The sequence below is a fragment of the Emericellopsis cladophorae genome (assembly GCF_022114955.1).
Source record: "Emericellopsis cladophorae strain MUM 19.33 chromosome Unknown NODE_64_length_119800_cov_120_522489, whole genome shotgun sequence".
In the NCBI taxonomy this organism is placed as follows: Eukaryota; Fungi; Ascomycota; class Sordariomycetes; order Hypocreales; family Bionectriaceae; genus Emericellopsis; species Emericellopsis cladophorae.
This window is the reverse complement of record NW_026250989.1, coordinates 1-119,800: the sequence shown is the minus strand read 5'-3', so window position 1 is coordinate 119,800 and position 119,800 is coordinate 1. Positions and strand designations below refer to the sequence as shown.

At 55.4% G+C, this 119,800-nt stretch overlaps 39 protein-coding genes across 39 annotated transcripts; 20 read left to right on the top strand and 19 right to left on the bottom strand.

Annotated features, from left to right (window-relative positions):
* Positions 1–3,313: 3,313 nt before the first annotated feature.
* J7T54_003397 (Lovastatin nonaketide synthase-like protein) lies at positions 3,314–11,216 on the bottom strand (the record flags this gene model as incomplete). The annotated part of the gene is made up of 3 exons (XM_051509576.1): positions 3,314–4,498; positions 4,593–10,670; positions 10,941–11,216. The coding sequence occupies 3 exons, from the start codon at positions 11,214–11,216 to the stop codon at positions 3,314–3,316; spliced, it is 7,539 nt and encodes a 2,512-aa protein (XP_051359474.1).
* A 3,307-nt stretch (positions 11,217–14,523) lies between these two features.
* On the top strand, positions 14,524–28,029 carry J7T54_003396 (Nonribosomal peptide synthetase-like protein; the record flags this gene model as incomplete). Its single annotated transcript, XM_051509575.1, has 1 exon — positions 14,524–28,029. One exon carries the CDS (start codon positions 14,524–14,526, stop codon positions 28,027–28,029), a length of 13,506 nt encoding a protein of 4,501 aa, XP_051359473.1.
* Positions 28,030–28,587: 558 nt separating this feature from the next.
* Positions 28,588–29,937, bottom strand: J7T54_003395 (uncharacterized protein; the record flags this gene model as incomplete). Its single annotated transcript, XM_051509574.1, has 3 exons — positions 28,588–28,696; positions 28,758–28,816; positions 28,975–29,937. The coding sequence occupies 3 exons, from the start codon at positions 29,935–29,937 to the stop codon at positions 28,588–28,590; spliced, it is 1,131 nt and encodes a 376-aa protein (XP_051359472.1).
* Positions 29,938–30,543: 606 nt separating this feature from the next.
* Positions 30,544–31,095, bottom strand: J7T54_003394 (stress responsive a b barrel protein; the record flags this gene model as incomplete). The annotated part of the gene is made up of 2 exons (XM_051509573.1): positions 30,544–30,693; positions 30,955–31,095. 2 exons carry the CDS (start codon positions 31,093–31,095, stop codon positions 30,544–30,546), a joined length of 291 nt encoding a protein of 96 aa, XP_051359471.1.
* A 761-nt stretch (positions 31,096–31,856) lies between these two features.
* Positions 31,857–33,367, bottom strand: J7T54_003393 (uncharacterized protein; the record flags this gene model as incomplete). The annotated part of the gene is made up of 3 exons (XM_051509572.1): positions 31,857–31,913; positions 31,999–33,292; positions 33,345–33,367. 3 exons carry the CDS (start codon positions 33,365–33,367, stop codon positions 31,857–31,859), a joined length of 1,374 nt encoding a protein of 457 aa, XP_051359470.1.
* A 1,649-nt stretch (positions 33,368–35,016) lies between these two features.
* Positions 35,017–36,576, top strand: J7T54_003392 (uncharacterized protein; the record flags this gene model as incomplete). Its single annotated transcript, XM_051509571.1, has 2 exons — positions 35,017–35,075; positions 35,133–36,576. The coding sequence occupies 2 exons, from the start codon at positions 35,017–35,019 to the stop codon at positions 36,574–36,576; spliced, it is 1,503 nt and encodes a 500-aa protein (XP_051359469.1).
* Positions 36,577–37,304: 728 nt separating this feature from the next.
* Positions 37,305–38,952, bottom strand: J7T54_003391 (cytochrome p450 oxidoreductase; the record flags this gene model as incomplete). Its single annotated transcript, XM_051509569.1, has 2 exons — positions 37,305–38,767; positions 38,835–38,952. The coding sequence occupies 2 exons, from the start codon at positions 38,950–38,952 to the stop codon at positions 37,305–37,307; spliced, it is 1,581 nt and encodes a 526-aa protein (XP_051359468.1).
* A 738-nt stretch (positions 38,953–39,690) lies between these two features.
* On the top strand, positions 39,691–40,810 carry J7T54_003390 (NAD(P)-binding protein; the record flags this gene model as incomplete). The annotated part of the gene is made up of 2 exons (XM_051509568.1): positions 39,691–40,017; positions 40,070–40,810. The coding sequence occupies 2 exons, from the start codon at positions 39,691–39,693 to the stop codon at positions 40,808–40,810; spliced, it is 1,068 nt and encodes a 355-aa protein (XP_051359467.1).
* A 770-nt stretch (positions 40,811–41,580) lies between these two features.
* On the top strand, positions 41,581–43,858 carry J7T54_003389 (NADPH--cytochrome P450 reductase; the record flags this gene model as incomplete). Its single annotated transcript, XM_051509567.1, has 2 exons — positions 41,581–41,832; positions 41,900–43,858. The coding sequence occupies 2 exons, from the start codon at positions 41,581–41,583 to the stop codon at positions 43,856–43,858; spliced, it is 2,211 nt and encodes a 736-aa protein (XP_051359466.1).
* A 569-nt stretch (positions 43,859–44,427) lies between these two features.
* J7T54_003388 (uncharacterized protein) lies at positions 44,428–46,221 on the bottom strand (the record flags this gene model as incomplete). Its single annotated transcript, XM_051509566.1, has 4 exons — positions 44,428–45,387; positions 45,468–45,553; positions 45,618–45,688; positions 45,749–46,221. The coding sequence occupies 4 exons, from the start codon at positions 46,219–46,221 to the stop codon at positions 44,428–44,430; spliced, it is 1,590 nt and encodes a 529-aa protein (XP_051359465.1).
* A 384-nt stretch (positions 46,222–46,605) lies between these two features.
* On the top strand, positions 46,606–49,188 carry J7T54_003387 (uncharacterized protein; the record flags this gene model as incomplete). The annotated part of the gene is made up of 8 exons (XM_051509565.1): positions 46,606–46,838; positions 46,893–46,972; positions 47,040–47,053; positions 47,104–47,114; positions 47,412–48,804; positions 48,856–48,884; positions 48,933–49,052; positions 49,107–49,188. 8 exons carry the CDS (start codon positions 46,606–46,608, stop codon positions 49,186–49,188), a joined length of 1,962 nt encoding a protein of 653 aa, XP_051359464.1.
* Positions 49,189–50,593: 1,405 nt separating this feature from the next.
* J7T54_003386 (2OG-Fe(II)oxygenase) lies at positions 50,594–51,718 on the top strand (the record flags this gene model as incomplete). The annotated part of the gene is made up of 1 exon (XM_051509564.1): positions 50,594–51,718. The coding sequence occupies one exon, from the start codon at positions 50,594–50,596 to the stop codon at positions 51,716–51,718; it is 1,125 nt and encodes a 374-aa protein (XP_051359463.1).
* A 148-nt stretch (positions 51,719–51,866) lies between these two features.
* Positions 51,867–55,733, bottom strand: J7T54_003385 (Cytochrome P450; the record flags this gene model as incomplete). The annotated part of the gene is made up of 8 exons (XM_051509563.1): positions 51,867–52,818; positions 52,877–53,418; positions 53,907–53,969; positions 54,035–54,653; positions 54,704–55,062; positions 55,143–55,240; positions 55,348–55,446; positions 55,505–55,733. The coding sequence occupies 8 exons, from the start codon at positions 55,731–55,733 to the stop codon at positions 51,867–51,869; spliced, it is 2,961 nt and encodes a 986-aa protein (XP_051359462.1).
* An 842-nt stretch (positions 55,734–56,575) lies between these two features.
* Positions 56,576–58,345, top strand: J7T54_003384 (uncharacterized protein; the record flags this gene model as incomplete). Its single annotated transcript, XM_051509562.1, has 10 exons — positions 56,576–56,776; positions 56,853–56,891; positions 56,988–57,078; positions 57,140–57,162; positions 57,236–57,254; positions 57,350–57,472; positions 57,528–57,550; positions 57,602–57,639; positions 57,690–58,247; positions 58,303–58,345. The coding sequence occupies 10 exons, from the start codon at positions 56,576–56,578 to the stop codon at positions 58,343–58,345; spliced, it is 1,158 nt and encodes a 385-aa protein (XP_051359461.1).
* A 2,363-nt stretch (positions 58,346–60,708) lies between these two features.
* J7T54_003383 (uncharacterized protein) lies at positions 60,709–61,259 on the top strand (the record flags this gene model as incomplete). The annotated part of the gene is made up of 2 exons (XM_051509561.1): positions 60,709–60,782; positions 60,830–61,259. The coding sequence occupies 2 exons, from the start codon at positions 60,709–60,711 to the stop codon at positions 61,257–61,259; spliced, it is 504 nt and encodes a 167-aa protein (XP_051359460.1).
* Positions 61,260–64,967: 3,708 nt separating this feature from the next.
* J7T54_003382 (cell wall glycoprotein) lies at positions 64,968–66,218 on the bottom strand (the record flags this gene model as incomplete). The annotated part of the gene is made up of 1 exon (XM_051509560.1): positions 64,968–66,218. The coding sequence occupies one exon, from the start codon at positions 66,216–66,218 to the stop codon at positions 64,968–64,970; it is 1,251 nt and encodes a 416-aa protein (XP_051359459.1).
* A 1,762-nt stretch (positions 66,219–67,980) lies between these two features.
* J7T54_003381 (uncharacterized protein) lies at positions 67,981–68,357 on the top strand (the record flags this gene model as incomplete). The annotated part of the gene is made up of 2 exons (XM_051509558.1): positions 67,981–68,248; positions 68,299–68,357. 2 exons carry the CDS (start codon positions 67,981–67,983, stop codon positions 68,355–68,357), a joined length of 327 nt encoding a protein of 108 aa, XP_051359458.1.
* Positions 68,358–69,619: 1,262 nt separating this feature from the next.
* J7T54_003380 (uncharacterized protein) lies at positions 69,620–70,291 on the bottom strand (the record flags this gene model as incomplete). The annotated part of the gene is made up of 4 exons (XM_051509557.1): positions 69,620–69,702; positions 69,788–69,915; positions 69,983–70,100; positions 70,252–70,291. The coding sequence occupies 4 exons, from the start codon at positions 70,289–70,291 to the stop codon at positions 69,620–69,622; spliced, it is 369 nt and encodes a 122-aa protein (XP_051359457.1).
* Positions 70,292–71,741: 1,450 nt separating this feature from the next.
* Positions 71,742–73,148, top strand: J7T54_003379 (uncharacterized protein; the record flags this gene model as incomplete). The annotated part of the gene is made up of 2 exons (XM_051509556.1): positions 71,742–71,967; positions 72,013–73,148. The coding sequence occupies 2 exons, from the start codon at positions 71,742–71,744 to the stop codon at positions 73,146–73,148; spliced, it is 1,362 nt and encodes a 453-aa protein (XP_051359456.1).
* A 2,033-nt stretch (positions 73,149–75,181) lies between these two features.
* Positions 75,182–76,176, top strand: J7T54_003378 (abc transporter; the record flags this gene model as incomplete). Its single annotated transcript, XM_051509555.1, has 2 exons — positions 75,182–75,217; positions 75,556–76,176. 2 exons carry the CDS (start codon positions 75,182–75,184, stop codon positions 76,174–76,176), a joined length of 657 nt encoding a protein of 218 aa, XP_051359455.1.
* A 946-nt stretch (positions 76,177–77,122) lies between these two features.
* J7T54_003377 (uncharacterized protein) lies at positions 77,123–77,743 on the top strand (the record flags this gene model as incomplete). Its single annotated transcript, XM_051509554.1, has 1 exon — positions 77,123–77,743. The coding sequence occupies one exon, from the start codon at positions 77,123–77,125 to the stop codon at positions 77,741–77,743; it is 621 nt and encodes a 206-aa protein (XP_051359454.1).
* A 595-nt stretch (positions 77,744–78,338) lies between these two features.
* Positions 78,339–78,917, top strand: J7T54_003376 (uncharacterized protein; the record flags this gene model as incomplete). Its single annotated transcript, XM_051509553.1, has 2 exons — positions 78,339–78,512; positions 78,576–78,917. The coding sequence occupies 2 exons, from the start codon at positions 78,339–78,341 to the stop codon at positions 78,915–78,917; spliced, it is 516 nt and encodes a 171-aa protein (XP_051359453.1).
* A 107-nt stretch (positions 78,918–79,024) lies between these two features.
* On the bottom strand, positions 79,025–80,544 carry J7T54_003375 (26S protease regulatory subunit 4; the record flags this gene model as incomplete). Its single annotated transcript, XM_051509552.1, has 4 exons — positions 79,025–79,531; positions 79,579–80,385; positions 80,436–80,492; positions 80,542–80,544. 4 exons carry the CDS (start codon positions 80,542–80,544, stop codon positions 79,025–79,027), a joined length of 1,374 nt encoding a protein of 457 aa, XP_051359452.1.
* An 815-nt stretch (positions 80,545–81,359) lies between these two features.
* Positions 81,360–82,184, bottom strand: J7T54_003374 (diacylglycerol diphosphate phosphatase / phosphatidate phosphatase; the record flags this gene model as incomplete). Its single annotated transcript, XM_051509551.1, has 1 exon — positions 81,360–82,184. The coding sequence occupies one exon, from the start codon at positions 82,182–82,184 to the stop codon at positions 81,360–81,362; it is 825 nt and encodes a 274-aa protein (XP_051359451.1).
* Positions 82,185–83,357: 1,173 nt separating this feature from the next.
* Positions 83,358–84,956, bottom strand: J7T54_003373 (glucanosyltransferase-like protein; the record flags this gene model as incomplete). Its single annotated transcript, XM_051509550.1, has 1 exon — positions 83,358–84,956. One exon carries the CDS (start codon positions 84,954–84,956, stop codon positions 83,358–83,360), a length of 1,599 nt encoding a protein of 532 aa, XP_051359450.1.
* Positions 84,957–87,194: 2,238 nt separating this feature from the next.
* Positions 87,195–88,562, bottom strand: J7T54_003372 (uncharacterized protein; the record flags this gene model as incomplete). The annotated part of the gene is made up of 1 exon (XM_051509549.1): positions 87,195–88,562. The coding sequence occupies one exon, from the start codon at positions 88,560–88,562 to the stop codon at positions 87,195–87,197; it is 1,368 nt and encodes a 455-aa protein (XP_051359449.1).
* Positions 88,563–89,793: 1,231 nt separating this feature from the next.
* Positions 89,794–91,247, bottom strand: J7T54_003371 (uncharacterized protein; the record flags this gene model as incomplete). Its single annotated transcript, XM_051509547.1, has 5 exons — positions 89,794–90,220; positions 90,301–90,363; positions 90,415–90,532; positions 90,586–90,961; positions 91,017–91,247. The coding sequence occupies 5 exons, from the start codon at positions 91,245–91,247 to the stop codon at positions 89,794–89,796; spliced, it is 1,215 nt and encodes a 404-aa protein (XP_051359448.1).
* Positions 91,248–93,469: 2,222 nt separating this feature from the next.
* On the top strand, positions 93,470–94,046 carry J7T54_003370 (Demethylsterigmatocystin 6-O-methyltransferase-like protein; the record flags this gene model as incomplete). The annotated part of the gene is made up of 2 exons (XM_051509546.1): positions 93,470–93,662; positions 93,832–94,046. The coding sequence occupies 2 exons, from the start codon at positions 93,470–93,472 to the stop codon at positions 94,044–94,046; spliced, it is 408 nt and encodes a 135-aa protein (XP_051359447.1).
* Positions 94,047–94,211: 165 nt separating this feature from the next.
* J7T54_003369 (Demethylsterigmatocystin 6-O-methyltransferase-like protein) lies at positions 94,212–94,661 on the top strand (the record flags this gene model as incomplete). The annotated part of the gene is made up of 1 exon (XM_051509545.1): positions 94,212–94,661. The coding sequence occupies one exon, from the start codon at positions 94,212–94,214 to the stop codon at positions 94,659–94,661; it is 450 nt and encodes a 149-aa protein (XP_051359446.1).
* A 1,285-nt stretch (positions 94,662–95,946) lies between these two features.
* On the top strand, positions 95,947–96,590 carry J7T54_003368 (uncharacterized protein; the record flags this gene model as incomplete). Its single annotated transcript, XM_051509544.1, has 2 exons — positions 95,947–95,979; positions 96,027–96,590. The coding sequence occupies 2 exons, from the start codon at positions 95,947–95,949 to the stop codon at positions 96,588–96,590; spliced, it is 597 nt and encodes a 198-aa protein (XP_051359445.1).
* Positions 96,591–97,708: 1,118 nt separating this feature from the next.
* J7T54_003367 (ATP-binding cassette sub-family F member 2) lies at positions 97,709–99,611 on the top strand (the record flags this gene model as incomplete). The annotated part of the gene is made up of 2 exons (XM_051509543.1): positions 97,709–99,432; positions 99,485–99,611. The coding sequence occupies 2 exons, from the start codon at positions 97,709–97,711 to the stop codon at positions 99,609–99,611; spliced, it is 1,851 nt and encodes a 616-aa protein (XP_051359444.1).
* A 2,605-nt stretch (positions 99,612–102,216) lies between these two features.
* On the top strand, positions 102,217–106,805 carry J7T54_003366 (putative DNA helicase-like protein; the record flags this gene model as incomplete). Its single annotated transcript, XM_051509542.1, has 2 exons — positions 102,217–106,597; positions 106,651–106,805. 2 exons carry the CDS (start codon positions 102,217–102,219, stop codon positions 106,803–106,805), a joined length of 4,536 nt encoding a protein of 1,511 aa, XP_051359443.1.
* A 355-nt stretch (positions 106,806–107,160) lies between these two features.
* Positions 107,161–108,465, bottom strand: J7T54_003365 (uncharacterized protein; the record flags this gene model as incomplete). The annotated part of the gene is made up of 1 exon (XM_051509541.1): positions 107,161–108,465. The coding sequence occupies one exon, from the start codon at positions 108,463–108,465 to the stop codon at positions 107,161–107,163; it is 1,305 nt and encodes a 434-aa protein (XP_051359442.1).
* Positions 108,466–108,793: 328 nt separating this feature from the next.
* Positions 108,794–110,119, bottom strand: J7T54_003364 (uncharacterized protein; the record flags this gene model as incomplete). The annotated part of the gene is made up of 1 exon (XM_051509540.1): positions 108,794–110,119. The coding sequence occupies one exon, from the start codon at positions 110,117–110,119 to the stop codon at positions 108,794–108,796; it is 1,326 nt and encodes a 441-aa protein (XP_051359441.1).
* A 243-nt stretch (positions 110,120–110,362) lies between these two features.
* J7T54_003363 (histone acetyltransferase) lies at positions 110,363–112,099 on the bottom strand (the record flags this gene model as incomplete). The annotated part of the gene is made up of 1 exon (XM_051509539.1): positions 110,363–112,099. One exon carries the CDS (start codon positions 112,097–112,099, stop codon positions 110,363–110,365), a length of 1,737 nt encoding a protein of 578 aa, XP_051359440.1.
* A 414-nt stretch (positions 112,100–112,513) lies between these two features.
* On the top strand, positions 112,514–113,676 carry J7T54_003362 (putative succinyl-CoA ligase [ADP-forming] subunit alpha; the record flags this gene model as incomplete). Its single annotated transcript, XM_051509538.1, has 4 exons — positions 112,514–112,677; positions 112,731–112,759; positions 112,819–112,945; positions 112,998–113,676. 4 exons carry the CDS (start codon positions 112,514–112,516, stop codon positions 113,674–113,676), a joined length of 999 nt encoding a protein of 332 aa, XP_051359439.1.
* Positions 113,677–113,980: 304 nt separating this feature from the next.
* Positions 113,981–114,700, bottom strand: J7T54_003361 (Ubiquitin-conjugating enzyme E2-like protein; the record flags this gene model as incomplete). Its single annotated transcript, XM_051509536.1, has 1 exon — positions 113,981–114,700. The coding sequence occupies one exon, from the start codon at positions 114,698–114,700 to the stop codon at positions 113,981–113,983; it is 720 nt and encodes a 239-aa protein (XP_051359438.1).
* Positions 114,701–115,992: 1,292 nt separating this feature from the next.
* Positions 115,993–117,087, top strand: J7T54_003360 (uncharacterized protein; the record flags this gene model as incomplete). The annotated part of the gene is made up of 1 exon (XM_051509535.1): positions 115,993–117,087. One exon carries the CDS (start codon positions 115,993–115,995, stop codon positions 117,085–117,087), a length of 1,095 nt encoding a protein of 364 aa, XP_051359437.1.
* A 344-nt stretch (positions 117,088–117,431) lies between these two features.
* Positions 117,432–118,352, bottom strand: J7T54_003359 (uncharacterized protein; the record flags this gene model as incomplete). The annotated part of the gene is made up of 1 exon (XM_051509534.1): positions 117,432–118,352. The coding sequence occupies one exon, from the start codon at positions 118,350–118,352 to the stop codon at positions 117,432–117,434; it is 921 nt and encodes a 306-aa protein (XP_051359436.1).
* Positions 118,353–119,800: the final 1,448 nt, after the last annotated feature.

Sequence of the window (119,800 nt, the reverse complement as noted above, 5' to 3'; positions counted from 1 at the left end):
TCGGGATCGCGATAAAATGCAAAGGCAGGCGCGAGTTCACGTGACTGCCAGGTGCAGGGTGGGTCCCCGCTCTTGACTAGCTGTGACAATAACGGTAATTAAGTAATAATAAAATCCACGCTTATAAGAGTAATTTTATCTACTAGCCTTACTATCTCCGAAGACTATATTTATTATTGTCAGAACTGGATTTAACGAAAAGAGTGAGAAGGTGCACAATGTCGAGAGGGCGTGGCTAGATCGCTGCGAGTACGGGGTCTTTGGTGACTGTATTAATCTCTTGACCTTCCTAAGTCTAGAAGCATTCCTCGGCTGCGAAGGTTCTTCCCTCGGTGCGCCCCCTGTGCACGTGACCTGATCGGGGCTTCCTGGGCCACACCTAGCCACAGGGCTAGTGGCCTCAGCCACCCCTGATGTCTGCAACAACCTTGGTATGCAACATGTGTCTGACAATTGTTAGTATTTTATAAATAGCCTTATATTACCGTTATAGACTTTGTGTAAAAAATAAATATTATCATCGCGAAGCTTATTATTAGATTATAGTAAAGTAGTTTTTCTATTTTAGACTTAATTTCTATAGTAAGGGCGGCGATTTATATTAACATATAATATAACGTGATTGATAAGCGAATATCCCAGACAAGCGAATGTCCCACAAATCGCAACACCACGAACAAGATCGTCAATTAACACACAAAAGATCATTCAATTAGTTCAAACTAATCGCTATGCGCATCTCTAGATGCCTCTATCTTAGCCTGACATGTTCGTGAATTATGGCCGGCCTTCCCGCACGCACTACAATGCCTTATACCTAGCTGCACCGACCTTGCCCGACCACCTCTCCTTGACCATTCAGCTGCTACCTGCGAATCTATATCCTTCTGATCAATCAATGCTTGACCTTCCTCTACTGTCATAGTCCCTCCATTCCGTAGGCGGGTCTTTTTCTCCCTCCGGCGCCGGCTAAGGATGTGGTTAGCATCTCGAAGATCCCGGACCTCCATCCTCAGTAACGCCATCTCGTGCTGATGTGCCTTTAAACCCTTAGTCATTGACATCATAGCATCAATTATTGATGCTGGGGAGCTACTCTTGTGTCTCCTGATTCGCTGTTCAAGGTAGGCAGACTGAGATTCAGTCTCCTTGATCGTCTTGGGGGTCTTTGAGACCCAAGGGTCAGGAAGCTCTGGAGTCCCCTCGGGAGGCGTTGGAGTGTGTAGCTTCACATCTAGCTTTGAGATTATATATTCCGTATCTAGAGGGGTAAGTCTAGCTCCTCTAAAGCCTCCCTTGATATTGCTTTCGGTTATTGTGGCTCGGAATGCCGCGTGGAAGGCATAAAGGAACTTAGTCTTTGAAACGTGTGTTATAGAGCATTTGATTAGATGCTCGATTTCTCGACCGTATGCCTTTTTGAGCGGCCCAAAGCAGCCCACATCGAGAGGCTGGAGTAGGTGAGACGAATGAGGAGGCATGTAGAGCGAGATAATCTTATTCTCCTTGTAATATGCCTCGAACTTGGCAGAGTGGTGGCTTTTATGCCCGTCGAGGATTAGAAGACGATAGGCACTATTCGATCGCTTCTCTATATATTGATTGAAGTGCTTTAGCTATAGGAGACCCGTAGTATTATCGGTCTAGCTGTTTTTCGTAGTTGCGATAGCCTAATTGCGAGGGAGAGTGCTTTCTTAATACCAGCTTGAGAGGTGATATTGGCCTGTAACAACGATGAACGGCGGCGCTGCCCAGCCCTGCGCAGAGATCGATTGAATGACTGTAACCCATTCCCGGTTTCTAGGCTGGACTCTTTTCGGGTTCCCACGCCTTTCTGCGCCTGTAATAACCATACCGCTTGCAATAACGCCCATCATAAAGCCTGTCTCGTCGAAGTTGTGGATATCACCTGATCGGATGCCATACTTCGCGATTGTGTTCGCTACAAGTCGAAACCACGCGTTTATAGCGACTAGATCTTCGCATTTGGCCCTCTGGTAGTCATATCTGCGAAAGAAACGCGTCTTAAGCTCTGGTTGCCGCTTGATAAAATTCCCTGCCTAGCGCTTACCGATAGGTGACGCGTCGCGGTCGACGCGCAATAGATTGGCTATTTCTTTAACACCACTAATCCGAGGTGAAAACCCTCGCGAATCTAGATTAATTATATACTTGACTAGCTTCTGTTCTTTAAGATCGGATAGTTTCCGCGAATTGGCTATGATATCGCTTCGAGACTGTATGCCCTGTCGACGGCGGCCTAGCTTCTTCCTACATACCTGGTAGATCTGGGCTGCGCGTCGCACGCTTAGCTCTGGGTCTTTTTGAAGGGCTTGAAGGGCTAGATTGATACTAGCCTCATCATTTGGGACTGGCATGCTTGGTTGTTGGGGATCAATTGATCAAATGATGATAGTGTGGGAGGATCGATTTGTGGGACATTCGCTTGTCTGGGACATTCGCTTATCAATCACGTTATATAATAATAATAAATTATACGCCCTTACGGGTGCCTCTAGCTAGCTAACTAGGCTATCTAGGCTATATAATCCTAAGGAAAAATTAAGTAAAAACCTTAGCACTGTCCTATATAATATACATGCATATATTATCACAGTTGGCAGTGTATTATCTAATATCTCACCGTACACATGCCTATACAGGGACTTTTATGGAGGCTTGGCGCGCAAGGCGATTGAGCTTGCCAGGTTCATGTACGTTGCTCTGGTGCCACACTTAGCAATGCGGTCCGCTAAATAAGAACACCCCTCCACGTGGCCTAGCAGTTTAGCGCAACTGCAGAGGTCTCATGTGGCAGGAACGTGCTCCGTATCCTCATAATCCTTCAGTGTCATGCTACGGGCGCGCACTAGTCCTGTACTGGTACTGCATTCAGTGTACCATTGTGCAGCGAATGTACTCCGTACTTGGGGGGAGTGAACATGTTGTGCGTGCTTGTTGAGTGTGCTTGCTGCTCGAGCTTGTGTGTGCCTCAGGCCACCGCAGGGCCCATCTGCAGATCTGCCGTCAGCTAGCATCTGTCCTTCTTCATCACCACTTTCTTCCAGCTAAGAACCTCTTTTTCCGTGGCCTTTGATGGAACAAAGTTAGAGCCTGACACAAGCATGAGCTGGAGGGGGCAAGATAGGACACGGAAACTTCGCCAGCTGTCGGTATTGGCCGCCCTATGTGACACTTGGTGCATAGTCTAGCATACAGTTCACGAGGAAATTTCAACGATGGAGTAAAAGCATACATGTAGACTAACATAACAGTAACCATATCGATCAACATACCCTGTTCGCACGCGCACCTATTCATTCTTATCTCCAGCGGCCTCCACCTCGTCCGCCCCGTCCTCCGACTTCACCTTGACTAGTCGGGACCCCTTAGCCACAATCTTGGCCAGCTCAGTGATGCTGCTAGTGTTCCACATGACCAGCAGTGGCAGGTTGACTTGCAAGTAGGCACCAATCCAGTTTCTCAACTCGACACCGACCAGCGAGTCCAGCCCGTACGAGTCCAGACTTCGCGCAGGGATCATGTCATTCGCGTCTGTGGCGAGGATGGTTGCCAGCTGGTTGACGATGGCCTGGGAGACCACGTCCACGGCCTCCTGGAAGGTCGTCGCGGCCTGAAGCGCCAGACCGACATCGTCAGCACCGCGACCGGCCGTCTTGCCGCCGGCTTGGTTCTCCGATCCAAAGAGCTGGGCAAGCCTCCTGTCCTGAGCCCAGCGCGCCTCACCGAGCTCGCGCTCCGTACCATTGGGCAGGATGCCGAGCGATGACTGCGTGTAGACCGTCTCGTGTTGAACAACATCGTTGAGATGGGACAAGAACTCGTCCATGCTAACGCTACCAAGTCCGTTCTTTCGAAGGGTCATGGCAACCTCTGGATTCTCACTCACGTAGCCGGCTTCGACAATGGCCCCGATGTTTAGCGCGTAGGCAGGCAGGCCTAAGCGGCGGCGGTAGCGAGCCATGCCATCCTGGAAAGCGTTCGCCGAAGAGTAGTTGCCGGCTCCAACGGTGCCCAGCAATGATACTACCGACGATAGCATAATGAAGAAATCCAAATCAGCGGGCAGAACCTTGTGCAGGTTCCACGTGCCTTGAATCTTGGGGAGGGTAACCTTTTTCCACTGCTCAAAGGTCATGTCTTCCAGTAAGACATCATGCAGGATCATGGCAGCCTGGAATAAACCGCGGATTGGGGGCATGGTCTTCTGAATCGCGGCCACGGATTCCTGCAACTGGTCCTCTGAAGTCACGTCGCACTTTTCGACACGGACTGTGATTCCCTCTGATGCCAGTCTGTCCAGGAAGTTCAGAGTATCCGGGTCGGACCTACCGGTCCTCGAGAAGATGACGATATGGCGAGCTCCCGCACCAGCAGTCCAGTCGACGATTTGTCTACCCAGGCCCCCCAGGCCTCCGACGACAATGTAGGTCGCTTCTGGGTTGAGCTGAGCGGGTTTAGGCTTTGGTGGGACAACCTGTATTAAAAGGAAATGCCAGTCAGCGTGTGTCTCCTTAGTAGGGTTTCCTAGAGCGACTATGCGTCGCCCTGTTCTCATTTCATGTACTCACCTGGACCTTGACCTCTGGCTCCACGGTCAAGATGACTTTACCCGTGTGCTTGCCAGCTTGAATCAGACGGAACGCAGCTGCCATTTCCGAGATGGAGTACTTGGTCAATTGCACGTGCCGCACGATTCTATCGGTAAAGAGCTTCATCGCTTCCCCCATGAGCTGGGCTGCCAGCTCCGTCTTCGTCGCGAGAATATGCGCAAAGTCAACGTAGGCGAACGTGATGTTATCCAGCAGGAACTGCATGGGCATGAGGGCATCTTCCATGAGATCCTTGCGCCCAATCTCGACGAACCGACCATGGCCTGCCACTGTATTGCATGACTCGCGGAACATTTCTCCCCCGAGAGAATTGAGGACCACATCCACTCCGTGGCCGTTCGTCATGGCGCGGATATGATGGCGGAAAGCAGTGGAACGGCTCGAGAAGATATGATCGCGCGGAATGTTGAACTCGGTGTTAAGCAGCTCCACCTTCGCCTCGTTTCCGCATGTCACAAAGATCTCGGCGCCGAGATACTGTGCAAGGATAATGGATGCTTGCCCGACCGCGCCGGCAGCCGAGTGGATAAGGATACTCTCCCCCTTTTGTAGCTTCCCAAGAGTAATCAGGCTGTAGTAGACAGTACTCCAGACAAGGGGTATCGAAGCCGCCTCCGCAAAGTCCATGTCCTCAGGTATCAATTGGCAGCACGAGCCGTGCACCACGGGATAGTTAGTGAATGACTGCGAGTATAAAGCGCAGACGCGATCTCCGGCCTTGAATTTGCTAGTCATGTTGGCGCCAACCTCGAGCACAACACCGCTGCAGTCATTGTTCATCTTGGTGATGCCCTCCAACTGGCCCGAGGCAATCAGCACATCCTTAAAGTTGACGCTAGCAGCGCAAAGCTGCAGTCGTAGACAGTCAGGATCCAGCGGCCCGGAGATCGTCGGGTTGTCTGCCCAGCGAATGGTGTCGAGCACACCGGTAATGCCCAGCTCCGCCGACATTGCTCTGCCGTTGATGAATGGGCCTTCTTCCGAAGAAGACCTACCCAGATCCCGGCTAACGTACTCATCGAAGCTGGGCTCCGAACGCATGCGGTAGACGTAGAGCTGGCTATCCCTGTCCAAGAATTCAAGCTCAACGTCGTCGACGTGAACGTTCATGTCAGCTGTCGGGCTGTTCAAGATGGTTGTCAGGGCTTCAATGCCCGTCTCCAACCCGCCTTCGAGCTCGAGAGTAGCCAGGCGTACAGAGGCGTATTCAAAACGCACCGATCGGACGAACCCGTAGACCCACTCGCCGCTAGGTCGCTGTTCTTTGTCCTTGGCCGTGAGCGTTACGAACACGACGAGCTTGGAGTTGGCGACCCTAGCCTTGAGCGCATTGAAGAGCGGGTCATCCAAGTCCCAGGCCACACGCTCGACGAAGTCGGGCATGATGATGCTCACCTTGTCTCCAGAGACAGATGCGGAGGCAACACAAGCCTCCACTGAACGGTCCCAGAGCTTCTTCTGAAGCTGGTCCGTGAAGCTGGCGTAAAGACCCTCTCCAGCAGCGGAAACAATGTCAACATCCAGAGCCGCTGCCGAAGAGGCCTGGGGCGGGGTTTCAACCACAAAGACATTGATGGAGCCTCCCTCTTCGACAGGCCAGTCCTCGAAGATGGGTCCGTTGTGGATAAAGCCATTGCTGGTAAGCTTCTCCTTCCACTGGGGCACGGTAAGCATAGGCGAGAGGGTCCGACCCTCGTTGACCCCGGCCCACCAACCAGCGAGCGAGCCGAAAATAAGACCGTAGTGGTGAAGATCCCGAGTAGGCTCCATAAGGATCAGCTTGCCGCCAGGGCGAAGCAGCGACTTGACGTTTTCCAGGACAACATCGAGACAAGGGGTAGCATGGAGAACATTGGAAGCGATGAGAACATCGTAGCTGTTGGGCGCAAAGCTATTGTCCTCGGCTGATTTCTCGACGTCCAAAGTCTTGTACTGGACAATACCTTCAAATTCGGAGAGCAGCTCCCGTGCGGAAGGAAAAAATCCTGGCGAGATATCGGTGAAATCGTAACTAGACGCTAGCACTCTGTTCGGGGCTTGCAGAGCCTGCAGGATGGGTAAGGTGGCTGATCCGGTGCCGGCGCCGACCTCGATGATCTTCATGTTGGGATCCATACGGCCTAGCTCACCCATGTACGCGGCAATCTGCGCAATGGTGCGAGGGTTGCCACCCTGGTTGTAGAGATTGCTCAGCTGGCTGTCTTCGTTCAGGATGGACAGGGCATGAGTAGTTCCGCGCAGGATGTCTCCCAAGCTGGCCCCCAAACGCCGTGCGATCCGTGCAGGAAGGCTGTCATCTACCTCTGCCATCTTTAGGGAGACTGGGTCAGGCTCCTCGTTGGCGACCGTCTTCATCCAATTGTACCAGGCGCGCTGGTACCCTTCGGCTACCTCTTCTTCCGGTGTGGAGGCCAGGGCTTGCTTGACGTACTTGATGGTCAGTGCATCCAAGCCCTTGACAGTCTCCAGGATAGGCGCGTGATTGAGCGACTTCTGGCAGATGTCGTCCATGTGTTTCTGCGTGGTCTTTGGCATGTAGGTTACCCAGTCTGGAACATGGCATAGTTCTCGTCTCCCAGCCTTGCCGATGGACACGTTTGGCAACTTGGTCGCAATCACGCCCGAGGCCTGCACGACCATGTTATCCTCCTTGCCCTTCTCAAAAACGCCAACGTCAAAGGTAAGCACTTGCTCGGTGAGTTTGGCGTGACACGTCACCTCCTGAACCGAGTCTTGCTCGACCACAACCATCTTCTCGATGAAAGTGGGCACAACAGGGGACGTCTCCTTGCCTTCGTAGATGAGGAGACCGATCATGCCGTGGTACAGGACGGCGTCCATGACACCAGGGTGGATGGTGTAGTTCGCACCATTGGCACCGGCACTGGGACCGGGCACAAACGAACAGTCTGCGATGCACGCACGGGGGGCGAGCTTGACACTGGTCAGTTTGTCAAAGGGCGCGGACCAGTTGATGCCAATGTCTCTTGCCCGGTGGTAGAATTGCTTGGCCGAGACATGTTGGGCGTGCGGTGGCAGAGTGACCCGGGTAGGGACCATACCGTCGTCCCGTGTGGCAGACTCTGACTTGTGAACAACCTGCAGGAGACCGCGGCAATGCTCGGTCCAGACATCGTCTGCGGATGTGCTGAAGACACGGAACTCTTGCCACAGTGGGGACGACTTTCTCGCTGACAGTACCTGGGGCCGGAGCGACAGGCTGATCTCCAAGTCTGGTTTGTTTTGTTCCATGACCAGCGCCTGTGACAAGACGACGTTGCGCAGGATAAAGCGGTCAATCGTGGCTTGGGGAGTACGCATAGCCGTGTCTTGGCGTGCCGCCTGGAAGACCATGGCGAGGTATGCCGTAGCTGGGAGAATCGTCTGTCCCTGGATGATGTGGCCGCTCAGCCAGGGGATATCTGCCAGATTGAGGTAGCAACGCCATCTGGGCTCGTTGGGGTTGTTGTCATGAATAAGCGTGCCTAGAAGCTCATGGGGAACGAACTGACGATGTTTGTACGCCCGGGACACTCGACTCTCGTGCCAGTGCGTCTTGGCGCGGTCAAACGGATAAGGGGGAAGATCCGACAGGGGTTCAGGGGCCGTTTCGAATCCGGCATTGGCTCTCCAGAAGGCGACGGGAGAGCGTTCATAATATAGGGACCGGAGCATAGCCAACAGGCGAAGCTGAGCATCCTCGCCGCGCTTTAGAGATCCAGCATATTGAATCTTGGCCGCCTCCCCGCTGAAAGTCCTGACGGTCTGCTTGATCGGGCCTTCCAGCTGAAAGTGAGATCCCAGCTCAAGCAGCAAGTCGACCTTGCGCGTGCCACCTTCCCCCACGCACGTCTTCTTCAAAGCGTCAGTGAAGCGAACAGGCGAGACCAGATTATACACCCAGTAGTCCCGGTCGATAGGCTTATCTCGGACATCCTCACCCGTGACAGAGGAGACCATGCCGATGTCAGATATAGGCACGCTGTCGGATATATCCTTAAGAGCCTCGTGGTATTTGCTAGCAATTTGGAGCATCTGCGGCGAGTGGTAGGCAGCTCCTCCGGTACGGAGAAGTCGATTCCAGATATCTTGCTCGTCGAGGATCTGTTTCAGGGAGCTGATAACCTCTTCGTCGCCAGATACCGTCACGCTCGAAGGACTGTTGAAGCAGGCAATAGCGATTTTGCTGGAAGCAGAAGTAGCGAGCTGGTCGATATATTGCTTTACAGTCGTCGCCGATGCCCCGATGGCGATCATGGCGCCGGCCTTGCCCTTGTTCTCCTTCCTTAGTTCACTAGTCAGCCGACCACGGTGATAGGCTACCGTAATAGCATCTTCAAACAAGATAGCTTTGGCGCAGTAAGCAGCCGCAATTTCTCCGCTAGAGTGGCCTGCCACAGCGGTCGGGATAACCCCCAGATCTTTCAGCGTATCAACGAGAGAGATTTGAACCGCTGTGGAAATTGGCTGGGCGATACAAGGATCCTCCATTCGACTCTCCGAGGGCTCCCTGAGCAGCTCCTCAAACAGGTCCCACGAGCTTCCGCATGCCCGCAGGCATACAGCTGCCCGCTTCATACTATCCGTGAAAACTGGCCATGTGCCCAGAAGGCTCCGGCCCATTTGAGGATACTGAGCACCTTGGCCGCTGAAGACGAAGCCGATGCGAGGCGTCGTCTGTTGGCTGACACGGGGAATGGATTCGGTGGACAGTTTCGTAAGCTGCGCCGTCAAGTCACCCAAGTCAGAGGCAACAATTCCGACCCTGTTCTCCATGACAGACCTCCTACTCAGGGTGTAGGCAAGGCGGCCCAGCAGTGTGTCAGCGTCAGCCGAATCCGCCCGGTCCTCAAGATACTTGGCCAAATTGGATGCCATCTGTTGGCACGACTTCTCGCTGGCCGCGCTGAGAACAAAGAGCCGTTCTTTGACCCTGGGCACACCTCCAGGGACACCATGACCATTGGTGGCTGGAATTCCCTCGATCTGGCTCATTGTCTTCACCGGGGCAGCATCCGCAGCGTCTATGACGACGTGGCAGTTGGTTCCACCGTAGCCGAAGCTGTTGACCGAAATTCTCTTGAGCGGCCTAGTCTCGAGAGTTGTTGCGATCCTGATCTTGAGGCTGTCCAGGTCAATGTCCGGGTTCGCTTGCTCGAAGTTGGCCTGCGGCGGAATCATATTGTTTTCGAGCATCAGGACAGCCTTGATAAGACCAGTGAGACCGGCTGCGCTCTCCGTGTGACCAATGTTGGCCTTAATAGAGCCGATAGGCAGCGGCGAGTCCGACTTGCGAGCAGCACCGAGGACCTTGCCAATCGCCCGGGCCTCGATAGGATCGCCAACTGAGGTGCCCGTGCCGTGGGCCTCGACGTAATCTGCGTACGGCTCCAGGCCGACCTGGGCGTAGGCCCTCTCAATAGCAGCAGCTTGCGCCGCTGCACTTGGAACAGTGATTCCGTTTGTCTTACCGTCCTGGTTAGATGCCGAGTTTCGGATGATAGCGCGGACTGAATGACCTTGCTTTTCGGCCTGGGAAAGGGGCATAAGGACGACCCCCGAGCACCCTTCACCTCTGCCGTAGCCACCGGCCCCCTTAGCGCGGCTGTCGAATGAGTAGGACTTTCCAGACTTGGAGAACATGCTATACTTATTTTGATAACCATATCGCTGCGGATCGAGCAGGAGATTCACGCCCGCCACGAAGCACTTCTCTGTCTCTCCCATACGAAGACTTTGTACGGCTTGATGGAGGGCTACCATGCTAGCTGAGCAGCCGCTGTCGATGGTGAAGCTAGGGCCTTGGAGGTTGAAACAGTAAGAAACTCGGTTAGAAGTGATAGCCGCCCCAACACCGGCGGCCTGATAAACGGGCGGGAAGTCGATATCTCTCAGGAGCATCTCCTGGTAGTCCGAAGTCCACTGGCCAACGTAGACACCAGTGTTGGACCCTGATATTTGTTCCATGGTAAGGCCAGCATTTTCAAAAGCTTCATAAGCAATCTCGAGAACCAGTCTCTGTTGAGGGTCCATGGCCTACAATGGCGAGCCAAATATTTTTAGTCAGATACGTTCCACGCTGGTCCATGGCCGCATTGGGATGGGAAGGGAAGAGGGGGTTTACGCACGGATGCCTCCAATGGGTTGATACCAAAGAAGGAAGCATCAAAGGCTTTGATATCACCTTTCAAGAAATGTCCACCGTCTGTACTTGTCTGAAAAATAGGTCAGTCATTTCTGCATTGTGTGTAGCGCCGAGGCCGGACTGTCAAACTGGTCCCAACGTCTAGTGTAAGATGTTCTTACCCTTCCAGGCTTGCCTTCGGCAGATGGATCACGGAAACCCTCTTGGTTGAATCGATCCTTGGGCGTCTTTGACCACGCTGAACCACCCTTGGTAAGTAGCTCCCACAGCTTTTGCGTGTCTGATGCGTCTCCGGAGAGCCGGCAGCTCATGCCCACCACGGCGATAGGCTCGTAGTTCCCTCCATTGGGTTCTGCTGGAGAGTGCCCATTGACAGGTGCACTGCCATTCACAACTGTACTGCCATTTGGGACAGGCCCGGGGCCAATGGAGCCCATAATGCCTGGTAGAGTCTGGGGAAGTGTATGGACAGTCAAGATGCGAAAGAGACCTGTTTGCCTCGCTTGGTAGAGTCTAGGGAAATTTATGGACAGTCAAGATGCAAAAGAGACCTGTTTGCCTCGGAACTTGATGCGGAAAGAATGATTATGAAGATGAACGGGTCTCTCCCGCCTCTCCATTTCACCATGCGCATCCACAAAGACGACACCATGTTATATTGGGGAGAAATCTTGGACTGGCGGGATTTGGTGGATTCGTTGGATTCGTAGGATTGCTTATGCAGCTGGCTCCACGAATCGGATGGCTCGAGCGCCAGGTCGATAAGGTTCTTCTGATACGAGCCTTGGGGTTTGTCCCTGTCAGAGAGGTGACAATGCTCACTTGCATGAACCCATGATGCTTGTTGAAAACGTGTAATGGCCACGCCCACCCGTTGCGCCAAGGGCAAAAGACATTGATCGAATGACGAGCGATCAATACAGGCGTAATAGCTACTTACAGGGGTTACGAGGGACCAGGTCGTAACAGCACGAGTGCGAGGCTTCGGATCCTGCGACACTAGCCTGGGGGGGGGGGGGGGGTGTTCCTTCGGATGAAATCCACATGCCTACGGTGGGATATTAGATAACACACTACTAACTACATCAACCACCAATTACACACATATACCGTTGGAATAGCCTTAATATTTAAGATACCATTTCGCACGAATATTATTAATTATTTAGGTACATATTATTAAGACTTTTTAGCGACTTCGATACTTAAATTTCTTAATAATAATACGATTACTAATAATAATAATAATAATAATAATAATAATAAGGCTATATTAAAATCTACGCTTATAAGGAATTTTTTATTTAAGAACCCTGTTATATTTAAAGACTATATTTATAATTTTATATATTTATTATTAATATATTGTAAATAGCCTTAACGTGATTGATAAGCGAATGTCCCAGACAAGCGAATGTCCCACAAATCGCAACACCACGAACAAGATCGTCAATTAACACACAAAAGATCATTCAATTAGTTCAAACTAATCGCTATGCGCATCTCTAGATGCCTCTATCTTAGCCTGACATGTTCGTGAATTATGGCCGGCCTTCCCGCACGCACTACAATGCCTTATACCTAGCTGCACCGACCTTACCCGACCACCTCTCCTTGACCATTCAGCTGCTACTTACGAATCTATATCCTTCTGATTAATCAATGCTTGACCTTCCTTTACTGTCATAGTCCCTCCATTCCGTAGGCGGGTCTTTTTCTCCCTCCGGCGCCGGCTAAGGATGTGGTTAGCATCTCGAAGATCCCGGACCTCCATCCTCAGTAACGCCATCTCGTGCTGATGTGCCTTTAAACCCTTAGTCATTAACATTATAGTATTAATTATTGATGCTGGGGAGCTACTCTTGTGTCTCTTGATTCGCTGTTTAAGGTAGGTAGACTGAGATTCAGTCTCCTTGATTGTCTTGGGGGTCTTTGAGACCTAAGGGTTAGGAAGCTCTGGAGTCCCCTCGGGAGGCGTTGGAGTGTGTAGCTTCACATCTAGCTTTGAGATCACATATTCCGTATCTAGAGGGGCAAGTCCAGCTCCTCTAAAGCCTCCCTTGATATTGCTTTCGGTCATTGTGGCTCGGAATGCCGCGTGGAAGGCATAAAGGAACTCAGTCTTTGAAACGTGTGTTATAGAGCATTTGATTAGATGCTCGATTTCTCGACCGTATGCCTTTTTGAGCGGCCCAAAGCAGCCCACATCGAGAGGCTGGAGTAGGTGAGACGAATGAGGAGGCATGCAGAGCGAGATAATCTTATTCTCCTTGCAATATGCCTCGAACTCGGCAGAGTGGTGGCTTTCATGCCCGTCGAGGATCAGAAGACGATAGGCACCATTCGATCGCTTCTCTGTATGTTGATTGAAGTGCTTTAGCCATAGGAGACCCGTAGCATTATCGGTCCAGCCGTTTTTCGTAGTTGCGATAGCCCAATTGCGAGGGAGAGTGCTTTCTTGATACCAGCTTGAGAGGTGATATTGGCCTATAATAACGATGAACGGCGGCGCTGCCTAGCCCTACGCAGAGATCGATTGAATGACTATAACCTATTCCTGGTTTCTAGGCTGGACTCTTTTCGGGTTCCTACGCCTTTCTGCGCCTGTAACAACCATACCGCTTGCAATAACGCCCATCATAAAGCCTGTCTCGTCGAAGTTGTGGATATCACCTGATCGGATGCCATACTTCGCGATTGTGTTCGCTACAAGTCGAAACCACGCGTTTATAGCGACTGGATCTTCGCATTTGGCCCTCTGGTAGTCATATCTGCGAAAGAAACGCGTCTTAAGCTCTGGTTGCCGCTTGATAAAATTCCCTGCCCAGCGCTTACCGACAGGTGACGCGTCGCGGTCGACGCGCAATAGATTGGCTATTTCTTTAACACCACTGATCTAAGGTGAAAACCCTCGCGAATCTAGATCAATTATATACTTGACTAGCTTCTGTTCTTCAAGATCGGATAGTTTCCGCGAATTGGCCATGATATCGCTTCGAGACTGTATGCCCTGTCGACGGCGGCCTAGCTTCTTCCTACACACCTGGTAGATCTGGGCTGCGCGTCGCACGCTTAGCTCTGGGTCTTTTTGAAGGGCTTGAAGGGCTAGATTGATACTAGCCTCATCATTTGGGACTGGCATGCTTGGTTGTTGGGGATCAATTGATCAAATGATGATAGTGTGGGAGGATCGATTTGTGGGACATTCGCTTGTCTGGGACATTCGCTTATCAATCACGTTATATAATTCTTATATATTCTATATAAAAAATACGCACTATTATCGCGAAGCCTATTATTATAAAATTACAATAAATTTTTTTTTATCATAGGATTCATTTTTATAGTAAGGGCGGCGATTTATATGAGGCTATAGGGACGAATATATAAAGGTACGTGTATATATTAATATACTTGGCAGTGTGTTATCTCATTTCCCACCGTACACGCCCGCCCCCTCTTCCCAATAATCGCCTCCACACCAGCTACAAGGGTACGGTTTTCGGCAATATGCTGAGCGGAAGAACAAGACAGTGTCCGTCAAATGGGCATTTGAGAACAATCCCGAGCACATTCCCCAAGGCTGGATACAATCAATCTGACGACCATCCTTCTTTTCTTTGAAAGCTGCTGTCGAGCTGTCCAACGCCCGTGCTTTGTGCATGTTTTCGTTTGTTGGCAGAAGTGAGACTCGACTATTAACAGTGTTGCATTGCAGACGCCTTTCCAGCTGCCAGGCGCAACATGGACGGTCACAATGGCATCGAAGCCTTGCTGTGCAGGGCCGCGTCCCGTGTCCTCAAAAGGGATGAATCTGAGGTTGAGGCACAGAAATCTCTCGTCGAACAAGGCGGTGATATGCTGTCAGGAGTTTTCTTTGCTGGGCAATGTAGGGAATTCGGTCTCCTGGTCGACGTGGCACATGCCTCCAGTATGTCTCTGCGTGACATAGCACGGCAGCTGGTGGAGATCAACCCGGAGCTGCTGCAATTGAGCACTAAAGCCGACCCCAAGTCTGTCGCAGTCCCAAACACTCAGCTCCAGAGCCTGTACCGTACCTTTGGGTCGGCACAGGGCTTCATATTGGATGTTGAGGCCCCCATCTCGCTCCACGATGCTAATCGCATGCTGGAGAGACTGGTCAGGATCCATGTAATTCTTGGGGCTTCCCTCGAGTCTGAACAAGAGATTGCCTATGTCCTGTCAGACACCACACCATCTCTGTCAACGACTCTGGTGCCATACGAATCCGACGAGAAAGCCATCGCCCAAGTGAAAAACCTTGAGGAGGAGGCTGCAAGGACAAGGCCAAGCCCACATGCTCTCAGCGTCCTCTTGTTTGGACAAGAATCCCGGATCAGGAAACTCGGACTCGTGGCACACAGCGCCGCTGTGGACGCCCACTCATGGCACGTTCTTCTACGAGATATCCAGGCATATACAATCCAATCTCATGACTTGAGTGCCCCGTCTTACACCTTCTCCGACTGGGTGGAGAGAGCGAATCAGGGCACGCGAAAGAAAGCCGAGTCTGTTATCGGGACTGAGCCCTCCTTGCCCTCAGGGTCACCGCCACCGTCGCCCCCTTTGTCGCTGCCGAAAGATCAATCCTTGCCGCAAACCGGCGTCGCCTCATCTCACACCTTCAGTTTGAGCTTGGAATTGACGGAGGCACTCGATAGTGAGGCATGCCACCGAGCATTGCGCACAGAGATTCACGATCTGATATTCGCATCCTTGTCCTCCTCCTTTGGAGGCCAATTGCCAAGCCCAGCGAGACACGTCGAGATCAGGGATGGTCGGCCCTACGAGGAGAATGACGCGTGGGCCGGTGTGATTGGTTGCTTTGACGAGCTTGTTGACATAGTCTATCACTGCACTGGAGAGGAGGAAGATATGGTCTATACGTGCCGCAACGCGAAAGATTCGAGGCGATGTTCATCCTCGAGCTCTACCCACCACGACCATTTCCACGACTCCAATATCATCTTCGACTCAACTCGGCTCAGGAGACAGCAGGACGTCACAATCAACAAAGCGATACAGTCGACTGACCAAGTGCCCGGGCGCCGTGCTGCCGAGGTCCTCGCACACTCCATTGGCGGGCTCTACCTGGCTCCTTTCTGGATCGATGCAAGACTAAGCTTTTTGGTCGTGTGCGGTATCACATCCGGAGCAGAAATGGATCTCAAGCGCCATTCTGAAAAGTTCGTCAGCCATCTACAAGACTTGGTCGCAACGTTGACCAGCTGTCCCCGACCTTTGCCCACCCTCTCCGATTTCCCCTATGTCTCATATGACTATCCATCTCTGGACCACCTTTTCGAGCATCAATTGCTCCGCATCACCCCAAATCCTGTCGCCGACATTTGTAACATCTATCCATGCACGGCTATACAGGACAACATGCTCATGGGCAATTCCCTGGACAAGGGAGCATACATATGCAGCTTCACTGCCAGAGCCACCATGTCAGGCGCTGTCGCATCTTTCGACGCTGCGAAATGGGCCATGGCATGGAACAAAGTCGTCGAGAAGCACTCGTCCCTCAGGACTGTGTTCGTCGAGAGCAAAAGTCGCCTGGGCCACTTTGACCAGATCGTGCTCAGGAAAGTGGCCCCGCCGGTCGATATCATCACTTCAGGGGTTCTTGAGCCAGTGCAGGTTGAATTTCAACCGTTTGAGGTACCGCATCATCTGGGCATTATCCAGGAAGGCCCTGGACGGTGTCTTATTGTGCTGACCATGTCCCACGCCATCACCGATGGCCACTCTGCGGAAGTCATTCTCAACGACCTGAGCGCCTCTGCTATGGGTCGCCTAGGCGCCGTTGAGAAGTCGTTCTCCTACGCCGAGTACGCCCTTAGCGAGTCCCGATTGGGAAAGGCACATAGTGTCTCGGAGCTTTATTGGCAGGAATACCTCTCAAGGACGCAGGCAACACTCCTCCCAGTCACGCGGGAGAAGGCTGGACTACACGATTTCCAAAGCATACATTCCATCATGCCCGTCAAATTAGTATCCATGGACCGGCTATGTCGACGGCACAAAATCAATTTGGCCAGTGTCTGCCAGGTCGCTTGGGGAGTGGTGCTGCGAAGTTACCTCGGCGTCAACGACGTGTGCTTCTCGTACATATCCTCCCTGCGAAACAAGCCCATAAAGGGCATCATGACGGCTATTGGCCCGCTCATTACCACACTTCTTTGCTCTACGAACTTGGACGGGGACATGAATATCCTGGACGCTATTAGGGGTATCGAATCTGACTACGCAGATAGTCTGTCCCATGAGGCAGAGCTCTCCAGCACCACTTCTGTTCGTCGTTGGAGCAATACCGTCATGTCATTCCGTCGCAAACTTGTGCAGGCTGATGGACAGCTTCATGGCTTCGGTTACAAGCTCATCAAAGGCACCAGCCCTACAAACGTAAGTGCAGATCCTCCGAGCATCCAAAGACCGACGGCTAACTCGGGCCAGTATGATGTTTCACTTGTAGTTTCAGCGGGTCAATCCGACATGGAGATTACGCTGGATTACTGGGCATCTCGGATGGACAGAGAATACGCCCAGCAACTTCTTGACAGCTTTCAGGAGGCTATCCACTCCATCTTTCGAGACATCGGCACCAGCGTGTCCAGACTCGAGTTGATCAGCCAAGCTCAGAAGCAGCGGATCTTGAAGAGAAATTCTCGTGTTCCTGAGGCTCTGAACCGATGCGTCCATGAGCTCATCAATGAGCGTATCCAAGAGCAGCCATCGGCTGTTGCCATTGACGCTTGGGATGGCAGCTTGACATACAAGGAGTTGGAAGAATGCTACTCCCACCTCACTCAGCATTTATTGAATATTGGTGTCAAACCAGAAGTCCCAGTGGGGATCTGCATGGACAAGTCCAAGATCGCGCCAGTCGCCATGCTTGCCATTCTCCAGGCGGGCGGAGCTGTTGTTCCCATCGGGGTACAGGAACCAATTGCTCGTGTCCGGTCTATTCTTGCCGACTCGTCCCCGGTGGCTGTGATCACGGATGAGAAGCAAGGCAGCCGTCTTTCTGGACTGGGTATACCGATTCTGAACATAGTTGATATTATGGCGGACGAGTCACCAATTATTCCATCATCAGCAGCGACGACGGCAGCGGCAGCAGCAACAACGACAACAACACCGACAACAACAACAACAACAACAACAACATCGACATCAACAAACACACAAGAGTCGCGGCCCGAGCCGGAGAACACCGCATGGATCTTCTACACGTCTGGCTCCACTGGGAAACCAAAGGGTGTATTGGTACAGCATCAAGCCCTGGCAACTAGCATGATCGCTCATGGCGTTGCGCTGAACCTTTCACCGGGGGATAGGGTACTCCAATTCGCGGCGCACACGTTTGACGTTTCCCTGTCCGAACTGTTCACCACGCTCATTTACGGCGGTTGTGTCTGTATACCCAATGAGACGGATCGCTTTAACGACCTAGTAGGTTCAGTGCTTCGTCTACAGACAAATGTTCTCTCCCTCACCTCGAGCATGGCATCGACTATTCGACCCGAGGACGTCCCAGGGGTACGAAAACTGATTCTGTTTGGGGAAGAAGTCAAAGCAAGCGTATTAGAAGCCTGGCTGGGAAAGGCAGACATCTTCAATGCCTATGGTCCAACCGAGAGCTCTATATTTGCTAGTGTCAGCAAACCGCTGGAGAGCGTGGCAGACCGGTCGAACATTGGTTTCCCCATGAACGTTAACTTTTGGGTCACCGATCCGCAGAACCCCGGACGGCTATGTGGTCCCGGAGTTCCGGGTGAGCTATTGATCGAGGGGCCACTGCTCGCCCGGGGCTATCTCAACGACGAAGCCAAGACATCTACTGCTTTCGTCCGTGATCCAGCATTTGCATCGTTATTGGGACTGTATCCTGGGAGACGTTTCTACCGAACAGGAGATATCGTGCGTCAAGAGGGCGATTCATCCATGAGCTACATTGGCAGACGAGACACGCAACTCAAGATTCACGGCCAACGACTGGATGTGACCGAGGTCGAGCACTGGATTATAGAACTCCTGGATGTTGTCATTCGGGCCGTGGTGGACCTTGTGCCCGCCGTTAGGAACGATTCCACGTTGCATGCAGGAGGTGTCGTCCTGTTTGCTGCGGTCGAGTTCTCCAAACGGTCCGCGGCCCATGCCCCCTCAGGGACTGGAGATATTCTCCCGGCATCGGATGAGCTTCGCGAGGAAATCAACTTGCTGCGGAATGCATTGCAAGAAAAGCTACCCTCCTATATGATCCCCACCTTCTTCATTCCTTTCGGACGTATACCCCTAACGGCGTCGGCCAAGACGGACCGCGGAATGGTTCGCCGGTTGATTGGCGAGCTGAACACGACCGCTCTCCAGGAGTACATGTACGTCTGCGAGGACTCAAGCGACAATGACCAGCTGCTGCTCACGGAGACTGGGCAAATGCTCAAGGCTCTGTGGGCAGCTGTTCTCAACGTAAGCAGCTCATCAATCAGAGCGAGCGACCACTTTCTTTATAGAGGAGGAGACTCTCTCCTAGCTATAAAGTTGGTTGATATGGCTCGACGGGAGCACATCCACATAACGGTCAAGGATGTGTTGGAGTTCCCAAGACTTCAAGACCTGGCCAGAGTTCTCGACGAACGTAACGCAGCTGGTAAGGCTCTTGTGGACCCTGCTCAGGATGGAAAAGAGAGCGACCCCCCCCCTTTCTCTCTCTGGCAGCCATCCTGGGGCGATACGGGGTCGGACCTGGCAGATATTGCCACCCAGTGTGGCCTCAGTACTGGAGACGTTGAGGATGTCTACCCGTGCACCTCATTACAGCAGAGCATGTTGGCTGCCACGGAGCAACGTCCGACAGCGTACCGTGTCCGTCTAGTCTTTGCCATCGCGGATTCTATCGATATCACACGCTTCCGAGAGATGTGGAACGTCATGGCGCAACGGAACCCCGTCATGCGAACTCACATATTACTTGGGCACCGCTCAGGACCGTTGCAGGTGCTGTCCAAGAAGGCTCCCACATGGCAGGCCCACGAAGATTTGGACAAGTATGTTGCAGAGGACCAAGCGCGCCCCATGGGCGTAGGACAGCCGCTCGTTCGTTTTGCTTTGGTGCACCAACAGGCGAAGGGTGTTTCTTATTTTGTGTGGACCGCGCATCACTCGGTCTACGACGGCTGGAGCTCCCAGCTCATCTATAGGCAACTGGCGGCTCTCTATCTCGGTGACAAACTGCCTCCTTCCGTCCCTTTCACAAGGTTCATTGCGTACCTACAGCGCAGAAAAGAGTTCGATAGGATCAAGACGGCCTCCTACTGGCGCGAACAGCTTGGAGGAGATACCCCGTCCGCCTTTCCTGCCATGTCGGCTGCTTTCTACCAACCAAAGCCTACCGCCTTGCTTCGCTCCGAGATTGACACGTCGGTGTACGATCCTTCGAGGTCTGAGCTGTCACTTGCTGACGTCCTGAGGGCTGCTTGGGCCATGACCCTAGTCCAGTACCTGGGCACCAGCGACGTGGTCTTTGGCGCAATTCTTTCCGGACGAAACGCCCCCGTCACGGAGATCACGGAGCTGATTGCGCCCACCATCACCACTGTGCCGGTTCGAGTGCAGGTCGATCGGGCCTCGACCGTGGCTGCTTATCTTGCAAAGATACGGTCCCAGGCGATAGAGATGATACCATTTGAGCATACGGGATTGCAAGAGATCAAACAACTTGGTCCTGATCTCGGACCCGTCACGGATATCAAACATGCTCTTGTCATCGAACCCCCCTATGCTCGGGATGGAGAGGGCGCCACTGAATTTCCCGGCTTGCAGCTGGTGCGCACGGATGTGAACGCGTTTGACACATTTGCTCTCACCATTCAGTGTCAGCTCCCAAGCCAGCAAGGGGGCCCGGTCAAGCTCGAGACTCGTTACGACAGTCACATTGTAAGCGAGGCACAGGTGGCGGTGCTTCTTGGACAGCTGGGACACTGGGTTTCGCAGTTCCTCGACGAGACGAATCACCAGAGGCAGCTGCGCAGCCTGGAGGAGATTACCTCAACCGATCTAGCCCAAATCAAGAAACAGAATGCGAGGATACCCGTGCGAGATTTGACCTGCTTGCATCACCTGATCAGGGATGTAGCCCAAGAACAGCCCGATTCGCCGGCGGTGTGTGCCTGGGACGGCAACTTCACCTACAAGGAACTTTGGGCCCACGCGAGGAGACTTGCGCAGCATCTTTCCAGCCTCGGAATCCGGCCCGAGTCCAGCGTGGTAGTTTGTATGGATAAGTCCAGGTGGACTGTCGTGACGATCCTCGCCATCCTGGAAGCGGGTGGTGTCGTTGTCATGCTACGCTCGACGTATCCTCTGGAACAAGCCAAAGCACTCATGGAGGATTGTCGAGCGGCTATCCTATTGACCAACGCAGGGCACACTGACCGGCTTGCTGGCGCAAGACCTGGAATCCACCTGGTGGAGGTGGATGAGGCTTTGCTGGCCAGCCTCCCAGACCCGAGCGTGGATGGACCCATATGCGCAAACCTTACCCCTGACCATGCCGCATGGATTGTGTACACATCGGGGAGCACAGGGCTACCAAAGGGATGCCTTCTGGTCCACGGCGGTCTTGCTACCAGTCTGCCGGCCCACGGAAGAGCAACACGTTGGCATAAGGGATCCCGCACCCTCCAGTTCGCATCTCACGAGTTCGATGTCACTCTGCAAGAAATCATGACGACACTCATCATGAAAGGATGCGTGTGCATTCCCTCGGAAGACCAACGCATCAACTCCCTTCCCCAGGCCATCAGGGACATGAATGTCAACCAGATGGTGCTGACCCCAACCGTGGCCTCCATGATCAATCCGGACGATGTGCCGTGCATAGCCCAGATTCAAGTCGCCGGCGAGCTGATCAAGCCCGGTGTCGTCGAGCGGTGGATCGATCACGCCGAGGTGGTGAATATCTACGGACCGTCCGAATGCTCCGTGTACTCGTCCTGCGGCCGGCCGATGCAGAGACTCGAAGACGCGCCCGTCATTGGATACCCGCTGGACAACTGCAACTTTTGGATCACGAGCACCACCGACCACAACCGCCTTTGTCCCATTGGCATCCCCGGCGAGCTTCTCGTGGAGAACTCTTGGCAGGCCCGGTGCTATCTCAACAACCCGGAGCTGACGGCGCAGTGCTTCGTGGTGGACCCCGGCTTCGTCAAGCAACTTGGCCTGGACGGGGATGGCGCCGGGAGGCGGATGTACCGGACCGGCGACATTATTCAGCAGAATCCCAACGGATCCTACACTTATATTGGCCGCATGGGGAACGAGGTCAAGTTCCGTGGGCACCGAGTAGATCTGGGCCGGATCGAGTACTGGATCGGCAAGCTCCTCGCTGGGGTGCAGACGATTGTGGTCGATCTGGTCGATCTCCAGGCTGGCAAGAAAGCGAATGATCTTGTCGCGGTGGTGGACTTCTCCGAAGACTGTGAACTGCTTGACGACCTTGATCCGACGGCGACGGAGGAGATCCATGGTGTCACCATTCTTGCCCCTTGCAGCAGAATTCAAAAGGCCCTGTGTAGCCTCAGGGATGGGTTAGCAGACAAACTGCCGAGCCACATGGTGCCGACGGCCTTTATGCCCTGGAAGAAGATCCCCCTGACATCGTCTGGCAAGACAGACAGGGGCGCTGTGCGTCAGCTACTGACGAATCTCGAGCCAGGCTCGTCCTTGTTACAGCGCTATCTGGCTAGTGAGGGCGTCAAGACAAGCCCTCAAACCAAGATTGGCAAGCAACTTCAACAGCTATGGGCCGATGTCCTCTCGATCGATGCCGACTCCATCGGTACCCGAGACCACTTTACGCGACTCGGCGGTGATTCCCTGGCCGCCATGAAACTTGTCGCATCGGCTCGTCAAGTCGGCCTTCGTTTGACCGTCGCCTCTATCTTTACGCACCCCGTACTGGAGGAGTGCTCTCGCATCCTGGAAGCCGAGCAGGAGGCCGGCCTCGTCGTCGAAGCCGCAGAGCAGAACGACCCTGCTCCTTTTGAATTGATGCCAGAGACGCCAGGCGGCCCTGCCGGGTTTGAGTCCCGACTGGCAGACTTTGCTTCTCAATGCCGGGTGGCTCCTCACCAGATTACAGATGTGTATCCTTGCACGCCTATGCAAGAAGCGCTCTTCGCCATCACCGCACGGCAGCCGACGGCCTATACATATCGCCAGGTGTTCCGAGCCAGGGAGCAGAAGCTTGACACTGCCAGGTTCCAGGCTGCATGGGAGGCGGTAGCCAGGACACTGCCCATCCTCCGCACTCGCATCGTGCTGGATCGCAACAGTGGCTTTCTCCAGGCAGTCGTTGACGAGCCCCTGGTGTGGCACATGGGTGGCGATCTGGACAGCTATCTTGCCGCAGACAAGGTCGCCAGCTTCGAACCGGGCAAGCCTCTTCTTCGCTGTGCTATCGTGGAGGAGCCGCGCTCGGGGGCCAAGTGCTTTGTCTTGACCACACACCACAGCATGTTTGACAAATGGAGTATGGAGAGGATCCTGTCCCGCTACCTCTACCCGGCCTTGTCCGGAAGTGAGCTGCCAAAGGCTGTCCCGTACCCGAGATTCATTCGCCACGTCCTAGACATTGACGTGGACGCTGCGTCACGATACTGGACCCAGACGTTGGCCGGCGTCGATGAGGATTCCTTTACCGACTTTCCCTCGCTCCCGTCTTCTCTTGGCTTCTATGAACCCAAGCCTACCTCGGTCCTGAAGCAGACCGTCCGTATAGGTGGGCCCGCCGTCGCGAGACTGCAAACGCCCTTCCCCAGTCTCCTCAGGGCCGCATGGGCCTTGACGGTAGCCCAGTATGCTGGCGTCCAAGACGTCGCGTTTGCGGTCAATCTTTCAGGCCGCTCGGCGCCCATAGCAGAGATCACAGAGCTCGTGGCACCCACGCTGACAACGGTCCCCGTACGGATCAACGTACACGGCCGGCAAAGGGTCCAGGACTTTTTGGACTGTGTTCACCGCCAGGGCATAGATATGATTCCATTCGAGCACGTGGGACTTCAGAGGATCAAAAGGCTCGTTCCCAATTTCAACCCGGCGGACCTCCGACACTTGTTCCTCGTACACACGGCAGCCGATGCGGCCCTGGACGAAGCGGCGCTTCGCATGTCCGTCTTTGAGGAGGTGCACATGAAGATGGAAGCGCTCGATAACTACCCCCTCGCCGTCCTGTGCAGATTGGATGAGCGCCAGGGGGCGGCGGAGGTGTCGGCTCGCTTCGATCAGGCCGTCATCCCCGACGTCCAGCTCCAGTCGGTGCTGCGACAGTTCGAGCACAACGTCTCCCAGCTTGCTGTACATGCCACCTCGGAGACGCAGGCGGTGGGAGACCTGGCTCTGATCAACCCATACGATCTGCAAAAGGTCGACGACTGGAATCTCACCGGCGAGTGGCCGTCCCTTGGTTGCGTCCATGACCTGGTCATCAAGACGGTTCGAACCAGCCCTGACGCCCCAGCGGTCAGCGCCAGGGACGGGGAACTCACCTATCAGCAGCTTGATCAAGCAGCCAGATGCCTCGCCCAGCTGCTGCTGGCAGAGGGGTGCGTTGGCACTGAAGTGGCCGTCGGGCTCTGCATGGACAAGTCCCGATGGGCCATGGTGGCCATACTTGCCATTCTTTACGCCGGCGGCGCCGTGGTGCCGCTGGGCGTGCAGCTGCCGCCGCAAAGAATCCGGTTCATCCTGCAAGACGCGTCCCCCGCCATGGTGCTCTGTGACGAGGACAAGGTGGATAGATTCCCGGCCTCGTTGGGGGCCAAACTCGTTACCGTCAACGAAGCAACACTCGCTTGCCTGAGCAAGTCATACGACGACGGCGATCCTGCTGTTCCCTCGAGGTCAGTCAGACCCGAGAACATGGCCTGGATCACGTACACGTCCGGCAGCACAGGGGTTCCCAAGGGCGTGACCCTGGAGCATCGAGGCCTATACAATGTCGTCCTAAGCAAGGGCGCCAACCAGAGCACGGGCCCCACGACACGCGTGTTCCAATTCGCTGCCTTTACCTTTGATGTCTCCATCAGCGACATCCTCATGGCCTGGACATGTGGGGGGACCGTATGCCTGCCTTCGGAGGAGGAGCGGATGAACGACCTTGTCGGGTCCCTGCAGCGACTCAGGGCCAACAGCGCAGCCCTCACGCCCAGCACGGCGGCGCTGATCCCCCCGGCCGAGGTCCCAGAGCTCAAGGTTCTGGCCCTGGGCGGTGAGGCCAGCAGCCCGGGCTTGGTGCAGAAGTGGCTTCTGGATTCGAATGTCACCCTGCTGATCAACGGCTACGGCCCGGCCGAGTGCTCCGTGACCAGCACCCAAAACTTGGGCTTGACAGACGCGAGCGAAGCCTGCGTCATTGGCAGACCCTTGCGCGGCACCCAGGCGTGGGTCGTGGACCCTCACAACTGCCACCGCCTTGTGCCCATCGGCGCCGTAGGGGAGCTTCTTCTCGAGGGCCCTCAGGTCGCGCGTGGCTATCGCAACGACCCGGTCAAGACCTCGGCCGCCTTCATCACGGATCCCGGCTTCACTGCAGACGTGGGCCCCCGCGGTTCAGGACGTCGCATGTATCGCAGTGGCGACCTGGTGCGATACGACGCCGATGGTAAGTTGACGATCCTGGGTAGAAGCGATTCGCAGATCAAGATTCGCGGCCAGCGCGTCGACCTTGGCGAGATTGAGTCGTCCATCCTGAAACTCATGCCCAAGGTCCGAATGGCTGTGGTGGAGTATCTGCCGATTGGTGACCATCAACGCGCACTCGTTGCCGCTCTTGAGTTCTTGGCTCCTGACGACGATGACGGCGACAGCGACAATGACAAGAGCGACATGGCACGTCAATCGGCATGGCTCAGGGATGCTCTGGCTCGGACATTGCCGGCCTACATGGTCCCGAGAGTGTATCTGCCGATGGACACGGTCCCCAAGAACGCCTCTGGAAAGGTCGACCGCAAAGCCGTCCGCCACTTCATGGTGGGCGAGGGCATCCAGCTCGCAGATACACAGTCTCAAAATGCCGCGCGACGTGGCAAGGTCGAGACCGACACTGAGGCCGTCCTCCGTACGCTATGGGCAGCCGTGCTCGGGGTCGAAGCAGAGACGATCGACCGGCACGATGACTTTTTCGGCCTCGGGGGTGACTCCATCAGCGCCATGAAACTCGTTGCTACTGCCAGGACGACGGGGGCTCTTGCTATTCGTGTGCTGGATATCTTTGAGAACCCAGTCTTGCTCAACATGGCCGTGGTCGCGAAAAGTCTCACTACACCATCGGCAATGGAAGCGGCTTTACCGCCCCCTTACCGTCCTTTCCAGCTGCTCGAAGGCGTAGACAAGAATGGAATCGACGCCTTCCTCGACGAGGTCATCTGCCCCGTGACCGGGACCGGAAAGGCATCGATCCAAGACGTCTTCCCGGCCCCTGACGCCGTTGCCTTCAACGCGGTAGGCGCATTGACCGCGGCTCAGGCAGAAGTGAATACCTTTGTCCTCGATACAGACCCCAGCCTCCATCTAGGTCGACTGCAGCAAAGCTGCATGCTACTAGCGCAGCATGTCGAAGCCTTCCGCACTACCTTTGCGTTTGATCTTGGCCGCAACAGAAGGCTTCTCCAGGTTATCTTGAAGTCCTATGAGCACAACGTGCCAGTGGTCAAGGCGGAGGGCTCGCTGGAGCGTGCCACCGAGCGCTTCGTCGAAGAGACCATGTGCCGTCAACCTCTTCGACTCGGCACACCCATGGTGCAAATGGCTATCCTGTGGCAAGAGGGGAGCAAAGCGACCCGCATACTATTACGCATGTCACACGCTATATACGACGGCATGTCTCTTCCCATCATCATGGATACGCTCCGCAAGCTGTACGACCAAGGGGACGCCTATGCGGAGCCGCCCTTGAGCTCCTTCGCCGCCTACGTCGCAGATCTATACCGGCAAACAAGTGACACAAGCTACAGTTACTGGCGCAGCGTACTTGAAGGGTCCACCATGCCTGCGCTTGTTCCAGAGACAGGGTCCGGCCAACTGACCCATATGCGCATGGCCGTCACCAAGGTCAAGGCGATACCACTGCCGACACCAAAGGGTGAGGGAATCACCACCTCCGCCATCATCAGCTGCGCATGGGCGCACGTACTGGCCCGGTTCACCGGGACGAGCGATGTGGTGTTTGGAGATACGATTTCGGGGAGAAACGTGGTCGACCCGTCCATCAGCGGTACCGTTGTCGGCTGCTGCGCAACCAACGTGCCGATGCGGATCAGGTTTGCCAATGGCTCTGGCGCCAAGCACTCGGCCCTCCAACTGCTAAAGCAAGTGCGAGATCAGCAGCGGAGTCGCATTCCCCATGAAGGTGTCGGGCCCCGCTCCATGATTCGACAGTGTACGGACTGGTCTCCAGCGACTCGCTTTACCTCCATCGTCAACCACCGACCAGCCAGGCCAGCGGCCCGATCCGCTAGCGGACAGATCGGTTTCCAAGTGAGCACCATCACTACGGAAAGGAACCCACTCACGACTTGGTACGATCTTGCCGTCCTCTCGCGCGAGAACGATGGCACTGTGGAGATGAGTCTGGGTTACTCGACAATGGCATTCCACCCGGACACGGGTCAGGCGTTGCTAGACGATCTTGTCCACACTGTTCGTATTCTTGTGGAGGCTTTGCCTTCTACCCTTGACCAAACTATCATCCATGGAACGCCGGCGATGCCAAGATCGGCCTCGGATGCAGCCATGTTGCGATCAGTAACGACTCCTCCTACACAGCAGCAGACGAATCCAAGCCAACGGGAAGGCAGACCAAGCAACGCCATGTCCACCAACAAAGCTGACGACACCATTCCCCATGTTCTCGATACAATCTGGTTCGCCACGTTTCCCTCTGAGCGCACAAGCGCGGGAACGATGCCGTCTGAGAAGCCGCCTACTCCAGAAGACATGCGGTACCTGCCGTTCTACCGGCTGGGAGGCGACTTGCTTGATGCCGCCCACTTCATTGCCTCGATACAACGCAGGATCAAGAGCGCCGAGGCGCATGTGAATGGGGACGCCGTTTCACATGCGCCGCAACAAACACAAGTCACGATCGACGACATCATTCAGCACCCTAGCCTTGTGGAATTTGCTAGTGCTTTGCATCAACAGCGACTTGTATTGGTATAATGTACATTTGCTTTCTCATGTAGTTACGGGAGCAGTGTCTGCCCTCGCTCTGTTGCATTACGTACGAGTAGTAGTATGGGTGTACTTTGATGAGTGTGGAACGCACGGGCCAGGGCCCCCCATGCAGAGTCTGCACCTTCAGACCTGCCACACCCTCAGATATCAGATAGATAGGATCATCAATATCATCAACCTTCAGGGAGCCTTTGGAGCAACCTACGTGACTCCCTTTCCCCCGCATCGTTGGTCTATAGCCTCTGGAACGACAATAGCACCATGTTCGACACACCTTTGCTGCTAGACCAGTATCAAGGGCAGGATGCTCAGAGCATACACACATCGTATCCACCATTGGATTCCCTTGTCGTGTTGTTCCGGCATCTGCCCAATGAAGGACCCCATGCGTCCGGGGGATGGCATCGCTGATAAGGTGTTGACCGGTTCTGGGTCGGATTGCATGTATTCCTGGATATTGGCTACAAGGTTTGCGTAAGGGCACGAGGCGCACAGCACGGGTGATATAGGAGTCCATTGAAATCTGGAGAGTGGACGCTGCAGTCAAGATGAAGACGCCTGCGAGCTGTTCTCTTGTTCCAACGATGATGACGTATGGATCGTGACGAGAGTGGAACACTCTAGAGCTACGACGCTGCTCCGGCGAGCAACCCTATAGAACACAAGTGTTAGCCATCTCTCTTGTACAGCGGCAGGGTCCGTGCGTGTCTTACCTATGGAAGTAAACACAGCCCAAATCACGCTCGTCTCCACCAGTTTGGGCGGACAAAACCTGGCAAAGGTTCGTTAGCTGTCTTGGTCACTGCACAAAGCGCAAGCCACACGAGGGAAGACTCACAACACTCCCGACATTTCCAAGAATCGAGACCAGTACGACCACACGATCAAGCATATAAATGCCAAGAAGACACATCCTATCACAGAGCTCACAGCTCTCTTGATATTGATGCTCTTCGGATCTTTGCTCTTCATGACCACGATGCTTGCCTCCCCACGTTTGTTCACCCTGGCACCCCAGTGTCTGCCCTCGCCATACTGACGTCCTTGCGCACGAAACGCCGATTCTCCGTAATGGGCCTGTACGGGAAAGGCCTCGCCGTAGCGCATGAAAATCGGGATGAAGACAACGACACACAAAAGCATGACGGCCGGCGTGCAGGACACATAGCTGACATTGTCATGCATGAAACTGCCGGTTTCGCTGCGGCCGGGCAAGCGGTTCCAGGTAACGCCCGCGAAGATAGCGCCCACGGTGAGAAGGAGAAGCTCGGAGATGGCGGTGGTGATCCAGGCATCGGCGTACGGAAACTCGAGGCGATTGTCACGCGAACGTCGAATGATTTTCGTCTTGTCCCATTCACTAGAGCGACGGATCGTCACGAGAGCACGCAGTAATGCTAGAGGGATGTAGTAGTATCGCGGACGCGTGAGGTACACGGTGAAGATGTGCGCCTTGTCTAGGTGCTCGTACCCTGGGGTGTTGCCCACCACGCCAGCAATGGCGGCATTGGCGATCAGCTGGCAAACAAAGGGAATGAGCCAGGTGAGCCAGACCGAGCACCTACGCCGCCCAAGCCGCCGACGGGAGACGTGGTAGATGAAGGACCGATGGGCGAAGATGATTGCTAGGCAGACGATGACGGCGTCCGTGATGGCAAACCAGGCGAGCACTCTGGACCGGTCTGGGCACGTTTGATCGATATCGTGGGGGGAGACGATCCACTCCAGCGGGATGGGCGGCAGGTCCTGGGTCGGCGTGTCGCCGTACGAGATGCCCGTGTTGATGCCGAGGTATGGTGCTATGGACGGGGCTTTTGCTGATGCCAAGTCGCCCGCTGCGAACGAGCTGGCAGGGAGCTGGTTCTCGCCAGGGCGAGAAAAGAGCACTCCCATGATTGCGGAAAATGAGAAAGGACGGTAACGAGGCCTGGGCGAAGCAACCCCGAGGTAGCAAAGAGAAGAGCTCGAGTGCGGCACGGCAGCTTGACCTGTCTGTCACTGGTTTATGATCCGGTCTCAGGATTTACTAATGCGCGGAGAAGTTGCTTGGTCTACGGAGTACTGCACATGTCTGTGCTTCCCGGCATCCACTCTTGTGCAGGGAGGGTGAATCCTCCGTGCTGTTCCAAGGCTTGGTTGGCCAGAACTGCGCGCCCCACCGCTGATCCTCGCGCGCTTATTAGAGCGGGGGCGTGGCACGGGTACGTAGTGGTGGCACGGCAAGCATTTGACGGCCCCTGTATGTTAATGGAGGTATGATGATCCACAAAAGGCATCCATGTGGATACCGCCACGTACTTACATGTAAGTACAGGTTCTGTCACTCGGGACCCATATCACCCTGGGTACATGAATGCGCGGCCAACTTTGCACCGGACAAGGGGTAAGAATGGAGCTTGACCCTCTTTCCTCATCCCCAGTCTTACGTGCCTCCAGTGGCTTGCGACTTGAAGAAGACAGCCAAGGTGCCGTCTATCGCAATCTCTCTTAACTCTTTCCTCACTTCTCCATGAGCGGGACACTCGCTCTCGTAACATCCATGTCGTCCATGCTAGCAAACTCGGTCTTGTTGACAAAGGTGTAGCCCTCGAAGCGAGGACCTTCCTCCGCAGGCCCAGCGACCATAGTGAGGATGTAAGGCTTACCGTTCTAGTCCACCTGTGAGTAAGGGACGGACGGACCTTGGAAGCAAACGCGCAGGACAGGGAGTCGTGAAAAACAAACATGATGACATGTACGATGGGCGGGAAAAGGGGGGAGAGGGGGGGCATCATACTCTCTGGTTATCAGCAGCCATCTACACACGCTATGCGTGATGAATTCCAGAGAAGCCGCAGTCTAGGTCAACCGCCAAGTGTTTCGAGAATCGCCCTCACGACGGGCAAATGGCTGGTTGAGGGTGGACGTGACCAGAGTCCACTGGCCTCGTCCGGAACTCGGACGCTTGACGACATCGGCAGCCGACCACACCGACCCCAACTCTCTCCCTTCGGAGATTGGTCGCTGTGCGTAGCTGAGAAGGTCGACGACGTCCACGTCGAGTGAGACCATGCGGGCCCTCCCGTCCGGACCCCACGACATTATTAGTCGGCCACTGCGATGCTCTGAGAGGAAGCCATGACAACCTCTGCGCTAGGCTGTTGATCGGCCTGGTGCATTGAATTGCAGCTGCCAGGACCAGCATTGAATTCTACGTCAGAAGAGAAGAAGGGGGACGGACCATCGGCCGCTCCCCCTTATAACTCGTCTCCCAATACGATACTCCTGCGAGAGCCTTTCCTTGGCTTTTGGTTGTGTTCTTTGAGATTAGCATGATAGCTCCTTACAGACGAATAATGGATTGAGACAAAGAGGAAGTATTGGTGGAGGAGCCCAGGAGGTCCATCCTAGTTTGCCAAATTTCGACTGCTACTCTTCACCACAGCAGTCAACTCCTTGGCTGTATCGGTACTTTGTTCCACCTAACATCAGCAATCCAGTCCGCCCCAGAAAAAAGGCCTCTCGCACGCAACATCGCCAAGCTTTTGGCCTACGTCTTGTTAGTCTTCAGGCAAGCATTTGTTGTCGTTCGGCTGGAATTGGACCAACTCGTCGCGATCTATTTCGGGCTTTGAGTTAGTGACATGTCCAATCTCTGCCGGGGAACCAAGGCTAACTCTATATCGATTTTTCAACCAAGGACTTCTTGCTCGTTAGGGCTGTATCCGGGCAAAGGAATATCAGATTTTCCTATTACATAAAGAGGCGGTCCCGTAATCCTTTCCTAGCACCTTTTTCAACAAGGAGGTTTGCTACAGCCTTATGCCCCTTTTTCACAGCGCTTCGTAGCGGTGTAGAGCCATATTCGTCCTTTGCCTCGAGATCAGCGCCTTTCTCGATCAGCAGTCTTGCCACGGCCTCGTGCCCTTGCCTTGCAGCGCGTAATAGCGGTGTGTCGCCGGATCTATCCTTTACCTCGAGATCGGCGCCTTTCTCGATCAGCAGTCTCGCCACGGCCTCGTGCCCACGATCCGCAGCTAACAAGAGCGGCGTGTTACTCCTATCGTTCTTTGCCTCAAGATCAGCGCCTTTCTCGATCAGCAGTCTTGCCACGGCATCGTGCCCACGAACCGCAGCTACCAAGAGCGGCGTGTTACCCCTATCGTTCTTTGCCTCAAGATCAGCGCCTTTCTCAATCAGCAGCCTTACCGTGGCATCATGCCCACGAAACGCAGCTACCATGAGCGGCGTGAAGCCCCTATAGTCCTTTGCCTCCAGATCGGCGCCGTTCTCAATCAGCAGTCTTGCCACGGCCTCATGCTTTTCATATACAGCGGATGAGAGCGGCGTGGTGCCCTTGTTGTCCTTTGCCTCAAGATCGGCGCCTCTCTCGATCAGCAGTCTTGCCACGGCCTCGTGCCCACTAAACGCAGCGTACATGAGCGGCGTCAAGTCTTCTAGGTTCTTTGCCTCGAGATCAGCGCCTTTCTCGATCAGCAGCCTTGCCACGGCCTCGTGCCCATTAACCGCAGCGTACATGAGCGGCGTCAAGTCTTCTAGGTTCTTTGCCTCGAGATCAGCGCCTTTGTCGATCAGCAGCCTCGCCACGGCCTCGTGCCCTCGATATGCAGCCCATACGAGTGGTGTCAAGTCTTCTAGGTTCTTTGCCTCGAGATCAGCGCCTTTCGAGATCAGCAGCCTTGCCACGGCCTCGTGCCCATTAACCGCAGCGTACATGAGCGGCGTGTTACCACAGCCGTTCTTTACCTCAAGATTGGCGCCTGTCTCGATCAGAAGTCTCGCCACGGCCTCGTGCCCTTGCCATGCAGCGCGTAATAGCGGTGTAACGCCATTTTCGCCCTTTGCCTCGAGATCAGCGCCTTTCTCGATCAGCAGCCTCGCCACGGCCTCATCCCCTTGATATGCAGCGCGCAAAAGTGGTGTATTGCCGTATTTATCTTTTGACTCTAGATAGGCGCCCTTCTTGAAAAAAAGCGCTGCAGCGACCTCTTGGCTGTACGCGGCGGCCTCTAACGGGGTTGAAAACCCCCCTGGAATTAACAGCGTAGAACATTGGGCTTTGGGGCCTGGTTGGAAGTCGTTCCAAACCTTGGCGACTCGTGAGATCTCTGATGTCGTTCCTTCTACTCCGGTGATTGAACCTCTTTGGAAAGCCGTCTGAGGGCCATTGATTTGGGAGATCTCCGTTGTCATTCCTCTCTCCTCGTCAAGCGAGCTTCTTCGGGAGTGCGGGGATGACTTTGAGGATCTACATGGTTAGCAATCAGAGACGCATATCCTGCACATCTCGCTGAACTTACTCGCTGCAAGTGTCTGGGATCATCGGATCTCCAGTCATCAATGGTTGAAGCCATGCATGACGGATAGATGCGCCAGAGTTGGGACGCTCATGGGGCTCCGGCGTCATCAAGGCCCGAACAAAAGCCAGCGCTTCGTGGCTGACATGAGCATCCACTAAAGCCTTCCGAGGGAAGTCTTCTTCTGGCTTGTCCCTGCAATGATATGGACTAGACCTCGTCAACACAAAGAAGGTCATGGCACCTAACGACCATATATCAGCTGCCTTGTAATTCATGTTCGCATAACCGTCCCGGCCAAAGAGCTCAGGAGCCATATAGCTGGCAGTGCCGGCTCCTGGGTGAGTAATGGTTTCGTCGAGCTTCTTGCTGATGCCGAAATCGGCAAGTTTAACCCACCACGGACCAGGTGCTGCGGACGTAGGGCATCGTTGAATCAGGACATTCTTAGAGGGCCGGAGTCAGAATCCCTTATTACTCGCCGCTGGTCATTTCTCTGTTGGATGTCTGTGTACATACCTGGGGTTTGATGTCGCGGTGGGCGTAATCCTCCTCATGCATTACAGCGAGTCCCTGGAGAACTTGGATAGTGATGTGACGTGCATCTTCTTCAGGAATTAGGGCGTTTTGAAGATATGACTGCAAATCTCCCGCGGGCAGATACTCCATCGCGATGTACATATTAATCTTTGACTCATACCATCCTAGCGTCTTCACGAAGTGGTTGGAGTACTACCCATCAGAGTCAGTATATCACTCATTAGAGTACTTTGATACCATGCAGTGACACTCAATTAGATAGATAGTCAAGAAACTTGCCTTGTCGCGAGAGAATTTGATAATAGCCGGGAGTTCGCCAATATACCGTCGTCTCTCATCCTCGTGGAGCGGGATTTGTTTGACTGCCCGCAGGGTGTCGCGGCGACGTCCCTCGATACACATTTGCAAGAAAACCTGGCCGTTGCCGCCTCTGCCTAGTCGCCTGATGCGCTTCCATTTCTCGGTCACTTTTGGGGCCGGTGGAGGTGCATCGTGATCGTTCAGGACATGAACAGTCACGCCACTCTCAATAAACTTTGTGTCCAATCTAAAGTCTCGCACATGATCTGGCAGATTAGAGTAGTTCATTGCGCGGCTGGACCGCGGAGCGGAGGTGTGGGATTGAGGCGTGATGATTGACGGAAGAAGCGTGAAGAGCGTCAGTCAGCGACCCGTAGTCAAATGCCCGTCGATAGATGAACAGTATTGATGTGCTGAGATTTGACAGTCATCGACTTGCGGCGGCCTATGGACATAGATCCGAATCGACTGTGATGCGCCAAAATGGGAGTCGCACGCAGCCTGGACCTGCGCAGTGCGCGAGGAGTCTGTTTGTGGTGGCAGTGCTGCCACCATTCATCTGCTCCCCTGCCCTCCCTTCTTAGGCCCAAACGCGTCCTTCATGATTGGCGGCTGGCCACATGCACGTTGGTTGGCTGACCGCTGACACGCCAGCAAGTGCAGATGGTGCACAAGAGCTCAGCTCTCCTCTACACTTACCTCTGAAGCCGTTGCGGTGTGCACTTGGAGTGTCCGTTTCGTTACGTGCGCCTTGGTCGACGCGATTTGACCGATATCATTCCTCCATCCATGATCCGACCCGAGAGAGACGCCTGTTTCTGGATGCCAGGTCAAAATGGCGGAAGTGTTTTTTGGAGTCACCGGCCTCGTGGGCACCATCGACGTTTGTATCAAGTATGTAGCGCCAACCCCCTCGGGCGATGATTTCTGGGATTGACATGGGAATCTCAGATGGGGACGCGCTCTTGCTCAGGCTTGCGATGATTACCGTCAAGCCGAGGCCAACTTGGAAGAGACTCTTGTTCGGATCCAGAACTGCTGGCTGCGCGCTCTGGCCAAGCTAGAAGTGGCCAAGAAACTGGAGGGGACCATCTCTGACGAGCAGAGGGACGTCCAGCAGCGAGTCTTTACCATCCTCGGCACCAAGCTGGAGAACGTCACCCTGATTCTCTCAAAGTGCGTTCAGCGCCCAGCCTTGAACTTGGCAACGAGGTTTCAGCTTGTGCGTCGAAAAGACGCCCTCGAAGGTGCCTTGGATGACCTGGAGTCTTGGGAAAGGCAATACCAACCCTCCTGGTTCGCCTTTCTCAAACATGCCGACCCCAGTGTTGATACGGCACTGGAAAAGATTATCCAGAGCGCACCTGCGGTTACCGCCGAGTCGAGCTCTGTCTCTGTCCAGTTCCGTCGGGCTTTGAAGGAGTCTTCCGACGCGTCTAGAATTGTCTTTATCCGTGAAGAGGCATTCCAAGGCTTCACCCGAGAGATTATCATGTATAGCAAAGCCCAGGTGGCTACTCGCGCACCAGACGACAGGCAGTTCATCGTCGACACGGTCACGGGCGGAGCAGTCACCCAGAAGGACGCCCGTGACTTTGCGCGCCGTCTTCGGCATTCAGACCCATTGACTTTTGGGTTGCTCGAATGCAAGGGTGTTGTGCGGTACCCCGAGACGATGGATTTTCTCTTCCGTATCCCAGATGGATACACCGACATCCACAGCCTCCGACACCTGCTGCTCTCCGGCCAGGCACACGACTCGCTCTCCGACCGTCTCGATATGGCACAGAAGCTTGCGAGAGCTGTCCACTCCGTCCACTTGTATGGGTTTGTCCACAAGAGCATCTGTCCGGAGACCATCCTGGGATTCAGGAAGCCGGAGTCCCAGGCCCTCCCGAGCATGGTATCTCTCGTTGGATTCCAGGTTATTCGCAATGCGGACGGAAATACGCACCGGGTGACGGACATGAGGTGGGAGTACAATCTATACCGCCATCCACGGCGACAGGGACAGAGCGTTCAATACTATATTATGCAGCATGACATCTACAGCCTTGGGGTCTGTCTTCTCGAGGTTGGTCTTTGGGAGTCGTTGGTCGCGTATGACAGCAATCAGGTGGCCCATCCGTCCATGGCTCTCGGTCTAGATGGAAACGGGCATCTGAGGAGCCCCGACGCGCTCAAGGATCATCTGGTTTCTCTCAGCCGTAGTACCGTATTAAGAACAAGGGTGGGCACCAAGTACAGCGAGGTGGTTGAGACCTGCCTGACTTGTCTGGACCAGGGCAACCTTAACTTTGGGGATGAGAGCGAATTTCAGGACGAGGATGGGGTGGTAGTAGGCGAAAGATATATTGAAAAGGTGCTCGGCATTCTGAACGATATTTCTTTGTAGTGCGGGTTGAGGGGGCCGTTACTTTTCTTAGAGCTGGGCAGCGCTGCCCTTCCATCAAAGAATTTGATCAAATTAGAGCAATCAAACAATCAAACGCCTAGGGTCATGGAATTCAAATACACAAATAGCCCCCGGAGCTTTACTTAGTATAGTTATTTGACAATCAAATGAAGTCTCATGGCTAGTACCCTGCTCTAGGGTAGCCTGGCTGCGCCAGCTTCGTGAACTTGATTATTAAGCAAACAAAATTGCTGAAACTTTGGCGCGTAGGGCTACCTACGCGAACGCGTCAAGCTATCCGCACGCGCCTCACCCTACTGGCAACCTTCCAATTCAGTGCATAGCGCCAACGATCAATCTTTTCTTTCTTTAACTAATCGCTAAGCTTGTTTCTCTGGTTACTATTGAGGGGCTTGGCGAAGTCGTCGTTGCGACTTGGCGAGGCCGTCGCTTCCTCCAAGAGTCCACGATATCATCCAAGAACGTCCGAGGTCGCACTAGTTGGATCCGCAAAGAGGGCATCTTTGTCAGAGCTATTACCCCCGAAGAATGCGATAGATACGCTGCCGTCCGCTCATTCGATGATGGCTCTGGAGCAACCTCCTCAAGGCGAGGGCTAGTTTTTTCTCGCCGAGGAATCCGCTATTTCATTATCTTTATCCTACGACAAAACTTTCCATGCTCGTGATTGCCAAGCCAATACATGTACATTTAGAAACCACAATTGCTTACTCTGTCCCAAGGTCTCGCCTCCATATCTTGATCGGCATCTCCCCCAGAATCCAGTTCATAGTCTCCCTGCGCTGCATCTCGAATCCCTCGGCCAGGGCGAACCCATATCGGTGGACCATGGACGCTACAAAGACAGTCTGTTCCAGATACGAGATGTTGCGACCAATGCAGCCCCTCGCGCCTGCCGAGAAGGAGATGAAGTAGGACTGCAGCTTCTTGCCATCTTCGCCCAGCCATCGCTCCGGTTGGAAATGGTCGGCGTCCTTGAAAGCGGCGCTGCGATGGGCGACGAGGGCCGAGACGGCGACTGTGGTGTTGCCGGGAATCCACTCGCCCATGACATGCATGCCCTCCGGCGGCGTCTTGCGTGTCAAGCCATGGGGCGTCGGCGGATGGAGTCGAAGGGACTCGTCAAGGCACGCCCTCAGATAGGGCAGATGCTTAACCTTGTCGTACGGTGCAACGACTTCGTCCGGGTCGAGCACAGCGTCGACCTCGTCCCTGAGCCGCTGCAAGACGTCGGGGTGGCAGATGAGCTGGTGCAGGACGTTGGCGAGGGCAATGGCGGTGGTGACGCTACCGGCATTCATCATGATGTTGATCTCGGCCACAATCTCACCCCACTCCATGCTGTTTGGCTCGCCGTTCTTGTTCTCCATGAGGGCCTGGAAGAAGTCGTCCAGCTTCTCGCCGGCTCGGTAGCGCTCCAGGCGCAGGGCGGCCCGCTGCACGACAATGGCATCCCAGTGCTTGCCCTTGCTCGAGAGGCGGCGGTAGTAGGGCACGAGGTCGGAGACCTTGTCGATGATCTTGTACCAGTCATAGGTCCAGGAGAGAAGGGATTGCTTGGTGGCCACGGGATACAGACTCTCGCGCAGGCTGCACTCGTACACGGTGCCATCCATGCGACGCGCATCGACGCGGTCGTGGCCGCGATCCAGCAGGCCCAGCCGCTCCGAGAGCCCAATGTCGGCGATGGCATCGAGGGAGAAGAAGTTTGTCCAGGCACGACAGTCGACTGTCAAGTCCCCCGGATCCGCGAATACTTGCCCTTTGGCCAAGGGCCGGGTGCAGACACTGTCAAAGTGCGCAAAGGTACGCTCTACCTTGTCCGAGACCTTATGTTCCCAGCCTTCCAGGTTCTTCAGGGCGTATGCGGATGAAAGGATCTTCCTCTTGCGCTGGTGGTCGTGCTTGTCCGTCACGTCTGCCAGGTGGTAGTGGGTGCCAGCGAGCAAGTTGTACTGGTCGTCTTTGGTGCATGGCGATCCGTGGCCGTAAATGTCCTTGATCGCCCGGACATCGCCGAAAGAAAGTGTGTTGGTGCCGGTCCGCAGGATTGGATGAGTCTTGTGGAGTTGCGTGAGATGGCTTGACCGGGCGCCGCCATGCGCGAGGACCATGAAGGGGATATTGGACGCCCCGGAGAGCGGTGCAAAGTTGTGAAACCTGCGAAGGCCTAGGGTGTATCAACTTAGCTCTCGTTCGCGCTGGCTTTTGGAAAGGCAGTGAACCTCGCGGCTTACCTTTGGCATCTCGGAAGTAGACAATCAGGGGCCACACAAAAAAGTAGCCGATGAGCAAGACCGCCGTCAAAGCTGCATATGGAATAGATGGCTGAACTGAGGACTGGATGGAAGGCATGATCTATGGTATGGAGTGTACAGGGCTGCCGTGTGGGATTTGTTGGGAGAAATGCGCCTTCAAGATTGCAAGATGGCTGGCAGAGACATTTCCTACACCTTGAAGAGGGCATCCTCGGGTACAAGGGCACAGTAAATAGCATGATGCAGCCATCGCCAGTTGCTCGCCTGAGCACGACACGGCGTCGGCGGATGAGCTTGGGACCAGTTGGAGCCCATGGGGAAGCTTTGCCCGGGTCATCCATGAAACAAGGTATGGAGTGTGAGCTCCCATCTGAAGAAGAATGGCCTCCTACACTCCCCCCCTCCCCCCACATCATGCGGTGGGCACTACCCTTTAGTGTGGGGTTGTCTCCTCATCCTGGCCCCTGAGCGAGGAGGGGATATCATCCCCGCGGGGAACATTTCCAGGATCAGCGCAGATGGAAATTGTTCCCGACGCCAGTGCGCCAGCCAGCCAGCCCATCAGAAGTCGTGGACCAACCGAAACTAGGATTCAAGCTGCGGCCCTGGCTGAGCAGCGGTGATGCACGAGGCAAGTGCCGACGCGGTCGAAGAGACGTGCACGTAGCGGAGCTGCTGGGAGACTGCTGCGCAGGCCAGGTAAAAGTATTAGACCCGCCGTTCCTTTCAGTATGCTGTACTCCTGGCAGCTCTGGCCTCTTCCTTGTTTTCTGGCTCTCCTTTTGCTGTATCCGAATCGCCTTGTACTCGACTCTATTAGACTACTGCCCTCGAGATGGCTGTTCGCAAGCTCAAAGTCGGATGCGCCGGCCTCGGCCGCATGGGTGCCCGCCACGCGCTCAATTTCCTGAACCGGACGCCTCGCGCTGAACTGGTCGCCGCGTTCACGCCCGATGCCAACGAGGTGGCGTGGGCGCGGCGAGAGCTGGAGCCGTCCGGCGTCGTCATCTATACCGACTACGAGGAGATGCTGAAGCACCCGGGTCTGGAAGCCGTGGTCGTTGCGACTGTGACCACGGCGCACGCCGAGGAGGCCATCAAGGCGATCCACGCGGACAAGCACGTCTTGTGTGAGAAGCCGCTCAGCACGAGCGTGGAAGTGGTATGTGGGGTGGCTGGCATGGCTCGTGTCCAGCGCTGACCTCTCGTCCTAGTCACAATCCGTGGTGGAAGCCGCTGCCAAGAGACCCCATCTCAAGGTCATGTGCGGCTTCTCGCGCCGCTTCGACAAGTCGTACCGCGAGGCGTACGAGCGCATGGATGCCGGCGGCATCGGGCGGCCGTCCGTCTTCCGCTCGCAGACGTGCGATCGACTCGACCCCTCGGGCTTCTTCGTCGCCTATGCCGAGTTCAGCGGCGGCATCTTTGTGGACTGCAACATCCACGACATTGATCTGTCGCTGTGGTTCCTGGGTCAGGACTCGGTGGTCAAGAGCGTCGTGGCCATGGGCATCTGCGCGGTGCAGCCTGAGCTACGGAAGCACAAGGATGTGGACAATGGAGTGGGCGTCGTCGAGTTCTGGAACGGCAAGATGGCTTACTTTTACTCCTCGCGCATGATGGCGGCCGGTCAGCACGACATGACCGAGATCATCGGCACCGAGGGCAAGCTGGCCGTCAACGCGAACCCCATGGGATCGCTGGTCGAGATGTACGAGTCGACGGGCGTCCGACGTGAGATTCCGCACGACTACTATGGGAGGTTTATGGATGCGTTTGTGACCGAGGCGAACGAGTTCACAGCTGCCTGTCTCGATAACTCGAGGCTGCCCTTTAAACTCTCTGGCGCTGTCCAGGCGGTGGCCATTGGCTGCGCCCTGCAGGAGAGCTTGAACTCGGGCAAGAAGATCCACTTTGACGAGACAGGGCGTCGTATTGAGCAGCCCAAGCTGTGACAGCCGTGTGGACGGTCGAGTGTCTAGAAGCCCCTAGCTAGTACAGACAGTCCTTGAGACGTCTCCATCATAATACCACGCTCGTTCACCCATCTTGGTCCGTTTCAAGTTATGCGTGATCCGGTAGAAAATGAAGAAGACCATCCTGTGGAAGCTCATGACTGGCTTAGTGAGATCCAGAAGCATACGCACTACCACTACCACTTGAGCATGTCCTACTGGAAATGCCGGAGACGGCATGACTGGCAATGGAATGCACAGGTAGGCAGCTCGGACGCAAGTCACTCGCCTAGATGCTTCAAGAGTTCACGACTGGAGTCCACATCTGCGGCTTGTCCTTGGACAAGTCCCTGCCGCATCTTTCCCCGCGCTGACCCTTGATTCTACGGTAGTATCTGGCCCCGAGGGGTGATGAACTCTGGGGTACGTTGCCCATTCGGCAATGCCTCTCGGGGCACATTGCCGAATGGGCAACATGTCTCCAAATTTGCCACGCCGTTGGTACGTGTATGCAGTCCCGCAGCCCGCTCCAGGCAAGTACCGGCAAGTCTTCCCGCGGCTGGTTCACCTGGTTGTTAATCGGGATCGAACTGCATTCAGCAAAGACGCGCGAGGAACATCCTTGCCTTTCCTGGACGCCTGCCGTGAGGGCCGATTCGAGAGCCTTGTAGACAGACGATGCTTGCTGTATATGTGCCACGAGACAACCGCCGTCTTCACGTTCACAACCTGGAAGATGCGGTACAGAGATCCACCGTCTGGTAGCAACAATGGAGGCATTTCTAAGGTCTTCTCCCAAGCTCGCCGAGGTGGCCGGCACTTTGGCTCCTCGAACCACCGCTGATGCGGCAACCGTGACGACGGTCGCCCTGGTGGCCGCAGCCTTCCTACTGCGAGAGTACACCTGGGATCGGCCTGATCAGTACCGCCATCTTTGGTACGAACGACCTCAGGACGATGGAGGGCTCGGTCCGGCCAAGCAGCGAGCAACTCGCAACATTGCGCGGAGGCTGGAAGAACTGGTACGTCCCAACTCCCAAGACGCTCGCATCGGGTCCACGGCATGACTGACAATGTTGCTCGGCTCAGAATAAAGATGCAGTCGTCTTTTGGGGATCGCAGTCCGGCACTGCGGAGAGTCTTGGCGCCAGACTCGGTCGCGAACTCCAGCAACGCTTCCATCTTGACACTCTTGTTGCCGATCTGTCCGACTTTGACCCTGCGTCCATTGCCGAGATCCCTCGACACAAGGTCGCCGTTTTTGTCCTGTCTACGTATGGTGACGGCGATCCCAGCGACAATGCCGCCGAATTCTTCGACTGGTTCCGACGTCAGGCCATGGACAAGGCGAACAGCCATGCACGTCCATTGGGGTCGCTCCGGTACGCTGCCTTTGGCTTGGGCAACAGCCACTATCAGCACTACAACCGCATCGTCGACGTTGTCACGGAGGCGCTCCAACAGTTGGGCGCGGAAAGACTACTAGACACGGGCAAAGCCGACGATGCACTCGGGACCACGGAGGAGGACTATGTGTCCTGGAAGGAGGTGCTCTTCTCCCGCCTTTGCCAGGATCTCCATCTCCAGGAGCATCCGGTCACGTACGAGCCCGTCCTCTCCGTGATCCCGGACAGCTCGCTCGAGCCTATCGACCTCTACATTGACGAGCCAGTCCACTCGTCGGACTCGCGCTCCAGCACGAACAAGAACACACCCAACACGCCCATCCACTACCTCCCCATCCGAAGCGCTCGCCAGCTCTGCTCTTCGAGTGTATCTTCGCCGTCAGAGGCCCAAAGCGGCTGCCTCCACATGGACATTGACCTCGCCGACCATCCGCAGCTTCGGTACAAGACGGGTGACCATCTTGCCATCTGGCCCACGAACCCAGCGCAAGAGGTGAAGCGCCTCTTGGACATGTTGGATTTGTCGGAACAGGGCAAGAGGGACCAGCCTCTACTGATCAAGAGCTTGGATCCGACGGTCAAGGTCAAGGTGCCCACGCCCACAACAATCGATGCCCTGCTTCGGCATCACTTGGAGATATGCGCTCCAGTCCCGAGAGATACGATCCGCCGTCTGGCCGAGTTTGCGCCCACGACACGGGCACGCGACTTTTTGCTCGACGTGGGCCGGAGGAAGGATGCATACCTGGCCTTTACATCCGTCACGCACGTCACACTCGGCAGGCTGCTCGAGCATGCGCTGACCATGGGCGCAGATGCCGCCGCGCATGGCGAGCCAGCCGCTGCATGGACGCGTTTGCCGTTGTCGTTTGTGCTGGAGGCTCTGCCTCGACTGCAGCCCCGGTACTACTCCATCTCGTCGTCGAGCATCGTGTCCCCAAGAATGCCCTCTCTCACCGTCGGCATCTCCAGCACCCGGTTGATGACCGAGACGCAGACACCTGTGGAGATACCAGGTCTTGCGACGGGTTTCTTGCGTGACAAGGCCACGTTGCTGGAGCAGGGCCCTGTATCTGTGTTCGCACACGTGCGGCAGTCCAAGTTCAAACTGCCAGCGCTCGCATCCACGCCGCTCGTCATGGTGGCCGCGGGCACGGGGCTCGCTCCCTTCCGCGCCTTCATCCAGGAGCGTCTTCGGCTACACAATATCGATAACGGGGGGAATAGCAAGCCAGTTGGGCGGATGATGCTCTTCTTTGGGTGCCAGTCGCCTGAAAGGGATTACCTCTATGGGGACGAGATGCTGGAGATGCAGCGCCAACTGGGGGACAAGCTCAGCATCGTCACTGCGTTTTCACGAGCCGGGGACCCTGCAGCCGACGACGGTGACGACAAGGTCTCGCTCCCGCGCGGAAAGACGTACGTGCAGCACCGAATCGCGGAGCATGCCGATGCGGTGGCGGAGATGTTGTCTGACGGCGCAAGTCTCTACATTTGCGGTCGTGCCAGCATGGCGCGCGAGGTTGGCAAGGCGGTGACCAGCGCTGTTGCTTCGTCGAAGCGGTGGGATGCACAAGAGCCGAGGGCGTGGTTGCAGGGGCTCAAGCGCAGCCGCAAGTGGCAGGAAGATGTCTGGGGTTAGTTAGTCTGGAGGCTCGAGGGCGAGAGAATACAGATGATGTTTCGGTTTCTTTCGGCTGAGAGAACCTGATCGGCGGAGTATCTGTGAAGGGCTCTTCTGGATTGAAGCACCTAGTCTAGACGTGTCGCCTTCTATGAGCCACCAAAGGCGTCGCAAAATATCTAGTATATCGAGTAGTGGTACAATGATAGCTCTCTCTCTCTGCAACTAGCCATACCAAAAGCACCTCATGTGTAGTAGATACAAGTTCCTCACAGGAGCGCGTGTCTTGAACACGTCAACATTCACTTTCTTCAAGCGTCCATCTACCACAAGAGGACGAGTACACTCTTGAGGCCCTATCTGTCGATGAACCTCCCGACCGTTTCCAGTTACTCCATAACAGGCTCACAAAAAGACTTGGGAGAAACCGGGCGAAATTGCCAATCCATCGACTTAACAATCCATACATGCATGTATCTACTATAACGCGTCAAGACTGGACGCAAGAGCACAACTATCCGAGATACATGAGGCCCAGTCCATTGCCCACGCGGCAATCCATCACTCCTCGGATCAAGACCTACTACTCAGGCGGCACCAGCCGCGGCGTCTGCCTGACGTTTCAGCTTGAGGTCCTTCTGAATCTCCCTGGCCTTGCGCACACCAAATCCGTGTTGGAAGATCTGCCGAATGTCCTCCAACGTCATGCCCTTGACCTCGGGGTAGCAGAAGTAGATGCACACGGAGCCCAGCGAGCAGATGGCGGCGTAGAACCCGAAGGCACCCGACGGGGTCGTGTTCTCCATCTGGGTCAAGAAGGTCGAGGCCACGATGACGTTGGAGGCCCAGCAGGTCATTGTGAGCATCATGGTGCCCATGGCGCGCACTTCCATGGGGAAGAACTCGCTGCTGAGCCATGCGGTGTTGCCGATGCCCGAGGAGTAGAAGGCGACGTAGAAGACCATGCTGACGAGGACCATGATGGCCGGGGCGCCAATGTGGGCGCCCTTGGCAAGCGTGAGGTCGTGCTGGACGGGGATCCAGATGAAGCAGATGGCGGCCACGAGGAGCCACAGGCCCATGAATGGGACGGTGCTCAGGAGGATCCTGCGGCGGCCGGCGCGGTCCACGAGCATGAGGTTGACCCAGGTGAAAAGGAAGTTGGTGCCCGCAATGACAGTGCCGACGGCCACGGGGTTGGAGAAGCCGACGAGGGAGAAGAGGACGGGCGAGTAGTACATGAGCGCGTTGAAGCCGCCCAGCTGGGAGATGGCCATGAGCCCGCAGGCCGCCACCAGGGCGCGGAAGTTTTCGGGGACGACGTAGAGCTGCTTGAACACCCACCAGCGAGACTTGCCAGCGTTGAGGCTCATGGCCATCTCAATGTGGCCGGTGATGTGCGCGACCTTTTGGGCGACTTGCTCGTCCGTGCCGTTGGGGAAGATTCTTCGAATCACAGAAGCCGCCTCGTCAGGCTTGCCGTGATGGATGAGCTGACGAGGGGATTCGGGACAGAAGGGGAGAAGTGCGGCGAGGAGAAACGCGGGCTACGGATGCAGAAGAGTCAGTCAGTCAGTACAGTACGGCGGCGTGCATCTTGGCGCATGGGGACATGAGTACAACATACCAACGCTCCGCCTCCAACCATATACCGCCATCCGCCTGGAACGTATGTGAAGCCGGCTCCGACGCCGTAGGAGACAAGTTGGCCGCCTGTAGTCTACGGTCAGCCCATGGTCGGTTGCTGCGAGAGGGCGAGAGGGCGAGAGGGGCATACCTGTAATGCACATGTTGTTGAGGCCAATCATGCGTCCACGCATCCTTGCGGGAGAGATCTCGGCAATGTATCTATCAAGGGTGTCGTTAGCCACGCGAGTCGAGAGGACAGCGGCAGACGCAGCGACATACAGGGGGATGATCATGGCCGCGGAACCGACGCCAAAGCCAATGACGAGGCGTCCGACGGTCATCTGGGCCACCGAGTGTGAGGCTGCCTGGATGATGGCGCCTGCGGCGAAGAGGAAGCATCCCACGTAGATGGCGGGCTTGCGTCCGTAGCGGTCGGCGGTGAGGCCCGCCATGATGGCGCCGAAGAAGGCCCCCCCGGACGTGATGGAGGTGATGAGCTCCCTCTCGGACGAGCTCAGGTGGTGGCCGAGGCTGTTGTGGATGGTGACGAGGACAGCGGCGTTGATGCCCGTGTCGTAGCCAAAGAGACTGCCGCCAATGGCCGCCGTGACGGAGACGAGCCAGGGAAACCGGCCCGTCTTGGTAGACTCGATAGAGTCGAGGCTCTCGGCGTCGGGGGGCGTGGTCGACCCGGTAGAAGCAGTCTCCAGGTGACTGGCGCCAGCCTTGTCCGGGATCTTGGACTCCATCATCTCGACTGGATCTTGGAGACTAGATTGGATTTGCGTCTGCGTGCGTAGTGCGAGGTCAATGAGGTCTGGGACAGGGGGGCCAGACAGTTGACTGACTGTTGGCTCAGTTGTCGGATGGATTTGTGCTGTTTGCGTGGGCATCCAGCCAAGATATAGGAAATGGGAGTCCTCGCAAGGTCAACATGTAGTTAGGTTGTAGCTGCAAGTCCTTGCAAGCCGCCATGCTGCCACGCTCGTCCACCCACCCAACCTGTCGTGGACCACCCTTTTGGGGGGGAGACAAGGGAGGATCTTGGCGCTGCCCAGAATCCGGGGCAGACTTTCCCAGACTTTCCCCGCATATCAGCTGGCAGCCAGTCATATCCCACCGCGGGCAGTAGGAGTATGGGACCCCATCGTTACGATGCCGGTAGTGCGCACCGCGAGTCATGTCCACCGGTCCGGGATCAGCCCCAGAGTCTTGGCCTGGCCTTGCTTCGACTTGCCCAGCCTGTCAGCCTGTCTGGGGAGCAGGAATGGAATATCTCCAAAGGGCAATGTTCCCCGCGCGTTTCCTCCCCCGCGGCACAGCTTCCCGCACGACACCCCGACGTTGCTCACGGCGGCAGAACAGAACGGTTTGCCATTTTTCCTTCCCCAGACTTTCTGCTCTTGTACCCCGGATTGAAAAGCGTCCCCGGACGACATGTCGCGCCCCGCAAGTTCCGCAACGCCATCTATGCCATCCCGACGGCGACCGGTGCCGTGCAGTGTGCGTAACTTTCCCCGCTCCCCCCTGGCCCTGGGCACGCCAGCGCTGACAGACATGTCGGCTACAGGCCTGCAGACAGAGGTAAAGGAGCCCGAGAGACAGGAAACTAGACTGATCTGACGGCTTTGCAGACACTGGAAGTGTAAGTGAGGCGCGGGACTTGCTTGGGCTGTGCGCACCCAGAGTACTTACTCATCGCGTCGCGACAGGCAACACAGACCGTACGCCGTGTCCCAACTGCGAGAGCGAAGGACTGGAATGCGTGAGGAACTGCCGCGTGCGTTTCATTCACGCCCTCAATCCGAGGTCAGTATGCCGTGTCGTGGGCCATCATCGCCCAAGTTGACCTGATCATCATCAGTGTCGTTGCAGGAACCAAGGCCCCCCGTGGGAGCGATGGTGCTCGTCACAGCAAGCGGCGACACACCTTTTCGCACAGTCAGCCGTGGGTCAGGACAAGCCGGACCTTGAGCTTCGTCGATGAGACCAAGGACATTGCCAATCTCGACGAGTATCGAGCAGACTATCTAGACGGACAGGACGACGACGACGACCATGAAGAGGCGGTTTCTGCCGGCAGCCCAGCATCTGTCCAGGCGTCGCCGCAGCTCTCCTCGCCCTCATCACCCCCCCCTGGACCACCAGAACAGAATCGCGGGCTGCAAGGCAATGGCGCGTCCACGGTCGCGGCGCGAGACCCTCTGCAGGCCCATGTCGTCCCTGGGGATCTCGTCATGGCTGACGCCGCGGCCCCGAGCAAGAGCATCGGGTCCATCCTGTCGGACTTGTTCAGTCTCGGCGTCTCCAACGAGCATCAGCCAGACATTGACATGCCCGCCTCGTTGTGGAGCCCTCAGGACCTTGCTCTTGTCGATGGCGAGGCGGGCGCCATCTACCTCGAGTCTTCGCGCTGGCCTCTGCGCGACCCGGAGGAAGCGATGCTCTTCCGCTACTACATTGATTCCCTGTCGCCTTTGCTCGACATGTGCGATGAGGAAAATCACTTTGCGCGCATCGTCCCCCTGAGGGCCGCCACCTGCTGCCCGCTGTACCACGCCATCCTCGCCTACGCGGCCAAGCGTCTCAGCAGACTGGGTGGCTACGACAGCGTCGTCGCGGACCGGTACCACCAAAAGTGCCTCAACGCCCTGATACCGGCGCTGTCCGACGCGGCGGCGGTGGCGGACGAGAACCTGCTCACGTCCCTCATCTTGCTGCGCTCCATGGAAGAGCTCGACGTGCCCATCTCCACGCCCTCGCCCGAGTTCCACCTCATGGGCACACGGGTGTTTCTAGAAGCCCAGAGGACGTCCTGTGATTTCACCGGCCTGCGGCTCGCCTCGTTCTGGATCGCCCTCCGCCAGGAGATTTACATTGCATTTATCAACTCGCGACCCGTGCGCTCCGACTTTGCCCTCAACAATTTTGACTGGCTCAGCAAGCCGGACATGACCGGGTGCAACACGGCCAACTGCGTCATCATCTACTGCGCGGCCTGTCTGCGATACTGCTACGGCGCAGAGGAGCTCACGGTCGAGGGGTGGGACGAGCTCCGACGGTACCTCGAGGCGTGGTGGGACGCGCGGCCCTGGCACTTTACACCCCTCTACACGGACAGGGCCGAGGATGGGACGCTGCCGGGGTTTCTCCCAGACGAGCGCTACGCCAACAGCGCTGTCGTGACGGGCCTCCAGCACTACCACCTGGCCAAGATGCTCCTGGCGGCACACAGCCCCACGATCCCCAAGCTGGGGTTCGGTCGGAGAAGGGCCCTGGACGCCATCAACGACGAGATCAAGGATGCCGTGCGCGCCATTGTTGGCATTGCCGAGGTAACCCTGAGCCAACTCCCACCAAGAGCCACAGACTGACCGACTCTACAGTCGAACCAGCACACGCCGCCGGCATACGTGTAGGTGCCCCGACGCCGATGCCCGCCCCCATGCTGATGGAGCCGCAGGACCGCGAGCATGGCAATCACCATGGCGGGTGATTGCTTCACGGAGCGGAGCGAGCAGCAGGTTCTCCACGACGTGATGCTCAAGACGGATCGGGAACTCGCCTGGCCCACACACTCGGCGTGAGTACGATTGCATGGCGAGACGCAACGGATCGCTGACCATGTACCACCCAGCCGACAGGCTCTCGTCAAGTCGTGGGGATGGGACCAGTCCCCGGACGACCCGACTCCGCATGCAAGCTCGGCCGCTTGCTAGGCCCCATACTACTCCCAAGCTTGAATATCTTGGCATGTGTGTCCAAACTTTCTTCCTCGTGGCTTGACCCGAAACGACACAACACCTTTACCAATGTCCCCTCGCTGAGTTTTGCGGACATTCTCTGTGCGCTCAGTATCCGTCACGGCATATGAAGCCGGACCCGGACCCGGACCCGGACCCGGACCCAGCCTCCCCATTCGGACATGATAGTTTCACACGAAGCGTAGTACTGTACGGGACCGGCCTTTGCTGGGTCAGAGGAGCACGGAATCCCCATTCATCAGTGCAGGAGACCATTCTCCATACAAGCAACCAGCACTGCATTCCTTGCCATGTGACAAATGGTACCAGTGGCATATTGGGCAGCCAGAGCCACATTGATGAAAGGGCAATTGCTCGAAACGACTTTGTGCTGGCAAAGTGCAATAATCGAGAGAATCACCGCAGCTGTTTCGTATTATTATGAAAGAGGTTGTACGGGGTACAGGGGCGATCGGTCAACTGTGACATCTCAATCTGTGCGGACGCATCGCATCGTCAGGAAAGGTGCTCAATGCTACGGCAAGAGGACGTTAACTTAATAATAGATGCACGGGTTGGTGATGGGGAAAGCGGCCAGAGACACACGTGGTAAGCACGCGTCAAGGACTGTGTGAGGCCAGGGCTCTTGAAGCATACGATTGCGCTCACTCACAACTTCCCATGACGACACGTTCTTTTCTGACCACAAAAACCCCTAAAGTTGGGCACACCAAGTACTTTAATAAAAGGCGGGCTGACGTGGTGAGTAAGGCATGACATGTTCATTTGCTAGGGTAGGTAAACCCGCCTCTCGATGAGCAGCCGTCATGCTGGACCAAGTGCTCGAGGGCCGATCCTTTGGAGCTCCCCATCCATAGCATTCAATCCACGTCCAAGCTGTGGCACGGTCAGCCCGTCGCGCACAAGATTACGGCATGGCGCGGAGCATCAACTCGGGCAACTCGGTATACTTGCTGGCCGCCGTTGAGCGGCCCATCGGAGACTAACCGATTCTCTCGCAGTAGTGGTGGCTTCGTGCGCACCCCCCTCATCTGCACGTGTCGACGACATCTCCCTCCAGTCCTCCGCCCGTGACAAGACGGTATAGCTGACGCTAGGGCCATTGTCATTTTTACCGCCTTTGAAGCTCATCAATACTCGTTCAGCAGTTTCTCGTCATCTCCATCTCCGGGAGTGACACCCGAGTCCGGACCCCAATCCCGACTGCACGGTCAATGACTGAGAGAAGTATTTCCGGATCTCGCCGACGCTGTCGCCCCGCTGATAAGCTCAGCTAGATCTCTTCTCACGCCCTGCGTGATAGACAGACGAGTCTCGCGACTTTCAACACCCACTGTTGCACCCGTGATCCGCTTCCATCATGTCTTTGAGCCAAACCGAACCCCCACGGACCAGCCTCCGGCTGGCCTCCGGGAACGGCCCCATCACCCGGTCTGTCCTCCGCAGCCCACTCCGTGACGCCCAACCCGCTGAGATCCCCGTCATCGACGTGGCAGACGCCTTCAGCTCGTCCTTGGAGAAACGCAAGGCTGTGGCCGCCCAGATCCGTGACGCGGCCACGACGTCGGGCTTCTTCTACATTGCCAACCACGGCATCCCTACCAATGTCACCGATGGCGCCTACCAGGCCTGCCTCGACTTCTTCCGCCAGGACGCCGACGTCAAGATGGACGCCTGGGAGCGCAAGAGCCGGTACTTCAACGGGTACAAGCCCCCCGGCTCGCAGCGCATCAACAAGTCGGAGAGCATCGACTGCCGCGAGACCTTTAGCTGGACGTACGACCCTCGCTACGACCCCAATGTCGAAGACGTCGACGCCATCCCCGAGGCCGCGAGACGATTCCTCCGCATGGAGGACTTTCACTGGGACGCCACAGCCAACAAGCCGCACTTTAAGGAGGCCATTGTGCAGTACTGGCGATCATGCCTCGCCCTCGCGCGTGTGCTCATACGGTCCTTTGCGTTGTCTCTCGACTTGCCCGAGGCCTACTTTGATTCCAAATTCGCGTACCCCGACGCGGCCCTCGCTCTCAACTACTACCCGCCTCTTCCTGCGCCGCTAGAGAGTGGCAAAGACGACGCCCAGACACACGTGTCCATCGGCTCGCACACCGACTTTCAGCTCTTCACCATGCTCTGGCAGGACGACGTGGGCGGCCTGCAGGTCCTCAGCCGCGAGGGCCAGTGGCTCCGCGCCGTGCCCATCCCAGGCACGTTTGTGGTCAACATGGCCGACTACATGCAGCGCATCACCAACGACCGGTACGTGAGCACGGTGCACCGGGCGCAGAACTGGAGTGCGCGGGAGCGTGTCAGCATGCCCTTCTTCTTCGGCTTTGGGCTCCACGAGAGCTGTGCGGTCGTGGAGAGCTGTGTTGGGGAGGGCGAGAGGCCCCGGTACGAGGAGATGGGGTGCGACGACTGGGTGAAGAGGCGCGCGCGCGCTATGCACAAGGTTGGCTCGGATGACGAGGATGATGGGTAGGGGGGTGGTCGCGGTTCTTCACTATCGGTTCAGAAATGGATACTGTGTCTGATATCTTGTGAGTTTGCCTTGGTCACCCGCTGTGGCCACAAGGGTATATACATTGGTCTGTGATTTTTCGTCAGCAGCCTTTTCGCCTCTCTGCAACTCATACACGCAGTCTACCCTGGCCTTGTCGTCGTCTAGAACCAGGATTGACATTCGAGAACTGGAGAAGCGTGTGCTGCCCCTTGACTGAGCCAGCCATCGCTTCCCACTCCGCTGCCACCTCGGAAGCCCGTCCATGCCTCCTCTCGTCGATTGCATCCGCCCATAGCCGGTTCCAACAGCGGAGATATGGCTGTCCAAGTGCCATGGCAGGCTCGTCGTCCCTATACACCAGAAATTCTTGGGTCGCAGCTCCACGGCCGGTAGAGTCACCCCATTGCATTTTCGCGACGCCGAGGACGGCAGGGACACCATCCGGATACATCGAGATTCGTAGGGGATCATCGGTACGACGTCGGCGCACCTCGAGGTCTAGGTCCCACGCCGACCTCGAGCTGATCAGATTGAAAATTAGACTAGGGTCCACGGTCGCGTTGACGGGCCTTGCCCCCTCGTATAGGCCTGGCCTCGATACCCAGGCCGTGACCCGCTTGCAAGGCTCAACGGGAACTATACAGATGTCCTTGTCGGGTGCAGTTTCGGTACGCGATTGCCTTGCGGCGGACACCCCCTTGGTATAAGTACCAGTATCGTGGCTTCCGACCACGGTGGGTGACTCTGCCGTGGTAGTCGCAGAAAGGGGGTTAACTATTGCACTGTCGACTCGATTCGCACTATTCTGCCCATGTTCCCTGGGATCTTCGAGTCCAGGTTTCTTCTCAGCATTGTCTCTGCTCCTTGTCTCGAGGGGATCAGGGTGGCGGGTGGTGGTGCTTGACTGTGCTGGCCTAGCATCACTCTGGCCGACCCGGTCCACCATCCTGAGCAAAGCGTGTATCGCGGATTGCAATTTTGCGTGGTTCATGTCCGGAAATATGTCGTCCGCTTGGGCCAGCCGCGCCTGTATCTTGGCCTGTCGCTTGAGATTCTTCAATTCGCGCCGCAGCCGCTTGCTGTCACACAGATTGCATTGGTCAGCTCACAGTTTCGGTTCAAGTGGCATTGTGCCACATCGGACTGAAGAACTGGACGTACTTTTCTGAATCCAGGCGCTCCTTGAATTTCAAGTCGGCTGTGCCTTGATAGTCACGTATATTCAGCTCGAGCGCGGCGCTGGTCATGATCAGAAGGAGACTGGTCTGTATCTGTTCGACGCCCTGGCGGTATCTCTCAAGCTCTGTTCTCAGATGGAAAAACCATCTGTACGCCTCCAAAAAGCTGAGTCTTGTCTGATTCACCCCGACCAGGGCCGGCTCAATCTCCTTTCGGCGCTCCGTGAGGTACGTGGCCGTCTCGTTGATGGATTTCAGTGTCCTGTCTTTTCGCAACTGGCGGAAGATAGGCAGCTCCCCGTTCTCTGGCTGGAGATCCTCCAAGCTCTGAATAGCAGATCGGATGGCGGTCGCGGCCACGCGTAGGTTGATGGCTGCGAAGCGCATCTCCCGCCCGGCGATCTTGCGACCGCGCGCCGCCGTATAGATGCGCCTAGAAAACTTGAGGAGCTGGCCCCCGAGTTCGTCTAGCGGGAAGAAACTCATGCCCAGGCCGGCCATCTTGACGTCTTTTGGAAGAGGGAAACGAACATGCTCTGGACAATGGCGAGATCCCCGCGCGACAGACAGCCAACTTATCAGGGTCGACCTGCAGATTGCGCATGCACCTGGTGATGCAGTTCGCACACAAGGCGTCCAGGCTGTGAAGCACAGCCGAGAGCAGCTATCGGAGGGGTTCCTACGCCTTCTGTATCCTCTGTGTTTCTACGCGTGTGTTTGCCCCCCGCGTCAACCTAGAAGAACGCCTGGGGCAATGTGGGCTCGGGAGAATGGCAGTGCTAGCAAGGAGTAGTTGTCTTCTCCATCGCGGCTATGTAGAAAGGAAAAGTCATTAATATCAGTCTAGCCTTATTCGTCCTCGACTCAGATAGCCTCGCCATTTACTGTACACTTTGACGCTTCGTCATCCTCACAGGAAAATCCTCGATGAGCCAAATCCCCTATCCTCATTAGCACACCGCAACAGAAGGGCCTTTGGGGCAACGTACCGCATTCTGAATGTGAACGGGTCGTTCAGGTCGCGTAAGAGCAAAGTCGAAGCGTCTCATGAGCTGTGCAGTCCGTCAGCCCGTACACTCGTCTCATCACTACCTCGGGGACATGAACTGCAACCTACCTCCACAAACACCTTGTTCAGCTCCATGAATGCCACCGACTTGCCAAGGCAGCCCCATTTCCCCGCCGAGAAGACGAGGTCCACGACGCCCGCCATGGCCGCCACGCGCTCCTTGTCGGCATCCAGCCAGCGCTCCGGGAGGAACAGCTCAGCGTCGTCCCCAAAGATCGTCTTGGAATGGTAGATGGCAAAGGGGGATGTGCCAATCTGCGTGCCGCCAGGGATGAACTTCCCATCAATCACATCGCCCTCGGGGGGCACCTGCTTGAAGAGGGGCCCAGCGGCTGGTGCCTTGATACGGAGACCTTCCTTGATGGCGGCCTGGAGGTACGGCAGGTTGCGCGCCTCGGCGTCTGTGATGGGCGAGGAGATGGTGCCGGCCTGGACACCGCTGTCGATTTCGTCCTGCAGCTTCCTGTACGCGGTCGGGTTGCTCAGGATGCTCAGCATCATGAGGCGGATGGTGGTGGCGGTGGTGTCGCTGCCCGCGACGACGTTGAGGAGGGACTCGCGGGAGGCCTCGTCCTGCGTCAGACCGTGGCGGATAAAGGAGCCCAGCATGTCGGGTCGCGAGACGGCATCTTCCTCGAAGCGCTCTGCGACCTTCCTGTTGGCCACCCTGATAGCATGTCAGTAGATGGATTGGTGTGCTGACAGAGAACAGCATACCCGATGAAGGCGCCAAAGCCGAGCTTGTCACTGGCCTTGGGCAGGAGACCCCTGAACAGGGGCGAGTGCAAGAGGGACACGAGGGAGGGGATGTTGCCGGCGAGGACGGCGACGGGGAAGAAGTCGCGGGTGATCTTGATAAAGTCGTAGACGTCGGCGTCCTGCTCCATGAAGCCAAAGGGGTGGCCAAAGGCGAGGTCGCTGATCACGTCGAGGGTGAAGTACTGGATCTTGCGTGCGAAATCGACAGGGCGGTATTGCTGGGGCGTGGACAGGTAGTTGGCCTCGAGCAGGCGCACGAGGCGCGCAATGTGCTCGTCGACGGTGCGTTCCATGGACTCGTTCTCCTTGCCGGAGTACTGCAGACGTTAACATTGCATTTGGCAGGTGACGCATGCAGATCATTCCGTATGCGCGCGTTGGGAGAGGATCAGCTTACGCCGGCGGCCATTTTGTTCCGGATCCTCATGTGCTCGTCATCGTCGCGCTGTGAGAAGAGGTGATCCTGGCCTGCTTGGAAGCGCAGTGCATTGTACCCTGTTTGTCAGTTCACGTACGAAGCGATGCACAAGCGCGGGTACGCATCCAGGTCGGGGAATGCCACGCGAATTGATCACACGAAAGATGGGGCTGAGTTTGCTTACATGGACCCCTCGTATATCGTGAGCGAACAGCCATCATCCGGCGCAGCAGTTCTGGGTCGTCGGTGGCCAGCTCATTGGGACCGATGCGCACGAGCGACCCTGTTGCTGGTCAGTCGACATTCTGACAAAGGCCAAGGGGAAGAAGGCGAAAACGCACCATATTCCTCATTCGCCTTCTGGATCGCGTACGGCTGCTCGCCTCTCAAAGAGTGCTTGACCATCCAGTACTTGGACAAGGCAGCCCAGAAGGGCCCGGGAACGTGGGAGAGGCGGTACCAGCTGCGCAGGGCGTCGACGAGGAGGATGGCTGCGGCGAGGCCCAGGGCGATGGCCACGAGGGCTGCGGGTGGCCACGAGGCATCGTTGCCTCGTGGACGGTGATCCATTGTTCGATTATGAATTATGATGAAATGCGACGGCAAGGCTAAGGCTGGCGGGCGGGCGCTTGTCTGTTGGCGCTTGTTGGTCGACAATGTGCCTACTGTGGTAAGACAAGCACCAGAACCGACAGTCTGGGTCAGTCCGTCCTCGAGCAGCTGCGAAGAAATGAGCTGACCAACAGTCTGCTGCAGGTAGCGTCGCAGCGACCGAGGAACGAGGTCCACCGACCACGAGCGTGCCCAATGGGATGTGTCGCGAGACACGGCACGCAGGCACGGCATGTCCATAATATCCTCCCCGGACGGCCGACGCAGCCAACCGTTGCGAGCGACGGCTGGAAGCCAAGACGGCCCGAGCCCTCATCACAGGCGCTCTGCCACGTTGGCCCGCATAACGTAATGAAAAGAATGAATGAATGAATGAATGAATGAAATCCGAGCCGAGATCGCTTGCTTACTGCCTTTGTGGGCGGCGACTCGGCGGATCCCAGGCAGGCAGGCAGGCAGGCAGGCAGGCAGGCAGGCCATGCTGACTACGTACGTACGTATCCGTACATTCCTTCTGTTGGCTGTTGGTCCGTCGTCTTTTGTCGTCGGCATCCAACACACGCACGCGCGCGCATCGATCGGATCAGATCCATCTGATTAATTGATTGATTTCGATGCCCCATCTCGCCCTGCGGCCCAATTGATTGATAACAAAATCGTCGTTGCATGGGAAGACCCCGCCAGACCGCAAGACGGAGCAGTAATGTGCTGAGCGCACGCAGCAGCACGGATCCCCATTGCTGCACTGACCTCGATCCCAAGGATACGACACATAGGTACAGACTGGACAGACTGGGACAATGCCAGCGCAGCCATCAAACAACGAGCCCCCGGGGCCTGTCGGCGATGCGACACCTCGTCCTTCCACCTCTCCTCCGCCTCCGCCTCCTCAGCAGCCAGCAGCGGCCGTCGTCGTCGTTGACGATGATGACGATGACGACCATGTTGATGACCCAACCCTGTCCGCCAACAACCCCACGGTTGAGATCCAGGGCTCCATTGTGCGTACACGCGACTCGCGCTCAATTGAATGATGACTGATGGAGCCAATGCTGATCACCACATCCACGTATGTAGGCTGCCGACAGCGCAGAGACAGACTCGGCTCTGGGTGCAGTGAGTTGAGCCCCCCGGTCGCATGACCGACGCTGAACGCATCACAATACTACCTTCGTACATGTGTGATCATGGACTGACTGATCGCCACCCAAGGAACTCGCATCCTCCGTCGCGTCGCTCTCGTCCAGCATCCTCCAGTACCAGCTCGAAAACGGGCGTAGCTATCACTCCCTCAGCCGCGGCAGTAAGCATTGTTGCAGAAGCTCTCCTCGACTTCGCATAGCATGTTGGCTGACCACTTGCAGAATATGTCCTCCCCAACGATGAGGTAATCCTCCATGCCTGCCTCGATCCATGTCTCTGTGGAATGCTCTGACTAACGACCCTGGCCTCCCCCGCAGATGGAGAATGAACGGTTAGGTGAGTGACGCTGCGCGCGACCCTGTCTCATCACATCCACCCCCCGGCCAACATACATGTACAATACTGCATCCGAATCCTGACGAGATGCGCAGACTTGCAACATGAATTGTACGTGCGCACCTGCCAGGGTATCCTGGCGCTGTGCCCAAAGGGACAGGGAGCGCAGCGCGTGCTGGACATGGGTACCGGCACTGGACAATGGGCCATTGACTTTGGTGAGTCTCCTATTGTCTGCTGCATGTACTATCAATCGTGCTGACCTGACCACAGCCGATCTACATCCCGATGCCGAGGTGGGTGCCCGTATCTGGAATGTCTGTCGATATCCTGCTCACCAACTCTAGGTCATTGGCGTCGATCTCAGTCCCATCCAGCCAGACTTGTATGTCGACGTCCTTGCCTCTCTGTACAAGGCTAACAAAGCCCATGTAGCGTGCCCCCAAATCTCGTCTTTGAGATTGACGACCTGGAAAAGGAGTGGACATGGACCACCCGGTTCGATTTCATCTTTGCGCGCATGATGCTCGGCTGTTTCCAGGATCTCCCCGGCATGATCAAGGTCGCCTACGATAACCTCGAGCCCGGCGGCTACCTTGAGCTCCAGGACATGGCCCTGCCCGCCCTCTCGGACGACGGCACCCTCGACCCAGACAGCCACCTCGCCAAGTGGTGCAAGGCCTGCCTCGACGCCGGCGAGAATCTCGGCCGCCCCGTCTTCCCCGTCACCGAGTACAAAAACTACCTCGCCGCCGCTGGCTTTGAGGACATTGTCGAGGTTCAGAAGAAGTGGCCTACCAATACCTGGCCCCGCGAGCGGGAGCACAAGGAGCTCGGTGCCTGGGCGTACGCCAACATCGCCGGTGGGCTTGATGGGCTCTCGCTCGCTCACTTTACGCGTGGCTTGGGTTGGACACCCGAGGAGACGCGCGTCTTTTGCGCTGAGGTCCGCAAGGACCTGAAGAATCCAAAGATTCACGCCTACTGGCCCATGTACGTTCCTGTCTCGCTTGTTTGTGTCTCGTTAGCTAATCAGTCCGCCTGCCAGCTATTTTGTGTACGGGCGGAAACCACTGCGTCCACGGTATTGATGATGGGCATCCAAAATGTAGCTACAAGCCCCAGCGTTTTAATAATCACTTTGATTCTATTCTCGAGATTTGGGGGGTGACTAACTGGGTTTATTCTGGGCCTGGAGTTGACAGTCTGCCTGCTTCAACGGCCCTCTTCGAGCGTCTCGCCAGGTATTATATCTACTGTGAGCATACCCCCTAGTACCGACAGCAACCCCCATGCTTCTTCAGCGGATGGTCATCGACAAACTGCAATATCTGAGGCGTGGCGTCAAACCCAGCCACCGCCCCTTCGTCCTCCCCCTCCCATATCGCGTGCTACATGTGTAAGGCGTCGTGTGTGTGCGGATCGAAGGGGATCTCAAGATCATGTGGCGCCTCGCAGACGTCAACGTCGGTGTAGAAACATCCCGATACGTTTATCAGGGTTTCATGAACCCCCGTGGTATGACAGCACTAGTGGCGCTGGGTTCCCGATGGCATACTCTCCGAAGGGGAACAGAAAATATCGCCTGCCGTCAACCGTGCCGTTGTGGAAGCTACCGGGTGCATGTGTCTAGCCATCGGGGAGTCCTTGCAAGTGGCAGCCTGATGAAGAAGGCCTTACGCTGCTGCCAGGGACGATATGGCTCGCAAGGCCAGAATCTGACAAAAGAGCATTTTGACAGAAACTGGCAAGGGAGTCGATGTGTTCCCTGTGTGAGTGGGCTGAGTGGTCTGTCAGTTAGTAGTAATCATACCAGAAACGGCTCCTCGTCACCCATCCTCGCACACATCGGGCCCAAGGGCCATCATATACATGTAGCGATGAGTCTACATGGGTCTCCAAAGCACTAGAGTAGCATGCGTCGTCACATTGCGCCATTGGTCTGCGCCGGGGACATGAAGACAACCCATTGTATGGGGCACACTACTGCGCGATGCCCCTGATGCGGCAGCCTCGGTGTTGTTGTTGTTGGACAAACGGCACTCGCAAGCAGGATGCGGACGCAGCGAGGCTTCCAACGGCAGCGAATTGTTACTCCTAGTGTCTCCGTTCGTTTCTCCTTAAGGACATATCTACGAGTAAGCTTATGCCTCCTCCCGAGACTGCCTCCGCAGTCCAGTGCGCATACGCAGACGGTCACATCCGCATCTGTCTCTAGTCCAAGAGACCCCACCGTTAGCGGATCTCTGTCACTGGTTTTGACGACTGTGGAAATACTCCTCACCAAAGTCATCCAAAGCCAGCAAGGCCAGCCAACCAACGAGTGGTTTTGGGCATCGACTAATGATGGAGTGTCGGCCAGCGCGGAACGCTAGACCCGGCAGCGTGCGACCATCAGTCGCTTGTAGTCGTCCATTGACTACACACTACCGCACGTCATGTTGGTCTAGTAAAGCCTTGGTCATGCACTTGAATCCGTCGATCGCCGCTGTGTATCTTGGCGAATATGGACTGGTACGTCACGATATGTCATGACATAGGTAACTTAGTTTCATCGAAATGGGATTGATCAGTACGCCGGACTTCCCTAATTCCCGGTCTTAGATTCAGTCCTCCTTTTCCTTTCACGTTCAACCTAATCTTCAAGCCTTAGTCTGTCTCATCATCGTCCTGATACTATTGTTTGAATTAATGCAGAGCCACGGCGTACATCTACAAATTTACATGTAGTTTGGCTGACTCGCATACAGAAAAAAGCCTCCTTCCTCAATTAGTGTCAATGCTGCGCAGCCCAGAACAGATTGTGGGGGCGCTGTGAGGTTAATTGTGACCTATGGCCTGCCCCGAGAAGCTCTCACAAGGCTTTCCACGGTCAAGGGTCGTTTCCAATGGGGGAAAAGACGTGCAGATTGCAACGTGCCAAGAAGAGCGGGCACCCTGGCCACTTGGCTCGGCTGACGTCTCTCGTTTGGATATGCACCTTGGCTCTGCACCTTGTTCCTGGGCAATGCTACAATCCTTCGAGAATAGCCTTCTATCTCCAGAATGTGGACCTATGTCTCGGTCCCGAGATGCTGGCTCGGGAGCGAAGGTGTCTTCTCAGGTCAGCGAAAGAGCGGGGATTATCGTGACCGGTCACTGGCGCAACACACTCCCTCTTGCAGAAAAGAGCCGCTCCGAATGAGAAAGTCAATCGTTGGCGCCGCATGCCGGGTCATAGCATTGAATCATCAAATATGAACGAGAGACGTGGTGCTGGCCTTGTAAAGGCTCTATAAAAGGACCTCGTGAGGCACCTAACAGTCCTAGAGAACACTATAACTCTAACAAGTTTAACTTTGACCTACTTTCCACCTGAATCGTTTATCATCGAATCCAATCACTCCTCCTTCTCTTCAAATTCATAGAGACAGCGATTCTCGACTCACTAGTCAATCTTCGACCTACATTCACCATGTACTCTATGAACCACCTCACCAGCGCCCTCCTGATGGCGACCTCCGTCCTCGCAGCGCCTCAGCCTGAGATGTACGTTACCCCGTCACATGTAAAAGCTACGCTAATAAGTGATCTAGGATCGAAAAGCGCCACCCTGTGGACTTTGTGGGCGCCTGCGAGATGTTCAGACCCGCTCCAAATGAGCTTGGTCTCCTGACCGCTGGCGGCGTCGAGCTCGCCTGGGACGGCAACAACCTTGGTAACAAAGCCTCGGATAAGGCTGCCGTCTTGTTCGACCCCAACTGCAACATCATCTCATCAACTCATTGGCGACCTATGAGCCCAGGGTTCAGCATTGAATGGACTTGGGACGAGGGCCTGGTTATCAGCGCCAAGACCCCCTGGATTGGCTACGATATCACTCCGCCGACAATCTGGGTCAATGGCGAAGAGCCTTACAAGCTTTGCATGGATACGCAGCATAAGATGAACGGCCTTAATGCCGGAGACTGGCGCTCTTGTAACTTCCAGCACAACGGCCTTTATGGTGGCTTAGATGTCTTGTAAAAGCCTGGCTGTGTTCAAGACCCATCTTACATCAGAATGTGTGCAAGAGATACTATTTCGCTTGCTACTTTGGTGATAGGATGCAGTTCATTCAAACATAGGGATTCTATTATTTAGAATACTTGAAAAAAAGACATGAAATCGGGTCTAAAAATTGCGGATTCATAGACAGAGACTTAATCGAGAACACGCGTTGCACCCTCCTCCTGGGATAGCTTAGCGTGCTTGGCGTACTTGCTTACGAGCCTCATCTGTATCTGCCAATAGTCAACTGAGCCATCTAACAGGGTTGAGCAGACTTACGCCGGGTGTCTCCCACAACCGCCTTGCTACCGTGTCATCGACCGCCGCCCAGCCAGCGTCGCCCACTACTACGTCACCTGATAGGGATGCACCAAGGCAGCATCGGGAGACCAGCCCTTACCGATCATGTCGCGTCTTAGTCAACGAGGCGGTCCCTGAAAGACAGGCTGGCCTCGAGGTAGCTCCTGGCAATCTGCGCGAGTCCATTCACGGCCATGAGGCTGAGGTATTCGACCGAAATGCTAGCTCATTGGGCGACTGCGACCTGGGACGTGGGGAATCTCAAGAGACTTTCCATAGGTATGATAACACAGTGGGGGCTCGGCGATCCGTTGTCTGGCCGAAGGAAACCCCTGCCAGGCAGTGGACAGAGCTCTCAGTCAGTAGAAAGCTTGATGCGCGACGCAAAAAGCAATGTCCCGCTTACATCTGATGCCACGCTGGCTAGGGACTCTTGCGGTGTGGATGATGGGTCCCCCTAATCGACAATGTAAAACTGCTATCTTTGCAAGCTACCAAGAGTGACCGCTTCCCCATGCGAGGTACAAGTGTGTTTGGTACAACGGCAAGGCAACGTTTCAACTTGAGTTCTCCAGGGAAATTTCGTGTGTCGCCCGTGCGGCTCAGAATTCATCACGAAGCAGCGCCTGGCTATCGTTGAGTAGTAAAAGCGCGGAAGTCCGAAGGCAAACATGGGCGGCCAAACGTCCGTGGAGTTTACAAAGGGCAGCTTGAAGTAACCTGGTCCCAACCAGGCTGATGATGTAGGTCTCTACACCGTGAAACGAATGCTTGCTCTGTGGAAGAAGGGTTTCTACTTTTTACAATGGTCCGATGACACCAACGTCGTGGGAGCCAAAAGAGGAACATTCTCGACAAGCAAATACTCCGTGACTTTGAGACAACATACAAGGGGTATGATGGCTGGATTGATAAACTGGATTCACGGTCTGGAGCTGGCAAACGTCAATATCTATTGCATTGACTTGCTTGGTCGAGCTTGGTGAGCCCTTTTACTTTTCGCGTAGGAAGCATAGCATAGAGAATCGTAACAAGTGCAAGCATCTCTATGAGCTTACCCCCCTGGACGAGATTGTATGGGATTTGGACTGAATCTAGCATGGCATTGGCCCGGGTAGTTGACGTGCGCCTTTTGAGCACTACACACAGCTGGCGCCGCTCAAATTTGCACCAAAACTCCAGCTGAAGTAGGAATAGAATGCCCATCAGAAGTAGTACCACTAATGATGCTCTTGTTTCCGGAGGACATCCAGGCTGCGCCCGCATTTGACGAGATGATCAACGCCCGTGTGCCCATGTGGCTCTATTGTATTGTTATTTTCAGTCTGACTTCTGGTCATTTCAAGAGTGAATACAAACCGTGGTGCCAACCTGTGCTCACTCTACGATGCCTACCCATGCCCAGCCCAGCCTCAGCTTCAGCTTCAGTCCTTTTCCGAAGAACCTCTGCTCTCATCTCCTGTCCACCGTCGAGGGTCTAGTGGCGCATTGTACGTCCATCTGCATCCGAAGTAGCTGTATCTGCCCCTTTCTCGACCAGGAGCCGTACTATAGCCTCGCAGCACCGGTATATGACCAATGAAAGAGCTGTGTTTCCTTCCTGATCTTGGGCGTTGATATGTGCCCCATTGCCAACGAGAAGTCGGGCTCTAGCCTCATGCCCCCACAGTGATGCCGACGTAGGTGTTGTACGTCCTTCCAGATTTTCGATCATAGCATCCGCCCCTTTTTCAATCAGAAGCCGCGCTGTAGCCCCGTGACCGTGAATTGTAGCTAACATGGGTGGCGACAATCCTGCCTGACCCTGTGCACCAATATCCATCCCTCGTTGGACAAGAATCCATGAGGAACCCTATTTTCGTCGGAGTGATCGAGTTCCCTTTTGACACTACCGTTCGGGTCTGACCTGACCCACTCTGGATCAAGGCCTTCATGATGCCATGGCTCCCCTGTTGAACGGCCCACGCCAACGGGGTCTGATACTTGTAGCCAATCAGATCGTCTCGATATTTAAACCTCCAGGAATATATACGCCATCGACGATTGCGCAGGGGAAGCCGAGAAGCGCAGCTACAGCATTCTTATGACATTGGGCTAAAGCAGCAAAAAGAGGACAGCCATAGCGTTTCTCACTGACATAGGTGGTAGCATCTCCCTTCACCACTGCCCGAATGAGGCTACTCATCCCTATGTCTGCTAGAACAAAAATCGTAGTTGCATGCCGATCGTATCGCCGCGAACGGGCGCTTTCCAACTTGTTGATCAACTTGGTACCCGCCGAAGCAAAGAAGCAAGACAAGAACTCATCTTGGGGAAGTACGGCCGCCGTAGTGTTGGTATGGTGGAGGACGTGCTGGGCGGTGTATTCCAGGAAAGAGTATTCTTTGGTCGCGGAGGGAGCCTGACTGTCTCCGTTCTCGAGCCTGTCGATCGCGGCTCGTGCCTGAGGGTGATTGAGATACGTAGTATGGCACAATTTGAGTCTCGTAGCTGGGGCCTTCCTATTCAAAGCCGAGGCCAGGCCAAAGGTTCTGGAGGCCTTTATCTTTGACTAAAAAGTCCAGCACCAATTCGTGGATAGACTTCACCGTTGGTGGCTTTGCATTGGTAATTCCAGCGAGTCCCTTGGAGGAACTCGTGACGATCTGAGTGCAGTCATTCATCTCTGTGGTGTCTGGGAACTCGGCAAAGACTTGGTTGTACCCGTTCAACAGACTTGCCCACAAGGCGTGGCGGAACTCTGTTGGACTTAGGGGTCTCTTGGCGCAAAGTATCTGGAGGACGCAGAGCAAGAGCCACTCTGCTCTGTCTCGATCGCGTTTCAGCGTGCTTCTAAAGAGTTCGATTAGTTTGGCAGAGATTGCCGCGAGTCTCGCTCTAAGAGCGAGGGCGTTGCGGCTGCTCTCTATATTCAGCAATTCCACCACTAGCACGACCCACTTAAAGATACTAGAAGTCCTTCCTAGAATCTATCACTGCAGATCTTTTAAGAAGAGACTTATTATTGATTCGTAGGTAGCTTCTGACGTAGTGCGCTAATTCTTCCGTATGCCTTTGTTTATCTTCGAGGGCGAAAAGAATACGATAGCTAATATGGATATATAGGTATGGCCGACTGAGCTCCTTTAGCACGGAAAAGTCCGGGTAGCCTTACTGGTTTCGCGGAATAATGTCAACGTCGTCTACACCCCCCTCTGGGACATGAACTGCCTCGTCACTCAATTGCCATACATTACTGAATACTACAATGAACACGTACACATAGTGGGAATCATCTCATTAAACTCATTATCATCTATCAGAAGTGAAATATCTTTCCACCAACGAATGATTAATCAAAAATCCCACTCCTTCTCTCGCATCCGCTTGTCCTTGCCAGACCGCTTACAGCAGGGCAACGACACCAGCTACGAGGAGAGCAGCAGCAGAGCCGCCGACCTTGTTCGCCGCACCGGGGATGGGTGCGGGCACACCAGGTGTGGTGCTGGGCTGCTCGACGGGAGGCTGAGCGGTGGGCTCAGGCTGCTCAGGCTGCTCAGGCTCCTTGGTAGGCACGGGCTGCTCAGGCTGCTCAGGCTGCTCGGGTTGCTCGGGCTGCTCAGGCTGCTCGGGTTGCTCGGGCTGCTCAGGCTGCTCAGGCTGCTCAGGCTGCTCAGGCTGCTCGGGCTGCTCGGGCTGCTCGGGCTGCTCGGGCTGCTCAGGCTGCTCAGGCTGCTCGGGCTGCTCGGGCTGCTCGGGCTGCTCAGGCTGCTCAGGCTGCTCAGGCTGCTCAGGTTGCTCAGGCTGCTCGGGCTGCTCAGGCTCCTTGGTAGGCACGGGCTCGACGGGGCGAGTGACAGTGCAGGGGCAGTCAGTGATGGTGAGCGTGGTGGGCTCGGTGACTGTGTAGGTCTGGGTGCCGTGAGTGACGGTGGTGGGCTCAGGGCAGTAAGTGGTGATGGCCGTGACCGTCTCCGTAGTGTAGGTAGTGTGCTCACTGGGGGCGGAGGTGGCGGTGTTCGTGGGATGCTCCGAGCAGGCGGTAGGCTCAACTAGAGTGCCGTTGTTGTTGAAGGGGTTGAAGCCCAAGCACTCGGCGAAGTTGGAGGCGCAGGTAGACTTGTTGGAGCCGGGAGTGACCTGGCACTTGCGGTAGGCGTCAGTGCAGTCCTCAGCACACTCGTCCTTGTCAGGGGTCTCAGTGTGGGTAGGCTCAGGGACCGGCGTGGTCGAGCAGGCGGTGGGCTCTTCGTACTCGCCCTCGTAAGGGTTGTAGCCGAGACATTCGGCGTACTGGGCCGCGCACCATGACTTGTTGGAGTGAGGGGCGGTGACACACTTGTTGTGGGCGTCGGTACACGCGGCGGCGCACTCGTCCACAGCAGGGCCAGTGGGTGTGGGCAGGGGAGTGACGGGTGTGGTGATGGTGCAGGGGCAGTCAGTGATGGTGAGCGTGGTGGGCTCGGTCACAGTGTAGGTCTTGGTGCCGTGAGTGAGGGTGGTGGGCTCAGGGCAGTAGGTGGTGATGGCCGTGACCGTCTCCGTGGTGTACGTCACGTGGTCACTGACGGCGGAGGTGGTGGTGTTGCTGTACTTGTGGGCGGCAGCAGAACCAGCGAGGGCGCCCACGAGGGCGACACGCATGTCGGCAATCATGTTTGTGGTGGGTTGCGTCTGTTTCAGTGCAAATATGAGCGAGTGTAAGTGCACGTGTGTAGCGACTGACTGTTAAACAACGGTTGGAGAGGAGAGGTAAGAGAAACTGTCGGAGAGTGGGAAGAGACCTGCGTCTTAAATGGCTGCTCGCACCATCAGGCTCTTTCTTGTTTACCCACAATCCGACGGGATAAGCACTGGACAGGTTCCTGGACTCGATCTGATCATTGACTGTGGTGATACGAGCCTGACCGTGACTGGAGCCGCAGACGACAGTTGCTGGGCGCCCCACAGGCCGATACGAGCGTGTTTTCTTAGCTTGAAGTTTCCCGTCCTCCGGGTTGGCTCGCCCTGGAAAAGTTCCGTAAAATGACCTCATGCTGAGGACTGCCAAGGCGATTGCCGACCGGCCGAGGATCCGGAGTGGGCTCGAATACGGGGTTTTGTTCTCAGAGGGCCAGGGGGGTTGGTCGCGGTTGCCAGGATGTTGCCTGGCAGTGCGTGCTGCTTCTGTGTTATGACAATCAATCATGCTGATGCCGCGTTCCAGGATGAGAGTCATGTGTATCCTTGGGCCCTGCGTTTAGCTCCAAAGTCAATTGGAGAAAAACATCGCAACGAGCTTGCTTGGTGACTGCAGCGCTGTCAGCTTATGGGCGTTCGTGGCAGCAACTGGTGGTCAGCCCGTCAGCCAGCCAAGCCGTCTTCGTATGGTTTCTTGCGGATTCGATCGCGATTCGTCTGGACGTGGAATCGCTGCCGCCTGGTGACTGGTCGGGCAGAACGTCCGTCGCTCAACAGCTTGCCCGCACCTCTTGGCCATGGAGTCGTGGTGGGTGCATGACACAACATGCCCATAATTCGCCATGGAGTCGTGGTGGGTGCATGACCCAACATGGCCATAATTTGGCCTGTCCCTGCCCAGTTTAGCGTTCCGCGCTGGCCGATACTCCGTCATCAGTCGATGCCCAAACCACTCTCACTGGTTGGCTGGCCTTGCTGGCTTTGGCTACTGACTCTTATGGTGAGGAATATTTTCCACGGTCGTCAAAGCAGGACATCAAGATCCGCTAACGGTGGGTTAGAAATTCGGCTGCCCTTGCAGATATTGTTCCTAGTGCTTTTCGCAAGTGGATTAATCGAGTAAGCGCAGGCGACTGGAATGGAAGAGTCTAAAAAAAGACGACGACGGACTTCGCTCGGCTTACGTCCGCCTACCCTGTACATTACCCAGCTACGACGTTGCATGCGCCACGGTGCGGCTGGATTAAGAGGTGCGCATGTTCAATGATAACGTGACTATTGCGTGATAGCTAGATAGAGACAACCATGTCTGAAAGCATGATGGCTGCGGTGATACTTGGGTGTGCACAGGATTTTGAGTTCAAATAATGCATTTGTCACAAAGGAGCATGACCCTTCCGCACGTTGACACGCCTTCAAACCAACAGCCAATTGAGAGTAAGCGAATTAACCTGACGATATCGATTTTAGCTATAGATAAGTAGCTTCCAGAGGTTTGAAGCAGCTTAGGCACGCATTAGCCCTCATTCTGAGCGTCAAAGATGGGATTGTACCGTTCGCCATGCAGAATCCTTATCGCAGCCTTATCGCACACAGCAGGGTCCTGCAGGCGACGGCGGGGCAAAATTTCCAGAAACTCCAACAAGAGAATTTCTGTGACCCTTCACATTGCTAGCCCGCGACGTCCACCTGATCCAAACAGCCAGAGCAAGCGTCTGCAATACCCTATCCGCCCATCATGCCTTCCATGAAAAATCCCAACGGTCCCTCAAAGAACCGCCTCGCCGCCCGCGCCGCGTCCGCCAAGAAGCGCTCCCAGCAGGCCTCGCATGAGGGTCGCACGCGCATCACCAAGAACGACGCCGCCCACGGTGCGCGCGAGGGGCTGCGGCCCAACAGCGGCCCGGGGAAGAAGCTGAGCAGCAAGAAGCAGCGCAAGCTGGAGAAGAAGATGGGCTACGCGATGAAGAGGAAGGAACAGAAGGAGGGCGTCGTGGAGATGAAGGGTGAGTTCAAGTGTGCTCCGCAGCAGAATGTGTGCTAATTGTGGTTCCAGATGCTCCTGCAGTCGAGGAGGCCACAGAAGATGGCGAGGGCGACGTTGATATCCAGTGAGCGCGACGATTGACGGGTGAAAAAGGGTTATGGAAGGCTGGAGGAGTTTCTCGGCGGCGTCTCGTGTCGCCACAGTACAATCAAAGCAGTGAGACGGCGTCCAGAGTGGACTTGATAAAAAGACAGCTTGCACTGCCCGACAAGGAAGGAAGGAAAGCTATTGGCATCGTATGGCGTTGGGCGTTCACATTTCGGCAGCGATAGACGAGCATTCAGGCATGCATGGGACCAGCACTGAGCTGGCAGTCCACTACGAATACATCTAACGATTTGAGTTGCGCATATACTCGACCACAGCCTTCGTGTCGCACCGTAAATGGTATCTATACAGGTGCTTTTGGTAATTTCCGCTGAATTTGGTACTCATTTAGGTGGGCGTTACCGAATATGGACAGACAGACAGCCTCTGCCTAATGAATTCCGTCCCCGTCATGGCACTGCATTCCTCGGGCGACACAGCCACGAGTCCGGGGTCTTTGCAAGACAGTCTCAGCCGGCACATCCACCTAGGGAATGGTAGTCGGCACTCGCTTCGCTGAAAGAGGATCTGACGCAGGGTCCAATCCTAGTCTTGGCGTGGCTTGCGCGTCGTTCGTCACAACTTGATGGGCAATGGAATGCTGCGTGCGCGTGGTCAGTCCAGGAACACAAGACATACGTTCAATGACGGAGAAACACCCGAAGTCCCCGCGTCTTCGCCGGGCCAATGCCGAGAAACTTCTTTGCGGCAGACTCAGCCAGCCCACGGCATGGGAAGTGGCCTGGTGAGTGCACTGATGAGCTCGCAATACCCAGACGATAGCAAGCAAGTCAGTTCGTGTTGAGGCCCAAGAAATTAATACCAATCTCCTATCCTACGAGTTTCCTATCACACCAGTTTCCCATCATATCAATTTCCCATTATACCGATTTCCCATCTTCGCACAAGTTACCCAAAAGCCAGTTCATAGGTTATCCGTTCCCCGGCCCTTACTCAGGACGCAGCAAGGAACAAGCCTCAGTTCCGGCTCACCAGAGCCACCACTCACACCACTCATCGATGCTTCCACGGCTTCCATTGCGCGAGCTGCGGTAGACATATCCGCGATAGTAGTATCCGCGATAGGTAATTTCAGGGCGGCTTCCACTGCTTCCACGGCGACTTCCACTGCCGCTACCTAAGAGCAGCGAGTATGGGATCTGGAGCGTCTCCAAGTCGTCCATGTCTTCGGGAAAATCAGGGTTGAAGACAAGTGGCAGACATGTGCGGCAGCCATAGCAGCTCAGACAATCCCGTCGCGCCTGTTCCACGCGAGCGAGGCAGCGGCCTTGCGCCTCCAGTACTTGAATACGTTCCAGGATTCGTCTAGCCTGGTCCGCAGGAAGCCAATTGTGGCATAAGCGGTCGGCGGTGACCGAAACTCCAGGTTGGTCGCGAGAAGACGACAAACCGGTGCCGCTCGAGCGGACAGATTCCGTGTCGTAATCAGTGGCGACGAAGGGAACAATTTCGTCGCCATGGACTCCTGGGTCGCTGGAGCTCGGGATCTCGCGCATAGGACCGTCTTCAATCCACTCGCTGATTGTAGAGAGACGCGTGCGGTCCGGCAGGGCAGGCAGTGCGTGCCACGTGGCCTCGGACGAACCGCTGGCCGACGAGGCCCTGGAGGATGAGGCCCTGGAGGACGAGCTTCGGCGAGAGGACGTGTCCCTGGAGCTTCGGCTGGAGGACATTAGCGCAGAGCTTCGGCTGGCGGACGGAGTCTGGGACGAGCTTCGGTGAGAGGACGTGCCCCCAGAGATTCGGCCGCTTGTACCGCTGCGAGAAGAGCGTGTAGATGACCCGGAAAGCGGCGGCATGTCGTTGCCGTCACATGTGTCAGCGCCAGATTTGAAGGTATAGGTACTTACTTACTGCCGCTCCTCCGGCTGGATCTGCCACTTGAGCTTGGCATTGTCTTCGTTCCTGAGAATGAAGAGAAGGGCGGCGTTGTCGTTGGTTGTCGATTCCAACACGCGGATATGAGATTGTTGATCGAGGGCTGGTGTCTGTCTGAAGTTCTAGGAGTCGATCTGCAGATTCAGTTGGACAAAGAGAAGAAGAGAGACGCTCTTTATGCGTACAGGAGGGTGGTCTGAATGTACACACGGAAGTCACTTCTAAACAAACAAAGGATCACTGAGACGATAACCCAACAAGTGAAGAACACACCGTCGCAAGTTTGTAGATTCACGAGAGAATGGGGTAAAGCAATTTTTTGTCGAGCCTAGATCAGGGATGAGCGCTCTCGTAACTTCTATCTTCTTCAGACAAGGGGATACTTGCAAGAGGCCTCTGTGGATCGCTGGAACGGTACGCGGTTGCAAGTGGCATGGTAAGGGGAACGCGTGTCAATCAAACTTGGTATACTTGCGAGCAGACGTAAAGTAGTCACACAAGGATTGCGCAAATGTGAGTTCCTCATACGACGTAGAATGATTGTCCTTGTGACGCGGCTCCTCTCAAGATAGGTGTCAGTCACAGCAAGTCAACGGCTCGTTTGGCGAGCTGGTTCCGAGTCACGAGAGAAGGTAGAAAGAAAGACCAGAATTGATGAGGGCGAGAGCAAGCTGGGTCTTCTACAGGTTCCCCTGAATCTCCTGGTCCTAGCGCCGCCTGCGACATTTGATCAACGACAGCACGAGTAGTAGCTATCTGCGAAACTTCGATATCGGTTTGAGCTTCTAAAGTGAGCACCACACTTGTTTAACAGGCAGATGTTATGTAAGCGAACCTGGTTAGGTCCATTTGAACTCTCTGGTATCATATTTCGCAAACGGACCAACTGGGTTGCGTGGTTGAGCAGCTCAGAGATATCTGAAACATGGACGAACGTAGACAAACCACTGTATCATCCCACACAACCGCCATGTTACGTTCTAGTGCGACGAGCAATGACCGCAGCTTCAAACACTAGTTTGTGGAGGTCGACACAGCTTCTTCCCTCATCATCGTTCACGTACATGTGGGACATCGAATCACGAACCACAGCATGTGGCGGGAAGACTCAGTGTTCCCCAAGGGATGTCAAGTTTGTCTGACTGAATGGTAACTAGGAGGTTTCGTGAATTTAGAACATGTAACACGGCGGTAGACGAGGGTCTGTGTGCGCGTCACTTCAGGACCGGTGGTGCCGCTTGAGTTGCATCCCATCTTCATCCATCTCCATGCATGCCATGAGCATATGCGACGGCAAGAAAACCAATTCACAGTATATCGGGAACTTCTCATTCTCCCTCACTCCTTCGGTCTGATGGTTCTCTTTCTCCCGGATCTTCTCCTAGCTTACTCCCTGAAGGACCTATTTCCCACCACCATTGGCCATTTGTCGCTTTTCGAATCAGAACAGCCTGACAAGCAGCGACATGCAAAGCCATAAACGAGGAGCCGACGAGGCCTTTTTCGACCACGAAGATGACTGTATTATAGTTTCCGAGCAGCCTGAGCCAGCGCGCAAGGTGCGCCGAGTTCATTGGGATCTACCAACTCCGTCGTCGACTTCCGGACTGGACACGGACGCAGCACTCAGCCCAGCACTGCATACATTCTCTGCTTCAAGCGTGGCCATCCCGATGGAGATCGACCTGACTGGTATTTTCCCCCGAAATGTCTTCTAACATCTATTAACAGTTGCAGAAGAGGACAGCGACCAACCCGAGGACGCTGAAATTGTCCAAGCTCGGAATGCCCGACTCGACGAGTTCCGTGGTTTCACATCCACCAGTTTCCCCGCGCTTATGCTGCCTGTCGAGACGAGGCTGGCTTTGATCGAGACAGGTCACCGTCGACTTGGGATTGCGCGGGAACAAAAAATCATGCTTGTCGATTTATACATTGACGAGCACTGCCTCCCCATGTGGTCCACGTTCTACTGGGACCCTCAAGAAATCAGTCTTCATGACCATCTGCAAGAGCGCTTTGCGGCGGTAGACTTGGTGCGCAATATAGGCGAGCCGCTGCAGAGCGACTTGGTCGTCAAGGCGAATCAGAAGTTGGACGTTGCGCGCGACTTGGGTCTTACTATCGACGATATTAAGATCGGGGACGACTTACTTCCATGTCCATGCTGGGGCCCCAGGTCACCAATTCCTGATGCTTCGAAATCTTTCGAGCATGAAGAAGGAGTCGGTGGTGAGATCTATGGTGACACTGAAGATGAAAAGAGACCGTGGTCTCCCATGTCTGAGGAGAACGATTCAGACGTAGGACTCAACCACAATGCTCTCGTAAATGACAGCGAAGACGGCACAGTTTCATCGACTGATGGCGAGGAGGATGAATCATACTATTCTGATGCGACGTCGCCCCTCAACATTTTCCACGATGCAATTATTGCAGACGCACCAGATGGAGTAGAATGGGAGGTCGACCTCGAGGTGTACCTCGCACACGAAGACGACCTTGACGTGGCCAATCTGCCAGAGATTGAGCTGGCGCTTGATCGTGACGGCTATGAATACCACTTTGAGACATCGGAGGCGATTGATGTCGCTGCGGACTTTCAGATGACTTGCTCGATAAACGCGCCTGAGATCGAGCTGGAGACGTACGAAGAGGACATGGAAGACAATATCATCGATTCTGGGCGCACGAAGAATGATAAACGGAAAACTAATAGGAGAATTTCGCTTGTTGTGGAAGATAGGGACAACTGTCATGGGAATCCAAATGGTCATGGGGAAGAACCAGACTCTGATGTCTCTGAGGAGGTGACGGATTATGAGGGGGACTCAGGAGGCACGGTCGTAGATGTGAAGGATGAGCGCACATAATTCACAAGAAGTTGTTTGAAGTCATAAAGAAGAAGCTTCCTGCTCAAGTGATCGGCTTTTCGTGACCCGTGACCCTCGAGTCACTGTGTGTTGACTTTTACCTCATCTTGCTTCTCCCCTCACCCACCTGGTCACCCAAGGCCATAAGTTTGCAATCTTTTCATTTTCCACATCCTCCCTCATCTTTCTTCCCAGAGTTTCTACCGGGGATCCTTCCGCAAGCGACACCACCATGATGTGGGCAGCTTCAAGCTCTGAGGAAGATGCGCTCTTTGCCGACCGAATGATTTACTACCAGTCTGGCGCCAAACCCCCAAAGCACCACATAATCGACCCCGATGGCGATCTGATCGTCTTCCTCAACAATCCGAATACTCCGATTGCAGTTTAGAAACAGAAGGAGCACCACCCATTAATCGAAAACATCATCAAAGCAAAGCAAGTCCGGCAACCGAAAGCAACCACGAGCCCAAGAGCCAATGTTTCACCAGTTACCTTCAAAGTCTCTGCCCGAACTTTGGCGAAAGCATCATCGTAATTATCTGCGCTACTCTCTGGCAATTGGTCAGAAGCTGCGTCTGGCGAGCCGTTTGTCGTACAAGCGGAAGGCTGGATGTTTCGGCGTTTCTCTTGTATCTGCAAATTCTGCATGGAAGGTCCTTCAGAGTTCCGTTCAAGATCACGCATGAGCTTTGGGCCAAGATTGTCTTGATCATTGATCATTACGGCAGCGTCGAGGTCATGCACTTCCACACAACAGTGTGGTATGCGAACCTGAAGGAGAAGTTTGCACGCAACTACGGGAGACGGCTTTTGCTCGATCTAGCAGTGAGTTGCGCACTCCCATACCGAGCAAAGGTACCAAAGATTGCGTTCGTTGCTATTTTCGAAGCTACCCGCCGCATTCCGACTTTGGCATTGCCAATACCGCAGGGCATCGTCGGTCAGTACGCTTATTTCAACCTCCATGAGCCTTCTGACTGAAATTTTGACAGACTTGATCGATGAAATGAGGGAAGAGGCAATGACATGGTTTTTCAAAGGCTTTTATAAGCTCATTTCCGACACCTCAAGGGTGGATTTTCCAGAGGATCACAATTCCGAGTTAAATTGTATTCCAGCAAGTCTGGCCTTGTTGATCAACGAGGCAAACAACTTTAACTTACTCCAAGCGCGCCCAGTAGCTCCATACGACGGCTACAGCTTCGGTAACCTCAAGAGAGCCTTTTTGAAACAACACCTGGAAAACGAGTGCTCATTCAGGTGCGGACACGAGGGTCTGCATGCGTGCTGTAGCATCAACAAAGTGTTGGAGGACGCCCGTCAATTAGGCAACTCTCGGTGGAGGACCTTCGCTACATTCATCAGCAAAGTCGACAACACTTCATTGAGGAACAGTTGGCCTGGCAGTTTTGAGGGTTCCAAGGGCGAATGCAACGACGAACACCTGCTGTTCAACAATTGATTCGCAATTTGAGAAATCATCCCCTCAGACAATTTGCCCAACTCAAAACTACACTCTAGGTCTTACTTTGCGCGTCTCACAGGTCAGCTACTGCAGAACACTATCTTCTTAGTCTCCTCAATCATTTCCAGTTTGACAGGGTGATGGTTCAATCAAACGAGATCCCAAAGCTTCAATGTTCTTATCAGTTGGTACAGCCGCTACAGTGTGCTTCGCGTTCTCAGTGCCTAGCATTCCAAATAGGCAGCTGAGTTGCTCATGACTGTCGCTGTGTCGGCGGAAGCTGTACATGTAAGTAATGTACCCCATCTTGGAGTCGCGAGTAGGGAATCGGTTATGTCATGCCTGGTTAGCGTGTAGTATTCGTCCGTTCGCCAAATTCCATATCGTAAATTGTCGCACCACCCGGGTACCGGCAACGCCATTCCCCGTAAGCAGTGATCAGCAAGCTACAAAAGTACCTGTTCATGTTGATCACTGATAGGCGACAAATGCCGCCTCTGCGGCTTGGGCTCGAAGGCGACGTAAACGGCTCGCTCTCCTCTCCCACTGAGCACCCGTCTTCCTCATGGCTTGTCTCAACGACAATTCATTCGGTCCCGCGGTACGAGGATGTCGCGAAGACTTTGACTATACGCAACGTTTCGGGGAACTCGTATTGGCATTGGTGCCTGCAGCCATCCTCGTCGTCTTGTTGGGGCGGGCTGGTGCGCTGCAGCCTGTTTACTAAGACAGCCAGAAGTCATCGAGGGTCGATTGTTCCAATGGCTCAAAATTGTGAGACAAGCAACGTCTTTTACCAAGTCTGAAAGCTGGCTTGTCGCATGTGCTGGCTGTGTCGTTGACTGCGACGCAATTAGGCCGTGTCGTGCTGACCACGCAGAGCGATCACCATCCATGGGAACCTGAGAATCACTTCCCCCTGAGTCCAACTCGCCCCAGTGCGGCAACACCAAGATCGAGAATGTCTCGGCTTTCTACAAGGGGTCCAGTCTGGAGAACAGGTATGAACTCGATCTGAAAAGTCTCACCGTGGAGATCCGTGCAGTGTCGCGCTTTGTGGTCGAACAGAGCGGCAAATCGTCACTCGTCCTCCTGCTCCTCTGCCTGCTTGATCATATGGAGGAGAGCGTTTCTCCCATCACCGTCGACGATCTTGAGCTCACCAGTGTCGCTCGCGAAACTGCTCGTAAACACGTCATTGCTGTCTCGCAGGACCCCATCTTACTCCCGCCTTCGCAATACTCGGCCATCCGCACCAACCTCGACCCATATCAGGAAGCCAAAGACGAAGGAATCTACGAGGCGCTGCGACGCGTCACCTCAAATTGCCCATCTCCCCAAAGAACGGGGATCTACACAAGGGTGTCGACGACCATCGATCTCCTCAGTCAAGGCCAACGACAACTCTTCAACTTCGCCCGTGCTATCGTGCGTCAACTCGTCCGTGGTCGACATGGTGTCTGGCAAGGCATTTTGCTGCTTGACGAGATATTCTCGAGCGTGGACCAGGAGACGGACGAGATGAAGTGGAAGATTATCGAGGATTTCTTCGAGGAGTAGACGACCATTATTGTGGCGCACCGTTTGGACTGGGGCGGCCATGTGTGATCGCGTTGTCATGTGCGCGGTTCAGATTGCGGAGGTGGAAGCCTTGATGGCTCTGATCGAGCAGGATGGAGGGATGTCTAGGGAACTGGGATGCCCAGAGGCAGAAGAAATGAGGACTAGATGGTATCAGCTGAGGTTCAGGAGTGGTGGGATGATGTGTCTGAGATAGGAGGCAAAGCGTGATTCACTTATGTGCGTGCGGCACCTCATTCACTCACTCTCAATTCTTGTTGGGAGAGGCTGATCTCAAGCTGACATGGAAGTGAGACGAAATCAAGTACTGGGAACTCAACAGCAGAAGTGCAATTAAAGTACATGTTGACCTCAGACCAACAGTGACCGTTCCATGAGCTCGCCATGGCTTTATGACGCAGTTTCAAGGGCATCGGCTGGAACTATCTCGATCCGGAAGTCCCCTCTCTGTAAACACTCAGGGGCTCTCTCCTCAATGTGGTGGAGGGGAAATTTCTGTATTCTCGGTATGTTTGATTCGAGTTTGTAGCATCCAATTTGTCAGGTCTTGTTGCTTGTGAGTACACAGATAGAGCATTGCCAATCCGAGCAAACCACACAACCAACTTCAACAAATTTGTGAGCCCCAAGAGTCTGAGATCCGTCCGTTTGACAGAGACGAATGGATCCAGGTGGTGTTGGCAATTGAACTGTGGTATTCTTTGAGGTGCTCGGAGAAATTGAGAAACTGCCTGGGCTTCTTTGGTTCTGTCACTCTGCAAGTTGCGGTCAGCATGTTTCCACGCACAAAAAATGACCATCCGGTGCGGAAACTCCACCGTGGCGGTTTGATTCCGGCTATGCAGCCTTTCAACATAGGAGATGGGAGTCGTGAGACCCGCAATTCATTCTCTCACAAACACAAACACAAACGGCCCAGCTTGCCATGGCCTGCCTTAGTGGCGGCCCGGTGCTTCACGTCCGCTCACTGGGGGATCTGCCCATTCTGAACCTCGCCAATGGCCCTGTTCGTCATCCAGATTGCTGCCTGAGCTTGTCGTCCAAATTGCTTACCATTCTCGCGGACATTTTCCCACGGTCGTCCCCGCCATCATCAACCGTTCTCTCTGTCGGCAGCGGCAGCGGTCTCCTGGAAGCCCTTCTCTTCAATTATGCACAAAATACTCTCAACGTTGAAGGCGTGGAAGTGCATCAGCAGGACGATACCGAGGTCAACAGGTACCTGCCTGAGCCGTGCTACCACACCGTGCGTGGAACATGGGATCTCTCACCACGACTACGCGATGCAGATGTTGGTGGACTGATGTTTGTCTACCCACGTCAGGTGGGTTTGGTACGTCGCTACGTTGAGGCCGCATCTTCTTTGCAAGCGCAGCACGTCCGCCACATTGTCTGGCTAGGACCGCAGGCCGACTGGGCAGATTTCAAGGTGGCCTTTGCTGGGGTCCGCGATCCAGAAATGTGGAAAATGGGGATGTTGAGCGGGGAGGAAGCTGGGCTGGAGGAATTCGAGATGATGGCGATTCTGCAGAGGTCTGGCAACTGAGTCTCTAGGTGACTTGTCCCTTTGTCACCAGAAGGAGAGCTAGTCTAGAGTTGCTCCAAGTGGGCTGTCCGCCCACGGTCACTCATGGTCCTTCAACAACAACACGCACGGCTATTGAAACTCGCGACGGCAGCAAGCGAGCGAAGCCCTGCAACGAGCCCCCTCTGTAGGCACTTTGCTTATTGATCCTTGGATGCGCCCAGTTTGGTTCGCCGAGCTGTGAGATACATTCCAAGTTGAAGTGGGCTGGCCAGAGGCGGCCAGAGAGGGAGTCAGCCCACTGCGTCCACAGCTCGTACGCAACACCCAACACAAAGTGCGGCCGATTCATTTCAATGCGTACATTCCACCTTCAATTGGATTGAAGCACATTCTCGGTATTTTCCTGGCGATACGAGCGGTGCTATCTCCGTGGACCTAGTCCTTCACTAGTACCATCTCGCTTGCGTCATCCTTCGTCGTCGCGTACTTGGAGCTGGAACGCTCCCCGCCTACCTCAACTCACCGAGCTCACAACTCTCTCCCTTGCCTCATCAAGAGCAACCAACCTTGCGCATCAACAAATATTTAATCAATAAATCAGCATCGAAGTAGCATGTCTTCAGACACGAGCACGCACAACGGCAACGTGCGCGCGACCGCACAGACCCAGGCATCCAATGTCTATTCTGTCGCTCAGCGCTCCCTCGACCGCGTCGTCCTGGCATCCTCGCGCCAGGCCGCGTACGAGAATGCGTCCGAGTTCGCGCACACAAGGCCAATCCTCTTCGTAATACCCTCCCCTCTTTCCCATAGACATTTGCGTGCGCACAGACGGACTAACACGCTACAGTCATTCGTAGTCGCGCAGCTCGCATTCTCCTTCCTGCCCTTCCTACTCTTCATCGCGTTCAGCGTGTCGACCGTCGCGTTGGCACTCGGCGTTGCCGTGGTCTTTGGTCTTTTCTGGATAAGCGTTGCTTTCATGGTTCTCGTCCCGACGCTGCTGGTCACGTCTTCTATTGCGGTGTCGGTCTGGGGCTGGGCTATCGGGAGCTTCCTCGTTGCACGATGGCTCTACGTCCACTCGCCTATTGGTGTCAAGGGAGACATGCAGGTAGATGCCGCGGGTCGCAAGATGGAGGTTGTTAAGAACGAGAAGGGCGTGGATGGCAGAGTTGAGCGAAAGAATTGAGCTCGATAGCACGCGCGCACTTCCACAACAAATGCATGGATAAAAACTCGTGTTTCCAGTGCTTTGCATTCCTAGAGACCTGTCTATCCCATCCCAGCAGTTACGTATTACAGATACAGACCCTCTGGCTCGCCCTCCTGCTTGGTACGGAGCACACGCTCACGCGCAGATCGCAAATCTGCCATCTGCACGCGCATTCTGCGCTCGCGTAGCGCCAGCATACCGGCCTCCGAGCAGATCGCCTTGATGTCGGCACCTGACAAGTCGTCCTTTTGCGAGATGAACTCCTCGAGGTCGACATCTTCGCTCAGGTTCATCTTGGATGTGTGCAGTGTGAAGATCTTGCGCTTGGTGTTCTGGTCGGGATTCTCAAAGAGGATCTTTCGGTCGATACGGCCCGGTCGGATCAGGGCAGGGTCGAGTGTGTCGATCTTGTTGGTGGCCATGATGACCTTGACGTCGCCGCGATCATCGAAGCCGTCGAGCTGGTTCAGCAGCTCCAACATGGTACGCTGCACCTCACGCTCGCCGCCGGATGTAGACTCGTATCGTTTGGTGCCAATGGCGTCGATCTCATCAATGAAGACGATAGAGGGTGCATTCTCTCCAGCGACCTAGTAATGTCAGTCGTAATCCCACACTGGATAGTCTAAGCACATACCTGGAAGAGCTGGCGCACCAGACGAGGGCCGTCACCGAGGTACTTTTGAATGAGCTCGGAACCCACAATACGCAGGAAAGTGGCAGATGTCTGGTTGGCAACAGCCTTGGCCAGGAGCGTCTTTCCGGTACCAGGGGCACCGTAGAGGATTACACCCTTTGGTGGCTTGATTCCCATCTCCTCGTACATCTCAGGATGTAGCAGAGGCAGTTCCACGGACTCTCGCACCTCTTGGATCTGTTGCTCCAAACCACCAATATCCGCGTACGACTCTGTTGGCGCCTTGTCAAGCTTCATCACACTCACAATCGGGTCGGCATCGTCCGTCAGCACACCGACAATACTGACACTCTTGTGGTGCAGCAAGACGCTGGCTCCGGGCTCCAGGAGGTCTTTGTCGACGAAGCTCATGATGCTGACGTAGTACTCGGGGCCAGTGGTGCTGCTCACAATGGCATGGTCGTCATCGATGAGCTCCTCCAAAGTGCCCACGCCCATTGGACTACCCCTCATGTCGTCAACGCGGCCACGCTCGTCGGCCAGCCTATCCTGATCGGCCTCATTGGCGGTGGCAGAGCCCTCCTTAGCAGCCTTGGCCTTGCGCAATCGCTCCTGGTTCTCGACGTATTCTTCTTCGAGGAGCAGGTGGTCGTGTATGCGCTGCATTCGCAGAAGACGGAGCTTGCAGCGACTGGTAGGGTAGACGGCGGGGAGCTTCGCGGCGGCGCTGGAGCCAGCCGCCTTCTTCTTCTTGCGGCCGATGCGGGTTGTCGGGCGAGGCGGAGGCTCGTACTTCGGCTTGTCCTTCTACGAGGGGGTCAGTCAACTGCGCAATGTAGCGAGCCAGAGAGACGAACCTTCTTATCCTTGTCATCCTTGCCATCTTGGCCGCCCATGCCAGATTGGCCTTGACCCTAGCTGATGTCAGTACAAGGCTCTTTGGCGCCGTCTCGGGCTATTTACCATCTTGGCGGACTGCTTGTGTCTGTCTGATGAGCTTCTCTATCTCCTATGCGCTTTTGAGCTTGTTCGAGCGGCGACGCGGGTGGGCTGCTTGATGAGCTGATATGCAGGCAGCTGGCGCTGGTGCTTTGGCGTTGGATGATGATGGAATCGAAGCGACCCGCCAGGCGCCAGCCTAACACGACAGCTTGGATCGGGTCACGTGCAGATTAGTGATCCACCACGCGCCCTGAATTTGGCTTCAGCAACTACGTTGCTTTTGTCGGAGCCCTCCACGTGTGTGCAGCGACAGTGTTCCAAAGGAACCTTGCGCAATCATGCTATGGACTGCGGAGTATGGCAAATCAACAGTTCGACTTCAGTACCAGCCGGCCACGGTTTCTCACTACGTACGGCGCACCACTTTCAGTGAAAACTGATATGACAGACTGCCTGTGGTACACAGGTGATGGTCGACTCGATAAGCCGACCATACCACGGCATCGTGCCTGCAGACCGAATCCGATTGAATGACTCGAGAATGCTCACCTCGGGATATTCAACGTTCACCCGGTCGTGATCTGCGCGTAATCACTCGCCTGGTCCTTACTCCAGCCTGTCTTTTGAGCCTCAACGACCCAGCCCTGCCATCAGGGACTTTCTTGGGCTATAAAGTTATGAGAGACATCCAGCGGCCCATGATTTTAAATGAGCGGAGTCACGATTACCCCGGGCAAGTATGAGCATATCAATATAAGTACGAACAAAAGGTCAGGACAACCTATCTGATCTCCTAGGTGGGGCCCAATTCCGCAATCGAGTTTCGCAGAGTCCAGCCATCAGCTATCTTCTCTCCTCTTTGCTGTCGTCCAACCACCCTTCTCTGTCAGAGTCCCGTGCGCATAGTTCGCATCTCTATTTTCATAGTCAAAACTATTAACGCCATCGAGAAACACATGATTGTACCGCCAATCCCAAACGGCTGCATAGACGGCCCTGTACGACGCGAAGGCTGTGGCGATCCCAATGAGTGCCCCCCCGACAATGTCATACCAGTGGTGCATCCTGTCGACGGTGAGGAGGCCGCAGTTGATGCAAGCCAGTAGGATGGGCATCGCTGTGACTGTAACCCTCCAGATTTCGGTTCGACGGTTCGCCCACACTTTGAGTTTGGCGTTCAGCCAGAGAAACAGATAGACAGACGCCGCGAGCCCGGCGGCACTGTGTCCGCTGGGGAAGGATGTCATGGCGTTCCGCATCGAAGTTTTGTCTGTTTCCGTGCATATGGTCGTCGTGTACATGATGTCCCGAAACCCATTTCCTTCCGGGGCACTAATTGAGGCGTTGAGATTCGGTTCACATACGTCGAGAAAACTCGGCCTCAGGCCGCCGACCAACACTTTTAGAACGACTTGAATCAGTGTCGCCAGCAGGACGGAGTGTAAGTGACCCAGGACGGCAGCATCCCAGTCCCAGAACGAGCGTAACCACCATTGCGCAGTCGTGAAAACGCCAAGGGGCAGAAAGACGGCGAGACAGCCGACCACGATGGAGGAAAGGATCCATTCCCTCTCTGGATATGCCAAGTCGGTGTTGACTACTGTGCGCTGGGTGTCCTGATACACGGCGAAGCGGCGCTCGAACGGGGGCGACACCCTGTCCATCTTGATGCGTCAGTAGACGAAACAGAGACAATGTCTTGGGTGCGAGACTTACAAATAATGCTATTGCACCAAGCGCAACACACCAGAGTAGGTCTGGCCAGCGGCGACGCCACCAGAGGATGAGCGCAGCTAGAGGGCGAGGACGTACGGACACCGGAAGGTCGAGGGGCATTGTGAGAACAACCAAAGATCTAAAAGGCTGAGGGGAACAGCGAGTAGACTTTTAGTTCAAAGGCAAGGATGATTGGTAATATGTAGATGATGCAGTGTATGGAACAGGGGCACATCGGCTGCATAAGATGATAACATCAAACATTGAACGCGCAACTTCCCTCGACTTTATTTGGCCTTGCCCGCACCTTCTATTTTAACCTTCTTTTGAACTCGAGCTCTGCAGTACCACTTGTCTCTCCTCAAAGCGCGTGATCTTAAAGACTTTATGTGCCGCCGGGTATGCTGGCTTCTCCAAGACGAAGTCCAGCGGCGTCATCAAAACACTACCTCTACCCCGTCTTTTCGTCCGTCTTCATGCCATAGGGTGGGAAACAGCTCTTCCTTCCCGGATAGCCACAGGGATTTCGACCAGCCGGGGCAACGAACGTGGCCTCTGTGGAATGCTGCGCGCCAGCCTCGTTGCTTTTGGTCTGGTTGGACTCGTGGACGTCCTTTGGTGATTGTCAGTCATTGGCCTAATTATCGCTGGATTCAATGGACGTGCCTCTTGGCTTGTCGGTGACGCGGCGGTTTCATTGTTCGATGGCTTGTCTGGAGACTTATTTGGCGCCTCGCGAGCTGCGATGCTCTGATTTCCCATGGCGATGCGGATATTCGGGGTGGATAATGCACATTTGATCTATTCTTCGGACATGGACCAATGTCGATGTATACCAGGAAGAGGTCAAAACACCAAATGGCTATGATGCACACGGGCAGAGTGCACGAGCGAAAGGTGAAAAGCAGGTTCACAAGATGACGTGTGCAAGACTCACTGGAGCACAAAAGAGACATCGGAACGTTACACAGTATCAACAAACATCTTTTGATCTAATCAGCACACCTAAAAAATGATTGGTCCGTACAGGAGTCCGAAACGCAAGCAATGCATCCAAGTCAATTAAAACTCCAAACCGATCCTTTTTCGACAAAGAATGGCTTGTTCGAAAAGCCATCCGCTTACAGGAGAACAACACCAGCACCAACGCCAGCAGCGACGACCATGTACAGGCCGACGGCGGAGTTGAAGACGCGGGCGATGGGGGCGTTGGTGATACCAAAGTCCTCGTCGTCAGCCTCGTCAGAGTCGCCGGTGGAGGCAGGCTCGGACATGGCGCCAGTGGCAGTAGCAGCCTCGGCGTTGATCTCGGAAGCAGAGGCGAGGGCGTCGGCGCAGTCGTCGTCATCGTCAGCATCCTTGGTGGAGGCCTGGCCGTCAAAGTCGCAGGCATCTGAGGCATTGTCAAGAGCCTCGTAATACATGCCCAGGAGGATGGTGAGCTTGGATTTGGCGTCGCAGGCCGAGTAGGCACCGTAGATACCGGTGGTGGCGTTACCGTTGATGGCCGTGCAGAGTTCGCCCTCGTTCTCGCAGATGAAGTCAAAGATGTCGCCGTAGTCTTCCTTGTCAACGTTGTCCTTGACCTGGCAGCCAGAGGCGGCAACAGCGCAATCGCAAAGTTCCTCGCTGGGGGTGGGGGGCAGACGAGCGTTGGCCCTCCAGAACTGGGAGAGCTCGGGGCACTCCTCACGTTCGTGCTCCTGGTCGTAGTCGTCCTCGTCGACACCCTTGGGGTCGACCTCGGCGTGGGCCTTCTTGAGCTCGTAAAAGTTGTCCATCCTCTGGGGCTTGTTGTTCTTGTACTCGACGACACCATAGTCGTTGTCCTCCTGGTGGTACATGTATACGAGGCCACCAGAGAAGACGCTAGTCATCTCATCATTGAAGAGAGCACGAGTGTCCTCGAAATCACGACCCTCGGCGCCACCCTGAGTGTTGCAACCGTACTCGGCGAAGAAGACGGGAACGTTGTAATCCTTGTAGTAATCGACCCAGTCGGCGTAGCCAGACTCCTGCATGGAGGAGTCACCGCACCACGAGTAAATGTTGTAGCCCCAGAAGTCAGTGGCCTCCTCATCCTCACCGCAGTTGAAGTAGGTGGCAATGTCATCGCGGATGTCAGGGTGGTCGTTTGTAGCGTAGCCGACACCAAGCCCGTAGCCCTTCTCCTTGATGTGGGCCTTGGTGTCACGAAGGGCAGCCTTGACGTAGGCAGAAGCCTCGGTGTTGTTGTTGGCATCCGAGACCTCGTTGCCGGCGAAGAAACCGATGACGTTGCTGTAGTTGGCCAGCTCATCGACAACGGCCATGTAGCGCTTGTAATGGTCGACAGTCCACTCGGGGGCGTCACGGATGATGGACAGCGCAGGCTGGGAGAGATCAGAGATGACATAGATGCCAGCCTCGTCGAGTAGCTCCATGCACTCGCTGTGGTCAGCGCTGGGGTTGATGGCATAGGTGCGGATGGTGTTGATGCCAAGCTCCTTCAGCAGAGGAACGTCCTTCTTGCAGAGGTCGGGCTGAGCGAGGGGATCCTTGTACTTGTCGCTGTCATCGTTGGTCTGACCCTTGGCGGATGACTCCTCCTGGTAGGCGATACCCTTCATGAAGAACTGGGTACCGTTCTCGTAGAAGAACTTCTGGCCCTTGATGTGAATGGGGGCGAGTTCAGCGGTGGCATAGCTCGCCAGAGCGAGCATGGAAAGTTTGGACAGCATTGTGAATAATACCCCAAGTTTGCTGGTGGATGAATTTGTTGATTCTGAAAAAAAGACGTGTGACGCGAACGCGGACGTGCGAAAAGAGAGTCGGGAAGATGAGGCCTGAGAGGGAGGCGGCGAACCTCGGACTACCGATGAGCCGGGTAGAGGGCAAGAGCGTTTCTAAAAAGTGGTAAAGAATTAGTGAAGGAGGAAAAAGCGCGTGACAGAAGCGATTGTCGTTGATCGAAGAAGGAAGAAGGAGGCGAGGGAAAAGAAGCAGGCGCCGTCGCGAAGATGAAGGGTTGCCAAGCTCAGACCAGCGGGGAGTCGAGCCCCTGAGGGCTGTCATAGAGTCCCCACATTCTCGAATTAGGCGATACTACGTCTGCTTCACGAGCCAAACGCTCTGGAGAGTATCGAGGCGCAGCAGCTGCCACGGCGCTGGGCAATTGGAAGTTCGTTCCATTGGCAGGTCTGCAGCCAATGGTGGGCGCCGATGCTGCAAAAGGACTGCAGGGGTTTGGCGGTGACACAGTGCATTCAATCAGAGTGCGATGGGGTCCACTAGCCTTACTGTAATCTTAGAGCTGTTATCAGCAACACAGCCAAGTGTGGTACGATTCTGCTAGCCTATTCCCAAGAAGCGATAACGTTTTACGCTTGTTTCAAGCATAATGCTGAGGGAACGTCCGGCACACTGTGTCTTAGACTCACGTAGCCCATCACGAGAGGGAAAAAGGGGGCAATCTCCAGTGCATCTCACCCATGCAACAGGCTGTCTGGGACTGAAGACTCACACCGTGCCTGCTCATTTTGATTTCGATGCCTTCATCAGGTTCATCGCCACCACTCTTCGAGAGGTTCCCAAGACCGCCAAGTAATGTGTACGCAATCGCATCCGTATGCATAAATCATTGCCACAAACCATTGACCTCACTAGCTCGCAATTTCTGCTCCTGCTCAGAGTTCTTGTATGAAGCTGACGCGTTATTACTGGGCAACCTTAAGAGCCCATTTTTCCCACGTCCCCACGGATAGTCATGGATCGCCTCGTCAAATTTGGGGCCTGTCCACAAAATTCGCTTCTTCCAACGTCGTGCTAAGTTCTAACAAGGCCTCAAACGGTACCAGGCTCAGGTCTAACTAAAATTACGACGGGCGGTAGATCACTCATACGTCTCACATCGCGCCGGACAGACACCCTCCCCAGTTGGGTCTTGTCGTGCATGCCGCTTGAGAGCTTGGCTTCTTGATGGCGGGACGCCTGCTCCATGACTTGACAATTGCCGAGGAAATCTTTCTGAATCCTTGCTATTCTCGAAGCTTATTTTCTTATTGATTTGCAGGACGTCGATAGATTGAGGAATCGTGGCAGTGAAACGCCGCATTCCAGGTGCAGAGCGAAGATCGTGACGTCCTCTCGTTTCAGATTGCGTGTGCTACAACTGGGCTCAACACGATTGGCCTGCCCACGCCAGTAAGACTTGGAAGCGCTGTCTCATCGGCCAAAAACCTCTTCATAAAGTGTGCCAATACCGTGAAGGACTTGGTCCCACGCGTCGTGCACCTGCTTCAAACCCAGGCGACGAGGCGTGTGGGTAATCGCGCGACGCGTCGTTCGCAGTGTGCTCGGCGTGAGTGGTCATAACGTCTGAGTCTATCATTGGACCACAGCTTTCGTGGATTTGCAGATGGGTTGATGGTGGTTCAATAACAATTTCTTCCTATACGTACGGAGTCCTGAAAAAAGTTTGGCTTGAGCTTCAACCCCAGGGCCCACGAGCTTAAATATAAGGTTGCTTTGCGCGACACAGCCTCGTTTTGTAGCTTATTTCAATATCGCCGTCGACGATCACATCCCCCCTCATCGTGACGCAAAGGCAGCCAGATAGGGATGATTGCCCGTCAGGTGAGTGAATGGTCCGGCTTTCACTGAAGCAATACGCAGTCGACTCTGCCACGTGATGCACGATGTGCCCCACTAACCATCGTTGCCACCATTCACCCAAGGCGTAAGTGTGGTTTCACAATCATGCTCGGTGTTTGACGACAGTCTGGTCATATTTGCTGATGCCTGAAATTATCACGACTCGCATCTCAAGTGAGTTCAAGTTCGCATAAGTTCATGACCGGTCATACTGATCAAGTTTATTTTAGTACTGAGAAGGGGATAGTGTCTATACTGGTCGTTACTCGTAATATAAAGTCAAGGGTATCCTATCGCAAAGCGCCGAAAGTGAGGAGGAAAAAGCATCAGGGTGTCGTGTCCGCACATGAAGGGTAAGGTACGCCAAACACGGAGGCCATGCCCCATACGCGCGCGCTCCTCTCACGCGCCTGGACCTCGAGGATACGCTGCGTCGCACTCGACAGCGCCCACCTCCGTCCCGCGAATAGGCGTGCTAGAGGGTTGTGGAAGCTGAACGGCTGCCGCGGTGCACCTGCCAGGGGCGCGTTGGTCGGCATGAAATCCTCCAAGGATCTGTTCAGGACAGAACCGGCTGTTGTGCGGTATTGCTGCTGCGATCCATCCAGGACGGACCAGGAAAGACGACTCCATGGCTCCGCCGCCTCAAAGAGCTCCGCGTCGAACCTTTCCAAGTCGTCCACGGACATTCGAAGGAACTCCAAGTAGGTCTTCATCAATCGGACGACGTCGTTGGCGCGGCAGTCCATGAGATTGCGGCTCCTCCATATGGTAGTCGCATGGTACGCATGCTCTCGTTCGCGGGCGTTACCTAGATCCGCCAAAAGCCAGTGCGTAGCCTCTGTCGGTGGCAATCTCTCCGTGGCATTGTGCCTATTGCCCAGGAAGATGTTGTCCATTTTCAGATCATCGTGGCACAGGTCGTGATTTGCGTGCATATCTTCTAGGGCCTGGAGCACTCTGTTTAGTGAAGGGCGGAAGATGGTGTCCAGATCACGTGCTGTATATACAGACTCTGACTCCCGCAGCCGCTGACCGAGCTTCCCCAGGTTCCCATTCGCCTGGAATTCTGTGACAAAATGCCATTTCCGGGACTGAAGCTGGTCCTTCGCTGGTGGGGAAGCCAGAAAGTAGTCTATCACCGGCAGGAAACTAGCGTCGTCTTCGATCGTTTCCCCACGCCCTCTCATCCCACCCATGATCAGCGATGCTGCCACTTCAGTCGGCCACCTTTGTTCGGGCTCACGTCCGAGCATGCAGTTTCGAAGGGGCGTGTGTCGCTCCCGGTAGACTTTGATGACCACATCGCGATAGCGGAATGTCTCTCCCTCGAACCCGCCACCCAATTTTGTCCATTGCAGGCCGTCATTCAATAGCGCAGCGCGCGAGTACGCTGATTTGTCCGTGGAGTCTTGGTATGGCGCAAGCTCCGTTGATTCATTCGATTGCCATTGTGGATCGGCGAGACGGATCTGCTCCTCGACAGAAAGCCTGGTGAACTGCGTCGGGCTGTACTTGATGGACAGCTCCCAGCGTGCTGTGCAAAATTTATCGTAGGCGTGCAACACGCACACGAAGAGGAGGATGGCTGTGAGGACCCGCGTGATGCGATTGCTGCGCGGCGTTGACCGCAAAGATGCCCACGACCGGCGCCTCCAGGTACTGGGACTCGTTGGCCTTGACTGTTTGGGCATTTTCAGGCCCTGTATATCGAATAAGGGATAATGGTGTTTACTCTGGGGAAGGGCTTGCTTTTGTAGGTGGACTCTGTAAGTATGTAACCGTATGTCATCGACGATGCTGTTGCCGTCACACGCGACCGGCCGCATAAAGATTCTGCCCTGTCGCCGGTACTCGTTGCTTGGCAAATTCCTTTCTCATCTGAGAGCCAAGCATGTGCAGCTGGGGCGACTAAGGGCCCTGTTGTGCGTCACTTCAACGTGTGACCATCCGCCCAGAGGGCAGTACAAGCTTGGCGCCAATGCCTCAGCAGCGTATTTCGGGAGGGGCTCCTGAGACCTCAGTCGTGAACTAATTGAGGCGCTGACGACAGACAAAGCGGTAGGACTGGGGGCGCGACGTGCGTCGGGGGCCATTGGTTTGCCGTCAGACCACGCCGCAAATGCCGATGACGGCTGAAAATAAACCTGGTTGCACAGCTAATTAGGTTGCTGTCCTGCTTCTGTCTTTGCAAAGCAAGGCAGCGGCGGGGCTTGGCTCCAGCCCGTTTCGAATGGAATTCTGACGCGACAGGAACGACTGGACTCCAGTCCATCTGATGGGACATTGCGCATCATAACGACTGGACGCTATCTTAAGTTGCCCATCAAATGGTGACACGCCAATCGAGGTGAGATCGACATCGGAATATTAATTTTAGATGGATAAGCAGTGGAGTCTTTCCAACTTCATGACGATATTGTGCATCCGGCCCGCCAATAATAAGGCACGGCAAGTGGGATAGCCACAGCAAAGGAGGGTTGTTATCAACGAAATCCATGAAATACCCTTGTTGGGCCATGATGAACAGCAAAAAATCAGAAATATATATATCTTTCTCCTTCAGGTGTTGGTGTCCTGGCTTGTTTGCGCCTTTGCACGTCATGGATCTGAGCACAAGTACGGGGCACACATGTACAGAATAGAAGCACGCACGGCACGAGGCTTCTCAAAGGTGCCCGGACTCACTGAGAATGATTTTGAAGCGAGACAGTCTTCGAAGTGCCCGAATCATGGAGCTCCAACTACTATTCGCTTTCCTCTCCAAATCAGGATGACTTGATTGCTGATGACACGGATCCCTTGCGCTCGTCCGAGGCAACTTCACGAGACGACAGCGACAAGATAGCCAGTCATAGCAAAAATTGACATCCTTAGAACGCCCTGAAACGGCAACGCAACAAAAGAATAATAGCACATCCTCGATCAGTCGGTTGGATCATCAGCAGGCGCAGCCTCCCTTCGGCTGTCATCCCCTTGATTGTACGTGATAGTCACGACATCAGTCCTTACGATGCGACCATTGCGCTCCTTCTTTCGCCAACCGTGGCCTTGCCTGTTCGTGTCCACGTCATCGTCCCGAAGAATGCTCTCTTGAGAACCCACATCCGTATCTCTAATTCTTGAGTCAACATGAACCGTGTGCTTGGTGCCCACATGGCTCTGATTCTTGCTGCGGTTTCGACCGTTGTCGTCCAGTTCCATGTCGCCTTTCATACGACCGCGACCCGAGGAGCCGTAGTTCTGGTATCCCGAAGACCCATTCAAGGTGCGACGGCCGAAGAGTAGATCGACTAGTGGCTGCAAGACCGGAATACAGCAAGCGATGATGATGGTGGCGGCCTCGAAGCTGCTGCACGTTAATTCACTGTCTTTCTGTTGTCCGACACACAGACTCACACAGTCCAAATTATAAGATCTGACGTTTCATACGAGAAATCGTCGCTGGCCAGCGATGGCAGACGCGTGCACTTGTAAATGGCAACAATGGTAGCACTACAAGATCAGTGCCTGAGCAACATCTTGGCAAGATCGGACTAGACTCACATTGACCCGATACCCAGGGCCACACATAGCGCAATCTTCTTTCGGACGTTGAGCTGCAGCTTCCACAGCACAACAGCCGGATACACGGCGAGGTATAGATCGGTCACGGCGGAGAACCCTGGAAACGACTGTCAGTGAATGGGCCCTTTCTCTCCAGATAAACATGCTTACCACCGGCAAAGATGGAAAAGTCAACGAGAACCCACTTGTCAATACAAGTCTTCTCGGTGATACTAAAATTCCACAGTGACTCCGTAGGTGAACACTGGGCATACAGGATGACGACGCAGCCGAGCTGAGCACCCACACAGAGCAGCGCCAAGGTCCAAAGGAAGATGCGGTGCCACTTGCGGGGAACTAATAGGCGCTGGAGCAGTGCGACCACAGCCAGCTTGGGTATGCTAAAGGACGTGACAGCAAAGGGTATTCCGAGGGTCGTCCAGAAGATGGCGCCTTGCTTGTCGTTGAGACTGAGAGTGTCGAAGTGTTTGCCGTTGCCATTCTGTGTTGCGACAATGGCCGTCGCCACGCACGTCCACAGGCAGGGCTGGCATGTTAACTTTCTGGTTGTCACGTGAAAGGAAGAAGTGCGTCCAACATACAATAGACGATGCCACAAGCCAGTCGTCGAGATGCATCTTGCCCATGATCTTCTGCCTCGTGAAGAGCCGGGCGGCAACAAAAATGGTGCTCAAAACCGAGAGCGTGACAGTCACCGCCACGATGGACGGGGCCTTGTTCGCAGCAAGATATGAAACGGTGTGATGAGGCAGCAACGACGGCTCCGCATTGGGATCCCTCGGTGCATCAGCAGAACTGGTTTGAGGTGCCATTGTGTCCTAGCCTTTGATGGCGCAAAGGTGAGGTTGTAAGAAGATGTTTTGAGCTGTCAAGGCTGTCCAGCGCAGAAGGAGGCTATTGCAATAAAAGATTGAAGGAGAAAAGAGTGACTATCGATGACTGTCTGACAGTTTCAGTCTACCTTGGGGCCGAAATGAGTGGGATACCTATTTAATAAAAGCATTCAATGGAATAGGGGCGTCGACGCCTCTCTCGATAAGGGTGGCCTCTGAGGGCACGGCTTGGGTCGAAGACCATGGACAGCTTTCCCTCTTCCAGATCGGTATAGAAGCAATGAAGATCTCGTGGCAGTCCGGTTCTGCGGGTTGTCCTGCAGAATACCGCCACAGAGGCTGAGCCCGCATTGTCCTCGACGGCCTGTCATGTTGTGTTTCCGACTCGTGCCGCTCGCAGCCTTCGTACCAAAATTATGAGACATTGTCTGTGCCGTCTGCTGTGGCTTTCTTCATCCGTGTCCTTTACTTATGTGCCACACACTGCTTATCGCCTTACTTACAACGTAACTTTCTCCTTGTGACTCGGCACTCGAGCGTTTGTCCCCACGAGAAAAAATCCGATTGCCGCCCAGAATACAGAAATCCTAAACCAATTGTCTCCTTGGAATGCATCCATGTTGCTTCATGGGAGCTTTGTCTTCCAGCAACGGGGCGTTAAGTATGTACTGGTGTCGCGGGGTTATTCTCTCCCGGCTGCCCCAAAGACGGGGATGCTTCAGGAAATGATTCATCATATATCACCGCGAGGGGTGGGCCAATCAAAACTCAGAAAGCTGCATGCATGCATGTGTGGCCTAGAATCAGCCTGGAAGTCCAAGTGCTTTGCCACCTCTCAGACTCTCACCCTCCCGCATATGATAATATCTTAATTCATATCCAGCTCGATGCTTCTACCGTTCTACTTCAGTACTATAATTGCTCGGACTGGCCATCTTTATACCAAAGACCATCTTTATGTGAGAACTGTGTGAGTTTGTGTCCTCCAAAGTAAAAAAAAGAAAGACATCGGAGGGCAGGATCGGGATGAATTATCCCAGATGACTGGGTCGGTTGTCAGCGGGGAGGGGCTGTATCACATCCGGGGCAAGGGGCCGGCAGCCGGCTCGCATCCCGGGGCCCCGTTGAAAAAGTGTGGAAATTAACCATGAAGTTCCACCCCTTCTACGGAGTACTATGGATAAACCTCTCCACGATACTGAAGCTTAATGAGAGGTCAATTTACTAGATAGCTCATTAACACTACCAAGTATCACCGCACACGGAGAGCCGCGGCAAACTACAAGACGTCAATAATCCGTGAGACAGAGACATACTAATAGGCCCTACTTCGTACACCCTTTTCTACATGTACAGTTGCCTATCAGAGTTCTTGACGCGTCGGCCGCACGCTTCATCCATGCCCCCCGGCTGGCCAAGCTGCCAAATCACCCCACAAACCAACACAAATGAATCATGTTGATGGTGACAGCTATTGTAACTTGAAGTGATAGGCTGTTGTAATAGACTTTCGTGACGATCACGATCTTGGTACTCGTTTAGCTCCAGTCGAGGTCTAATAAAACGCTTTGACCTCACGTAACTAAGAGCTGTGCCTGCTCCATGAAGAGCCACATCCGTCTGGAGCTACTATTGTAAAATTTCATTTCTCAAACGAGGCCGGCACTATTGCAATCCGTTGAAAGGGGCTGGTCGCACCTAAGAGAATCTTCGAGCTTGCGTACCACAGTCTTCATGCAGTATGCAGCTAGCAGGTCCACAGTACAACCAACAGCCTCGAATCGCGTGCGACAACATCCCACGTGGTCCATCCCACTGTTCGGCAGATATTTGTATGCAGGTTTGGGCCCCCTCTTCCATGCATTAGGGGCTGGACATTTGGATAGCTACGCTGGTGTTTCTTGTGCATAATCGCCTGCTGCGGACACAATGTGTTAAGTCCTGGATAGATGCAGGGTTCTCAGGTTGGGGCTCTCGGACTGATGACAAGAAACCTCCATTCCCAGACTCCCAAAGGTCGTGGCCGTGCAGAGCCGAGGCATATTAATAAAACTGTCAGAACTCACCCAAGTCTATCGTGATGCATTTCGTCTTTCCCCCATTCTCGCAGTCTTATTGTCCAAATACTTGGCCTGTGTCCGCCCCAATTGCATCTGTAGCCGCACCCGCGCGTTCCTTCTTCACCTCTGTACATCGAGGGTATGACTGTCAGCAACGGAGACGCAAAACCCGCAGAGGTATCTGTCACCTCCATCACCGGTGCCACCGCCGTGCCGTCTTTGATCAAGCAGATCAGTGCTCTGGGTGATAACTTTGACGAGAACACCAGCGATGAGACTCGTCTGAGTCTGTGCCTGAAGGCTAGGGCCCTGTGGAAGGCTCTTGAGGCTCCCCGTGAGACGATGATCCGCCACTGCTGGGGTCAGGTATTTCTCGATCGTCTTGAGAGCCAAGGAATGCATCCAGTCCGACGCCATTCAGCCTGTAGCCTTCTGCGCTCTGACGGCCGGGACAGAGAAAGGCATCTGGGAGTATCTCGCCTAACACGCCGGCCTCTTTAAAGCAGCCGAAGTCGTCAAAGCCAAAGACATCGCTCCTTCCATCCTGTGCCGCCTGATGAAGCACCTTGCTGTCATGGGATACCTGAAGGAGCTCGGCCCCGACACCTACGAGCGAACCAACAATTTCGCCGAAGCCATGGCCGTCCCCATCATCGGCGATGACTACCCTACCATCTCAGGAGGCTGCGACGCTGCCCTTGAACAGTTTTCCAAATGAGCGCATAAAACGGGCTGGGAAACGCCCAACAGCATCTCTGATGGGCGTTATCATATGGCGTTCAGCACGGAGTTGAATTTCTTCCAGTGGCTTCAGGCGAACCAGCCGTATGGCCAGTAGTTCAACCATCACATAGGCGGATGCCATCAAGGTCGTTCGTCATAGATGGATCCCGGTTCATACACCGTTGAGGAGAACCTCGTCAGGGGCTTTGACAATGCCGAAGGCAGTGCCCTGATTGTCGACGTTTGTGGCAGTATTGGTCACGATCTGGAGGAATCCTACAATAAGCACCCCAACATGCCTAGTCGTCTCATCTGTCAAGATCTGCCCATCGTCATCGGCCAAATCCAGAAGCTTGACGGCCGTATCGAGTCCGTGTCCTACGACTTCTACACCGAACAGCCCATCAAAGATACGTGTTTATCCTCCTTCTCCACGCATCAAATAATGACAAATCCCATGCGCCAGAGCCTACTTTGTGCATGCCGTCCTCCACGATTGGCCCCACGAAACTGTCTCCAGATCCTTTCCAGTATCACCGCGGCCATGAAGCCCGGCTGCAGCAAGCTCCTCGTCAACAAAAACCTGATTCCTGACACAGGCGCGCACTAGGAGACCACAAGTTGGATATCATGATGTTGACGTTGCTGTCTTCTTGCGAACGCACAAGGGAGAACTGGGAGGATCTGTTGACCGGGGGGGGGTTTGGTTGAAAATCAGTGGTATCTGTAGTGGCGGGGAGGGAGCAGAGAATTTGGTCGAGTGCGAGTTGGCGTGGGGTGAGTATATGTGGACATTGATATGAAGATAAAGAATCAATTTCCACTTGTCACCGTCGAGAAATCACTATTTCTATCACCTAGTGCCACACCTTCTAGAGACTCTTGGGGTATGAACTTGGAGGAACGTCAGGTTCACCAACTCGTGTACAGGGGCTTGATTTAATCGGCAACCAAAGCCACGAGGGCACACAATTTTTTGTCTTATGATTGTCCATTCACCAAGCTTTCGAGGGAGCGGCAAAATGACCACAGTGACGTTTCGACAGCCTGTTCGGCGTGCTGTAATAGAACTCTTCTAGAGAGCCCGTATGAGTTTTGGATTTATTCGAACATTTTCACTTCTTCACAAGATAATATTCCCTCGAACGGCCCCCGACCTGTTGTTCGTCGTGTTCAGCATGACGGCGGTGATCTGCGTAGGGTAGGTAGAAGACATGATTGCCTCTGAAGCCACGATACCAGCCTTACCAGGCATCCACAAATGGAATTGCACCGAATCCACCCCCTGTTCATCTGCTGCGGATGGTACAACCTCGTATTTTGATAAACCTCAAATTCTGACGATACCTGTCAAAGTCTGTCAGGTCCAATGCAAGGAACACGACCCTCACAAGCCGATGCTTCTGTTGGCATCTCTCAGTCTCTTCACGGTGTGACACTAATGTGCCTAGTGTGTCCCAGATGCGATCGAGATCAGGATTTCGTCATAACCTGCCACTGTCGCAGGCTCCTCCTGGCCAAGACCTTCACGTCAGCCTTCCGCTGCCGCAAGCCGCAAGATGGCTACGTACAATAATGATGTAACATGTCTCCAGAATACAGAGTTACAGACCACAGTTCCACGCAAAGAAGAGGATTATGGTAGCCTGAAGAAGCAGCGATTTGACGGCAGTGGAGAATCTCCTCGTTGAGAGGACACTTTGGTCCGAATCATTGAGCATCGCGAGCCATGATGTCATATGACAATGTAGTTGGGAAGCTTCCTTGGAGGGGTATATGAGCTTCTCAGAGCCAGAGTTGGTTACTCTCTTCTTCATCATCATCATCAATTATACAGAACGCACTTTGATATAATCGAAACCGACTCACCATACAACGACATCAAGTCAGCAAACATGGTTGGCAAGGCTCCCAGTGAAGGCCAGAAGGTGAGCATTGACTGAGAAACCCAACCCGATGAAGCTCACACGACCAGGTCGATCTCGGCCAGAACGCCCCCTCCAAGGTTGAGGGTGCCGGCGTGGTCACCGAAGGCTCGCTCGCTGCTGAGTCTCTCCAGGAGAGCGGCGGCTTTGCCGCCAACAAGGGCATCCACGGCGAGAACATGCCCTCCAACGCTTCTACCACCTCCACCCTAGGCGCAGCCCCCAACGCCATGTCCCGCGGCGAGGCAAACGACCGCACCTCGGGCAACGCCGCCTCCTACGACGAGGCCACCAACTCTGGCTCCTTCGCTGAGGGCCAAAAGGCCAATAGCAACGCTGGCGCTGCTCCCACCTACATTGCCTCCCAGTACGCCGTGGATCAGTCCGGTCCCCACGGCAAGAACATCACCGAGGGCTTCGACGATGCTGGTGCTCAGGACGGTACCCAGAAGGCCTTCAATGCCCCTGTGGGCAGCAAGGACGATCCTTCTCGGGCTGCGGAGCTGCAATTTGAGCAAAATAACGAGGCCAGGACAAGGGGGGCTGGCCCTCGTGATGGCGAGATCTCAAACGAGACCAAGTACGACGCGCTGAACTCGTCCACATCGGCTTAAAGGGTTTATGGGAACGAAGGCGTCCAGGAACTGTTTCATAGCATCTATGAATGACGAGACGACGATCTGAAAGACATGATTTATTTGCTACCTTGATCGGATGCCGTTTTGTACGGTCCATTGTCCAATCCCAATATGTTGAGTACCCTCGCCTGCAACAGTAACAGCAACAGGCGATCGTGCCTACGAGCTCTCCATCATTCGTCTGGCGAAGCAAAAACGATGCCCCGCACAGATTTGAACTATGGACTTTTGCATCACTTGTTGCTACAAGTGCAACGCTCTACCCCTGAGCTACAAGGGCTGTGATCCGGGAGCGCTTAGAGGGTCCTGCACGCCTACGACGTGATGTGACCACTACCTGTCTTCGAGAAATATCAAACTCGAGGCAGGGCCACAGGGTAAGGAGACCGCATGCAATGCATATCAGACGACACGTCTTACCGATCCGTCCTACTGCGCGAGAAATTGTTCTGCGGCTGGAAAATTAGTGTCTGTATCGTGTTGGATGAGGGGACAGGGCGCATGACGTCAATTGCGCCCCAAGGCCAAGGGTCCTGCCAGATAAGCACAGATCATTCGGGGTCCCAATCAAGGTACCTTAGGTTTCAAACCAAACGATGAGAACAAGGAATTGCAGATAATCGCTGCGAAGGGTGAAAGGTGAAAAAGGACAGACATCATTACGAACATACCCGGTGCAAAGTCAAAAGCTTTTGCAAGCCCTGCCTCAGCTGATGAGCCAGTCACCTTGATGGAGGGTCGAGTCCAGTCGCCTCAATGATTGTCAGGCGGCTTGTCAGTGGCCGCCGCACCAAAAATTTGTCCCTCCACTGCCCCACCACGGCGAAAAAAATCACCCCGCCTCCAAACAGTGGCCTGACACTCACTCGAGACAAACCGACTTTTTGAACAAACCACCAACCAACCCTTCTCTTGGACATTCCCGCCACTCTTTATTGAACTGGCGGTCCAGACATTACGTTGATTCGTATTCTCCCCAATACCCTTGTTTCTTAGTATTCGACACTAGGGACTTCAGTTCAACGAGCACTACATTCTGTGCCGTACCTCCCTTACCTCTCCACTCTCTTCCTATTCCCAACAAGTCCGACAAGATGCCTTCCGCCTCCAAGGAGAAGCGCCTCGCAAAGAAGGCCGCCGAGGGTAAGCTCAAGGGCGGCAAGGCCGCCAAACAGGCTGAGCCTGAGCTCGATGCCCACGGCAACCCCATCGTCAGCGATGCCCCCGCTACCAACGACAAGAGTGCCGCCGAGATCGACCGCCTGGCCTCGCAGATGGACAAGCACGGTATCTCCGACCGTGTCACTACTGGTGTCCTCTCTTCGGTCGCCTCTAGCAAAGACGTCAAGATCACCAGCGTCAGTCTCGTGTTCCACGGACGTGTGCTGATTACAGACTCGACCATGGAGTTGTCCTTTGGTCGCCGCTACGGTCTTCTCGGCGAGAACGGTTGCGGAAAGTCCACCCTCCTCAAGGCCATTGCCGCCCGCGAGTACCCTGTTCCCGAGCACGTCGACATCTACCTTCTGAACGAGGGTGCCCCTCCCAGCGAGCTCGGTGCCCTCGAGTGGGTCGTCAAGGAAGCCGAGACTGAGCTGGAGCGCCTAGACAAGCTCGCTGAGAAGCTCCTTGAGGACGAAGGCCCTGAGAGCCCCGTCCTCATCGATCTCTACGAACACATGGACAAGATGGACCCCTCCACCTTTGCTACCCGTGCCTCTCTCATCCTGACTGGTCTCGGCTTCAACAAGAAGACCCTCCACAAGAAGACCAAGGACATGTCTGGTGGCTGGAGAATGCGTGTCGCTCTTGGAAAGGCCCTCTTCGTCAAGCCCTCGCTGCTCCTTCTTGATGACCCCACTGCCCATTTGGATCTCGAAGCCTGCGTTTGGCTCGAGGAGTACCTCAAGAAGTGGGAGCGCACCCTTGTTCTCGTCTCTCACTCGATGGACTTCTTGAACGGCGTCTGCAACCAGATGATCGACATGCGCGACAAGGAGCTCAAGTACTATGGTGGTAACTACGACTCGTACCAGAAGACACGGTCAGAGAACGAGACCAACCAGATGAAGGCCTACACCAAGCAGCAGGATGAAATCGTCCACATCAAGAAGTTCATTGCCAGTGCTGGTACCTACGCCAACTTGGTCAAGCAGGCCAAGTCCCGCCAAAAGATTCTCGACAAGATGGAGGCCGATGGCTTTATCCAGCCCGTGACTCCCGACCGTGTGTTCAGTTTCCGTTTCGCCGATGTGGAGAAGCTGCCCCCTCCCGTTCTGTCTTTCGACAACGTCACATTCTCGTATTCCGGAAACCCCGAGGATGACCTCTACCGCAACCTCGAACTTGGTTTCGACATGGACTCGCGCACAGCCCTTGTCGGCCCCAACGGTGTGGGCAAGTCGACTCTGCTGCGTCTCATGACCGGCAAGCTGTCGCCCACTGGTGGATCCGTCACCCGTCACACTCACCTGAAGCTTGGTCTTTACTCGCAGCACAGCGCCGAGCAGCTTGACCTGACCAAGTCGGCGCTCGACTTTGTGCGCGACAAGTACCCCCAGAAGTCGCAAGACTACCAGTACTGGCGCCAACAGCTTGGCAAGTACGGCCTCAGCGGAGACTCCCAGACTGCCCTGATGGGCACCCTATCAGAGGGCCAGAAGAGCCGTATCGTCTTTGCCCTGCTGGCCATTGAGAGCCCCAACATGCTGCTGCTCGACGAGCCTACCAACGGTCTCGATATCCCCACCATTGACAGTCTTGCGGACGCCATCAATGCTTACAGCGGAGGTGTTGTCGTCGTGTCCCACGACTTCCGGTACGTATAGTCCCTTTTCCCCCAGAATATGCACACAGCTAACATGAGACAGTCTCCTCGACAAGATTGCCAAGCAGATTCTCGTGTGCGACAACCGTTCGATTCAAGAATGGGATGGCAGTATTGGCGAGTACAAGAACTACCTGCGCAAGAAGATGATCAACGCCGGTGCTGTCTAAACGGACGGCCGCCCGAGTCGAGAATATGGATATGAGAACATGAGCAAAAATTTATAGATAGCGGCCACCGAGGAAGCACGAAACTTGCTGCTTCACATTTTAGAGGCCGCTTCACGCGGGCGCTGCACACTGCATCCACGCCATCATAGAGGATGGTTCCTTTGCAGTCATGAACGCCCAACAGTCAGGAAGGGGCACGAACGGATACCCCCTTTTCATAGAAGCGGTCTTGTCGGCCGGACGGATGAATGAGTTCTTGTCATGGGTTAGAACGCATCTAGGATTCTCTTTGTCGACAAATTTTTACGTGCATTGCCAATAGACTTTTCTGCGGATGTGTGCTTTGACGCGTCGTGACTGTAGGGTGTGCTAAATATCATTACGGTGCTTTGGCTCTCACCACCCAGCAGGTGGTGGTGACCGAGCGAGCCGGCTCGTTATCACGTGATGCCCGTTTGACCGCCGTGACGCACGTAGCTGGATTTGGACAAGCGCGAAATTGCCCAGCCAGATAGGGCGACATTAAAGCGCGCACACTGATGGAATGTAATACGGCGAGCAGCGCTCGGGCAATGCGTGTTAGAGAAGCCTACAGCATTTTGCGAATACGCACAAACACAAAGTTGATAGTTAGCGCCAAATGGATGATGGAGAAAAGCAGCAGCACGAGCTGCACCGGTATCACCAACGCCGGATTGTGCGATTGTACCGGCTGTCTGCTTCTTGGACACCCCGGTCCATGCCCCAGGCCGTGGGAGACATGTAATAATTATTATGGGCCTGAAATGCAGCCGCTCGAATTCTGTGTGTGCACTGTCTTTTCCCCTGATGAGGATGATGAAAAGACTGGCCAAGCGGTCTGAAGAATGATGGCAATGATGATAAATGACATCCGCCGTTGGATGGGATAGTAAATGCTAAGTGTATGGATCGGTCAAAAGCAATATCTCATGCAGCTTGTCTCGATCGTGATCCCTGTGGGCGGCCATGGTGGAGGCGCCGGCAGGAAGTAGTTGGTCGGGGTGAGTACGGAGTAAGAGTAAGGTAAAGTTGGATGGGACACACGGGAGTGGATGAGGTGAGTTGAGGCGAGGTGAGGGCGCGAGGATAGCCTGCAATGGCGACAAAGGAGAGAGCATTGTGTACAAATGTACCAAATGGCCAGTTTATCGCGTAAAAACACAAGGAATCAGCGTACAAGTAATCATTACCAACCCCATGCACAGCAATTATCGTCATTTGTCGGAATTGAAGTCATCACCACCAGATCGCGACGTCGCAGCAGTCGACGGCCTCACCCGCAGAGAGCGGCAGGACCTGCCGGGCGCTCTTCCCCCAGCCTGACACGCCCACCCTAACCCCGGGATCGTGTCCATCTTCTTCTTCAGCCTGTCGACCAACTTTGCTGTCCTCATTCCCACTACTTCGTGGACCTGCGTGTCCGATACGGCTGTTTCCCTCCCCATTTTTGCTTCTCGTCTTAGTCGCACTGCGAGTCGCGATTGCAGATTGCAGCTTGCCACCGCGAGCCCCCCGATTTCCCTCGCACCGCGACTGACCACAGTCCATGAGCCGTTAGCAATCTCCCCAACAACCCTCATCCGTGAGGGTCCAGTGTACGTGGGCCACAATGGACAGCAACAGCTTCCGCTCCACGGTGCTGCAGGGAGACGACCATGAACGTGACAGTCGGCGGGACGAGCGCGACCGTCGCGAGATGAACAACGCAGGGAGCCCGAGCCAAAGCCATAGCCATCACTCCACATTCAGATTACGCTCGCCCACTAGCAATAACCACCATCAGCAGCAACATTCTCGCAATCAACCGCCGCCATTCGTATCGCCCAACCACCATTCCCATCATCGTCTCCATCAACCTTCGCCGCAGCCGCATCACCACGCTTCGCCGCCTCCATCGTCGCACCATCCATACATGTCACAACAGACTGTGCACCAGGCATCACCTCCAGGAGCAGGCGGTCCTGTCGCGCCCGCCCTGCCTCCATCAGTAGGCCTGGCCCATCCTGCCTCGTCTTCTTCGCCATTGCATCCCCCGGGGGCATACTTCCCTCCGGCCAAGGCTTCGCATCACGAATCGGCCGCGCCGCCTACTTCCCGAGCCTTTTACGATCCGACCAGCGATTCAGCGCCTGCTCAGAGGGAGCGACGCACCTCTGACGCCTCTTGGAACGCGAGACCCAAGGTGAGCAACGCGAAGAACATTTCTCCGTGATCGAGTCGACGTCCCTCATTTTTCTTTTTCGTTAATTTCATTTTCTTTTTGCTTCCAGCATCAGACTCCCTCGACACGTTTGAAGCAATTTTCTAACGCGTTTTACCTAGTCTCCCGGGTACTGGCAAGACCGCCCACAAGCCCACTGGCCCCGTGAACAGCAACGCACGCCCAGCCGGGGTTCCCTACCATTTGGATCACCTCCATCAAGACATGCTGCGCCAGAGACAAACAGCATGTCCAACGGCTCGGGTGTAGGCCAACACGGCCCGTCGCCTCAAAAGCCCCCTCCATCGAGTGTACGTCTCTTGTTTGACCATGTTGTAATTAAAATGTTGAGCATTCTCGCAGGCATCTAACCGTGCCGACCCTATGTCTTTTTCGAACATTCTCTCCAACGCTGAACCATCGAAACCTCGCGAACCGTCACCTCTACCTGCACGCCCCGTGGAGAACGAGCCCAAGCCCAAGATCGAGCCCGATACTGAAACGCACACGGATCGAGACGTCATGGAAGATGACGAGACAGAACCCGAGCGTCGCGAGAGTGTTATCCCCAAAAAGAGAGCAAGGAAGTCAACCAAAGGCAGGGCTTCCGACATTCGCGATGAGGCTGCCAAAGGTAGACGATCTTCGGCCAAGAGAGAGTCACCCGCTCCTCCTAGTTCCCGCCCCCCGGTACCTAAGCGACAGGCCAATGGGCAGCCAAAACCAGAGAAGACGTGGTCGACCGAGATGGAACGCCGTATAGGACAGGCCGAACGCGGTATCGACTCTGCAGACAAGACGCTTGTACCTGAAGATGTCGACGTTGCGGCATACAAAGTCCGCGCCTCCAAGCGCCGGAAACTCATGGAAAGCTTCGAGGCTGACCAGGGCGTACTCCGCCGCAACGACTTTGCTGTCACAGCTGGCAAGAAGCTTGCACGCCATGCCGAGCTCGGCAAGCGTCGATATGACGAGGTCTTCTACGAGTCTGCACTCAACGAGGTGCGCGAGCAGGAACTGTTCGCCGAGAAGGAGCGCAAGAAGGATATGCAACGCAAGCGCCGTCGTGAAAAGTCCATGGCTGTTACCCTCGAGCTCAAAGAGGCGGCGTTGGCTCGCGCAAACGCCGCTGAAGATGAGGAAGAGCGTCGGAAGCATCTGCGCGACGCTGAACGCGCAAACAAGAAGGCCCAACAAACAGAACACATCCTCCGCAAGGGCATCAAGGGCCCTGCCCGCAACATGGAGATTGGCATGGACGGCGGAGCCATGTCGTCGTTTGGCGCCTCTGACGCCGAGACAAGCACGCCCAAGAACAAAGCTTCCAAGTCTACCAAGAGTGGTAACCGGCCAAAGAAGTCTAAGGAGCAGAAGCAGGCCGAGAAAGACTCCGCGGAAGCGGCGCAGGCTGCCATCGATGCTGGCGAGGAGTTGCCCGCTCGTGACGAGTCCAAGGTCCGCCTCAAGATCACCAACAAAGGCAAGAAGGGCAAAGATAAGGACAAGATTAAGGACGAGTCCAAGGAAAACGTGGATGGCGAGCCTGAGGCGCAGGATAAGGAAGACGCGAAGGAGAAGGTCGAGGACGTGCCTGATCTCGAGAAGAAGTTCATCTCGAAAGGCTACAACCAGATCTATGACCAGATCCTCCGCGATATCGCCCGTAAAGACGTCAACAAGACATATCGCATGGCGTCCGACTCATGTGCAACCAAGGCTAGTAACCTGAAGAAGACGGCCGTTCTCGCGTCAAAGGAAGCCAAGCGTTGGCAGCTCCGAACAAACAAAGGCACGAAAGACCTGCAAGCTCGTGCCAAGCGTGTCATGCGCGATATGATGGGCTTCTGGAAACGCAACGAGCGCGAGGAGCGCGACTTGCGCAAGGCAGCCGAGAAACAGGAGCTTGAAAACGCACGCAAGGAAGAGGCAGATCGCGAAGCCGCTCGCCAGAAGAGGAAGCTCAACTTCTTGATCTCGCAGACTGAGCTGTACTCGCATTTCATTGGCAAAAAGATCAAGACGGACGAGGTCGAGCGCAGTACCGATAACCCCGAGATTGCACCCGCTGCGAACCAGCAGAACTCATCTATGGTCAATGTCAAGGAGCCTACTGGTCCGCTGACCGGCAAGGTGACTGGGTTTGAGAACCTTGACTTTGACGATGAGGATGAGTCGAATCTACAAGCAGCTGCCATGGCCAATGCGCAACATGCTATTGCCGAGGCTCAGAAAAAAGCTCGCGATTTCGACAACCAGGGTCTTGATATGGACGAAGAGGGTGAGATGAACTTCCAGAACCCGACGGGTCTCGGCGACATGGAGATTGAGCAGCCGAAGCTGCTGGACTGTCAGCTCAAGGAGTACCAGCTCAAGGGTCTCAACTGGCTGGTCAACTTGTACGAGCAGGGCATCAACGGTATTCTAGCCGACGAGATGGGTCTCGGCAAAACCGTGCAGTCCATCTCTGTCATGGCCTATCTTGCCGAGAAGCACGACATCTGGGGGCCTTTCCTGGTTGTCGCGCCAGCGTCCACCCTTCATAACTGGCAGCAAGAGATTGCCAAGTTCGTTCCCGAGTTCAAGATCCTGCCGTACTGGGGCACTGGTGGCGACCGAAAGATTCTGCGCAAGTTCTGGGACCGCAGGCACGGTACCTACCGTAAGGACGCTGCGTTCCACGTTTGCGTCACATCTTACCAGCTCGTCGTGTCGGATGTGGCCTACTTCCAGAAGATGAAGTGGCAGTACATGATTCTCGACGAAGCACAAGCAATCAAGAGCTCCCAGAGTTCTCGATGGAAGAGCTTGCTCGGTTTCCATTGCCGTAACCGTCTTCTCTTAACGGGTACGCCCATCCAGAACAACATGCAAGAACTATGGGCTTTGCTGCATTTCATCATGCCCTCCCTGTTTGACTCTCACGATGAGTTCAGCGAATGGTTCTCCAAGGATATCGAGTCACACGCGCAGAGCAACACCAAGCTCAACGAAGATCAGCTCAAGCGTCTGCACATGATTCTCAAGCCATTCATGTTGCGACGTGTGAAGAAGCACGTGCAGAAGGAGCTGGGCGACAAGATCGAGGAGGATGTGTACTGCCAGCTGACGTACCGTCAACGTGCGTACTACAGTAACCTGCGGAACCAGATCAACATCATGGACCTCGTTGAGAAGGCCACAATGGGTGATGACCAGGACTCGGGTACGCTCATGAACCTCGTCATGCAGTTCCGAAAAGTGTGCAACCACCCGGATCTGTTTGAGCGCGCCGATGTCACCTCGCCTTTCTCGTTCGGTTACTTTGCCGAGACGGCCTCCTTTGTGCGAGAGGGCGACAATGTGCCTGTCGGATACTCCACTCGGAACTTGATCGAGTACAACTTGCCTTCGCTCGTCTGGACTGAGGGCGGTCGTCTGGACAAGGCCGGCAAAGACAATGAGAAGGCCGGCTGGCGAAACAAGGCCTTGTCGCACATGATGAACATCTACTCGCCTGAACATGTAAGGGAGAATCAGGATGGGTACAAGGGGTTCTCGTGGTTGCGATTCGTCGACGCTGCTCCTTCGGACGTTTACAAGGCCACGCGCAACAGCCTGTTTGACCGCGCGGCTGACGAGCTGCAAAAGCCTCAACGACTGGGCCGCTTCCAGGTTGCCTATGACGAGTCGGAGGATGGCAAGTTTATGCCGGCACACGCGTTGCTCAGGATTCGGGACCAACAAGAGCGCCGACCGTTGGCGGACATTACCCGTGAGGGTGTTCTCAGCAGCCTGATGAATGTTGCCAACCAAAACTACTTCGACTCCGGTTTAGGTAGACTGGAGGCTGCGGGTAAACCACGGGCCTCCGCACCACCCATGGAGGTCTCATGCAACAGCCGCGCCGCAGTGCTGGAACGTGAGAACACATTCTTCAATGTGCCGATGCGCAAGGCATTGTACGGACCTGCACTTTGGGAGGAAGAAGCCCTCGTGGAGAACAGGATACCGCTCGAGCTGTACCCACCTCGCAAGATGCTTCCCAGCCCAGATGGTGAGAAGAAGAGGTTCACCAACATTGGCGTGCCATCGATGCAGCGCTTCGTCACCGACAGTGGCAAGCTTGCGAAGCTGGACGAGCTTCTCTTCCAGCTCAAGGCTGGCGGTCATCGTGTGCTACTCTACTTCCAAATGACGCGCATGATCGATATGATGGAGGAGTACCTGACATATCGCAACTACAAGTACTGCCGTCTCGATGGCTCGACCAAGCTCGAGGATCGCAGAGATACGGTGCACGACTTCCAGACCCGGCCCGAGATCTTCATCTTCCTCCTGTCGACGCGTGCGGGTGGTCTGGGCATCAACCTGACGTCTGCCGATACCGTCATCTTCTACGACTCTGATTGGAACCCGACCATTGACTCGCAAGCCATGGACCGTGCTCATCGTCTGGGTCAAACCAGGCAGGTCACCGTCTACCGTCTCATCACCCGCGGAACGATCGAGGAGCGCATCCGCAAACGCGCCATGCAAAAGGAAGAAGTGCAGCGTGTTGTCATCCAGGGTGGCGGTGCCAGCGTGGACTTCTCTGGCCGTAGGGCGCCCGAGAACCGCAACCGCGACATTGCCATGTGGCTGGCGGACGATGAGCAGGCGGAGATGATTGAGAGGCGCGAGAAGGAGCTGGCGGAGAGCGGCGAGCTCGAGAAGCAGCAGAAGAAGAAGGGCGGGCGCAAGAAGAAGGCTGACGCCCCTGCCAGCTTGGACGACATGTATCATGAGGGTAAGTTGACTTGCTTGTGTTCTCTTTTTGTACATCTGGCTAACTCAGGACAGGCGAGGGTCACTTTGACGACGCTAGCAAGCAGCAGTCCGGCACCGCCACACCAGCCGAGAGCGACAACAAGGGAAAGAAAAAGAAGAGTACGACCAAGCGAGCCAAGACGGCAAAGCAGCGCCTTGCTATTGCCGATGGCATGGTCGACATCTAGGCGGACAGGCGCGGGAATGGACGCCTCACGGCATCCGCGCGCGCAGCGGGGCTGGAATGTACAGGACTGAATTTTACACTTAATGGAGGGAGCCAACAAAACTTTAGGCGTTTGATCAGGGGCAGCAAGAGCTTTTATACAGGGCGCAGATGCGCGGTGGTGGGCACGAGGCCGCGTTTGTATCAGTATTCGGTAGACTTTGGCGGAGGATATGAAACGCCTTGTTACAACACGGTTGGTTGTACGTGTATTTGTGCATGTATCCGTACGCTTCTGTATGAGCACATCGCTAAGTTCTCAACCCAGTGCATCGACTGACCGCCCAAACGCCAAACACCCAGCAAGCACAGCACATTCATGTCAAGAGAATATCATACCCATCCTTTGTGATGCGCACCTCTTCCGCGCCGAACCCATACTTGCGCCTAATCAGCTCAAAGATGATGAGGCCAGCGCTCGTACTGGGCACCTGGCGGATCGAATTCCACCAGAAGCCCCTGTACAGCCAGCGAACGAGACCCGTCCCCTCAGCCTTGGCCTCGGCCGCGCAGACGGCGTACGAGGCCTGGTACGCGCGGTAGTAGGTCCTGAGCATGCGGAAGCGACGTTTGGGCGGCGTGGCGCGGACCTTCTGCGCCTTGGCGTCAATCTCCTCGAGGTTGTCCCAGTGCTGCACCTGGAAATGCGTGAGAGGGTGGAGGAGGAGCTGCTGCGCAAAGGAGGCGCTCGTGCCGGCCAGCAGGAGGAACATGGGCTCGAGCGCGTAGTGTGGCCGGATCTGTGTCGTACCCACCTCGTCGTCCTTGTGCGTCGGTCGTTTCAGGGCGAGTAGGTCGATCATGTCGTCGCCGAGACCGGAGTAGTACCACGTGACGAAGCGGTAGTATCCTTGTGCTTTGATGTACTCAAACGTGCTGAAGAAGACGGCGCTTCCCAGACCGTCCTTGGCAAAGGAGAGACCCCAGCCCGCAAAGATGCCGCGCAGACCAATCTCGCGTAGCTTGGCCGCGCCAAACGACCACATGCTGCGTGGCTTCCCGTTGCCGTCGGCGGGCATGAGGTCTCGATGGTCGAAGCGAGCCTGGAGCGCATCCAGAGGCGCAGCAACGACGGACTGGATACCCCCGGCAACTAGACCGGCCATGAACGTGTGCTGCGGCGCAGGGGGCGGATAGACCCTCTTGGTCGCGCGACCAGACTCCTCGTGCAGCCTACCGAGGATGTGCAGGTAACTGGTGTACAAGACAGCGCCTACGCCCACGTTGGCGATCAGCGGCGGCATGATCTGCTGAGGAATGACACTCCATCCTTGGTGCCGCACAGCTGAGGCCAGCACGCCGGGTGTCGTGCTTCGGAGAAGGAGCCACGTCTGGCGCATGAGCATGCCGACTCGCGAGGCGTGCTTGTCGTTGGCCAGCGCCTTGAGCATCTGCGCCGTCTGGGCATTGTGCAGCGTGCGCGCGTAGCCCAGGTAGTCCACCCGCGTGCGGAAGAAGGCCTTGGCCGGGGCGCGAAAGTAAAAGGCTACGACCTGGGCGCTGAGGGCGCGGACGGACGCTGCCGAGGCGGCTGTGGCCGCGTTGTTCCTTGGGTTTCTGTCCGGGAAGGGGTCTGCATCTGCGCGGGAGGGCGTCGAGGGGTCATGTTGGCCGGCACTCATTGTCCACCCGGCGCATGATGAGATGTGTGAACGCGACGGGGAGGTGATAACGAACCTTGGGTTCTCTCGTGATGAGTTTGGCTGGGGGGGGGGAGGATTCCGAGGTTGCGATTTGGGTGAGGTGAGAATTTGATGAGTCAGCAGGCTGTGTGCTCTGTCATTGGCTGGGGTGCAGCGGGTACAGTCGGCTGCCTGACTCCTGGGAACCCCTTTTTGGCTTGACGTGCGAACAAACATCTTGATGATGGAACTAGATACAAGCTTTGGCTTGGGCCGTTGGATTCCCTGTGCTCTCTAAGCATGTAGAACTTTCCGTGAAGTGCATAGCTCAGCCTGTGATTGCCCCTCTCACGTCCACCAGCCATCCATCCCAGCGACTGACAAGAACCCTCCCCTCCTTGACAACAGTCTTGACCGTGGTCTCCCAGTCGCTCAAAACACTGACATCCTCCAGCGGATTCTTTTCCAAAACAAGCACATCCGCTACAAAGCCGTCCTTGATCTGGCCCAGATCATCCCGTCCTATGAGCCTCGCCGCGTTGATCGTCGCACCTTTGAGCACCTCGCCATCACTCAACACCCTTTTCCGTATCGTAAACTCGTTGGACTGCTCTACCTGCAGGGGACCGAGCAGATCGCTCCCGTGGCAGATCAGGACGCCCTCCTCGTGCGCGATCCGCATAGCCTCCAGTCCCTTCTCCAGCACGACCTTGTTCTTCGCCTGGTTCGCGGGTGGCAGGAAGTCCTTGTACCTATCCATGCCCATCGCCTCGTACGTCACTAACGTTGGCGTCAGTGTGATACCCAGCTTGGACATGTGCTTCGCGGTAGGACGGTCCAACAGATTGCCATGCTCAATGCCCCGGACACCGTTGTCCGCAGCATGTCGTATCGCTGCAGGCGTGTACGCGTGGGCAGTGACATAGGTCCCGCAACTCTCTGCCACCTCGACGATAGTCTGCACTTCCCCACTGGTGAACTGGGTATCGGTGAGCTTGTCCGTCGGAGAAGCGACACCCCCGCTGGCCATGATCTTGATAAAGTCAGCGCCCGTGCGAAGATTTTCCCGCGCCGCGCGAGTACACTCGGCCACGCCATCGACAACAGTGCTCAATATCCCCGACGAGCAGCACTGATGCGCACTCCGGACGTCGCCGTGGCCGCCTGTTTGCGAGAGGGCTTTACCACTGGAGATGACACGCGGACCGGGGAACACGCCCGCTTCAATGGCCTCTTTCAACGCGAGACTAGCGCCACCTGTGTCTCGTACCGTTGTGAAGCCACGCTTAATCATCTGCTCGCAGACCCACGGCTGGCGGAGCAAAGAGACGCCGACGTCGTCCGCTGTCAAGTTGAAGGACTGGCCGTTCGGAACGGCAGCGAGGTGGACGTGGCAGTCCATCAGCCCAGGACACAGGTACTTGCCCTGCAGATTGATGACTGTGTCTCCATCTTGGGGGGAGACGTGAGGGCCGATGGAGTGGATGAGACCGTCGGCCAGGCGTACGCAGGTGAGGTCTGTGACGGAGGAGTAGAGGGGCTCTACGACACGAGCGTTGACGAGGAGATACCGCCGTTGCGAGGGGAGGGCGAAAGGGTCTGTTGATGACTCCGAAGTAACTGGGTCGGAGGGAATAATGCGTCGGACTGTCATGATGGCTGGCGTACGGAGTACACAGGCGGCGGTGTATGTAATGGGGCAGAGAGACAAACGGCGGTGGAGGCGGCCTACCGTCTCGGCAGGCTCGGAGACCGGGACGCGGGGCCGAGCCGGAGATCAACATGAGCCGTCCGTGGAAGCAGTGACAATAAACTCCGTGTCCGTATTCATTCCCATGTAGAAGCAATGCGCCTAGATACGCCGTCCCATGCTGTTCCCTGCCTGTCTGCCTGTCGCTCAATACTCCTCCGGCTGCGGCCGCCCGTCGAGCCACTTGCTCATGTACGGCCCATCGAGCCAGAAGCCCAGCTTGCGGTAGTAGCTCCGCACACCAACGCCCGAGATGACGCTGAGCTTGTCGCTGCCGTGCTCGTCCCGCGCGATCCGCTCGGCCTCCTCCATGAGCAGCGTGCCGAAGCCCTGGTGCTGGAACTTGCGGGGGTCGCGCGCGTGCACGGGCACGGCGGTGCCGTACACGTGGAGCTCGCGCACCATGCTCGTGGGCTGGCCTGTCAGCTCCTCGCGGTAGGTGTACTTTTCGGTGCACTTGCGCAGACGCAGCAGCGCGACCAGAATGTCCTGCTTGGGGTCCTCGTAGGCCAGGAATGTCTCCCAGCCGCCGTTGGCCGTGTAGTCGCGACGCACGAGCTCAATCTGGTTGGGGCGAATCTTGTTCTTGACCTCGTTGACGCCGACCTCGCGCGTGCGCACGTCGCGACACGAGGTGCCAAAGTCCTTCATACGCGCCAGCGCCAGCTCGCGCAGGTTGCCGTTCTCCACGCCGGAGGAGACGAGTGGCATGGGGATATCACGCTGGACACGGTAGATTCGGGTCCACGGCGGGATGAGGGCCAGTATCCTCGCCACGAGGTCGATGAGTCCGTTGGGTGTGTAGTTTTGGTACCGCCCTGTGCGCCACAACTCGTAGAGTCCCGTGCCACGGATGACCAGCGTGGGGTAGATCTTGAGACCATCGGTTCGGAAAGCGGGATTCTCAAAGTACTCCCTGAACTGGTCCATGTCGCGTTCCATGCCCACGTTGGGCAAGTCAGGCATCATGTGGCTGACGACCTTGAATCCAGCATCCTTGGCCAGGCAAAAGGTCTCTGCTACCGCGGCCACGGTGTGCCCTCTGTTGGAATCCCTTGCTACATCCTCGTACAGACTTTGCACGCCGACTTCCAACCTCGTGCACCCGTACCGCAGCATGTCTGTCAGGTGCGGCTGCAGACAGTAATCCGGCCGTGTCTCAATCGTGATGCCTACGCACTTGATGTTACTCATCTCGCCCGCCTCCACCGCCTCGTCCACGTTGGACGTCTGGTATCCGCTCAGCGCATTGTGCAGCTGCGCGATGAAGTCCTCGCGATAGGATTCGGACAGTGACATGAATGTGCCGCCCATGAGAATGTATTCCACCTTGTCGACCGAGTGTCCCAGGCTCTTCAACTGGTCCACCCGTCCACGCGCCTGCTCAAAGGGGTCGTATCGCGCGCGAATCGCTCGCATGGAGGTGGGCTCGTATCCGGTGTAGGACTGCGTGCTGTACTCGAAATCCGAATCTGGCCCGCCGGGGCAGTAGACACAGATGTTGCCCGTGTAGGCAATGTGCGGACAGCGATGCGGCTTGCACATGACCGCCACGACCGCGATGCCTGAGCTCGTGCGGATCGGTTTGGCGATCAGCTTGGGCAGGATGTACTTCTTGTAGTGCTCGGGGATGGCGGCGATGATGGCGGTGAGGGGCGGCACGGACTTGAGCTTGTGCTTCTTGGCCATCTTGCCACGGATCGTATTCAGGTTGACGTCCTTGCTGGGCTGGCCATTCTTCTGGGCCTCGTGGTCTTCGATGAGGGCGTTGGCGAGGTCAGCGCAGCAGCGCAGGAAGCGCTCGCTCTCTGGGATCATATCGGCCGCCTTCTTCTTGTTCAGCGTCCCGGCAGGCGCCTGCGCGGTCATTGTCGCGGTCGCCATGGCTGCTGGGCTCGAAATATCGATGCAGTTGCTGGATATAATAGAGTCAATCACCAAAAAGTTGCCCCTCCGAATCGCGAGTCGTTGATGGGATTGAATTTCGAGAGCCAAAACGGTGATGGTGGGGTCTAGGCTCTAGCTCTGGGACGGGCATCCGTAATAAACGTGCGTTCCCGTTCCTAACGGTCGGTAGGCCGACGGCAATACCGGAAAAAGTACGCGCCGGTGCCCCGGCCACACCCGATTCGGTCCTGGCGCCAATCAAGCGGCAGCTGCAAGAAACCGCATCGCGAATTCGAAGCTATCGTCGAACGAAGCCGCGAACCCCCTTCTGGTGAAGCAAACCACCGACCCTCTCTCTCTTCCTCAGCGCCTCGTCTCTCTCTCCCCCGCACGCACACTTTGGTCATCACGATGCAGGCTATCCCTCGCTCCGTTCTGCGCCCGGCTGCGCTCCGCCAGGTCACCAGTCGCGCCTACAGCTCCAGCAGCTCGCCCTACGCGCAGACCATTGAGAACCTGCGTATCAACGGCGATACCAAGGTCCTCTTCCAGGGCTTCACTGGCAAGCAGGGAACGTATGTGATCCGCTCTGTCCCCGGCGCCGGTTCCAATGGCTGACTGTATGTAGCTTCCACGCCACGCAGGCCATCGAGTACGGTATGCAAAATGACGAGAGCCCTCGACGAGACGCAGCAGCGGACACTGACACATCACAGGCACAAAGGTCGTCGGCGGTACCAACCCCAAGAAGGCCGGCCAGACTCACCTTGACCTCCCCGTGTTCAAGAATGTGAGCGAGGCTGTCAAGGAGACTGGCGCCACCGCCACTGCTCTCTTCGTGCCGTACGTTTGTTCTGCTTTTCCCTATGAGGTATTCTCCTGACAATGTCGGCAGCCCCCCTCTGGCCGCCGCCGGTATCGAAGAGGCCCTCGAGGCCGAGATCCCCCTCGCCGTCTGCATCACCGAGGGTATCCCCCAGCACGACATGGTCCGCATCACCTCGATGCTCAAGTCGCAGAGCAAGACGCGCCTCGTCGGCCCCAACTGCCCCGGCATCATCGCCCCGGGCCAGTGCAAGATTGGCATCATGCCCGGCTTCATCCACAAGCGCGGCCGCATCGGCATCGTCTCCCGCTCCGGCACCCTCACCTACGAGGCCGTCAACCAGACCACCCAGGCCGGTCTCGGCCAGTCCCTCGTCGTCGGCATCGGCGGTGACCCCTTTAGCGGCACCAACTTCATCGACTGCCTCAAGGTCTTCACCGAGGACCCCGAGACGGACGGCATCATCATGATTGGTGAGATTGGTGGCTCGGCCGAGGAGGACGCCGCCGAGTTCCTCAAGCAGGCCAACACGGTCGGCCGCGGCAAGCCCGTCGTCAGCTTCATTGCTGGTATCTCGGCGCCCCCTGGCCGCCGCATGGGCCACGCCGGCGCCATTGTGGCCGGTGGCAAGGGTGGTGCCGACACCAAGATCAAGGCGCTCGAGGACGCCGGCGTCATTGTCGAGCGCTCGCCCGCTGGGCTGGGCAGGGCCCTTTACGACGAGTTTGTCCGCAGGGATCTCCTGTAAGGGCGAGGGCGGATGCATGTAGTGTAATGGCTTTTGGTCGCCGGTTCTTTGTTTCCTTGCGTCTGTTCCAATAACCGTACGTCACGTAACTGATAGAATGGGAGCATCGTTGGGTTGGATGTGAATATAAGTGAAACTTTACAAGTCAACCAAAGCAATTGTTCCTCTCCTCATGAGGTACTCCGTTTCATTTCCTACAGCCGTAGCCAATACCATGCCCATGACAAAACAACGCCTTTTCCCATGCCCGTGCTGCTGCTATGCATTCAAACCCGGCGACTCGCGTCATTCATATACACCATCATCATACGTCCTCCTCTGCTATCTTGGCCAATATGCGGGTGGTAATGTCTGAGATGGCTTCGTCGCTCAGCTGGTACCGCTCCCCGTTGAACGAGGGGACCCCTCGCTCCTTGAGAACCTGGACGACGATGTTGACCCGGAAGCCCATATCTGTCCAGATGCCGACCATTTTCGGGTTGTAGCCCCCAAAGTCCTCGGGCGTCGGGGCAGGCCGAGCCTCGATGAACTTGCCCTGCAGGTCGATCTGCTTCTGGGGGGCGCCGGCGTACTTGATGCTCCACTCCTGGGCGTGGCGGGCGAAGAGGGCAGGCGACTTGACGGCTTGGCTGGAAACCTCGTGGTCCTGGGGGTCATCGGTATTGGGGACCTCGAGGAGCAGGCGGATGCTCATCATGGCCGACTTGATGGTCTGGACGGGGCTCCAGTTGTCGCGGAGTATATCGAGGCAGATGGCGCCCGTCATGGAGCTGACGTTGGGGTGCCAGATCTTGGTCTTGAAGGTGATCTGGGGCGGCTTGAAAGGATACTCGTTGGGCATCGTGATGAGCAGTTCGAACTTGCCGCCCTCGTACGGGGTCTTGGGCGGTCCGAAGATGTGGCCGTGGAGGTACTCCATCGAGGCGCCGCTGGGGTCGGAGAGCTCGACGCTGATGCCCGCGGCCGGGTCTGACTGGATGTCCTTAAGCTCCTTGGCGACGCGGCGGTCGCGACTGGAAGGCATGATGGCGGGTGTGGTATGTGTTGCTCGGGGTATCTCGTGCTGTTGATGTGGATGTGGATGATGATGTTGATGTTGGCGGGATTGTGCTGTGGAGGGGCTGCAACTGCAGAACGTCAATGGCGGTGGCACCTTTGCTGGGGCGGCGGGAAGGCACGCTTTATGCAGGGTAAGGTAGGGCTTGAGGGTCCATCAACGTCAAGGAGCAAGGTATGGAAGGAACAAGATCAACGAACCTTTCTTTGTTCTGGATTGAAAATTCGATCATCACTGTTTGGGCTTGTCTTTGTAAGTTATAAGTCACATCGTCATCCATCACCCGACGGTGACATGGAATTTGGCAGAGCATGATGGAGAATCGCTCTCAGCCTCTGAATTGGCTCACGCCGTGTTCGCAACATTGTTCCATTCCACGGAAATGACATCGAGGTGATGAAAGATCAACCCTCTGTTCGCAATTAGATCTGATGTTCTCTTCACCAAGATGCTATGATTGTAGCCTGTGGTCAATGCAGTCTGCCAACTCTTCCCTACCCTGTACCATCAAGCGGTTGGCCAGCTGGGGTGGTTCAACAAGCAAAGAAAGTCATTCAACCGCTAATCAAGTATCCATTGCAACGGTACTCCTTCTAAAGATCTTGCCTTTCATCTTCTATCTTCTTCACAATGGTTGACGATGCTGGGATTCTCTTGGGTCGTCCCTCGAAGGTGTCTGAGGGACAAAGGTGCACTAATGTTCTTGACTGTCACTTGCTCCTCAAACGAATCCCGCTACGTCTCGTCGCCAATCTCTGCGAATGTTTGCTTGTCGCTCGGAAAGACAATCATCCATCACACCGTCTGTCATGAATTATTCTGATCAAACACGCACGCACACGTACAATCCAATCATATGCCAAGCCGCGCGTTCGCGTGCTCGCTCTCGCACAGACAAAGTTCGCCTCCTCCCGCTAGACGCACTCAATCTCACCTCAGCCTAGCTGCGCCACGACGCGTTGCGACAGCCCACCACATCCTCCTTGCCATGCGTGACTATTCAACCCAGTCTACAAGAGCATCAGATGTGGCGTACGCGGCCCTATGGCACGAGCTTGCGTCAGATGTCTAGCAGCACCGGGCAGGCAGGCGTACGACTCTTTAGGTGCGATATGTCCGAGTTCGAGCCTATGTACATGATGGTATAAGTTCTACCGCCTCGCCCGCAAAGGCAGCTGGTATAGATAGTCATTATCGAACTCATACAAATACTCTCGTACTTACTACACCTCACCCTCCTCCCCATCTCCACCGCAACCATGTCCATGGTCGTCACCAAGTCTAATGACCAGCTGCCCCAGGGCCAGCACCAAGACCAAGACAACCCTCCAGAGTACATGGCGGAGCCAGCCATCAACTATCGCCCAACCCTCAGTCAACGCCTCCACCGCCTCTCCTCCCGCGCCGGCAACCCTCTGAACAAGGCCTCCAACATCTTCGGCGCAGAAGGCTGGTGGCCAACCTCTCTCGAGAAGGAGTCCCTGAAAGCAGCCCGCATCCTCTACTCGTTCACCAACCTCGCCGTCGCCATACCACCGCCCCCCAAGGCCGGCGGGCCCAAGCACCCCATCGGTCTCACCGAGAAGAAGCTCGTCAAGATCCCCGTCCATGTTCTCCGCAACTGCGCCGGCCTGGCTATCTTCAACACCATCCGGGCGGGTGCCTGGCACGGCAGCGTGAGCGGTGGCTCGGGTGTCGTCATTGCTCGTCACGCGGACGGTACCTGGTCTCCGCCTTCTAGCTTCATCGTGTCTAGCCTTGGGGCGGGCTTCGTCTTCGGTCTCGACATCTACGACTGCATCTGCGTTCTCAACACACCCGAGCAAGTTGACGCCTTCACGAGGCCTCGCCTCGCCCTCGGTGCCGGCGCCAGCGTCACAGCCGGACCCGTGGGAGGGGGCGCATCTCTTGCGTCTGCTGTGAGCAAGAGTGGCCGACCCATGTGGAGTTATATCAAGTCCCGTGGATTGTGGGCTGGTCTTTCCGTCGATGGCACCGTTATTGTGAACCGTGGCGATGCGAATGCGCTCTTCTACCAGGAGAAGGATATTTCAGCACAGAGGATTCTTCGGGGTGGTGTCGCGTGGCCGATGGATGCAAAGCCCCTCTTTGAGGTCCTCAAGGCTATTGAAGGCCGTGGTGAGGTTGATCGCAGTGTGGTGGACGAAGTTCTCAGTGAACCTCCCCCGGGTGATGGCGCGGCTGCACCCCCGGCGGACTATGTCGATGTGCAAGCTGAGCTTACGGACGACAAGAGGAGCATGGGACATGAAGCGGAGGTCCGCAAGGGGGATGACCTTTATGAGAGCTCAGTGGTGGATGAGAAGGAGGCCCTCGCCAAGGCCGGTGTCTGATTGAGAGCGCAGCGGTTGTTGTAGGATATAATGATTGAATTCCTTCATCGTCATAGAGAATGATATCGACAATACTGGAGACTGCAAAAAGGAATTTCTGGGCGTTGCCCCTTTTCAGGGGCCAGTGTCAACAAGAGGCTTGGCGACGACACCACAGCCTGTCAAGGTCCAAGATATCCAAAAGAAGGGCACGGTTTCTCAAATCAACGCTTCTAATTTCATATAGACGCTATTCGTATCCATGCAGATAACATCAGCGGCATGTCGCTTCCACCGAATCACACAGCCTAGATGTGCGCCACCCTTCCCCATCCCGCTCATCCCCATTTCTCTACAGAATCCATTCAATCACGGTAACCTGAGGGAGCACGAAAATTCATGATAGGCGCTGCTAAGAACCAGTTGTCGGTGAATCCGTGCGACACATCGAACCGCGAGTGTCCGACCTTGCCATTATACGTGTCCATCCAGAGCCTTGTCACAATGTCAGCCTTGGCCCTGATCCTCCAAGCATCCGCGTACTCGATGCTCGGGCCTATTCTTGTCAAGATGGATGCCCACATGCGGACGCCCAGCCTGTCAACAGATGTGGTGAACCCCAGTTTCGCAAGCTTTCGCTGCATCTCAGCATCGTTCCGGGTCCTCTTGTCGTTCTGTGCGGCGGCATGGATGCAAGCACCGTTAAGAGCCCTGAAATATGCCAGTACTTCTGCATTCATGGTATGCGCCTCGTTTAGGATAAAGGGGATTGAGCTGCATGTCAGCCGACAGCGCGTATGGAGGTTCTGACCACGAGCCATGAGCTCGTATTGCCAGAAACTGCGCTGAACCGTCGAGAATGCTTTGAAAGTACGGAGAGGCCTATTTCGCCCTTGCCCCTCGTAGACAAATATGTTTCGGTATCTCCAGAATTCTCTGCTCGCCTGGCGTCTGACGTGTTGCTCTCGCGCAGTAATGACTCCCTTCTCACGACGATCCTTTCGCCAGGAGCTCTCAAAACTCTGCTGGAATCGGCGCCAAAACCCGCCGGCAGGCGCACCGGCAGTGTAGGGGTGCCGTAGTGCGCGCCCGAGTATAGAAGACAGCGCGTGGTATGTCAGCGTATTGACCTTGCTGGCCATCACAGCGGCATCGCCCAATAGGCGCGGATGGAGGAGATCTTGGATCGCCCGCTTTTTGTCGGGTTGTGCCGTAAGGAGCAAGATATGTTGAATTCCGGTATTGATGCCATCTGGCGGCAGAAGCAGAATGAGCAGTGTCACCATGGCTATTCCATAGTTCTCTGGCAAGATCGCGTTACCAATGATGCCACTGTAGATGCTCTGGTACGACAAGCACGCCAGGGTTGCTGCCACAGGCTACGCGGCGCAAAAGGCGTCCAAGGTTTCAGTGTTATTCATACTCTCCATGATTCGGACGACAACATTTGGGGGTACATCTTGGATTCGCTTGCCACTCGGGAAGCCGGTGAGAGACCGACTAAAGCTCCATGATGGAGGACACAGCATGCGGTGTCCTTCCAGGATAGTATGCCAATACCATCGGCTCTCATTCAACGCAGAGGTTTTTTGATGACGAGAATGAGCATTGTCCGGCACAATCCCGTCACCAGCAAGCCAATATCGACGATACCGCAGCGATATCTCGGGATAAGCTGCAGGAGTTTTTAAATCGGGCGCCGGTGGGGAGGCAAGCTGTATTGCGACACGTCCAAAGTTTGACGGTGCTCGGGCAGAGTCATACACTTCTCTCAGCGGCGAGGGATGAAACGGTACGTATCCGCCGGGTCTACAGTCATCGTTCCAGCGAGGGGCCTTCCTCCTCTTGACACATGACCTTGGTTTGAGATCGAGGTCAACATATCGTGAGAGCCAGGACAGACATTGCACTGGCTTCGTAGGCTTCGTAGTCTTCGTGGGCCGCACAGACTGCATAGGCGGCGGGTCTAGCCATTGGCATGTCTGCGAAACGGAGTCCGGCGGCTTAGGCAACTCGTCATGTCGCAGACGAGGCGAGCTTGGGGGACTCGGTGAGCCGGGCGGAGTAGGGCAGGGCGTGGGCCTTTCAAACACTTCCTGGCGAATTTCCTGCTCTAGAATCTCCCAGTCGACATCGCCATCGTCATCGTACGATATATGCGTCAAGTCGTTGTTTTCGGATTCTGGCGTGGGACGTATGTCGCAGCCTTTATGGCTTTCAGGCATGGTGGAGGACATGATAATGCTGCTGATACATTTGATAGGATAATATCGAGGTAGTGGCGGGAGGAGTGTAGAAGAGATGTGAAGTGCGGACTGACGATGTTATCATGTTAATGCAACAGGCAATGCCAGGGCGCGCTTGCCCACAGTTTGTTGTGAGGGTGTGTGTTTCTCCAGGCAACAAGGTACTCACTCATTCCACTGCAGTGTGTTTTGCCGGCTGAGCATGAATTCATCACAACACCTAAAATAAAGAACCGCTTCCGACATGATCCATCCCCTAATCGCTGCTGCTGTTGTCACAGTTCCAAACATGAAAACCAAGAGAGGGGGAAAAAAAAGAAAGAGAATGAAAAAGCCTGTACCAGAAGCCGTCGTCTGCTCAGTCCAGCCTAGCCCAGTTCCTCTCCTTTACTCCTTCCTTTCGGCATACTCGTGGCGGGGGGGGGGGGGGGGGGGGGGGGGGGGGGGGGGGGGGGGGGGGGGGGGGGGGGGGGGGGGGGGGGGGGGGG